Here is a 144,179-nt window from a genome sequence, read left to right as displayed (position 1 = left end):
TGTAGCACTTTTAGTTTAATCGGCTCTGTCACATCGCGGTGAGGGTCGTCCTGTCTTGGGTTTTGCCTTGTGAATTTCATGTTTTATTTTGAAAAGTAACTCTCCTCTCATTTCAGGTCACTTGCCCTTCCTCTTGTGTCCCTGGTCTGAAGTCATCCCTAATCCTTGATTGTTTTCACCTGTGTTCCCCTCCCCCATGTGTATAAAGTCTTTGTCTTCCCCTGTCTGCGTCGCCAAAGTATTTCGTCCTCTGTCGTGTACTGAAGCCCTGTTTCACAGTCTTGCCATAGTCACAGCTAAGTATTGTTCAAGTTTTATTTTCTGAATTGTTCCTCTTTGGATGAGTGGCTTTGAGTTGTAGTTTTCTGGTTAGAGTTTGATTTTCAAGATTTACTGTTTGATAGCCTTTTGTTTTCCTCCGTGTGGAGCGCTTTTTGTTGTACCTTTATAGTTTTCAGAGTAGCAAATTTTATAGCCTGTATTTTGACCTCGGAGTGATTTTGTTTTCTATTTAAAGTTTCATAGCTGAAGTTTTCTGTACAGTGTAGGATTCCTCCTACGGGACGTTTTTCGTTCTTTGTGTTTTATGTCTTGTGTGTCCTGTTTGTCCTATTAGAATTTCATAACCTGTTTATTTATCATTCACGCTGAAGAGTTGCAATCAGTCAATAAAACCTGACATTACTTCTGCCATTCTGCATCTGAGTACTCTCTCCATTGTCCAAGCCTGACAGGCTCCAGTTTAAGAACCCTGGTCTTCACTCTGCTTGCTGCCAGATTATTTTGTTATGTAGATATAGTATGGTCTACCAGTTATTGACATTCTCACTAGAATTTCTCGCATTTGTTTTTTTTTTGTTTTGTTTTGTTTAGTTTTGGTTTTTTTGCCAGTGACCTCCTCTGAACACAGCTACGTGCCACCCCGCGACCCAGCCTCCTCAAACAACATGTTTAACTCGTTCAAGCCGTCCACCTCTGCCACTGTGAGTCTCTCCCTCTAGACCAGTGGAGCCAACATGAGCCTCAGCCCTCCTCCCCCGCTAACCTTCAGTAGTATTTCAATAAACTGCCTTATATCTTCACCCTATCTTGGTGTCTAACATGAAATTCTTGACCTTTTTAACTTTAAAACTTTTTACATGCAAAAGAACCTATAGAAAATAATGAAGGAAAGGCAAGAGGTGTCTCCTTTTTAATAATATTTCTTATTTGTAGTGACAGTTAATTGCACCTGTGTGAAGAATTGTTGCATTGGTTTTAACAAACAATAAATGACTGTAACCTTAGTTGACATCCCCACCTGTTCTATTATAAATCCAGAGAGTTACAGTGAAATGAAGAAGCATTAAATTAAACTTCTTTGTCTCACTACTGTCTTGCAGGTTCCCATGGATGGTGTTTCCAATTGATGATGATTATTAGGGCCAGAGCAGGTCACAGACCTGTGAGGTCCATATTGTAGTTGAAAGAGAGAGAATTATTCTGAAGATACCCCAAAACTCATCAAATTTGGAATATACATCACATCCGGTGTTAAAAATATTGATAATTTAATGCCATTGGGCGTGGCCATGAACTGCAGGCTCTATAGTGCTCCCTATTGTTCATGCCTGCCTTCCACATGCTCATAGATGAACGAAATTAATTACACAGATTCATCATGAGCGGACGCTCATGAAAGTCTGGGGGACCAATACATCATTCCAACAGGAAGTCGGCCATTTTGATGTGTGGCGACATTTTTCCCAAATTCAAGCCTGCTTTGAAAACTATCTTGTCCTAGAGCTTATACACCACAGTCTTCACACTCACTCAGTATCATCTTCATGCCTTGAAGATGAAAAGTTATGGAAATCTTTCGGCTACGTCATACCTAGTGAGTGTGATGGTGGAAACCATTTTTTTTCCGTCGCTGTGAAGCATCAGGTCTTTATAACTTCAACATACAATTTCCCATCTACACCACCATGCACATACATGTAGATGGTGTCGCCCCAAATACGTCTCAGCATCAATACTAAGTCGGCCATTTTGATTGTGGCCGCCATATTGAAATATTTCCAATCCTCGCACCATAATGACATCCTCCAACAGATTTAACACAACAGACTTCACAGTCACTCAGTATCATCCTGGGACCTTGAAGATGAAAACTTGTCAAAAGGTTTTGCCTACAGCATACCTGCTGGCCATGGTGGTGCGGTCAATTTAAATCCTTCGCCATGAAGCATCAAGTCCTCATAACTTCAACATATAATTCTCCTTCTACACCAAATCTCTCAAGAATGTAGAGGGAGTCGCCCTGAATATATCTGTGCATCAAAACTTCATCAAATCATCAAAGCGCCACCCAGTGGACACAGGAAGTCAGACAAAACATGCCCCACCTCCTACTTGCAGATACAGCAACGAAATTCGGTGTGCATATTTGTCAAGAGCAGACGCACAAAAACTCTCTTGGACCCATACTGTCAGTCCAACAGGAAGTCGTCCACTTTGATGTGAAACGTCATTTTATGCCTCCTTTGAAAACTATCTTGTCCTACAGATTAAACACCAAAGTCTTCACACTAACTTAGTATCATCTTCATGCCTTGAAGATCAAAACTTATGGAAATCTTTCAGCTAGGTCATACCAGGTGACCGTGATGGTGGAAACAATTTAAATCCTTCGTCATGAAGCATCAAGTCCTCGCACCTTCATCATATCATGTGCAAGCTGCGCGAAATCTCTCAGGAATGTAGAGGGAGTCGCCCTAAATATATCTGTCCATCAAAACTGTGTCATATCCATAGCGCCACCCACTGGACACAGGAAGTCAGACTTTCATCATCCGATCTACATGACGTTTACTGCTTGTTTTCTCCCCAGCATCACATGAAAGTAACAGATGAGAGCGCGATCCGACGGCGCTGCAGCCTGACACTGTATCACTGTAGCAGACCACCCTCTGTGCCCCTTGTTGTCAGAAAGAATCCAATCTCACTCCACTGTCATACACCCAGTTCATCCTCCCAGATGCTGACATTTATAGCATGCTTATCTGGACTGCAAAGCAAGATAAATCAATCACAGCATACTGACAGGTTTTTAAAAAATCAAGATTCTTAATGGACAAACTGATTATACTGGAGATGTTTTGAAGCATAAAAACAGGTAAATTAAAGAAACCACCCCATCTTTATCTGAGCAACATCAAGTCTAGTTTCAATTTGATATAAATTAGGTGTTTCTCTTTTCCTCCATCCTTGTTTTCCCTCTTAAAGTCTCTTATTTCTGCACTTGTGGATGAGCCTGCGATGAGCACTTTCACTTTAATAGCGATAGTGGATATGAGTGATAATTTAATCTTGACAAAGAAGCTGAAGAGACACTCCATCTGACCACCACCTTCACTGTTGTAATCTCAGTCTTATGTATTGTTGTTTTGCACAACATGTGCAAGCACACATCTGGCACAGGCCTTTGTGATTTAAGCCTTGTACAAGAAGCACTTCCAACACTGTCTGATAATCAGTTGAATATTGTATAAAGGTCATTTCATCCTCTTTTAAGAAGGATGAGAACTCTGATTAATATTACAAACCTGTATTGATCTTCAGTGACCTTTAAATGGGTCAATTATATTATACAGAAAATAGCAAATGAAAGTGTTCCCTCTGCTGTGAAAATGTTTTATCTGCTACATTCATTATAGTTATCAGAGCAGGCATGAGGAAAACGCAGTGAAGTACTAGGTTTTCCAACCTTGTGCGTTGATTTGTCTACTTGCACCTCTTGATTGGATAAATAGATGAATGCACTGAGGTGGAACACACCAACTTTGATGCGCACTGTGATGTCATGGTGGTATTGTAGAAAGCCTTTTTCAAAAGCACATGTTTAGTAATATAAGGACAATTCTGTTTTTCAAATATTGGGCAGCTCTTCCTCTGTGTGGAGAGGCAGCACATAGCACCCACTGGGAAGCGATGTAAAACATCAAAAATGTTAAAATGTAGTATACGCTTAAATTGAATATTTATATATTTTTAGGTGCGCCTCATTTGAGGTTGCTAAACTATGTTCTGCTGCTGTAACTGTTTACAGTAGCTCAGTTTCCCCGTCGGTGCCATGTGCTCCTTCTCCACACTGTGGAAGCACTGACGGTCATCTACTGCAGGTAATACACTGACAAGGAATAAGCACCTCATACAACTACACATCAAAAGAACACAACAATCACTTCAAGCCTTAGACAGTGATTTAATGTGAAACATCTGTGGAGGAGACGTTTAGTTTAACCCACAGTAACTTTACTGGAATTTTTGGAGAATAACTATACTTGTGCACTGCAAAGATATCACAACACCAAGATAAATTCTTGCTGCTTTAATAAGAGTCACTGATTGTCTGTGTGTGTGGATGGGTGATAAAGTGAATATGCCATGGTTGTGTTTATACATGCTCCATTAAAAAGTGTCCATGCTGGTGCAGCATTAAGTTTCACTTCATTGAATGAACCCGTAGCTGGCTAGCTTAATCAAATATCATTTGACCCTGTGTTTACTTATTCACAAAGACAGACGTGAGAATGAAGAGAGGGAAAACTGCAGCAGGACAGGGAAAGGAGAGTGACAGAAACAGAAAAAGAAATGGTGGAGATGAGAAAAGGACTGTCTGCCCACTGTTCACAGGATTAGCATTATGTTCCTGTTGAAACTGAGAATTGCTTCTCACTGATTATACCTGGTTAAATAAAGGTGTATTATCCACAGAGTTGTATTTTATAGCTACAGTCGAACTTATGGTCCTGATTTAACAACAACATGTACTGTATGCAAACTCTGTTAAACTAAGAGTAAAAGTACACATCTTAGGAAATGTAGTGGAGGACAGAGTGAAACTTTACAAAAGCCAAATACCCCAGTACAGCACAGATACTCTCAGAAGAGTACTTAAGTACTGTAATTAAGTATTACTATTTCACACCAATAGTCAATATCACACACATACAAAAAGATAATTTATGCTACTGCCTAATGACATGCTTTTAATGCTGTTATTCAATTTCTGCCCTCAAAACATCTAAAATTGCACATATTTAGATCAGGGAAATCAAAAAATCTTCTGCTGGTTTTTGTTTTAATTTGCTAATTGTTTTGTTTCCCTTTCTTGCATGAAATATGCATTGTCTGTGATAGAGATTCACTCATCAACGCTGGAAAAGTGTGGGGTTTGGATTAAGTGAAGCAGACTGCAGCGATCTCCACCAACCTTATTCTCCCAGTTTTGGAGAGTATTGTATAGTGATGTCGACAAAACAAAGGAGCTGCCCCAGGTACTTTGTCGTTGTCCGAGTTGAGGCCAGCCCCTGGTCCTCAGTCATACACCGCTGTAGACCTATGGTCAGACCCATGACCCCTGCATGGACTGCTGAGAGCTTTCGCCTTATTTCTCTGCCCCTCGTCCTGGCCTCCTGGTCACCCCATACCCAGATCTGCTTTGGTATTTAGTCCTGTCTCCTTGTCCCCCCTCAGACCTGCATCGCCCCCTCAGACTTGCCTCCTGGTCACCCTTTGGACCTGCATATGTGTCTCCCTGAGTTTGTAATACATTTTAAGACTGATTAATCAGTGTTGTATGGAGCTTGTGGGTGTGGGATTGAAATGCTATTTTAGCGTTATTTGGTGTTGTTAGGTGGCTCGGGCTGAAAGTCAGTCTCGGAGGCTTGAGAAGCTGTGGCCAAGAACAGCGATGACTGCTAGCTAACAAACGATTATGTATTTATTATTGTGTGTGTGTGTAATGTTATTTAGTGATTTATAGCATGTGTCACACTGCTCCAGCATTAAGACTGCAATTGCATCAACTTCCAGTTAAAAATCTGTTCATTCATGGCTTTGAAATAGTGAGACTGAAGACATTAAACGTCAGATTCCATCTCAGTAACACTAAGGTATTCATGTAATATTGCACGTGAACATGAAGCTATCATGGCTGTATTTGTTTGCAAACTTTTTATCTTGACATCAGTTTTACTGAAAGCATGAAGTGTCACTTACAGCTTAATTGTATTTGTCTACAAGGCGCGAGGCGATAACTGCATCCAAATCTTTCATCTCATCTGTCTCCACCCTCTTTTCATCATTACAACCTCCATCTATTTGTCCATCTCACACAATGTCCATGCAAAGGACCACAAATTGGATCTAGAATATAATTATTAGGATAATAAGGATATTGTTATTGATAAGTGTTGTACTTTTGAACTGTGGTTGGAATTTGCCAGGGAGGTAAATCCAACTCTCCATGCTGCTGTCACTGTAAGAATTCAGCAGCAGACACTGAGTTGCCACTGCAGTGATGACGGCACCACAAGATGGTGAGACACACAAATTGCTGGTCTTCCCCTTTGTCTGTTCTTCTTTTTAACTATTTTTATGGTTTTCTTCTCTCTGTCTTCTCTATTCATTCCCTTTTAATGTCTCTTTCTTTCCTATTCTTAAAGGTGTAGTTCACTGTGCAAAATAAATCAACATTATTTTTCAAAGTCCCAATCATATCCAAAACCTATAAATGTGTGTACTGTACTGTTATTACTTTATCCAAATAGAAATACTAAGATTTGACAGAGATTGTTGAACAATAGTGGTACGTGGTTGACATCAAGAATATTAAGTAGCACTTCATTAAAGCCTGCAAGTTATGGTAAAAATCACAAAATTGCACTATGTCATTTTTTGCAACTTACGGAGTAATTCCATTTTATTCATAAATATACAATACATGTTGGTCGCTACTGGTACTTATATTTAGGTAAAGGGGAGCAAAGGAGTAACACTTTGGAATTTAAGAGGAAACAAAATGAATTATACTGTAAGTACTGGGTTTCTCAATATATTTTAGAAGAAAGGAGAGATGGAATATGCTGCAAGTGTTTTGTAAGTACTGGGTACTTACCCGGTTTACATATGATCTCACTCAAAACTATTCCAGTCATCTCCACATCTGCCTCATGATACACATATTACTTCTTATACACTTCAACCATTGTTGTGTGTCATACGTCAACCTAAGGTCAAAACACTTATACACAGAAGAGGCTTCACCGAGCCCCTTCACAAGGGACTCCTTACCTAACATTCTTTGTTCATTTTCATGGCATATTATACCATTTACCATACATGAGTACATCCATTCATACTCTGCAACCACATAACTATCACAAGACAGAAGTCATGTCAGAAGCCCACAGACATAAGGTTTCACTTTACACATTTTAATGTTGTATCTATATTGCTATATCTATATATTGAATCTCCCTCACACTTCTTTACCAAGTAATGTATATATGCTTTGTCAGACAGTACATTTACACAGTAAGTTGTAAAAAAAAATGACATGATAATTACTGTGAAATTACAATATGAGCTGTGTAATAATGTGCTATAATTGCAGTTGTTGTTACCTTAAGCTAAAACACTTTTCAGGTGGTGTTGCAGCCTTACAACCAAGGAAAATAGATCATCATATAGGTTCATGTTTAATATGCAAAATATATCATAAGTTGAAACTTAGCAAATTGTTCTTTTTTGACAGAAAAAACATGATTTTTTCATGATTTCATATTAGTTTTTATTGTAGAAGTAAATGAATATGTGTATCACCCATATACTAATATTTGTTAGAACCTTACTTTGCACTTAAATGTTAAGTAGAGACACTTGTTAACAGTTAGGCAATTCTTATTATTGTATTAATTGTTACCTAATATTTCTTACTATATTAAGCAAAATAAATATCACTATTGTAAAATACAAAATAATGTCTACTTTATCTCATTAAACATGAACAGCTTTAGTAAATGATTGCTAAACACATGAATTACCTGAAAATTAAACTAGTAGTTGATGTTTATGAACACTTGAATCTGACTGATTATTTTGCTTTGGTTTCCTAATTTTAATTAGATTTTCCCTTTCAAGTAGAAGTTTTTGTAAAAAAAAAAACATGTTTAATCTTAGGTGGCAAAAAATGTAATAAAAAGCAAAGAGAAACCCTGACAAAAAAACAAATTCTGGCTTGTTGTTCCATTTTTGTCTGCCAGATTTCATTTGATAATTGAATGAATGGATAATGTAAGTTATAGTCATGAAAACCAAATCTGGATAATTCTGTATTCACCCAATATAAATTTGGGGTTTTTTGCAGGGCAGATCATGGCACAGGCAGTAACCATTCGAATGGCATCTAACACACTCAATCACTCACTGATATTGACTGTCTTTTTCCTCAACTCTTCACCAGACACAAACCCAAAAAGGGAGGAATAAAAAGAAGTCAGTGCCCAAGGCCAGCATGACCCCTCCCCCCAGTTGTCAGAATCAATATTGGTATGTATGACAAAGACAGAGGGTCCCTAGGGAAAACTGCTAGACTGAATACGGCACTGGAAATGACAAGTGACAAGCGAGCCGCTGTCTGAGGCTGAAAGACAAGCTAACGACCAGAGACCTCCATGACAGATGCTCACCAACACGTCAAGGAAAGAGAGGACACTGGGGAGTGAGATGACAGCACGCACAACCAAATTAATTCCCCCCAAAAACAGAAGAGTAGCCTCTGAGGAAAGGAAGTCTCTACTCGCCCCTTCTGGTTCAGCATTTAGAAAACAAGGAGCTCTACTATTTTCATATAGACTGAACCACTTCTATACACTCAATCATGTGACCTCTTCTCTATTTTGATTTTCATTCTCATTTCATTTCCCTTTTTTTAGCATTTTGTATGACCATGTTGGGACAATGATAGCGCAGGTTCGATCATTAGAGATTCATATTTACAAACAGAATTTATTACAAATAATTATGAATTTGCATGAATACTGTTATTGATGGATGTTCACTTAAAGCTGGGGTTGGCAATTCTTTTCAAAAGCATTTTTTTTATTTTCGTATACTATCTCTTTACATCCAGACAACAATCAAAATACAACATGATTTGGTAAAAAAAAGAAAAGAAAAATGGTCTATGGCAGCGACAGGGCTGTAATAACTTCAATCTGTTTTAGCGGCCTGAAGATATTGTATGGACAGCTTACCTGCCTATCAACATCTTCTTAGTTGCCCACCCTGCGCTGACCCCGCCCATCACTCATTGTCTAGGCAGCACACTGCTGGAGCTATGGTGGAGTGAGCTCAGTGTTCACGGACAAGAATGGCAGTGGAAGTACAGAGACGCTTTTCATTAGCAGCTGTACCTACAGCAGCTTGTACTGTCAGACAGAGAAAGAGAAGAAAGACTCAACTGGAGAAGACTACAAACAAAAAGAAGTTGGATGGCCCAAGAGGTGAAACGACAGTCAACATTGGAGTGACTATTGAACGATGAAGTCAACTGATGGAATGGAAAGCCTGAAGACAAGGCTGCATTTGAAGGCCTCCAAATGCAGCCCACAAATGCGGCTTTCTTTTCCCCCTTTTTGGAGGATGCACCGCGACTATCCTTTGCAGCCTCCCATATCTCAAGATCATTTGCACGGAAGAAAGGCAACATTGCGTGGCATAGATCATCATCTTCACTGGCCTGGGCGGCAGAAATCGTGACGTAAGGGTAGCGGGGGGGCATATCTGGCGACACAACCAGGAAATGCTCTGAAGGCTACACCGTCCTATTTAGCAATGGTTGATGCGGCTTTCGAAGGCTGCAAAGGTCAGGTCCTTCGAAGGATGCAGCCCCTGATTTGGGATAGAGCCTGTGTGTCTGTTGGACAAAAGTATTATTACTCTGCATTATGTAGCCAATGTAGCTAACGTTAGCTCCTTATATTTCTGATGTATGTATTAGTGTATTAGGTCTTCCTGACAAGTCTAGGCCTTCCTGTTTTCCGTCACTTCCAGTAGCACTTCCGTATTACGTGTTTACTCAAGTGTGCTGAGTGTGTAAGTTTTCAATTTGGATTCATCTGTTTTTCAAGTTTTACTGACAAACAGTAACACAGCACAAAAGTTTGTTTAAGTAAGGACAGAATACTCCTGACTCCCGACATCAATTCGCTAAACGTTAGCAAAATAGCTAACCAGCTAGCCACAGGTAGCTCTGGGAGCTACTTACCGGACGCCGAATCTCCTCGCCAGCTGCAGGTATGCTGGCGGTGTGTGAATCCTGCCTCCCCATCCTCTCAAAACTGAGGGACAGCGTCTCTGGTCTGAAGGCTGACCTCAAACAGAAGGACAAAATCCTTATGGATTTCTCCACTGTCGCCACAAACCAGGCGAAGCTGATCTCCCACCTGAGGACATCCGGCGCTGGTGACCGGAGCATGACGACCATGGACAACACCAACTTGCCATGGACCGGCTCAATCACCACTGAAACTCCGGCACCAGCACTAGCCGAGTCCCGGTGGCACCACCAGGGAGCCAAGCCCAAGTCATCGGCACCCTCCACCTCCTGCCTACGCACCGCGGACCCGCTGTGCCTCAGTCGGGAGGATGGAGTGGAGGCTCCAGTGAGCTCAACTCATATATATATATATATACAGTATATATATATATATATATATATATATATATATATATATGACAAAATGTCACTATGCAAACTGCTCCAAAAACTAAAAACTAAAAGTTAAAAACTGAAAGTTAAAAATTGTGTTCGCAGCAGCGAGTGACCCAGCTGACTGTGTATCCCCGTATACATGTGCCAACCCAACAAAACACATGGTGAAGGAATAATAGTTTGGGGGCCACAAATAGGTGGCCAGGGGCCGCCTATTGAGGACTGTTGGTCTATAGGATGAGCAAGGTTTGGGGCATTCCCCTTTTAATTGTTTAGTAGAGATATATTAGCCTCTTTAAGGGTCATTGATTATCCTTCTGCACAGAATGAATGATTAAACATTTCAAGAAAGGGTACTAAAATCAGGTCCTGAACATAACATTTGCAAGTAAACCCATCAGTTCCTGGATTTTTGATATTATTAATTATGTAGGTTGTTATCAATTATTCATCTCTTGTAATGGGACCACTGAGGAGACTTTTCTTTTCGTTTAATATTGTTGGGAGGTTGATATGAGCAAAAATGTCCTCCATTAATTGATGTGCATCACTTGTCTGTTCAGAAGAAATTTACTGTAAAATTCCTAAATCATTCAGCAACCTATTCTCATACCCTTATTCTCATACCCTTACCCTCAACATTAAGCACAGCTGCCACAGACTGGGACTCTACTCTTTATAACAAGGTATGCAAGACAATTCCCTTGGTCATCTCCATATTCATAAAACCTCTGTTTAATATACTTAATTATTTTCTCTGCCTCTTTAGTAAGCAGACAGTCTATAGCTAACCTGAGAGCAGGTATTTCTTTCCATAAAGCAGGGGACGGAGAGTTGATGTAACTTCTTTCCCTATTTAACAGTCCACCTCTTAAGACTTCTGGCTTTCTAGTCTCTGGTGCCTCTTAGTGGCAGAATATGACATGATCAGCCCTCTTGCCAAGGCTTTTCAAGTTTCCCATATAAGAGAGTATTATCAGTTGCATGTAAATTGACTGAAGAAAATGTCTTAATTTCAGTAAGATGTAAAAGTATTGTCTTTAAGAATAATGGTCAAGTCACCACTGTCAAGATTGATTAATTAGACATTTAAGCATCATATCCATGATCACAGTGGCAGGATCTGATATAATTGAAATCCCTATATTTCCAGACAAAACTGATTGTAGTTCAGTTCTTGCAACGAAAAACTGACTATGCTAGTCTGACACCCATGAGATGCAGAGAAAGATCCATACTCTTTATTGAGGCATTGAGGCTAGTCCAGAGGTCATCAATTCTGAGATTTTCACAAATGGTGAGAGTAGAAGTTACTTTGGGTGAAATTACCAAGAATATAAGAATATGAGCGTAAGAAAATTAGATGGTGGACCCATAGATAACAAAAGTTAATTACTGAGTATCTTGCTCATTATGAACTGCCTGTAATTATAACATAGTGACCATTTTTGCCTTTAACACAATTAGCCACCTTAAAAGTCAGAGTATGTCTAATAAGTTTAGGTTCTGGTTGTAAATGATGCAAGACATTTGAGTCTGACCTGTGGTTTCTTGCTGTGTGTCATCATCCTGCCTCATGTAATCTCCCAAGCTGCTCCACCAGAGAAGTGAGGCAGTTCTCCTCCCGCTGGCTTGTTTTACAATTTCATCAGAGGTTTTTCGGGGAGAATTTTTAACACAATTAAGTAACTTCACATTAAGTTTGCAGATATGTAGTAGCCTTCCTAAATCAATCTGGAGAAACTATTTTTCTTCAGCTGGTGTCTTAGTCATTATAACCTTGAGATAGCTAAGCATTTCTGTGTTTATAGGTGTAGTATTTATTCAGATTGGGAAACACCATGATCTCTGGAGCAGACGAGGCAGATTCAACAGAAACTGGATATCATCATCACTTCACCAACTATACAACTACCACTATAATCACATAAAAGGGAAATGTGTATTCTCTGTGTCGCATCGCGGTGAGGTTGTCTTGTCTTGGGATCTGTCTTGTGAACTTCCTGTTTTATTTTGAAATTAACTCTCCTTTCGTTTCAGGTCACTTGCCCTTCCTTCTGTGTCCCTGGTCTGACGTCATCCCTGATTCCTGATTGTTTCCACCTGTGTTCCCCTCCCTCATGTGTATATAGTCTCTGTCTTCCCCTGTCTTCGTTGCCTAAGTATTTCGTCTTCCATGTCGCATACTAAAGCCTTGAACCACAGCCTTGAACCTCGTCGTGTTAAGTATTTTCTTGTTTTATTCATCTGTATTTTGCCTCTCTAGGAGAGTGATTTTTCTTTGTAAATTTTCTGGTTAGAAGTTTTGAGTTTGAAGTTTGAATTTTCATAGCCTTTTGTTTGTCCTCTTTGTGAGTGATTTTTTGTTGATTAATTTTGATAACTTAGAGCAGTGCATTTCATAGCCTGTCTTTTCCTCTTCGGAGAGTTTTATTTTGTAATCGTTAATTTCTTAGAAATTCTAGAATAGAGTAGATTCCTCCTTCGGGAGCGCCTTTTGTTATTTCATGTTCCTTGTTGTTTGTCTTGTTTGTCTCATGAAGATTTTCATAGTCATTTTGTTTTCATTCATCCTGGAGAATAACAAAATCAGATTAATAAAATTTGATTGTACTTCCGCCCAATCTGCATCTGAGTCCTATTTTCTGTCCAAGTCTGTCAGTATACTTAGGCCAGCTATGGACTCAGCAGAAGCGGGGCGACTCTCAGAACTGTTGCGGATCCAGGAAGCTCGTCTAACTCGCCAGGAAGAGTTCCAGACCGCCATGGCTGTTAACATGGGGCAACTCTCGTCTCAGATCCAGGAAATGCTGGGACAGCTCTCTCGCCAAAACCCCGTCACTCCGACTCCGCCTCCTCCAGCCATCCCGGAAGTACAAGCGGCAACTGGAGGAGCTCCATGCAAACTAGCTGCTCCTACTAAGTACGCCGGTGAGCCTGGACGTTGTCAATCTTTTCTAATAGACTGCTCAATACATTATGAATTTACGCCACAAGCCTTTTTGACCGACCGAGCTAAGGTGGCGTTCATGATGTCACATCTTGACGGGAGAGCTAAAGCTTGGGCTTCGGCCGAATGGAGTCGAAATTCAACTGTATGCGAGACCATTGAGAGCTTCCAGACGGCGCTGAAAAAGACTTTTGACCCCGTGAGTTCTAGCAGAGAGAAGGCGCAAGAATTAAGTACCCTGAAGCAAGGTAAAGACTCGGCTTGTGATTACGCCATTCATTTTCGCACTTTGGCTGCGGAAAGTGGGTGGAACGAGGCTGCTCTGTATGATACCTTTCTAAAGGGGTTATCGACTGAAATTCAAGATCTGCTTGTTCCCTTGGATTTACCCACCGACCTGGACGGACTCATCGCTCTCGCCATTCGCACGGACAACCGACGCACTCAACTAAGAAGGCACCGTGAAGGTAGACGAGGCGACAGGGAACCCCGAACGGCGTCTAAGGATTCAAAATGGCCGACGCCGCACCGCGCGTCTCCAGAGAAGTCTTCTCCCCACACCGAAGAGGAACCCATGCAATTGGGAAGAGCTCGCATATCCTCGGAGGAAAGGCAGAGAAGAAGACAAGAGGGTAGATGTTTTTATTGCGGAGAAATGGGTCACCTCGTCAACTCTTGTCCAGTCAAACGGATCCAGGGGGTGAGTTCCAATCAAGTTGCTAAGTCTGCTGTTCGTGCTCTCACTCCAGCTACCATTAATTCGCACATAGACATGAATGTTATGATTGACTCAGGAGCGGATGAAAGTTTAATGGACTATAACCTAGCCAAGAAGCTAAACATTGACTACCAGCCTCTAGCCAGACCTATTCGTGCACGATCCCTGAACGGAACTGATATTTTTGTCATCACGCACATAAGCAATCCGGTTAAATTGTCCATAGGTCATCATCATGAGAATATCCAATTCCATTTATTCACTTCCACCTCTCACTCTCTAATTCTGGGGCAGCCTTGGCTTTTCCTTCATAATCCTCACATAGACTGGAAGAGTGGCCAGATCAGAGAGTGGGGGAAGGATTGCACCGAACACTGCACTTCAGACCCAGTTGCAGAAATTAATTTATTCTCCACCAATCCCGTTCCAGAAGCAGAATATCCGGACCTGACCGCCGTTCCAAGCTGTTATCACCATCTAAAAGAAGTTTTTAACAAAGCTAAAGCGTTGTCTCTGCCTCCTCATCGCCCATATGACTGCACCATCGAACTGATTCCAGGATCCACCATACCGAAGGGGCGACTTTACTCCATATCCGGACCCGAGAGGAAGGCAATGAACGAATACATCACCGCATCTCTGAAAGCCGGACTCATTCGACCCTCATCTTCACCAGCAGGAGCCGGCTTCTTTTTCGTGGGAAAGAAGGATGGCTCGCTCCGCCCCTGTATTGACTATAGTTCATTGAACGATATCACTGTCAAGAATCGATACCCGCTCCCTCTGATGACTTCTGTCTTCGACCAGTTGCAACAAGCCAAAATATTCACCAAATTAGATCTTCGTAACGCCTATCACCTGATCAGAATCCGGGAGGGAGACGAGTGGAAGACAGGTTTCAACACACCGAGTGGGCATTACGAATATTGTGTTATGCCTTTCGGGCTGACTAATGCACCCGCTGTTTTTCAAGCCATGATAAATGACGTACTCAGAGACTTTCTTGACCAGTTTGTCTATGTCTATCTGGATGACATTCTGATATACTCACCCGATCTTGCTTCCCATCAGATCCATGTAACACAAGTCCTCGAAAGATTGCTTCAACACGATTTGTACGTTAAAGCAGAAAAGAGTGTTTTTCATGCCGAGACTGTCTCGTTCCTGGGCTTCATTGTAGCTCCTGGAAGAGTTCAGATGGATCCGGCTAAAGTTAGCGCTGTAGCCGAATGGCCTACCCCAGACAGCCGCAAAAAGGTGCAGCAATTCCTTGGTTTTGCTAACTTTTACAGGCGGTTTGTCAGAGGTTTTAGCGCAACAGCTGCTCCTCTCCATGCTCTTACCTCCACCCAGGTCCCATTTGCTTGGAATCCGGCGGCTGAAAAGGCATTCCAGGAGCTAAAACATCGCTTCACCACAGCCCCTATCCTCACCCTGCCGGACCCCCAGAGACAATTCGTGGTGGAGGTGGACGCCTCTAACGACGGAGTTGGAGCAGTCCTGTCCCAAAGATCTGAGAGGGACGGTAAGATGCACCCCTGCGCGTTCCTGTCCCGACGACTATCTGCAGCAGAGCGGAACTACGACGTGGGTAATCAGGAACTGCTGGCTGTGAAACTAGCGTTGGAGGAATGGCGACATTGGCTAGAGGGGGCTGAGATACCTTTCATTGTCTGGACTGATCATAAAAATCTGGAATTTATTAAGAAGGCCAAAAGATTGAATTCTCGCCAGGCCAGGTGGGCGCTGTTCTTTAACCGCTTCTCTTTTACCCTGTCTTACAGGCCGGGATCCAAAAACGTGAAACCCGATGTGCTTTCCAGACTCTTTGATCCCGAGCCAAGGGCCAAGCAGACCGAACCCATCCTGCCACTGAACTGTGTGGTAGGAGCGGTGAGCTGGCCTATAGAAAACGAGGTAAAGCAGGCTAATGGTGGAGCCCCATCGCCTCGTGGCTGTCCAGACAATCGCCTATTTGTTCCCGCAGAGCTACGGTCACAGGTGATTCATTGGGCTCACACCTCGCTGCTTTCATGCCATCCGGGGGTTAAACGAACCATGTACGTCATCTCCCGGAGATTCTGGTGGCCAGCAATGGAGTCGGAGGTCCGGGAGTACATAGAGGCGTGTTCGGTCTGTGCTCGCAACAAATCGTCGTCCAAGGCCCGATCAGGACTCTTACAGCCTCTACCCATCCCATCCAGACCCTGGTCGGATATCTCCCTGGACTTCGTCACTGGGCTCCCGGTCTCTCAAGGAAACACCACTGTTCTCACAGTGGTGGATCGATTCTCTAAGATGGTACGTTTCATTGCACTCCCGAAACTACCATCAGCCAAAGAAACAGCAGAAGTCATGATGACACAAGTTTTTCGAGTCCACGGATTCCCTAAAGACATTGTATCAGACCGGGGGCCCCAATTCATATCCAAATTCTGGAAGGAGTTCTGCAAGCTGATTGGGGCCACAGCAAGCCTGACATCAGGTTACCATCCAGAGGCTAACGGCCAGACCGAACGACTGAATCAACAGTTGGAAACCGGCCTCCGATGCGTGGTCCACCAGAACCCCTCGACATGGAGCAAACACCTGGTCTGGGTTGAGTATGCCCATAATTCACTACCAACTTCTGCTACTGGTCTCTCTCCATTTCATTGTGCTTTCGGTTATGCACCACCTCTCTTTCCAGACAATGAAAAGGAAGTCTCGGTTCCCTCAGCATATGCCATGATCCAACGATGTCGCCGCATCTGGGCAGCTGCCAGACAGGTTCTCATTCGGCAGGGAGATCGTGTAAAGAAGTATGCAGATCGGAGAAGACGCCCAGCTCCTGAATACCAGCCCGGGCAAAGGGTTTGGTTATCGGCCAAGGACCTCAACCTCAATGTGCCCTCTAAGAAACTGGCACCTCGTTTCGTAGGGCCATTCCCAGTCACCAGGAAGGTTGGACCTGCAGCAGTTCGTCTACGTTTGCCTCGGTCCCTGCGTGTACATCCCACATTCCACGTCAGCCAGGTCAAGCCGGTAAAGGAAAGCAGGTTGGTGCCTACCACCACGCCCCCACCACCACCCGAGGTCATCGAAGGAGGTCCAGTTTATAAGGTCAAGCGTCTACTAGCAGTCCGGAACCGGGGCCGAGGCAGACAGTACCTGGTTGACTGGGAAGGATATGGCCCGGAGGAACGGCAATGGGTGCCATCTCGACATATCGTAGACCCACAGTTGATAACGGACTTCCATAAGGACAATCTCGATCAGCCTGGGCCGTCAGGAGTCGGCCCTAGAGGGGGGGGTACTGTCACATCGCGGTGAGGTTGTCTTGTCTTGGGATCTGTCTTGTGAACTTCCTGTTTTATTTTGAAATTAACTCTCCTTTCGTTTCAGGTCACTTGCCCTTCCTTCTGTGTCCCTGGTCTGACGTCATCCCTGATTCCTGATTGTTTCCACCTGTGTTCCCCTCCCTCATGTGTATATAGTCTCTGTCTTCCCCTGTCTTCGTTGCCTAAGTATTTCGTCTTCCATGTCGCATACTAAAGCCTTGAACCACAGCCTTGAACCTCGTCGTGTTAAGTATTTTCTTGTTTTATTCATCTGTATTTTGCCTCTCTAGGAGAGTGATTTTTCTTTGTAAATTTTCTGGTTAGAAGTTTTGAGTTTGAAGTTTGAATTTTCATAGCCTTTTGTTTGTCCTCTTTGTGAGTGATTTTTTGTTGATTAATTTTGATAACTTAGAGCAGTGCATTTCATAGCCTGTCTTTTCCTCTTCGGAGAGTTTTATTTTGTAATCGTTAATTTCTTAGAAATTCTAGAATAGAGTAGATTCCTCCTTCGGGAGCGCCTTTTGTTATTTCATGTTCCTTGTTGTTTGTCTTGTTTGTCTCATGAAGATTTTCATAGTCATTTTGTTTTCATTCATCCTGGAGAATAACAAAATCAGATTAATAAAATTTGATTGTACTTCCGCCCAATCTGCATCTGAGTCCTATTTTCTGTCCAAGTCTGTCACTCTGCCTCTATAATCTTCGGTCGCTGGTCAAAAAATTGGTCATTTGAAGCCAGAGAGGAAATATCCAATTTCAAATTAACATTAGGTTTAGACTGTTGTGATGTCATTACTCAGGCAGCCCCTCTCCACTGTCCAATTATTTTTGCAACTTAAAAAATAGTTTCCTGCAATTATACATATTATTCATAATGCAGTAGCATTAGTAGAAATTAAATACATATAAAATCTGATAAAGCAAATTCAGACAAGATACCACTGCCCAGAATGAAAGCGGATCTTTCTGTTTCTTTCCTGACATCTTTCAAACAGATCTTTAAAAAATACTGTGTACTGTGTTGTACTATTAGACCCACACAGCCTCAAATACTAGCTACTGTCCTGTAAATACCCTTAGCTCATAGTATCAGTGAGCTCACCAGCAAATTAGTGATTTCTGTTTTTAAATCCAATCTGACACTAAGATGGAAAATAACTGTCCCTTTAATTTAGCTATTTTGATTTTTGTATCATGTATCAGTTCGGAAAGACGAGCTGCAGATGTATGTTAGTGGTTTTGAAATCATATCAGTAACCCTTTTCACTATTGTCTTGTCTGATTCATGGACATATTGTTTTTACATTTATTAACAATCAATATATAATACTGAGAATAACTTTTTTTTGTAATACTATTTTTATATTCCATATTCCTTATAGGAGAACTTCGGTCGATTTAAACATGCAGCTTCATTGCTCAAGCTACCCTTGACTTGTCAGTACCGAAGACGCGAACACATTTGGTCCAACCATTACAGGACTCCGTGGAGAGTTAGCCTTGACAGCTAACAGCATGGGGTCAGAACTTTACACTGTGTTTTAAGTTTCTTAACATGCTCCACATCTCAACCCAAAAGTTATGCAACATCAGCAGACACCTCACAACACAGCACTGTAGCCTGTATGACTCAAAATGAATAAAAAAGTAGTTAAAACAGTGTGTTTGTGCAAGTAGCCATATACCGTTTGTTGACATCCGTGTCCTTCGGTAGCAAGACTGAACTAGTCAATCCATAGAAATCCTCCAGTATTTGAAGGCACGTGTCGATGATTTGTATAAAGTCAGCCAGGGACTGCAAGGTTGTGGCCAGATAGTTGTCTGATGTCATTCACAGCTTCAATTAGAAATTAGAAGCTCAAACATAGTGCATGCACAGTTATGAAGTCTGAGGAGATAAACCCGTCAGTTGAGTTTGTGGCAACACCTTTTACAGTGCTGACATATGGTTTGTGTCCTTTACTGCATTTGATAATTCACACTCAGTCAGAAAGTACAATGGAAGTGACATTCATTACAAGATGATTACTATTTAAAACATTTCAGAATAGACCTGCATTGTTTTGTATCTTGTTTAAAAAATAGTGTTAAAATATCATCTCGCTTTCGTGAACCCACTATTGTGTACCGTCTCGTCTCGTGAGCTGAGTGAGTTGTTGCACCATGATAGATTAGAGTGACTGATGACCAGACTGTGAGTGGTTAATGGGAAAGCTTGAAAGTTGTGTAGCATACAAACGATAGGTTCAGTGGGTAGTGATGGGAATAACAGCATTAAAATGAACGGCATTACTAATGGCGTTATTTTTTTCAGTAAAGGGTAATCTAACTAATTACTATTTCCATCGTTACAACTATGTTAGCGTTACAGACAATTAAATGTGGCACTCTATATAGTGAAGCTATTCATTGAAGCTGTTGTCATCCAACTCGGCTCTCAGCCACCGAAGGGAGGAGGGAGGGGCGAGACAACCACAAAAGTGATGATGATTGGCTAAGGTAGAGTAAGAGTTCGTAAGCCAGTCAGAGGCAGTGTTCAGATTCTACACAAACAACACACACACAGCAGCCTCACACACACACACTAGCAGAGGTTAGCTGCAGCAATGGTGAGTCCAGAGAGAAAGCTGGCGTTTTCAAAGGGGAAGCACAGACACTACTTTAATCTCCTTGAGGTAAAATGCCAGAACATACATGTGAAGTGTACATTATGTCCCAGAGCGAAGTGTTTGTCCACGTCCATTGTCAGCGACTCTAATCTATGAAGCATCTCTTAACGGCACACGCTTCTACAAAACTAGTGGCCAAAAACACAGTTGTTGACACTGTTGATGATGATAGCAGGCTAGGTGTGGCTAACGTGAGCTCCGCTCACAAAGAAGGACACAGGACCTTCAGAGCCCTCATTGGCAAAATACCAGGGAGAGCAGATGCCGGTCTGCCATACAGAAAGACATTTTCTAAATACATAAATGCAGAGTGCGCTAAAATAAATGCCAAGCTCAAAAGGGGATTTGAAGGATCAGAATATGTCTCCACTACTGCAGACATTCGGACTGCACATAATAGAAGCTATCTTGGCGTAACTGCCCATTGGATACATCCACATAGCATGAGACGAAAGAAAGCAGCCCTGGCATGCAGACAACTTAAAGGCTGTCATACTCATGACAATATTGCAACTGAGCTTGACAACATTCACTCATTCTATGGCATATACCACAAAATAACATCAACTGTCACAGATAATGACTCTAATTTCATCAAGGCCTTCAAAAAGTACCAACCGGTCAGGGTGGATGAGTCTGGGGATGATGAGGATGAGGTGACTTTTATGAACATTAATGATGTGTTGCAAAACAATGATGATGATGATGATGTTGCGGTTATTTTGCCGCTGCATCAGAGATGTGGATTGCACACCTTAAACCTTGTTTCATGTGCTTATGCTGACAAATGGATACTGTCAAGACCAGAAACAAAAGCAATATACAGAAGTACTACAATGAAATGCACAGCCTTATGGAACAAGGCTAGTCGCTGATGTCATCGCAAGGAAGCTGCTAGTTCCTTGCACTACGAGATGGAAGTCATTTTCTGATGCCCTTGCTCGCATCTGTGAGATCCCTATAGTTAAACTGAACACCATCTCCTCCAAGTTTGGGTTGAAAGCCATCACAGAACGGGAGCATCAGTTTCTCAGGAAGTACTGTACTCAAAAAGTACACAATAAAAGTACTTCATATTATTCATGCACATAATCAAAATTGGGTGAAATATCCTTAATCTTGTCCTCTGTCAAGGATTTTGACACAGGATTACTCAAACAGTACACAGTAAAAAAAACTTCATATAATGCATGCAGGTAGTCTAGGAAGCACTAAGTCCAATAGTATATGAATCTTCAACTACTTATGGAAACTTTTTTTTCCCTCACTTCGTCCTTTACTTTAAAACCCGGACGCACACTGTTGTGATTCCTTCAGTTTATTACCAGTAATAATTACTGTAATAGTATCATAATTTTCATGGGTCTGACTGTGAGACTGCACTCTGCCCCACAGTCACTACCAGCAGCTCTTCAGAGCAGTTTCATTACTATTACTGTAACTGTTAGTAGATTCACGCACTACAAAACAACGTGCGGCTCTCTTTAGAGAGGTTGTGGTTTGTTGTTGTGTCAGACTTGGGACAAAAGAGAGGACTCAGATGCAGTTTGACAGAAGTAGAATCAATATTTTATTTTTCTGATTCACGACTCTTCAGAGGAGGTGATAAATGAAAAGCTATAAAAACTCTCTGAGGACAGACAAGACGAACAAACACAGAACACTTAGAAACATAAGACGCTCCCGAAGGAGGAAAACCTACTCTATTCTAAATATCTGAAATATGAAATTTACAAAAGAAAAGTCACTCCGCAGAGGATGGCACAAGGCTATGAAAAATATACTATTCTATCCAAAAACAAAACAACAACAGAAAGCGCTCCCGAAGGAGGAAAAGAAACAAATACAGAATATTCTAAACTGAAACACAAAATCTAACCAGAAAATTTACAAAATCAAAATCACTCTCTAAAGAGGTCAGAACACAGAAAAATAAAACAAGATAATACTTAACAAGACGTGGGGTTTTCAAGGGCTGTGAGTCAAGGCTTGGGTACACGACGAGATGGCGAAATACTTAGGCGACGCAGACAGGGGAAGACACAGACTTTATACACATGAGGGAGGGAGACACAGGTGCAAACAATCAGGGATTAGGGATGACGTCAGACCAGGAACACAGGAGGAAGGGCACGTGATCTGAAACGAGAGGAGAGTTACTTTCAAAATAAAACAAGAATTCACAAGACAGATCCCGAAGACAAGACAACCTCACCGCGATGTGACATGTTGAAGGAAACAGAATCTGTGACTCGTGGGGAAGAGTTGCACACTTGTACTTATCAATTTGCGTTTGTGTTTTAAAAGAACACATTTTCAGGAGAATTTATTTTATATACATTGAACATTTATTGCACACGTTCACATTCAGATTTGCACATATTAAGATTTTGTCCACAACCTCACATTGTCTGATACAGGTGCACAAATATGTTTTGCACCAAATATACTACAACAATTGGAGCAAAAATGTGAGTGTGTCAATTTTTTAATCTGTGACTTGTAACATAGGATTTGTGCATCTGTAATTAAGAATTTGTGAATGTGTAAGTGTTGTGTTGTATTTGTGGAGAGAAAAAAAAGTACACAACTCATAGAGTATGTGACCACACATTTACTGACACACATACACAGTCACTGTACACAACTACAAATTCCACTGTTACAGGTGCTCAAACCTTTTGCACCAATAATACCTTCATATTTTTGCCTCTTCCCCCTCAATGCAAAGACAGAGGTCAGAGAAATGGTATGCCTTAAATTCACTTAATACGCTGATTTGTCTGCATCCTTCCAGGCAGGGCCTTTAACAGCTTTCATCTCTCCATAAAGGAATTCAATTGCCGGGGGAAAGAGAGGCACTTGGGGCCGGCTATAATCAAAATGCTTCAGAGGCCCTTAAGCTTATGTTATGATAAAGGCAAACTGTCAAGTGCTAAATAGAAAAACATTATGTGCTCTCTTTTCAGGAAAGGCACCTGTCATTCCATATCGGTTGCATGCATATCCCCGAAAGCTGGAAACATTATCTGTCACTTCTAGTCTTCCAGCACATATCTCTTGGTGAAAGTGGAGAAATAAAGCAGTGAGCTGAATGCTTCACGGGTCGCTGCTCCTCACAAGCATGGAGCATGTTCTCTTTACCCCCAACCACCCATCTCCATCTCCCCCCAGCCACTGTGAAAATGGGCTTTCAGTACAATCCATCGAATCCATTACACGTATTAGATTGGCTGCTTTAACCTTAAAGGCTACTCTCATGCATTTTCAGTCATACTGGATTGCCGTTTCAATGGCAAACTGTAGGGACAGAAAGACAAAGGGAAGAAAGAAGGTGGATAAAGAGGGGCAACAATAACATGTTTGGCATAACATAGGAAGATTTTCTCTGTGAAGTCATCTGTGAATAATATTTTGAACTGCAGGATCCATGGTGAAGAGCAGAGAGCTCAGAATCCCAAAACATACAGCAACAATCAGTGGTGCATTTCAGCCCATAAATAGCTAAAGCACACTCCTCTTATTAGACACATTCACCCAGCACTAGTTTGAGAGGATCAGTAAGGCTTGCTGAGAAGCCATTTAGTTTGTAATTCATACTTTCTCAAACACACTCATTATTATGATAATTGTGTCACTATGACATTATAATGTCATGCCGACACAACTATGTCCTCTGTCACATACTACGATATCCTCTTACATGTAGAATCATACTCTCACACACATAGTTTTGTCTGGACTATAATCATAATGACTTGCATACTCAGCCATACTCTATGCCAAACTATGGCATAATTTTCACAAACAAACACCATCATACTCTTACTCATAAACCATGATACTTTCAACATTAGTGTAAGCAAGAGAAAATAGTTGTGTGTTTGAGAGAGGGTACTGTTTGTGTGATATAAATTATAATGTGTCTGCAAGTGTACTTGTATACTTAACCCTTGTATCGTGTTTGTTTCTCCGCCATTATGTTGGTGCTCCCGGTCAAATTTGACGGGTCTAGTTTAACTGCTCTTACATTACCACAAAAAACATAATTCAAACATAATCATCACCAATTTTATTTAACACATTTTAAAGTTGTAAACAATGTTTTCCACTATTGGTGAACATGCAGAACTGCAGTGACTATACAAAGAATGTATGCTAAAAATTATAATAATAATTAAAACAGAGACCAAATTCATAGAGCATCAGAAAAAATCAACATGAATGAACACGTGTGTGTGTGTGTGTGTGTGTGTGTGTGTGTGTGTGTGTGTGTGTGTGTGTGTGTGCGCGCGCGCTCATGAGTTTGACCCTACATACATCTGTGAACATCCTGAAGTCCTCTAAACAGTATCAGCAAAATCAGCGCATGCCATTCAAGATGGCCAACTTTCTGTTGGGGCAAGAAATTCCTTAAAATTATTTGCTGGCTATATCGATGAGACCTATGAGTCCTGCAAATTCAGCGTTAGGAGGTGCTGTGGCATTCCCTTGCCACACCCACACACAATCCTGTTGAAGCATAACATTTTCCAACAGATGTGACATGTGTGCAGAGTTCACTGAGTTTTGGCCTGCCAGATATGCACTTTCCAGAGACAAACATTTTGAACTTACAGAAACAACAGTGTCCTTGCACTAATAGTGCTCAGGCCCTAATAATAATCTGTTTATTATAGTAAATAAATGAAAGTATGACTGCACGTGACAGATGGTAATGTACTGTGTGTGAAAGAGTAGAGTCGTGTACGTTATTATTATGTTGTTTGAGAGACCTAGTATGATTTATCACTTATGGGGCTTCTCACAAGGCGTGAATGTTGATCAAAAAAATCAGCTGAATGCCCTCCAAAGTGTGTGTCCCAATGATGAGAAAGCATTTCACTGCTTTTTACTCATTAGGTCTGTGTTTAGATTTGTTCCACATTTTGTACAAAAAAAGAAAAAAAAAATAGTGCTTACAGCAAAATTCAAGATGAAAGTCTTGGGTAAACTGAAACACTTTCTTGGGTATAGAACATTGCCTCAAGGGTGAGTACTTGGCATCAGCTGCACCTTCCCATACGACTACTAGAAAGTGTTGATGGATGTCAGTACACACCACCTAAGATTTATGAGGATGACCAGGGTACAATAGCAACAACTCCTATAAGCAGACAGAGGTGTAAGCAAAATTTGATAAGGTCAACTGTGAATGATGAAGCTTTAAATATTGTCCCATAGGTCAGATGGCAGCAGATATGACGACAAAACCTGCAATAAAGTTTAAGTTTGGAAACTCTGTCTGGAGATCAGCCATGTATGTACGCATTTATACGATGCAAGGTAGAGAGCCCTGCCATGTCCCTGTCTTTATTTCAAGTTCCTAAGATTGTGGATTTTTGTGTCTTTTTGCCAACTCATCAAATACGGACAGTGCGTCAGTATTACCATCGTACCAACAGGAGCTCTAAGCAGATAACTGCATGAGAGCCTTTTGTCATAAAACCACAAAGTTCAAAACTGTTCAAACTGCGCCTGTGCTTTTCTCTCTGTAGCCTGTTACCTATTTAACTCACAGCTGCACATGTTGAACAAGCTGCAGTCTTTTTGCATGCTGTGTACTGTGTCCTGCTCAAAGGCACATTGTGTTTATATTATATATATATATATATATATATATATATATATATATATATATATATATATATATATATATATATAATATAATATAATATATGTATATATATGTATATATATGTATGTATATATATATATATATATATATTATTTGCCTCTGTATTCAGTAGTATTCTGATTGTGAAATCATCATTTAATTGAAGCTTAATTGGCGAAGTTCCAGGAGCAGGACCACACCTCAACAGCGCTGACTTCCGCATTTCTATAAATAACCACCTGACCCTCTCCTCTGCTTCACTCTCGTATTCTCTCTCCCTGTTCCTTTTTTCTCTCCTCTCCTTCGTAGGTCAGTGAGGGGGTCCGTCGCTGCTTGGGAGAGGCAGCAGATTCTCTACAAGAATCCCCACAACGCACTCGAAGAACTCAAAGGAACCAAGATCTTTGACACTTCTTTTTCCTTTGTCACTAATAAATCCTTAAACGCATCTTGTTGACGGTGTGGTCCTTGCTAGTGAATAACCCAGACAGTGATTGTGATTAAGCCAAATGTTTCAGGGAAAACTGAAATGATGCAACACATGAAACACTATGCTCAGCAGTGCTCAGCTCCACATGTGTAGAATGTCATGAAAAGAAAAATGTTTCCAATAAGTGTTGTTTGTGGTCTTTTGTTCACCTACAATTCAGCTGATGCTTTTTTTTAACTCAATGGTAAATCAGAAAACAAAATACAGAACTCAAGAGTGAGTTTCTGTCATCTGTCTCCACTTCAGTATGAAATCCCATTAATGTTGTGATGTATCAGATCAGTCTGATCCTCTGCAGTGTCTGATCAGTTGGGAAGTTACACCAACATTTACAGTATTTCTAAAGGACACCACAGAAAGAAGCAATTCACTGAACTTTCCCCCTGAAATTAAGGAAACCTGATCTGTGGTCATATCCCAGTCAGAAAGAAACTTCACTGCAACCAGTGGTCAATTACTGTGTAAAATGTGAATAATAAATTAACTCCAAAAACTATTTCAAGGATTTGTTCAAAACTACCTGAACTGATACACTGACTGTTAAGATTCAGCAGATGAAGGGGAACCAGCACACCCTTGCACTGAAGAAGTTCTGACTCATATACAAACCTCAAAGCTAGTCTAACAGTTACAGTGTTGAGCCAGAAGAGTGCGTAACAACACCACTCAGCAAGCACCATTCCTCTGGAAAGCATCAATCTGCATAGACACAGAGTATTGGTACAGCCTGGTTTGAGGGCTGGAGACTGAAAGCCAATAACCTAATGCCATCTGTCAGAGTTTCAAACAGTATTTAAATGTAAATAGTTCATATTAAAAATAGTCATTCTACCAAGAAGCACATAGAGATCCAATATATGTGAAGAGTAGACTTTGCACAAACAAATTGTGTTGTGAATATGAACATTTAGTCGTTAAGATGATAACAATGTTTCTTTTTGCAAAATTTTTTTCTGCTTTCTCTCTCTGTTGCCATTTATTGTTATCAGTGTTGTAAGTTGTTTCTCCTGTTCTCTGCCACACACATAATGCTGCACAATTAAATTAATAATCACAGATGTGGTTTGTCAGTGACACTTGAATTTAATTTCTGTTACTCTCAGCAAAGAAACACTTAATGGTTTATACACGTCCTCTGTTATGATGCTGCACCTGCTTCATCTCTTTTTTGGAATGCACACAGTGTGTGGAATTCCCCACATGTAGCAACAGCCCAGGTGTAAGGAAGTGATGAAGGGTGGAGAAAAAGACAGTGTGACTGAGAAATGATGAAATGATTAGTCTGTTAGTCCCCAGGCCAGGAGAGTCGGTGCCTTTTCAGAGAGCAGAAACCTGCAGGGCTGCATTCCATGCTAAGCTTTCCTCCAACAAGCTGGGTGTGAGCTATGTTGTGAAAATGGGGGAAAAAACATTTGCAGGTTCGTCACTCGTTATTGGCTGAAACACAGTTAGAAGCCCGAACTGTGAATTGTATTATTGGAAAAATACAATACAATAATACAGCCAACTTACTCACCCTGCTCTTGATGACAGCAGTGAAAGGGCAATACAATCTTTACTCAGGTCAGGGTAACACTACTGCATTAGCTGCTGTTTTGTGATAAATATGTCATTGCTATATCATATGTATATACCATACCATACATACCATAAAATACAAACACAACTGATTATAGCTGGAGATCCTTTCCATATTCTGCTTCTGAAAGTTAAAGAAACCCATTTTTTTTTTTTTAAAAAAAAAAAGGACATTTTTACAATTATGAAGACATTATTATATGTATTGAGTTAATAATACATTTAATATTGCTAAAACACTGTCAGGTGTCTCACTGGAGATCTTAATAGTTACAGTAACTGTACCTTAATGCCTTTTCCCGTCACATCTGAACACAACAACATTTTTCATTTTTTCATTTTTTTATTTTTTTGGATTGGAGGTTCACTTAAGTCATGTCTGTTCTATACATAGACAAAACATGATTTCCAAGTCATAGTAAAGTTTTATAAATAACTACTTATGGTGGTTTTTGTTTGTGAAAAATACTTAAGATAAAAACAGATTGTAAATATGTTTGATTAATGAGGCCTCTAAGGTGACAATCAAGTCACAAATGTTATGAGTTTCCCATGAATGGATAAATAAAGGAATTAGCAAATGGATAATCAAATTGGTTAACTCATACTACAATGATTTTAAAACTAGTAAAACAGACAAACAGAAACTGTAGTGGGTTGTTCATTTATTTATTTTTTATATTCTGCACACAGAATAATCAGTGGAAACTTACAGATGTCAAAATCATAAATGAAAAAAGAACCTAAAATGGCACAGTGAGTTTTAAAGTAAAGTGTGTCCGGTTGGATGTAACAGTAACGTATTCACTGGGCTTAAGAAACCACTGTACCACTGTTGATGGTGCTTTTTGACATAATCCTCAAGTATGGTGACAATGATTTCTTGTGCAATTTTAATATGTGTCAGGAGCTTTTTTTCATCACCAGCAGATGGTGTTTACCCAGTGGCTGTAGAACAACCAGTGAGGAGTACTATTTGTGGCAAAAGTTTGTTAGTCTCTCTTCTGTCTCAACATGATGCTGCTCTGGGAAAGAATAATTTGTTATGGGAGTAATTGACTGGCCTGCACAGAAGCCTGATCTATACTCCATCCAACACCTTTGGGATGAGGTGGAGTGTAGTAAGTCCTTGTTGGCCACTATCAGTGAATGGACTCAATAATGCGCTGATCACAAATCCCTGCACCCAGGTTCCAAAATATTATGGAAAGCTGTCAGAAATGATGTAGCTGTGATATTCAGGTGTCCACATACCTTTGGTCACGTAGGTACCAGCAGCGAGCCGCATCAAGGGTGCTCTATAACACAGAAACCTGCTCTGCGTGCGCGGGGGGTTGAGCAGAGACAAAGAGCAGGCTGGTTATGTATCAGGAAGTAACCAAGTGAAATAAAGAGCAGCTTGATAAAGTTTTATCAGTCATGGCCAGGCTGGGCTCTAGACTGATTAAACTGTCTGTCCCCACAGCCGGCTGTTTGCCGTCCTCACACACGCTATGTGCAGCTATTTTTAGACAGTGTGTCCATCTGCAAACTTCTTTTATCTCCTCACCCCTCCACAATCCTTGATAGACTGAAAGGTGGAAATACAACAAAGTCAAGTCAGTTCAAAACACTTGCATTACACAGTGTAATTCTTGGTCAGCTTTGATTGCTGGTAGAAAATCAATATTTTTTGAGGCACTGAAAAAAGAAAGAGGAAAGACATTTCCAAAAATGTGTACATTTACATTACATGTACAATTTTGTGGAGAGAGGTGCAAATATCGGGTCATGGATTCGTGTCCATGAAAAGATGATAACTGGTACTGATAAATTCACGTTACTGTTATCGACATTGCTGTTAAAGAATGTTAAAAACATGATGAGACAAAGCAAACCCTTAAATGCTAATGAAACTCTTACTGCTGGGGTGAAAGAGATTAGAGAGAATAGCAGGGCAGGTTGGTTTTGTTGATCAAGTTCTCAGGAAAGTGGAGGAGGAGGAGGGGGTGTGGCCAGCTTCAAGTGGAATTCCCCTGAACTCACCTGAGTCCTTCCCCCACTGCTTGCAGACTATAAAGCTCCACAGGTTAAACGCAGCGGCAGGTGCATGTTTTCCTCAGCGACAGTGGTTACACAGAGAACAGGCAGAGGAGAGCAGTGACAACGCACGCTTACACTGTGGATTGTCTCGGAGTATAAATCTTTTGCATCATATTGTGGCTCGTACATTAATCAGGTAATAGAAAATTGGTGATTTTTTTAATTAAATGTTAGATGTCATCTTTTAAAAGTGATACAGTTTGATTATGTTACAAAGCTCCACAAGAACAAATATGTTAGACATTCCCGAACAGCTCTTCAGTTTTTTTGTTTATTTTTAAACTAGTGTGTTAATTAAATCTTCTGTCTTTCCCAGTGTCTCCATGTCCTCACTGTGCCTCAGCAGTGTTCTGACTCGTGCCAACCTCACCATGTATCAGACTGGAGTCCCTGATGTCCTGCCACAGCAGCCCAGTGTACTGCCCAGCATCAACACCCTACAGATCACCAATCCAGAGTTCAGCTCCAACATAAGTGGTAAGAGCCACCGACTGCTGTTGTGATGCTCATTTCTGTCTCATGTTTGCTGAAAGATTCAACTATATACATGATCCGTGCCACAACAAAGAAATGCTTTTGTCCGGGGGGCTGTTAACCATTATAGTCCAGTCTGGACAGTTTCGGCTGAAGACTAATCTCAGAGTAAACATGATCAGTCATTTTCAAACTTCTGCCAATAGGACCATTAGCTCTCTGAACTTTGCTTTGACCTCATTTAGTCGCTGTTGGCTCAATCATTTACCAGGCAGCCAATGTGTAACTCGTCATAACCGTCAAACAGAGGAATGCTGCCACCTTAGTTCAAACAGACCTGCCTTTGTTTGTGTGACCTTCTACATATGGACTGGGTAATGATACAGACTGTTATCAGGCTGTTTTACTGATAGCTTAGCAGACAGACATGTATCAGTAAATTAAAGAATTGATTGAATTTAATGATGCTTAGTGATTCCTGAGGGGAATGTAAGACAATATGTTACAGGTTAGAAGTCAGTTCTAGGTAGATAGAACTGGGAAGTGTTAAACAATTGTTTGTGCAGTTCAGTGCACTTCAAAAGAGTTGACATTAAACCAACCAGACTTAATTAGATTCCTAACGCAAGATCTGACCTGAGAAAAGTATACAGTTTCTAAATCTGCTTGCTCAGTGTTCAGTGCTGATTGGTGCAGTGCAAAGTGGCATCATTCACACAATCCATACCCATTCCTGCATATTTCCCTGCAGGTCAGACATACCGTCAGACCAGCCCTCAGTACTGGACAGCAGACAACGTTCTGGATTGGATCAGTGACCATGTGGAAAGCACCAACTTTGATGCAAGCACCTTAAGTCTGGCTTACTGTACCATGGATGGTCCCACCCTCTGCCAGATGAATCGGGAACAGATGATCGGAGTTTTTGGCCTGCAGCTCGGCCCACACCTCCACCAGAATCTGCAGGAACACAAGACCAAATATGGTAAAACTGCATCTGTCAGTTGGGAACTATCCTTACACCATTTGATTGCTGGTTCATAACTGACTGATTGACATAGCACAGACAAAATTGTCCCACATTATGATCAAATCAAGATACATTTTCATCTATAAATGAAAATTGCCAGTTAAATTTGAACAAACCTAGAACTTAGCCAAAACCCTGAGTTTTGATCTCTACTCCCAGAGGCCAGAAATAAACTGCAGTTGCACACACATTTGCCTTTTTCTTATCCTGGATGACTAAAGTTCACAGCTAAAATATCACGTTTCTCATCTCATAATTTTTTTGCTTCACAGATTTTCAGAGCCTGTCAGGACCTGAGCTGAACGAGACCTGCCTACTACTAGACAACTTCCTGGACAACCTAAACTTCCCTTTGCTCAGCACCATTGTTATTGGCCAGGGTATGTATTATGTGACTATTTTACATCCTAGCACTACATGGATAGATACTATGTGGGCTAATGTTGCTACTTACTACCAACAGCTGAAGGAGCTTTCACTAAGACAGAGTTTGACTACAGGGATGATTATGACCAGACCAGTTTGACCATGGAGCCCATGACACCTCTTGGAGACACTGAGTACCTGTCTGACAATCAGTCCGACAGCGAGTACAGCTCCTCAAACAGTAAGACTTTCATCCTCTAATTGCTATCATCATGCTCATCTATTGTGCATCTCAATTTCTCAAGACTTACAGTTATTTCAAACACATCTCTTGTGTGCTCAGGTGGCATATTTGGCTTCTCAAGCCTTGGCTCACCAGAGTCTGGCAGTGGTGAATCAGACCCAGAGTTCTCCTACCCTCTGATTTCAAGTGAGTAAGCAGTCAGCTTTGATGCATTCCACAGTCTCAGCAGTGACAGTGAGCTTCCAAACTAAATGAACTTTTGACTGTAAACTGTTGTTTTGACAGAGGAGCACATCAAAACAGAGAAAGGAGAATCTCGACTAAAGCGACCACGGGGGCGACCTCCTAAACTCAGCAGAGAGCACAGCAGCAGCATTTATGCCAGTTCAAAGAAAAACAAACATGGTGAGGCCATGTGTGGACAAACAGCATACTGTATCATTCATCATGTAAAACACTGTTTAAAAAGCATGTGTACACAGACACTGTGCAGCTGTTTCACACATTCTATTTTGCATTTCCATCAGATTGCAGATACATATCTGTTTGACCAGCAGCTTATGCGTCTACATTCATGCACATACATTTAGTTGACTGTGCCTCCCTGTTTGCAGCGCCTCGTGGCACTCACCTATGGGAGTTCATCAGGGACATTCTCATCCACCCAGAAAAAAACCAGGGCCTGATGAAGTGGGAAGACCGTCGAGAGGGTGTGTTTAAATTCCTCAAATCTGAGGCTGTGGCTCAGATGTGGGGTCAGAAGAAGAAGAACAGCAGCATGACATATGAGAAACTCAGTCGTGCTATGAGGTGAGTTCATGTAGTTTGTGAAAAACTTCACTCGTATCTTTTTGAATCTTAAATCATTTAGCATACAGATGTGGTTCAGAGGTTCAAGTCACTGACCGACACACTAGCCTAGGCCTAAAACTTAAAGCAGTCTGATGTTTTTTTTGTTTGTTTTTTTTTTTTTTTCTGTAAGGACAATGTTCATGTTGGAGCATCTGTGTTGAACATATTGTAACTAATTTAAAGGGTTGGAGAAGTCATTTACACTTTACTCTTCCAGATACCCTGACTTGTTTTTCCTAGAATGTGTCACACTCCAAAAACATTGGTTCAGATAATTTCCATAGTGTAACCTGACAGTGACTTTCATTGACCTCAGTGACCTCCTGCCTTGTGAGCACATTTATTTTTCAAATGCCAGATTTCCAGTATGAAACCCAGGGTTTTTTTCTCTAAATTTGTAGGAATAAGATAATAAAATAACCCAGATGATGTCCATTGTCAAAGCCACACAAGATATTAAATAACTGTTTTAACAGGCCTTAGAAATATTCCCAAAGACTAGTAGGCATATATTAAAATGTGGAAATGGTTGAAATACTCCTTTAACTCTGGTCTGCTCACGGTGGAAGACTATCATAAAAGTGACTGGAAACTGCTGTTGACATTTTCATTTACTGACTGTAAACTAACATTAGTCAAGTACAACAGATGATGGACATACTCTGTATCTTAAAGCTGAGCTAACTGACCCTCCTCCTCCAGGTATTACTATAAGAGGGAGATCCTGGAGCGAGTTGATGGCCGGAGGCTCGTTTACAAGTTTGGAAAGAACTCCAGCGGCTGGAAGATTGAGGAGATCGGTATGGGCATGTGAGGCATTGGTTACCTTGACGTGGGTAGAAAGCAAAAAAGCTGTATTTAAGAACTAGAAATACCAACAAAACCTTGCCTCCCCAATGTTTAAGACACAAACTTCCTCTTGGAAGGTGTTGCAGAAAATGTAAGCCATTGTTTTTGGCTCTAGTAGGTTTTATGAACCAATATTAATATTGTCTATCGTGTGTTTTTGATTGTCATTTCGTCAGAAACTGTACAATGTTCATAGTAACTAAAATGGACATTGTTTTGTCAGTGAGGTCTGTGAGTACCTAGAGAATAAGAGAAAAACTTTTTACAGTTGTAGAGAATGTAGTCTGCCGTTTTAATTTGAGTACCATCATGGATACTGGACAAAACATAGTTCTATCACTATCACTATCACTATGGATTTTGTTTTGGTATATGGGCATTAATTACTATTGTGACACTGGAAATATATATTTTTCATACTTTCATATCACTGTCTTGTTATTTTTCCACATGTGTTCCAATGTTAAATCAGTTGTGTATCTGAATGTCGGACCATGTGAAGGTCTACTGGTAAAATTAAATGTAGGTGTTGCGACTTACTACAGTAACTATGTGCACTACATGTCTATTGGTATCACTTATTATAAAGTGTGTTTAAGAGTAACTGTATCATATCATGTATATGATCATCACAAGTAAAATGAAATGTATCAGTCATACAGTTGCACGTTGTTTGAGTCATTTTGTAAATGTCATTAATCCACTTTGTGCTCATCCACTCTGGATTAAATGTATATGTCTGTAGAATAAATCTCATAGAATTCATGTTGTCTGTTAACTGATGGCATATTGCTTTTATAAAAAAAAAAAAAAAACAATGGCAGGTACAATTGTGAAAGATGTAAGGTATGAATATGTGAGTGTTAATCTCACATGGTATGATTATTCCCCATTTCTTATCTACAGTGCTCCTCTAAAACTCAATTCCGGTGAGCATTTAGCCTATGTCAAATTACAGCAGGTGATTTTTACGTGAAAAGGATACATACAAAATTTGTGGTCATCAGCCATCAAGCTCAAGTTATTAAATGACCACCAAGTATGTAGCTGGGACTGTGTTTATTAGGATGGTAGGGTCAAGACTTAAATTAGAATAAAAAGGTATCCGTGTTAATGCCTTAGTAGCAACTTGTTTTGGTATTTAGTACAATCTTTCCCCGTGCGGATAATAAGAAACACGAAAATATGAGGAAACAAGTGAGGAATTAATCAAGAATTATTTGACAAATGATAAATTGTTAATGAGTAGTTTTCTGAATGTACTAAAAAAGTGAATAATTGGTTAATGATTAGTTCATAGATATCTGTGAATAAACATAGTGAATTCTTTCTTCAAGAGCTGTTGCTAATTTCCCTTACCCCAGCCACTGAGTGGTAAGTGAGTAAACCCTCATTACTAGTGTTTGGGGTAACTTGATCTGCAATTCAAGTAATCCATTATTCAGTTCTTGGAAGTCTCATCCTTACTCCCAAGAGGAACTGACATACTGTCAAAAACGTATTATCTTGTTATAATCATGACTTTGGAATGAAACAAACTAGAGAGATCAGAACATTGGCTGGGTTTGCATGTAGGAATGTGCCATTCTAGTTTGTCAAATGATAATATATGCATACAGTGCCCTAAAATTATTCTAAAATCTCCTGATGGTCTTTATTACTTACAAGTGAAATATATTTGAGGGCTGCTTATGGATTCTACAATCATTAAATTTTTAGTATTCAATCTGAGGAATGGAAAATGGCTGAAATGCAGCCACATTCACAAGAATCTGCTTTCAGCAGATGGGTCACAGTCCCATGAGCATGAGAACAAAAACAAATCAAAGTGCAAGCCATAAAGACAGCGATGAAATATTACTGGCACTTTATATAGGTCATGTCATATCAAAGATTGAGTGTTAAAGGATAATGTTGGTAGATTTCAACATGCAGCTTTATGGCTAAAGCTACCCTTAACTTGCCAATACCGAAGATGCGAAAATGTTTGGTCCAACCCTTACAAGGCTCCTTGAATGGAGAGTTAGCATTGACAGCTAACAGCATGGGGTCAGAACTTTACACTGTGTTTTAAGCATCTTAACATGCTCCAAATCTCACCCCAAAAGTTATGCAACATCAGCAGACACCTTACAACACAGCACTGTAGCCTGTATGACTCAAAATGAATAAAAAAGGGGTTAAAACAGTGTGTTTGTGCAAGCAGCCACATACAGGTTTGTTTACAGCCCTGTCTTCTGGTAGTCCAAACAAGTCAACAGTGTTCCGCAGCCAGGACAAAAACCGCATTGTTCCTCCTGAATCTGAGGTTCAACTATCAGCCGAATTCTCCTCTCCAGTACCCTGGAGTAGACTTTCCCAGGGAGGCTGAGGAGTGTGAACCCCTGATAGTTGGAACACACCCTCCGGTCCCCCTTTTTGAAGAGGAGGACCACCACCCCGGTCTGCCAGTCCAGAGGCACTGTCCCCAACTGCCATGTTGCAGAGACATGTCAGCCAAGACAGCCCCACAACATCCAGAGACTTGACGTACTTAGGGCGGATCTCATCCACCCCCGGTGCCTTGCCACTGAGGAGCGTCTGGGCTACCTCAGTGACTTCGGCTTGCATCCAGCATCTGCTTCCTCTATGGAAGGCGTGTCAGTGGGATTGAGGAGATCCTCGAAGTATTCCTTCCACCGCCCGACAATGTCCCCAGTCGAGGTCAACAGCTCCCCACCTCCACTGTAAACAGTGTTGGTAGAGGACTGCTTCCCCCTCCTTAGGCGCCGGATGGTTTGCCAGAATTTCTTCGAGGCCGACCGGTAGTCCTCCTCCATGGCCTCCCCAAACTTTTCCCAGACCCGAATTTTTGCTTCCGCGACCGCCCATGCTGCTGCACGCTTGGCCTGCCGGTACCCGTCAGCTGCCTCGGGAGTCCTCCAAGCCAACCATGCTTGATAGGAATCTTTTTTCAGCTTGACAACATCATGTAGTCCACTGGGTTTGGGAATGTTGTGTTTCCATGTTTCCTAATGTTGCGGGAACATCAGAACAACTCAGGGGGATCTTTAATAAACATCATATCCTGGTTCACTGCAAACCTATCAGCACACTGAGGGAGAAACTTGTCCATCCTCAAGACAAAACATCCAGGCACAAACTGAGTAATGTAATTTATTCTGTTCAATGCAGCCAGGACTGCACATATTTGTACACTAGGGAGATAAAACAACCGCTCCATAAACCAATGGCACACCACAAGACGGCCAATTCCTCAGGTCGAGACTCTGCTGTGCACTTACATCTGAAGGGGAACAATCATTCCTTTCAGGACAACAATGTGAACAGATGGTTTGAAAGAGGAGTAAAGATCCATCTATGTCAAACTGGACTGAACAGCTTTGAACAATGGATGTGGCCTAAGACATTACTTATCACCCACCAACAATGCTGTACGGAGTTCTCTCCCCAGACAGCTTAACAACCCGGGCTCACCTAGACTTAGCAACCCACATGAAGGCCGGTTGAGTCAAAGACCTACAAATGGTCCCAACAACTCTGAAACTCATGTATCATTAATGACTCTGTAAGGACACTCCCACACAGAGTTTAAAAAAAACTATAGCTCCCCTCCAGTTGGTTAGAAATGAAGAAGCCTCTTGGATGAGAGGTCAAATGTCTTCAAGACAATGAAACAAATCCAGTTGCCTAAGATAGGGCACTTAGATTTACCATGGCCTGTCCATCCGTGATCATCTTTCAACCAAAGCAGAAAGTCAAATGGTATTTAATTTTATATGAATTATGTTATTTTTCTAGATTGATAAAATGGTCACTCAGAGTGGGAGTTAGTTAATGTTATACAGGCTGGTGATTAGCAGATGGCCATTTTGTTTTTATTTCTTGAAATGCCATACACTGTTGCCTCTAATTTTGACAAGAAAAAATCATGTCTAAAACTGGTGATTTTTTCTTACTTTTTTTAAAAAAAAATTTTTACTAACCTGGTGCCAGGTTAGAGAATATAGTTAGCTGCATGCAAAGACCCTGAGTCTGTGTGAAGCATCATTCAACTAACGTCAAATTGGCCGTGTAGCAAAGCAAACTACCAATTGCCTGACTACACAGAGATCACAATAACACCCAAACAGTGGACTAACACATAGATCCAGCACATTTGCATTACATCAACCAAAGTTAAACAGTCCTGTGCTTAGCTGTGCTATAATGTGTGCTATCTAGTTCCAGTTCTTGGAAAAAGTGCAGGTTGTTCCTTAGCGGATGAGGAGAATGTAATCCCAATGTTTAACAGTGCTGTTGCAATATCCGATTAAAGAAGGTGGAGGAAACTGGTTGCTCTTTTCCTTTACAGGGGTAGCAGCTTGGTGCTTTACTTGCTTTTGTTCCTCTTGCTGGTGAAGTTAGCTTTCCGAATAAGCCAAGTATGTGTACACAAACAAGGAACTGATTCTGGTTAATTTTGCTCTTAGTATACAGGGAATAGTATAATAAACATAAACAAATCATAAATAAATAATTAATTAAAAATTTGACTAATATGTATAAGAAAGAGTGCAGAATTTTCAGTATTTACATTAAAAAAGTGGTCCTGGTCAGTGGGGGTTCTGTCACTCTGACCAGTAGTAGCTCAGAGCTGGGTCTCTTGGCAGTCTTTGCTCCTGTGGCCACTCCTGTGCTGGTCTCTCCTTCTTGGAGCCTGGTGGGCAGGTTAAGGTCCTCATTTAAATTCAGCTCCTCTGGTCTGGCTGCCAGAGAATGTAAGCTGGAGGCCGACAGCACTTCACTCTTTCCTTTCCTTACAGTGGACATCCACTCATCTTTTAGTTGTCTTATTAGTTATCATTTGCTTAGGAAATCACTAGTTTTACGGAAAAGGTCTTGTGTGAGCTCCCTCCTTGGTTGTAACAGCACCTATGGGTGAAGACTGGAAAATTCTGGGGAACTCAGAACACTTCAGAGACCATTTTGATGTCCACAATGAACAACTTCGTTGTTGGTCCCAACACCTGTAAACATGGACACTGAAATAAAAAGCAAGGCATTCCACCACAAACACACAGAACACCAAACAGAACAGTTGTACATAACATAGGATTTGTTGGAGATGCCCACACTGATTTAAACAGCATACAGCAGTCTGAGGTAACAGCAGGGCCTCAACAGGATCATATTTAACTGGCCGTACAGAATTATAATAGATGAACTGCAGTAGTCTGATATCAGATATCTGCATCCCTTGAGAGAGAAGATTATCATAATGACCTCCTTTATTATTACCTAGCACAGACTATTTTTGACAGACTTTATGGCCTTCACTGCAAATGAGAACACACAAAAAAGCAGACGCACCGATACCATTCAAGGTATCAGGCATGCACCAATAATCTTCATTAAAATGTTACACAGTCACACAGTATCACCCAAGTCCCTTTTTAAATGGCACATTTGGTAAATACACATCTGAAAGCATGAGGCAACCCAACACTTTCATGCAGACAATCTCTGTCAATAGATATTGTACATGTAGTGTGTGTGTGTGTGTGTGTGTGTGTGTGTGTGTGTGTGTGTGTGTGCGTGTGCGTGTGTGTGTGTGTGTGTGTGTGAGAGAGAGAGAGAGAGTTAACTAACACTAAGAAAGCACGTTGACAGCTGTGTGATGTGTCTTCCTGTAGACACACTATCAATCCAGCATTGTTAGACTTAGCAGCAAAATTGATCGTGGTGGTTTACACACCTCTGTTTGGCACAGACGATGGTTTCTGGCTCCAGCATTGTGTAGAACAGGTCTAACCTGTTGGAGATGACAAGGCATGATAAAATCTGGATGGCTTGTCTGTTTCATAATACTTCCATTGGTGGCAATGACTACACCATTCATTTCTGTCCTAAGTAAATTACATTTATATCTGATGGTTCTGGAGAAATACAGGAACTAGTATGAGGTTCATATATTGCAGCAAAAAGTAAGAACAAGGGTAGAATTGGTGGTGACAGTAACTTTCTTTTGGACTCAAACCGAACATTAAGTCAACACAGTTAATGCAAGGGAACGTAAGTCATGGATGGCATTCACTCACATCATTTTATTTTGGTGTCTTTTGTGCAACAGAATTGACTCTGTCAGTGTTATATCATACTGTTACTGTATTATCATCACCAATGTATGCATTTATGTGTTAGTAGCATTTTAATGTTCTATCTGTCCTGTCAATGATTTAACCCTTTAGAAAATGATGGCAGTAGCAGTCAATAATCGATATCTGCATTTAATTCAACACAAAAATCTGTCCTCATGTAGTTTTGCAACTTTAGACAGTCAAATTTATTTATACATAAGCGTCACTTATAGGTGAAAGACACTGCATTTGAAAGCAGTGTTGGCAATTGTTGTCTGATGGTACAACTTGAAATTGGTGGTAATTGAATTATGTGGTAATGGCTGCATTTTTTAAATGCTGCATTATGTCGTGCACATGCTAATGGGTAACTTTTGGCTCAAGTTTCATCTTTCACCGCTCAAGGATGCACACGCAAAAAGTTTGCTGCCATATCATTTGTGAGTGGCTCTCTCACTGCTTGGCCATCTGCATCAATAGTATGTGATGACCTTATGCAGAGTCCTCCAGAATTGTTGCCTTATCTTGAGTTGCCTCAGTCCCTTTGTTTATCATAGAGGTTGTGTAGAGCACAGCATGAAGAGGTAAGATAAGGGGGAAATGTGCAGTAAAGATTGCTCCTCCATGCCACCTAGCTTTTAGGCTATGCACACATGGCAGTCAAATCCAATTTATCTCTCAAATCAGATCTGAAAGACAGTCTCTGCATTTTTATTTGCAAGTGATAAGGTTGGATTTGGTGGTAACAAGACAGGCATCAGTGACTCCATTGATGACATGGCTTTCCAACGCAGGGGCAATGTTCTCCAAATGATCACTAGGATTCTGTGTTGCACTGCCAAGGATATAAAAGACATGTTTCAAATCCGGTGTGAGTGGATAGAGCATGCTGATGCATTTGTAGAACACCTCCAAATTTGGTTTGCAGAAAATTATTTTAATGTGTTTTTTGCTGTCTAGACTTCCTCAAATCAAGCTGGACAGAGCCTGACCATGCCTAACGGATTTGGGCTTGTAGTCTGTAAAAGTTCTTAGTCTCCCAAATGCAATTTCCAAACAAGTATGGACAGCACCAAGATACACATGAAAAGACACCCGCTCAGGGGTCAGTCTTGGAGACCATGTTTATACTTAGATGAGCAACTACAGCACTGGACGACATTTTTACCCTGTCCAAGTGGCTGACTTGCTCATCCTGTCCTGAAATGTCATTGGAAGAGAACAGTAACAAATAAACATACATCAAGTCATCTGTCACACTGTGAAGAACAAAAGAAATGGATCTGATGGAGCTGATTGTAGTTTTTAGAAAAACACACAGACACAGAGCCCAAAGGAGCCCAGAGTCCAAAGGATAACACCCACCCGAGCTACAGTCGGTTCACCCTGCTGCAATCCAGCAAACGATACAGGAGCATTTGCTGCCGTACCATCAGACTACACAGCAGCTTGTTCCCTAAGGCTGTAGGCCTCCTGAACTCATACTGAACACTCCACAGTCATTTTATGTATTTAATAATCGAGCAGAACTAAAATGCAAAAATAGATGTGTAAAAGAGACCCAAGAGACACTGCTCCAACCAGCACTAAGAATGACTACAGGAGTGGACAGCAAAGGATTAAATCAGATTTGCTGGCAGCATTGAAAGTAAATGACTGCAAGATTTTGTGTCTTTTTATGGGAAGTTAATGAAGAGAAACTAATTTATTTAAAGTTATTCAAAGACCAAATAAATGTAACAAACCAGATTTAATCCTAATTTAGTGTCATTGTTAGACCTCTTAATTACCAAACTGAGCAGAGCATTTCCAAAATACATGCACATACACACACACACACACACACACACACACACACCTTGCTGCACTGCTCTCCTCCTACTAGGTCAACATACCTGTCTAACAGGTAGATTTGGTCACAGTCCAGAATGTGTGTGTAGCACGTAGCTTACTGGAAACCTCATCATCTGTGCCAGAAAAAACAGAAGAGAGGGGGAGGGATGGTGGATTATTACTGTGATCTATGATCTCAGTGTATTGTCAAAGGATAAACACAGTCATTATGCCCTCCCCCACAGTTACTTATTAACTAACCCCTTACACTTTCGTTTTTGGCCCCCACAGTCATTTATCGAACTATGCTGAATGAGATCATAAACACACACTCAGACCATTCTATTCTTTGACCATTTTGCCTAAAAAATACATCCTGTGATATTACTTATTGACTATATTAGATAACTGTAACTTGCTAATACAAGCATGATTATTTGCATTCTAGGGTGGTGTGGCTCATGCCCACCAGCTGCAGATAAGTATTATTCATAACTGTTCCACTGGCCAGAATGCGTCACCTAACTTTCCTGTTGTCCCCCAGGAAGAGGTGGCAGTCATATGTGATGAGGCAGCAGGCCGCAAACTGGCAGCAATATGAGAGGAGGCAGCAACCAGAGAAGAAGAGGGAGGTACCAAATAGGAACAAGGAAAGGAGGAAAAACTTGGGTCATCAAGGAGACTTGACACAACATAGTCATGTGTTTGGTCCTCCTGTGGTGCATCTGACAACCAGCCTCCTCATAAAATGTCAGAGTCTCTGCAAACCTGGTCGGCGGCTTGCTCATTCAGTCCACATATAGCAGCACAGGAGGTGAAACAGCTGCCTGGTGGTACCACTGCATGACACCAGGCACCATGGCATCTGGTCCAGGGCCTGTCCATGCTCCTGACAGTGTATGTGCATGTATATCATAGCTGCACCTTTACTTAGGTAGTTCTGATTTTTATAAAACTCTATTGAATTACATTTGAGTATGTTTTTAAAATTTAAATTAATTTGTTTTATTGTTGCACTTTCAAACTATAAAAATCTGCTTTACTCACATTCTGGTCAGGATCAGCGAGAGCAGCTTCTGGTGTGGCAAGTCTAGCTGGTCCAGGACAGTTTGACTGGTTGACAGTTCATAGAACACAGTGCATGTGAGTGTCTCTGTCACCATCAGGTAATACCTGTCCATGTCCAGGACCTTTCCGAGCCCTCTTGACATTGTAGCCTGTCAGCTTCTTTCCACAAGCTGGGCAGGACACCTTCACCTTCTTCTGTAGATAGGGCTTCCATACTCAGCTGATGGCTGAAGAACTGGTGTCGAGTGGTAGATGAGGACAGGGACAGGGGGCTCTAGCACAGCTTCAAACCTGGCAGTGGTTTGTTGATTTGAAAGAGTGTGTTGGCAATCCATCTCTGTTCCTGCACTGGGATGGTCTTTCATCAGGTAACCAGAATGGAGCTACAGACTCATCCTATTTACATCAGATAACAACTCCATTGTTGCGTAAATAAAACAAAATTACTTTAACAGCGGTCTCATGTTGTGTCAAGCCTTCTTAGTGTTTTTGCCCCAGCACTCCACTGAAAATGAGCTTGCCTGAAAACGAAACTATGATAAATCTTAAAAGTGCCTCTTTTGACGTAATTATGCTTTTACACAAAGGTTTGACTCATATATATTCACAAATAAAGCCTTGGTTTCTTTTTGGCGAGAGTTTCACTAACAGTAATTAATCTTTGAGAGGATGGAAGTATTTTACAGTTTAATAATAAACATTTAATGTCTAAAATGATAAACACACTGAAACAATAAACTTCAGTGGAAGTTAATTTCTTTTTTATTAACTTTAAAAGTTTTCACATTGGCTGATACCCATATATCTGTGCCAAAATTGGCCGATATTCTCGACCAACCAATATATCCATCAGGCTCTAGTTGAAATGAGCTCCAGCTTTACCAGGAGAGACATCAATGTGGAAAAAATTGAGTATATTTTGGCTGCAAGGCATTTGTTTTTGTTGATATTATTGACATTTTTACTTATACTACTACTTATACTACTACTACAACACTGTAAATTACTTGTATTAAAGTAAAATATATAAGCAACTCTTCCACTGTTTATAGGTTGTAATTACTGTACACATATATCCATGCCACAACTGTGTATTGTGAGGTGAGAGAACTCAGAGCTGCTGGCCGAGGCAGCCTTGGCATTTTGGATGCGCATCATCATCTGCAGGTTCCTTCATTTTCCCAAAGGCCTCAAAATGCCTGTATGAGGAAAATCTGTGAAGGTAACTATGTCCATTTTAGACTACGTTCTGTTTTTCAAAATTTGCTTCCCCATAAGATAAATGTTTCCACATTAACAACACACTGATAACAGATTTGTAAACCAACCGGGTGTGAAAACAAATGTCCTCATCTGACCATGCAAAGTACTGTATTCTGAAACAGGTTTGCAACCACAGCACTTCAAGTTGGTGTTGGAACTCCCTGACTTCCCAAAATAAGGGTTAGGGTTAGGGTTAACGTGGTTGCTGGCATCACGCAGTAATCATCAACATGGTCCTTTGAGTCTGCAGAGTCAGGGGTAGGGCTCTCTTCTACAGGCTGGTGCTCCCACACACTCGGACTTGGCATTTGTACTGCATACTCATTCCGGGAGTAGTGAACCGGGTGCTCCCTTTTGCAATCTCATCAGTCCCCCAGCAGTCACAGTTAAATCTACTAGTGGAAAATGCTTGGTGCACTTTATTTTGTGGGGCTGAAGTCATTGCAGCCACTGAGCCTATACCACAGCATCGATAAGAAAATTCACTAACAAGGACCACATCATCACCACACCACACCTAGTTTTTTTTCAATGATTTAAAGGTCCATGTATTGAGGTTGGCCAGGCCACATGCAATAATACTGTAATATTCAAAACAACAAGAAAAATATGAACTAAAATAAAATGTCATTTCCATTTTAACATAAATTAAAATACATAGTGGAATATTTCCTCTTTTTGTTTGCCTTCAAACATTGTGTCCATCACTTCAGTCGTGCATTATTTTATTATTTCTGCAACCGAGAATGGCTTCTTGTGCTTCCCAAAATCCACACCACTCTAAGTGAGCACTCAGTTGCTTTTTGTTGTGTCATAGATGTGACAGGAATCCTGCTTGCAGCTTGATGACGATTTCAGTGCATTTATTTGTGTTGTGCTTACCTCTGAATTTTGATGATAATTCTCTTCAAAATTCCTATGCTTCATCTCATAATGCCATTTAAAATTGGAAATATTCATCACAGTTTCTCCTGGCATATTGCAATGCCCCTTGTGGACTGTGGTGCAATGACTCTTGGGTATTCTGTTGGTGGTGGTGTAATTATGGTTTGTGAATGTGTTTGTGAATAAGATGATATGTAAGATGGTCATGGGTTAATTGACGTTGTTTGTTCTGTGGTTAAATGGTGTTGAGTTTTAACAAGGATGATAACATTTTTGGCATCATGAGTGAAAGAGTGTTTACCAGGAGACACTCTCCATCTGTCAAGCTAACAATACTTGCAAAAGTATATGATGGGTCTTTAGCTAGACCTTGCTAAACCACTTTTGCCCAACCCCATATTTTAGCTGCAGAATTAGAATTAGGTAAGTGGGTCTTGTCCTGATTGGAGGGAGAATGAATGCAGACTCTATGTCCCTAGTTCCTGAGGTACCGATTCTCACTGTCCACTCTTTTTAGCAGTTTAGTTGGACCACGCCATTTTCAGTCTCTTACAAATGCCCGTAAACGAAAGTGAAAGTTAAAAATTGCACTCGCAGTAGTGAGTGACCCAGCTGTCTGTGTACTGTTGGCATGGAAAGAAGTCCCGGTATACACGTGCTGATCCAACCAAAACACATGGTTGAAGGAATAACAGTTCAGGGGCCACAAACAGGAGGCCGGTGGGCCGGATGCGGCCCGGGGGCCACCTATTGAGGACCGATGGGCTAGTGTAAAGATCATTTCATTTGAATTGATAGAAGACTTGATGAGGGTAGGGTAGGGTAGGGGATCGAGGTAGGTAGATGAAGAAAAGAGGGGTCAAGGTAGGTAGATGGAGGAAAAAGGGGTCCAGGTAGGTGGATGAACGTAAAGGGGAGTCAGTACATTGGGCAGACAGAAAGGGGGGTTAAATGCATTGGAGGACTGAAAGTGGGTCCAAGTGCGTTTGATGATGGAAACAGGGGTCATGTGCTCTGGACTGCAGAAAGGGGAGCAGAGTGCGGTGGAAGGCAGAAAGGGGGGTTGAGTGCTTTGGATGACAGAAAGGGGGTTGCGGTAGTTAAATGAAAGAAAAAGAGCTTCAAGGGAGGTGGATGATGGAAAAGGGGGGGTTGAAATCAGTTGGAGAAAAAGGGGGGGGGGGGGTCGAGATGGAAGAGAGAGGATTGTATAAGGTTGTAGAGTTTCTGGTCCGTCTAGGATCCAAGAAGGTTTAGTGTCAGGGTGGGGGTACATCTCAATTAGTCTTATTATTCCCACAAAAGTTTACTGGTTATGGGCTCGTCAGATATCGAGTCGAGGACATAGGTTGTTCAAGATTGTTTGCCGAGATATGATAAGGAGGCGGAAGAACTTAGGGTTCAGACAGGGACGGTGGCTGAAAACAGAGGTGTAGGTTTGGTGTAGGGTGAGAATCATAGTCTGGTGCTAAGGATTTGAATTTGGGGGATAAGAAGGGAGGAGTTTGTGCCCCCAGAGTATTGTGCCTATAGCAACTGGATATGTTTGTAGAGGGCGAAGGAGGGAGAGAGTGAGGACAGTCGAGGGGCCAATTGGTGGCACACCATCTAATGCCGTTGTAGTTTCTGACAACTAAGAGTGCGGCGTCAGTGTATTGCTGGATGTCCTTGGGCTGGTTGATTTGGCCACTGTAAAATAAAAGGAAAAAGAGATGCCATTGTGGGCCAGGCGTAAAGGTTAATATTAAAAAAAATAAATAATTAAAATAGGGCCAACAACGCCACCTAGGTTTGGTTTAGAGGCCTAGGATCGCTTAAAATAAACAAGATTAAAATTGAGATAAAGATATTAAAAGGTTCTTTTTGTCAGGGGGAGAGCAGTTAATACCAGTGGTGCCTTTCAAAATAGTGAACACACTCAGAATGGAGGAACAACAATATTTACTTAAAAGCACCCAACACGAGTAAAGTTCCTCCGTAAAAAAAAACTAAAAGAGCACAATCAACTTAAACAGATAAAACAATAAAAGGTATAAATAATGCGGTAACACCCAGGCAGGAGGATAAGAGTTTGTGCGTCTACTGTTGGGTAGTCCTGGCTCCTTCCCTCAGTAGAACCTGTGGAAGAAAAGAACTCAGGGCCAGTCAAATGTCCTCTCTTTCTAATGCCACCACAGTTCTGTACATCATTAGCCACCAGAAGAACACCGGTCTTTTGAAAGAACGGAGAAGTATAACCTTCTCCCACTTGCAGCCGCTAGCGACCGGTGTTTGTTTCCCCCCTGTGGGTGGTCCTCGATTTACTCCCAGCTGATGTTGACACCATTCTTGGCCCTCTGTGCTCCGCTGTGCCCCACTGTTGTGCTCCGTTATGCCCGTTGTCTCCTGCTCCTCTGTTCAACTGCTCCCTTTTATCCAACTTTGTCTACCAACTCGTTTTTGCTCTACAGGTGTCAGTCCTTTGTTCTTACTTACAAGATGGTGGAAGTAAAAACAATGTTAAAAAACACACACCATATTTCAAAATAAAAGCATGCAATAAAATAAAGTTAAAACACAGCAAAAAGTAAAAACAGGGTCAAAATTAAAGCATGCTGTAATAAAATCAAAATCAAGTTCCGCCTCATGACACCAGTCAATAAAGCGAGAAAGTGGCACCTTGTTTGTGCTCCTGTTTACGGTAGTCGCCGAAGGTGATGGCGACATAGAAGGAGGGAATGGTGGGTGGTAGGGATAGTAAGTGCTGTTGGGACTGTCACATGGTTCTGATATTAGAGCGGCCTAAATTTCACTCGACCCCAATGCATCAACCCCAGTATCTAGTAGGTGCCGCTTGCTTGACACAGTCCCTACAGATTTGACAACTTCCATCTCCCATTGTCTGAGAGTGCACCTGAATGCATCGTCAGTTCCGCAAAGACCTGATGAACGAAGAAAATGAAAGCAACTATGTGCATATGTCAATGCCAGTCAAAGAGCTAAGTGTTGCCGTTAGTCCATGCCGTTACTCGGTTACTCAAAGGGAGTCCAGAGCAACGTCTGGATTTTAACCACCAAGGGCCACAGTGTTTCATCGATCAAACTGGTATGGTTGAACTACAGAATCTCGGAGAGCCATAGCGATACATCCACCGTAAACATTAGCGCATGCGTCCGCTAGCATAAGTGGCATCCTCTCCCTGAGAGGGGCATGTAGTAGGCAAGGCAGGCACTGACAGACGGAGCTCATTAGCATTTAAAGGTGCAGGCACAGAAACAGCCTGCTCTCAGTAGAGATCACTTGAGTGACTTTTAGACAGCTGAAATTCAGAACTATGGATGGGTTTGGGGCATACATTTCGAATATAGTGTTGAACCTCTGACAGCTGTGTGAAATTGATGAAAAACAGTATAATATGGGACCTTTAATCCTCAATCCACTCATCCTTGCATGTTAGCTAGCTCTCTGTGTCAATGGCCAACAGATGTTGTTTTTACCGGCATGGAAATGCTTGAACTGGTAATAATCATCTACATACCAATATAGCTACTGGAATTGAATGTAAACGACCAACACAACCATTGCTATTATCGATAGCTGTTAGTTAGCTTCGCTGTCATTCATAAAATGTTTTGAATGCTTATTTTGATGTAACTCATTGCTGGCTCACTAGCAGCTGCTGGCTACGGTAAGGTTAGATATGATAAAACTAAAACATCAAGATTAGTGCTGGGCCTACAACTTTTTTTTTTTTCTTGTTACCCTCAGTGATGCACAAAAGGACTTGAATATTGTATTGGACTTATGATAATAAGATGTTATGCATGTTAGAGCTTCCATGATGAGAGCATCGTGATCATGATCTGACATGATGATGATCATCAGTGCATGTGTTAACACTGCTATATGGATTAGATCCACATTGTGTACATATATTGGTCTGCGTGTAAACGGTAAAATTACTTATAAATATATTTCACACGGCAGTAGTCATAGCTAGCTAGCTAGGATGCTAACATTAGCTAACATAGCTAATGTAGCTACATTGACTACATAATGCAGAGTAATGATACTTTTCCCCTAACAAAAACAAACCAGCTCACTACCTTTCCAACAGAGAGACAACTACCATGACGTCCATTTTCAGGCCTTTGACTCCATCAGTTGTCTTCATCGTTCAACAGTCACGTCAGTGTTGACTGTTGTTTCATCTCTTGAGCTAATCAACTTCTTTTTGTTTGTAGTCTTCTCCAGTTCAGTATTTTTTCTCTTGTTCTATCTGACAGTACAAGCTGCTTTAGGTACAGCTGCTAATGAAAAGTGTCTCTGTACTTCCTCTGTCATTCTTATCCGTGAACACTGAGCTCACTCAACAACAGCTACAGCAGCGCGCTGCGTAGACTCCCATCACATACAATGAGTGATGGGCGGGGTCAGCGCAGGGTGGGCAACTAAGGAAAGGTTGATAGACAGGTAGGCTGTCCATGCAATATCTTCAGCCTCTAATATTGATTTTATCATATTACAGCCTTGTTGCTGCCACTGACCATCTTTTTTTTCCCAAATCATTTTGTATTTTGATTGCTGTCTGGATGTTAAGAGATTGAATACAAATATAATTTAAAAAATGCTTCTGGACAGAATTGCCAACCCCAGCTGTAAGGTAAGAAAGAGAAACTCCACTCATATGTAGTGATGTGGTGCTGTTGCAGACCACCTGTGAAAACAGCTGTATGATGTGTTCTGTGGCAGCTTTGTCAAGTGTGACGAAAATAACACTAATGATGATCATTAAGGTTATCTCAGAAAATCAATAAAAAGAAACCTGCTTTATGGAGCAGAGGTGCAGAGTTCGAAAATAAGGGCTTTTACCAGAAATTGAGAATCTTTAGAGAAGATGTATTTAGTTGAATTATGAGAAATGTAGTATCTAGTATTTTTGCAAAAGTTCTTTTTGGGTGTGGTTGGTAAGACCTGACAGGAACGACGGACAGCACAATGTAAACTGAGGATTTAAAGCCACATTTATAAATATTTTCCTCTAGGCAGCTGTTTAAATGCATGTATAATGTCTACCATGTTACCTGAATGTCATCAATCAATGGAGAATTGTATTGTTAGAAAAATATCAAAGCAAAATACTAGCCAGCCAGTTACTGATATTCTTACCTGTGACCAGAAGTTTCTGTGTCTATTTATTTCTATATTTATTCTTACAGATGCTAACTGCATAAGGGTTGCCATATTAGGTAGTATTTTTTTATATAAGAATCAGTTAAGCTATTAGTTTGATTTGACACACCCACAAATGATTTTCAATAAGCTTACAAATTCATCATTCAAAGTGTGTTTACAACATAACATTGCCAGGCAAAAGTTGGTCTACATGGTGTATATGAGATTCAGGGCCTACTGTATGGCATTTAGCCTTTTAGTTGGCATTGTGCTTCAGTGGTATATTCCCTGAGAAAGTTTTACTTAATCAGATTGCCCCAAACAAATTGATGTTTAGTAAACCAGAGGTTCAGCATTTTGGGGCTGCCTTTACCCAGTTTTATTATCCAGCCCTGTCAAAGTCAGCCCTTACCACTGTCCGAGTGTAATTCTAACAGCTTCCGAATTATAAATCAGATACTCATAAAGTCAGAAACAATGTTTACCGTTGTCAGTAAAAGTAATTAAACCTCGCAGTAAAGAATTCCTGGCAGGAGCTTGAGATAATTGGGGTCATAGCCAGGGTGTGGTTTCTGTCATAACACGTGATCCTCCAGAGTGCAATGACTCTGACTGGAAACGACGCAAACAAGCTTGAGGGAGGGAGAAAGAGTCACACAAAAGAGCGTAACGAAACTAATGTAAGCTAGGAACAGGCAAAAAATAAAAGATTATATGATTTTGCATATTAACAAAACAACACAAAATGGGCTTTACAGCCTATATGCAATATATTTAAATATGCACATGAGTTTATGCCCTTTTTCAAAACAGCTCAAAACATACCTTTTGACTCTCACAGATAAAGAACTTTTCACCTGATGGTTTTACTTCACTTATCTATTTATTTTTCAGTCAACTCCATTGTTTGCTAGCCTCTCATCAGCTCCACTACCTGTTACACACCAGCTAGCTAGCTAGCCTCCCATCAGCTCCAGTGTTAGGGACATGAATGTGACAAAGTGTCAGGAGGACAGACAGGACAACAGACAGGATGATAGAGGCTTTTTCACATATTACTGCAATATCTTTTCCCCATATAAGTTGTCAAAGACACTACCTGTCACCACATTACTGTTGTTTGGTCCTGTAACATTGTGCTGCGGTTCATTTCTCTTTTTTATGATTAGTGAAGGATCTGTTTTTAGTTCATCAGGTAAAGTGTTATAACTGTAATGGGTCGGTTGTTTATGGTGGTTTTGTTTATGGTGGAAGTGTATCAAGTTCAGCACTTGATGTGATTGCTCCAAACATACTCCTTGAATTTTGGCGTGTAGAGCAACAGATGAGCAACATGATTAGATGTTTTTATGGATCAGAGCTCGACTTACCTCAATATACTGTGATCATGCCGCTTTCAGTGGAGAGACCTGTTGCCCTCCTATGTGACAGGAGGTCCTCTACAACTGCTTCTACAATCCTTTCATCATGGAAGCTCTAACATGCAAAACGTCATATTTAATTGAGTCCAATACAATATTCACGTATGTCTGAATCACTGAGGGTAACAGAAGAAAGCATGTAGTAGGCCCAGCACTAATCTTGATGGCTTAGCTTTATGTTACAACAGGCGACTACTGCTAGCTAACCAGCAATGAGTAACAACATCAAAATAAATGAGAGATGAGACAGTGATTTGTAGTTAGATGTTGTGATCACGATGCACTGATACACTCTCCTCCCCATTGCTCATGAGGACTGGGACTCCATTGGCGGTATTCAAAAGTTGACGGACTGCGAGTATGTGTTTATAGTTTGGGGGGGGGTTGCTTTGGAGAGAGGCCTGAGTGCGAGGGGTCGTGTTTACTGGCTGCATGCCTTTAAAATCTAGCCTGGACTTGATTGTTTTTCCAACTTACCAAAATAAAAGATTGTTAAAAATTCTAAAAATTGTCCATATCCTGCAAGGATTCAAGGGCAGTGTGGGTATGTGTGCAAGACTAGACTGCCAGTGTCAGTGTCAGTGGGGGTCCTGGGACCTGTTAAGGATCCCAACTGCAGTAGGGAAGAAACACTTCATGTGGCGGGAGGTTTTGGTCCTGATGGACCGCAGCCTCCTGCCAGAGGCGAGAGTCTCAAACAATCTGTGACTGGGATGGGAGGGGTCGGCCACAATCCTACCTGCACACCCCAGAGCCCTGCAGCTGTGCAGGTCGTGAAGGGATGGAAGGTTGCAGCAGAGTGTATGATATGCTGCAGTCTGCTCTTGTCCCTAGCAGTGGCTGCAGCGTACTAGATGGACTCGATGATGGCAGAGTAGAAGTTCACCATCATCGTCTATGGCAGGCTGAACTTCTTCAGCTGCCGCAGGAAGAACATCCTCTGTTGTGCAGTCTTGGTGAAGGATCTGATGTTCAGCTCCCATTGTAGGTCCTGGGTGATGATGGTGGCCAGGAAGCAGCAGGACTCCACAGAGTTGACTTGGGAGCCACGCAGGATGACAGGAATGGGTGGGGCTGGGTGCAACTGTTAGTGTACAGGGAGAAAAGCAGGGGAGAAAGAATGCAGCACTGGGGGGATCCAATGTTGATGGTCTGGGATTCAGAGATATGTTTCCCCAGCTTCACACGCTGCTTCCTGTCAGACAGGAAGTTACTGATCCACCTGCAGGTGGAGTCAGGCTCTAGGAGCTGGGAGAAATATACCTTTTGATTTTTTTAGAATTAATAATTCTTTGGGATCACTTGGGATACTGTGATTTTGATACAATACTGTGATTGTTAACAAACATTATTGTCAATTTCGTATTTTTTTCTGTAGTTACTATAGTAACTCACTGATGAAAATAACTAAAAGAGGTCATTTGAATGTGTATAAGTAGGCCCTACATGTTTTTGTTTTGTTTTTTTTTTTAAAAAAAGGTGAGGTCATCAGTATCAATGTTATCCATCAATATTCATTTTCCCAAGCTGCTGACACAGTTATACATCTTTGACACTCACTTCCATACGGACTTGTCTGTTTCAAGAGAGAGGAGAGGGAAGCTCCCCTGAGCCCCTCTGTGTTCGCTGTGGTCTGGACTGCTCGTGTTTGCTACCTGGTGGTTGTTGGTGTGCACTGCAGCGAATGTAAATCAGCTGGATAAAATAAAAGCGCCCCTCCTTTTTCCGCCATGTCGCAGCACCTAAAATGGCATCAACAATGGCATCTTCTGAAAGGAGAAACACCTGTAGTATATGTTGCATTTCCCCCTTTGACTGAATATGACACCACAAATTTAGTCCAGCAGTGAAGTTGCTGCAGTTGGTACCACTTCTCTAATATCAGTGCATACTGGCAGGTTAGGAGCACTGGTTGTTAATGTAAGCCTATAATGTCCTGCTGACGTTTGCTGCCAGTAAGGAAGCAGTGTTCTTTTTCATTTGAGTACTTAGTTGATTGTGTTAAGCGTTGTGAATTCTGTGAATGAACTGCAAGTGTCCCTGTCTTTCTATCTCCATTCGATAAATGGCACTGTGATCATACTGAGATTGCCACAGTAACACAATATAACTGGAATTGGAGTTTGAAGATTGAGAAGGTATGGGATGTGACCTGGAGCTCTCTAAAAGTGTATGTTTAGACTAATTTATTTCCTCACACACGCCATTGTAACTTACACTGGTGGCAGTGGTGGGATGTTTTTCCTGTTGATTATCGTCAATTGGGATTTCCCTCAACTCAAGTCTCCAGTGTTATAAGCTACCACTAGCTGCTAGCTCCATGTTTGCGACAAAGAGTTTGGAAACTGTGTTCTGGTAAGATAACTCTCTCAGACAGATAAAGAAAATAATAAAAGAGACCTTCACTGGGACTTTTGAAATGCCCTCCTAAACTGGGTGGGCTCACCAAGCTGCTACATTAGTAATACCATCATCCTCAGATAATGTCACAAGAAATGTAGGGACAACCCAGTCAGCAAATTCTGTATGTGAAAATGACCCTTTCATCACAGACCACAAACCTCTGTCTCCCATAGAAAGACGCCTCTAGATTGTGATCCGACAAGTCACAGGGCCAGATACACTCTAGAAATTGATCCCTATTATTGGACAGTTCAATACACATAAGACAGAAAACACGCAAATGCTGACTGTAAGTCTGATGGTCCTCTGCCAGTGGATGACGCCACCACTGTTTCCACAGTCAGTCAGGTTTGATGTGTTTCCATTGTGCTTCCACTCAAACAGACCCAGCAGAGTCATTCACACTCCAGCCACTGAACAAGCAGCCTGCTCAGAGTCTGCATTCACTGCTTCACCTGCTGTGGACTTCATATCACATGCTTCACCAGATACTGCAGCAGTAACTGCAGACAATTCACTTCGGATTATGGACAGACATAATCTCATCCAAGCTCAAATGGCTGATCCTAATTTACAAATAATCATGAAATGCCTATAGAGTTGAATTTGTCTTGTTTGATTGAATTTTTCACATTGTAGGAGAAAGTGCATCTCTGCCTCAACCTCACCTGTCAAACAGTGACCACGTGTTTACTTTTTGTGTCTTCCTGTTTGGATTGTCAGTTTGTGGTCACTGAGCCTGTACATGGTCAGGTTCTGTCTCTGCTTTCTATCTCTGACAGTAGAGAGATATTCTGCTAATTCATCATGTCTTTTTAGGGCTAGATAACATTCTAATCTACTTCGGCTTTTAGTTTCTTCTTTCCAATTTTCCAGATAGGTTTCCTTACATAATATTTTCTCTTGATTGTATGTAAGGCTCTTTGAGCTTTTTCTTTTAGTGCATTCACTGCCATGTTGAAACTCCCTGATGCTGTGATGGTTATACCAAGGTAGGTATAACTCATGCTATGTTCAATGACATGATTATTTATGGTAAAATGTTTTTTGCTCTCCTGACATCTGGGGGGATCTTTTTGAAAGTTCATGACAATAGTTTTCTTCAAATTTACTGCCAGGGCCCAGTTCTGACAATACTTTTTGACTATATCCAGTACAGTACATGCCTTTCTCTCTCTCAAACTGAGCATGTATTAAAACACAAGGCCAACTGTAACAAGAAGATGATAACACTCAGGCAGACACTATGATAAAAAAAAAAAAAAAGAGCGGAGGACAATGCTGACAACTGGCCACAGTCGCAGACAGTGGGGGAAACAATTATAATGGGACAGAGAACTCACCAGGCTCCCTTGCCCTACACACACACACACACACAAAGCAAACCATAGATGGGAATAAAGTAAATCACGAAGGACGTGCAAGAAAAATAATCAGACACACAATCAGGGGGTGTGAAGCACAGGTGAGAGGGACTCGCTACCAGCTCCATCATGTTTACTGGGGCCCATCCACACAAGCGTGCCTTTTGAATCCAACTAGGGCTCAGACTGATGTTGTTCCTCTGCCTCATGGGGAACCACTACTACCTCACCACCAGATGGAGACAAAGCTGCAGCAGGATCTGCCAGTGACATGTCTCCTCCTGCCCAGCCTTTGGCAGAAGTGAGGACCAGTCTGGCTACCGTGTGACAGCCCAGTGACTTATATGCCTGATTAATGAACTGATGCAGTTATGAGCTGTATTACATGGCTGAGTGAGATATCCTAACAAAATGGGATATATTAACAAAATGGTGTAAACGCAGGTTAAACATACTGTAATGCCACAGACATAAGTGTAAAATGTTCATGTGAAAATGAGCTGTGTCTTGTTTTCACATATTGAGTGTTTACAGTATTGTTAATTTGATATTTAGTTATCATTTTCAGATAGTTAGTTCAGTTTATGCAGCTGCTAGCTCATAGGTTAGAAAAGATGAACAGAAAAAATGAGCGAGGAGTTAGGGCCAGTGAGTCGAGACGCTGACACTAAGAATGTCACCTACCAGGCAAGACTCTCACACACAGAAAAGCAAACACACTCACAAATTATTTTCTACTTGGTTTCCTCATAGTTGAATGTATTGTATAACACATTCCCAGGACTGTGGCTCCATTCTAGTTTCCAAAGGGTACCAGACAATTGCCGTCGTAACACCATTGTTAGTGTGCTTTCAGTGGTAAGAGGTTGAGATTGTGGCTCATGTTTCAGGAACAGGTCTCGTTTTTCCTGTTATCACATGAAGAACCTCAGTGATGTTGTTTGGCTTAAATATACTTTCTGAGATTATTTTAAGTTAGTATATAAGTATATGTGTTGTGATACTGATTGAGTGACATTGCTCATTCTCACAGTATATTTTCCTTTTGACCATTTAACCCTGTCAGTTTGCAGTGTACAAACTGTATATATAGATATTTTCCATCAAGTCCAGTGGCTCAATGCATGGAGCCTCAAAGCATTTGATACTAAATGAATTAAGACATTATGAAATAAATAATCATATGAATGAACCAGCCAGGGTGGCATTGGGCCCAATATCCTACATCCTTTAATAGAGTCACATGAGCATCCACATGGATGCAAGGCAGCGGGCTACAAAGACGTGTGAACAACACTGAATACAGAGTATGTGGATGTGAGTTTCCCCTCCATCCACAAATTTGCAAAGGACTGTGTGTCAGTAAAGCCTGCAGGTTCATCAGAGACCCCAACAAGTCCAGCCACAGACTGATCATGCTGCTGCAATCTCAACCCCAGACAACCAGGTTTATGAACACTGAACACTAATGGCCTGTTGCCTACATGACTGTGACACATACACATAAACACACAACAGCTATGCAAACTACAACAGTACATACACTTATGCTTACTTGCACATCTGGCGGATGCCAGAGCATGACGCAGCAATTTATCCTAATTTAACACAGAGCAGACAGGAAGTCAAGTACCGAAACAACAACATAACATCTGATTACTTTTAAAAATGAAACACACTATAGTGACGCCAGCACGAAAACCTAAAAAAGCGGCAAATACAAGCTCTACTACTAATCCTTCAGTTAGGATCACTTTGTGTTGTTGTGTTTATAACACATACCTATAACTGCGGTCGCAAGTGATTATGTGATTATCTCTTCTGTCTCGCTACACAAGTTCTTTGACAGTACTAGCTGTATCTGGTGGAATCTCGGGGTAAGGGAGTTTACAGCTAACCAAGCTAACAGCTTACAGTTGAGCTTAACACACAGCAGGAAAGTTTCCATTATGTTTTAACCCTAGAGGTTGTTTTGTAAGTGCTTTGGGTTCTTCAACAAACACACGGTTGCATATGCCCATTCTAACTCATGGTTGTAGGCTAAACCAACTACAGTATAAACAAATTGCTACTTGTTATATCATTACAGAGGTCATAAACATTTCTAACGGTTGCTTTGGCGCCATACTAGGTGGCAGCCTGTTGCAGCAGCTCCTGTGGGTTTTCCAAGTTTTTGTAGTTTGTTTTGTAGCTCTGTTTTGATTTTGGTTGTGAATTTTTGGTAATTTTTGGCAACTCTTCTCCAGAGTCCGAGAGAAGACAGACACTTTCCTTTTTTCCTTTTTTTAAACTTTTGTGGCATGTTGTGTATGAAGTTTCTGCTAGCCCTAGCAACGGAGGGTCAGGAGCGCATCATTGAGCACACGCACACGCGACCAGCTGATTGCGCTGTGTAAACCTGCACTGCTGTGTGAACCTGCACTGCTGTCCGGAGCCAGGCCTGAGGTCCCGAAGGAGCTGCAGAGGAGATGCTGGGGCTGCAGAGCTGGAGTGAAACGGAGGGCGAAGAAGAGGAGACATAGACCGGCTGTACCATTGATCATCATGGGGAACGTGAGGCCTCTGGGGAAGAAGACGGATGAGTTCACCATGCTGAAAAAGACTCAGAGGGAATATCATGAGTGCAGTGTGTTGTGTTTCACAGAGACATGGCTTCACTCACACATCCTGGACCACAGTGTGGCGGTTCCCGGCTTCAGCACTGTTCGGGCGGACAGGGACGTGATAAGCAGCAGAAAGAAGAAAGGAGGAGGGATTGCACTGTATGTGAGTGAGAGGTGGTGTAATCCCGGACATGAAGGAACATCTCTGTACCCCAGACATTGAACTGCTGACTGTGGGGATGCGACCCTATTATTTACCCCGGGGATTCACGTCCGCCAACATTATCACTGTGTACGTTGCTCCTTCAGCTGATGCAGTGGTGGCCTGTGACGTCATCCACTCCGCTGTTGCCCAGATACAGACGCAGCATCCCAATGCCTTTATTGTCATCACTGGGGATTTTAATCACATCTCACTGGACAAAACCCTCCCAACATTTCATCAGTATGTTGAGTATTCCACCAGAGATGATAACACACTGGATCTTTTATATGCAAATGCTAAGGATGCATATAGTCCCACAGCCCCCGGCCCCCCTTGGCAGATCTGACCACAACCTGGTCCTGCTGACCCCAAAGTTCAGTGGCAGCCTGTTCACACTATGAGCATGAGGAGGTGGACTCAGGAGGCTGCTGATGCACTACAGGACTGCTTTGAGTTGACAGACTGGGATTGAGTTGTTTAGCCACATGGAGAGGATCTCGACAGCATGACTGACTGCATCACAGAATACATCAGGTTCTGTGAACACACCACCATGTCAGCCCGGACTGTACACTGCTTCCCTAATAATAAGCCATGGATCACCAATGACCTGAAAGCTCTTCTTAACAGGAAAAAGAGGGCGTTCAGGTCTGGAGAAAGGGAAGAACGGAGGAGAGTGCAGCATGAATATGCTGAGGGCCTGTAAAGAGGAAGCTGAAGGCCAAACTCCAGTAGAACAATGTGCGGGATGTGTGGACTGGTATGAAACAGATCACTGGGTGTAAGGTGAGTGGCAGACAGGCAGCTTGGAGAGGGCAAACAAGCTGAATAGATTCTTCAGTAGGTTCAGCTCACACTTTCTGTCATCTCCCTGACACCTCCAGACCCCCACACACACCCTCACTACCCCCCTCCTGTGCAGCACCTCTCCTCGACCTCCACCTCCTCCTCCTTGTCCTCCACTTAAGACACCAGCACCTCCCCCTGCATGACTGTGGCCTCGTCCACACGTAGAAAAACGATCTTTTTCTCCTCTGTCTTCCTCAGCATCATTTCAAGAATATTTGCGTCTACATGGATCCACTGAAAACAACTCAAAATGCTGTAGTTCATATTCCAGGCCTATAGGTGGCGCTAGAAATTCACGGCGGAGAAGAAGAGACGGAGCATGCACATTAAGCTTGCGCCCTGTAGACAGACAGTAGACGGAGAAACCAAACACAAGAAGAAGGAGACGAAAATGGCTAGTACAAGGAAACCAGAATTGTTTGTGTGGACCGATAATGAGGTTGAACTGCTGCAGCGACTCACACTCGACTACAAGGCGAGTAAGTTGTAAGAAAGGCTCAATATCTTCTGCTGCACAAACACAAGCATGTAGTCCGCCATTGTTGTTGTTGTTGTTATGAGACGTCGCAGGGTTCAGATGTCAGAGGCCAGAGGTCGAGGGGTGGGGCGATGGCGTCATCGTTTTGGAAAGTATGTGGATTTGCTGTCCACATGAAAATGGGAGGGCTGCGTTTTCAGATTTTTCCACCCTGAGACCTGGTTTCAAAAAAGCGCGTTTTCAGGTGCTGCGTTTTCAGAATCCGTGTAGGTGGTCGGCCAAAACGATGCAATACATGTGCCTTTTCGCAAAAGAGCATTTTCATGTGGACATGTGTTCCACCAGCAGAAGGCCGCAGGCCCTGACAGTATCAGCCCCAGGATCCTGAAGACATGTGCCAGCCAGCTGTCTCCTGTCCTACAACACCTGTGCAACCTGAGCCTGAGTCAAGAGAGAATACCGGTGCTTTGGAAGACGTCCTGCCTGGTTCCTGTTCCAAAGAAGTCAACATCATGGGGCCTCAACAACTACCGACCAGTTGCCCTCACATCTTACGTGATGAAGGTGCTGGAGAGACTGGTCTTGGCCAACCTGAGGCCGCAGGTGAGATCCCTGCTAGACCCTCTGCGGTTTGCTTACCAGCCTCACTTGGGAGTTGATGATGCTGTCATTTACTGCTGCAACGAGCCCATTCGCATCTGGATGATGAAGGAGGCACTGTGAGAATCACATTCTTTGATTTCTCCAGTGCTTTTAACACCATTCAGCCACTGCTACTGGGGGAGAAGCTGTGGGTGATAGGTGTAGATGACACAGTGATCTCCTGGATTACTGACCACCTGGCAGGCAGGCCACAGTTTGTCCGTATGGGCAGTGTTCTGTCTGATGCGGTGGTTAGTGAGCTCCACAGGGGACTGTGCTGTCTCCTTTCCTGTTCACCTTATACACCACTGACTTTCAGTACAACACCGGGTTGTGTCACCTGCAGAAGTTTTCTGACCATTCAGCTGTTGTTGGGTGTATAAGTGAGGGACAGGAGGAGGAGTACAGGGCACTGATAGACAACTTTGTGGAGTGGACTGGACAGAATCACCCGCGGCTGAACATCAGCAAGACCAGAGAGATGGTGATAGATTTTAGGAGGAAGAGGAGGTCGGCTTTCCAACCACTGCGCATTCTTGGAATGGATGTGGAGGCGGTGGAGGATTATAAGTATCTGGGCGTTACCATCAACCACAGACTGGACTGGAGATCTAACACTGAAGCTGTTTACAAGAAGGGGATGAGCAGACTTTACCTTCTGACGAAGCTGAGATCCTTCAACGTGTGCGGCAAGATGTTGGAGATCTTTTATCAGTCTGTGGTGGCCAATGCAATTTTCTTTGCCATGGTTTGTTTGGGAAGCAGCATCGGAGCCAGCGACACCAACAGACTCAATAAACTCATCAGGAAGGCTGGCTCTGTGATTGGCTGCAAACAGGACATTCTGGAGGGTGTGGTGGAGAGGAGGACACTGAAAAAACTGTTATCCAGAGGATAATCATGGATAATCCTCTCCACACTCTCCACCTCACACTGGTCAGACAGCAAAGCACCTTCTCCAGAAGGCTGCTTCAGCTTCGCTGTCACAGCAATAGATACAGGAAATCTTTCCTGCCACAAGCCATTTCATTGCACAACAACACTTTCACTTTTGCCTGAAAGAGTAATCTGATCTATCTATTGTTTTTACTCATGTTAACGTCTCATTTTCAGTTAAATGTGATGACACAAGTCTGCAGTAAATAATTCCACTGAAGTGGATCCTGGTGTGGGTTTGTAGATGCCTTAAACTTGATTACTTGATGGCATGGAATATTTTATGAAAAGGATTAAGGGCTCTTTGAGCACTGAATGCACATGTCCTGTTAACTAATCAATTGACTGAATTTTTTTGTTTGTTTTTTAATGGCTGTTTGCTCTTTTATGTGAAAGGAATCCTAACTCTAACCCACACTAGCACATGAAGAACATGCAAACTCTGTACAGGAAGACCATGCCCTAACAGCATTCCAGTCAAGGACCTTCCTGCTGTGAGGCAACAATGGTTACCATTGTGCCACTATGCTGCCCTAAGTAAACTGAGACACACAATTTTTCCAAAATTCTGTGTTACTAAATTCTGCATCCCATTTCCTCTTCTTAACTATATTTTTTTGTAGGTTACACATAACTTTTCATCCTTTTTAGGGGGCCAAGCCCGAGGGGCCGAGGAATGCAAGCATACGCGTTTCCTAGGACCAGCGTTGCTAAGAACCCTATTGTAATTGTAAAGATTTTTTTTTTCTCCTGCTAAAAGTGGTGCTTCAGGCTAAACCGTGCAAGGGAGGGTGGGTCCAGACTCCTGCACGTACCTTAGACACAAAAAAATACATATATCCGCCTGCAGGGGGCGCTATAATCTAGGCCAATGCACTTTTGCCTGTAACTCCCACACCGAATGTCGTACATTCAAAAAACTTGTATCCCCAGATTCCCTGAATGGAGCTGAATCTCTTTGCAATTGGCCATGTCCGCTTCCGCCCAGAAAGATTTTTGGCAAAACTGCAAAACTGGAAAACCTACTTTTTCGAGCTCCTCCATAAGATTTTGTCCGATCTGCGTGAAACTTGGCATGTACACTCTTCAGCTGGACCTGATCTTAAGTTATCAAAAGAATTTTGCTCGGTCAAAAAATTTGGTTGCCATGAGACTGGGAAGGGATGAGCCAAATTTGACGAATTTTGGCCAGTAGGGGGCGTTAAAAATATGGGAAGTTTATATATATATATAAGTTTGTATATTTATACACCGATTTTTACGAAACTTGGTCAGTATGATGTAGGGCCACTCCTGAGGCCATATCTTGAAGGTGGTCATGACTGGTCAATGTGGGCATGACTTATTATAAGATAAACAACAAACATTAATTTCAGCCAAACTATTATGTTGAGATGTGTAATGTGATTGCATCTTCTGTAGTTATAGTAGTATAATAATATACTGCAGCTATATGATATCAACTAGGTTACTGTTTGGTTGGCTATAGGCTGACAGGCTCAACTTTCAGCATCTTTACTCCTGCTAGCTGATGTTCAGTCATTAAAGTAATTCACCAATTAACACATGCAAAATATTGGAAGCTAAGCAAGAGTTTGTTACCTTTTTTCCAGGATGAGATGGCTGAGTGTGTGTTTTGTGGGAGCCAAACATCCGATGAAGCACTGACAGTCAAATTAACTCAGAGGGGATGTGAAGGTACCCGAACAAATCCCAAACAATAGCACAGAAACAGCAGCAAGCAGGGATAGTTGGTTATAAGCGGAGATCCTCTGTCCCTTCATTTTCATACAAAGATCACTGTTTGTTTAATGGGGTTCCAGCAGACTACTCCATAGAAGATGGCTGATGCCACCACAGAGTCATAGAAAGTAGTCAGGAGTGCCCCCTGCACTCCAAAGGACCTGAGCTTCCTCAGCAGATACAGTCTGCTCTGACCTTTCTTATATGTTGCTGCAGTGTGATCAGTCCAGTCCAGCTTATTGTTCAGGTGAACTCCCAGGTATTTGTAGGATGTCACCATCTCAATGTCTGTTCCCTGGATGTTCACCTGTGTGCAAGGTTGTCTGTGCCTGCGGAAATCCACCAGCAGCTCTTTGGTCTTGCCGCCATTGAGCTGGAGGTGGTTCTGCTGGCACCAGTCTACAAAGTCCTGAATAAGTTCTCTGTAAGCTCTTTTATCCCCGTCCCTGATGAGGCCAACAGTGGCAGTGTCATTAGAGAACTTTTGTAGATCGCTGTGGGGTGATTACTGGGAGAAGTCTGCAGTGTTCAGGGTGAACGGGAAAGGGGCCAGGTCTGTTCCCTGTGGGGGCCCTGTAGTACAAATTATTGTGTCCCACACACAGTCCCGAATCCTCACATACTGTGGCCGGTTGGTGAGTAGATAGTCAAGGATCCAGGACATGAGGTGTTGGTTCACCCCTGCATGCTCCATCCTGTCCCCCAAAAGTGCAGGGTGTATGGTGTTAAAGAACTAGAGAAATCAAAGAACATGATCCTTACAGAGCTTCCAGGCTTCTCCAGGAGAGACAGTGATCTGTCCAGGAGGAAGATGATGGTGTCGTCCACTCCGATGCCAGGTTGATAAGCATAAGCAGTCCATAAAAGGACCCAACAGAGGGCTGAGATGGATGAGGACCAGCCACTCCAGGGTCTTCATCAGGTGTGAAGTGAGAGCAACTGGTCTATAGCTGTTTACACTTACACTACACATATGTTATATCATTTGTATCAGATTGTATCAGTCTGTCAGTGCAACTTGATTTTGTTGTTCTGTTCTATACTGGCAACATCTATTGCATGTCTGTCCATCCTGGCAAAGGGAACCTTCCTCTGTGGCTCTTCCTGAGGTGTCTTCATTTTTTTTCTCCTGTTAAAATGGTATTTTTGGGCTATATAAAATAATATTACATAATAAATCTGATGAATTTGATTTGAATGTGTCCTCAATATGTCTTGTGTGCTTTACATCAGTACTTAGAGCAGTCCATCTGTGATCAAATCACCCACCTGAGCCCAAACTAGGACATTGTGAAGGAAATGGGATGAAACATACATCATCAGACTACAGGGAGACCTGGATTTTGTAATTGGGCTCAACTTAGCTGTAAGTCTGTTTGACACAACCCTCATTCCTGTGTGTGCTCAAACAGTGTGTCTAGATGCCATATGGATCATTCAAATATAGCTACCGCCATCTACTGGCTTTTACCACAAACTACAGTAGTAAGTACTAAGTTTTATTCTGTCATAGATAGATAGATAGGGAGTTGCAGTAGATGGGAGATGACCAGCGCTTGGACCAGGAGTTGCATCACATCTTTCGTGAGGAAAGATCGGATCCTGCGCATGTTGTAGAGGACAGATCTGCAGGATCGGGCCACAGCAGTGATGGTGGAAGGGTATATCTGAGAACAAAATGTCACCTGGTCACATGCTCTCAACCCTTTCATTCTTTAATGACAACTGCTTCCAACACCAAACATTTGGACAGCTACTCACCACTTTCTGTCATTGACAGATTTCAGAATCAAGTTCAGTTTTTACCAGTACGGTGACTAATAGGAGATTTACATCTAATTGTTAATGTTTAGGAGCAGACTGACCCTTAGAGTATGTAATTGTATCATATAATTATTATCTGTGAACCTTCATTTCTAGCAATTGCTTATCCTGAAATGAAAACTGGAAAAAATGTGTCCCTTTAAATCTGGTTTTAAATTTGAAAAAAAGGAAATCAAAGCATTTTCTGACACAAAATAGATTTTGTAAAATTTTCTTTTTTTTTAACTCACAAGGTTAATCTTTCTTGTAAGTCTGCATCCAGCCCATAAATAAGAACTGCACAAAATATGCAAGACAACAGTAATCATTCTGCTATATGCAGGGTAATCTCCAGACCATTTTAACAAACTTGATGACCCTTCCAGCCTCATGTAATATCTAAGCTTTCTAACTTCAATATGTGTTAGCTGATAAGAATCACAGATCCTATGTTGGTTACATGCACACTTATCTGTCAACAGTTGTCTCTCCTGTGGACAAAATTATAAATACAGTTGGGCTATTCATTCCTATTATAAAAGCTGAAGGCGCCAAGTTGTTGCTCGCTTATGTCACAAGAGGGCGTATACCCTTAAAGCTAGGGTCTACAATCCGGGAGAGCTCCCAGCTAGCAGGAAATGTTTCCACAACATTGGCTAACATTCCCTACAAATTCTTTTTATGTTTAAAAAAATGTTTTTATCTAATGGTCAAAGAACATTTTAAGGATGTTCATTTCAAGTAATGTTCCTATAACAGTAAATGTTAAGAAAGGAAGAATGTTTTAGTGCAACTTTGTGAAGATGTTTTGGTGATGTTGTGGAAGTAACAGATTATAGAATGTTCTTCTATAAAACATTCCCATAATGTTACAAAATAGCAAAGGAAGAACATTCTTAAGGTACCATTTAGAACATGTTTTTGGCATGTTTTTAAGGCCTCTGATAACAGAATGTTTTTTATAAAACTTTCCCACAATGTTATACAATAATAAAATACAAACATTGTCAAAGCAACATACAGAAAATGTTTTCAGAATATTATCAAGGCCTACAATCCCAAAACATTTTTCTAAAATGTTATTGTAATGTGATATGTTAACAAAGAAAGGAAGTTTTAGCTGTAACATTCTCGGGATGTTTTGGGTATGTGGGTGAGGTAACGTGTCTTAACATGCTCCACATCTCACCCCAAAAGTTATGCAACATCAGCAGACACCTTAGCACACAGCACTGTAGGGTGTAAAGCAAAATGTAAAAGCAAAAGCTTATGTAATACTAAGGCAGGATTTGTTTATGATGAAAATAATTATTAGTTGCAGCTTGGACAAATCAAGCCTGACGCACAGCCGTATTTAGACAGAGAGAGTCCATATTTCTTTACAGCTACTACAACTGTTATTTGTTCTAATAAAAGACAGGGTTTTAAAATCACTTTTATAAGACATTAATTTACTTTGAGGCACTCTCCATCTGTCTATCACACTCCGCTGTTCAAACAAACAGAAGCACATGGGTAATTATTATGCAGAATGGCATGGTCAGTGCTAATCTGACAGATCTCCAGAAAAAAAAAAATCACAAGGGAGCAGCATCAAGCGCCATAGACTTAACATGAATCCTGTCCCACAGCCACCCAAGAGCATTAGCGTTATACAAAGTGTGGTCTTTATTATGACTCTTGCTTCTCCTCAGAATCTTTATGTTAGCCTGTCCAGCAGCATGCTTTGTGCTGACTGGTTCCGTGTGGCACCCGATCTCCCTGGTCTCTTTTGGCTGAAATATAACAAAATTGTGCTTCTCAAATCTAGTTTTGGCTAACGTTACAACATTTTTTGCCATATTCACTCAAACCAAATTTTTCGGTTACGGCCAGGCCCGGCTATACAGCACTCAAACTCAAACTCAGACTTAGCAGTTACAAGACACGTTAGCTATGTCAAGTCACTAGCATTACAGTGGCTATATTTATTTCGTACTCACCTCAATATGTCGGACAGTTGCTGGCAGCAGCATCTGCTGCTGTGATGTCGGTCCAGCTGTCGGCACCAGAACAGCAGCGTTCGGCACCTTTTCAGCATGAGCACGGTACTGGGAACCCATGTTCACCGCCGTCAGATTGGAGAAGAACTGCGGGGAAAAATGACCATTGCAAACTCTGGCTCTAGGCCACTGCTGCCTAATTTCTGGGTCAGCGGGAAACCGATGCAGCCCTGAGACGTTCTTGCAACCGGGAAATCTACACTGCCGACCCATGGTGGCCACTGGCTCACAAATACTACGACAAGCTAAAGCTAACCTACACCCTAACGAACGAACTAACTAATGAGTAGTTAGTTAGTAGTTAGTACTAGAATACAAAATTTCTAATTTATTGATGGATTTAATTTCATTCTTCCAATTGTCAATGTAAGTCATGTTGTTGTTTTTGTCTATGCACCCTTTTCCTTGTTTGAAGAACTCTGTTCTTTTGTTTCCAATTTTGACACAGCACTGGTAGTCAGAATATTTGGATTTGATTAGATCATATATTTTACCCCCAATTCCATTTTGTATAAGTTGTAAAAATAACCCATTGTGCCAAATTGTGTCAAAAACCTTTTTTAGATCTACAAAACATGCAAACATCTTTCCTTTGTGTTTTTTTGTGAACATGCTGTTGGATGAGTGTATGGAGAGTGTAGATGTGGTCAGATGTTTGATGATTGGGTAAAAAATCAATTTGGCTTCTAGACAGAATACGGTGATCAGTGATTAATCTGGAGTTAAGGATGCTACAGAAGAGTTTACTCAGGTTGCCCCTGTAATTGCTAGGGTTGTACTTATCTCCACTTTTAAATATGGGAGAAATGAGACCTTTATTCCAAACACTGGGGTCATTTCCAGCGGCCAGCACCAGGTTGAAGTGTTTTTGCACAGCAGGTTGGAGTTTTAAATGACTGCGTTTCAGCATCTTCGAGTTAATGCTGTCTATACCGTAAGCTTTTCCATTTTTAAGGTTTTGAGTTTGTGCTGTATTTCTTTACTGGTCATGGGGTAGTCAAGGGCACACTGGATGTCATTTCTAGTTCTTTCAGTTTGTCTGTTGTTAACATTTTTTTAAACTCTGGATTTTTATAGAGGTCATCAAAGTAATTTTTCCAGATTCTGTTATTTTGAATTGGGTTGGTCTCTGTACATGGGTTTCTGCTGATGTATTTCCATAATTTCTAAAAGGTGTTTTCATTTATAGCTTTTTCAATTATGTTGAGTTCTCCCTCCATATAATGCATTTTTTTCACATGAACGAGTCTTTTGCCAAGTATTTTAAATGAGATTCTTTTGCCAACTGAATAAATAATGTGTTTAAGTGATGTGTGGCCAGATGTATGTATTCCCTTGCAGGCTTGTGAATTTGAGCAGAGTCTAGTGCAGCGGTATAAGCAGCAGTGCTCTCTTCTGTCCATTTGGATCTCCTGTAGAGGAAACAGCCTTGGCTCAGGGTTTGGATTCACAGTGGTTGACAATGACTTCTTCAGAAATAGGGTTATTTGGCTACGGTCTGAAAGGGGCTGTTGCGGTGATACAGTGAATGCATTTATATATTGTGGTTCAATGTCAGTAATGGCATAATCTACAACACTACTACCTAACACAGAGCATTGTGTGAGTCTGCCCAGAGAGTCTCCTCTGATTCTGCCATTAACAATGTACAGACCCAAGCCTTTAACGTACACTCACGGTGTTCCGGACACTTCGCACAGTAAAAGGCCCATAAAATATCAATGCCTGTTTGGCTTATAGGTCTCTATTCCTGAAAGGTAAGAAGTAGTCATTTCTAACATCATAAAAACACTGATTTTAGTTGAATAACAATCAGATATTGTATATTTCTTATTTCTAAGCATTTCTACATTACTTTTTTGTTGATAAATGCTTATATAAAGTGGCGTAGCGTCGTAGTCATGGCCATGTGTTCAAAATGGCGGTGCACCACTCCAAAAAGCTGCTAATTAACTTTATTAACGTCGATAAATTAATTGATGTCTGATTTTAAATTCATATTGTAACATTATATAGCTAGAAATACAGCTAATTTAAAAACGTGGAGAATTAATAAGCACAACTCTCATGAATTTGAATAATTACAAATTCATTTGAAAACATTTTAACTCTAACTCTCCTCCCCCTTTCCCCACTTAGCAAATAAACAAGAATAAGAACAAACATCATGTAACAGGTAACCATAATTATTTTTTCTTTTAATAATACTATATACATTACTATACATTACTATAAATATTTTTACTATAAAATATATAATAATTATTTAATCTGTGTGTGTTAGAATACTGTATACGTGTGTGTGTGTGTGTGTGTGTGTGTGTGAGAGAGAGAGAGACACATTAACAACAGTTACATTCACACAACATTTGTGACACAGCCACTCTCCATCCAGTGAAGTGTTGCTTTTTCTTCTACAACTTTCTTCCCTGGCCTTCTTTTCTCCTCTCTTTCTCTCCAGTTCTGCCTTCCTTTTCTTCTTCTGTCCCTTCTTTTCCCTCTCCTGGGCCTCCAGCCTATCAAGATGTGCAGCATACTGGTCGCTGGTTATTACCCTGGCCTGTAGGGGCACCGTACTCCACCAGGTTTCTGGCCAAATGTGGGCGTGGTATAAGTATCTTGGCCAGGGATTGTGGAATGAGGCCAACTTCAACGAGGTGCTTGCTGAAGACGGCCCTCAGGGGGTTGAAAATGCTGATGTCCAGTGGCTGGAGCATGTGAGTGGTGTGTGGGGGGAGCAGCACAATTTCATTTGAATTTTCCCTGCACATGTCTATGACATGGCGGCCACAGTACGTTTCATGCTGATCCATGATTAATACTAAGGGGCGTTCTTGGGGGCATGTTTAATGAAATGATTTAGCCACTTTGTGAAGAGCTCGGTTGTCATATGGCCCTTCTCACTATAACCATACAAACTAATTTTCAGTCCATCCAGGGCATGGGAGACGCTCGGAAGGCAGCGTGGGTAAATGATAGAGGGAGGGACGTGTGCACCAGCTGCACTCACAGCCATGTGCACTGTGATGTGCTCCCTGGTGGTGGTCTGCTGGTGGTAGACGTGCCGTTTCCCCTTCTGGCACACCAGCTTTTCCCTCGACTTTGGCTTATCACTAAAGCCAGTCTCGTCACAGTTCCAGATGAGGTGAGGTTTGTCATGGAGACTTTATTTAGCCAGGATGTTCCCGAAAAGGCAAAAAAACTTTTCTATTGCCTCAGGTGTAGCGGCAAGGACCCTGGCCCGATCAAGGGAGTCCGGTGTCCGGGTGGTCGGCTTTAAAGTGGGACCACCAGTTGTCGCTCAGGCCCTTCTCGATGTTGGTGAGAGTCTTCCGGCCGCTGTCTTTTATTATCTCCAGGGCGAGGCTTTTAATAATTGCCCTGGTCAGAGGAAACCCATGATCGGCCATCCAAATAATGTAGTTAACCAGGGATTCTTCCTGCTCTAAGTTGACAGCCCTGTTTGGATGGGGACCACACTGAAACCTCCCCAGTTTGTGTTCAGCAAGTGTTGAGCGGGGAATGTTGTATTTTTCGGCCACTTTCCTCACACTTAACTTCTGACACTGCTGCCATATTCTTGTTATGTTCATTTTATTTTAACATGTTCATGATTATATGAATGTTCATTTTAATTTGTTAATAAAATTATTTCCTTTAACTTTAGACTCCCTTTATTCATATAAATGTAACATTTTAACAAGTTTTATAACAAGCTTGAGCCATGGACAATAATGTTGACTTTCATGGCAAATATTGACAAAATATGTATTATTAACATATGAAGGTAACGTTATGACTTTGTTAATACAAATGTGTGATGTCCCTAACCAGAAACACAGATGTGTTGACCTTTAAAACAGCTATTTTGAGAGTGAGGTGTTGTTTCAGTGTTGGTGCACTAATCGGACAAAGTGTGGGTGTATCACTTCACAAAGTAAAAATATTTGCAAGAAGTAACTCCTAAGTACTTTAGAAATGTTTCTGTCATTTTGCTGGCGGGTTATCATGTTTTCGAACCGGCCGTCTGCTCCTCCCCACCATGAAGCGTCCGGCCGTAAAAACCCTCCCACCGCCATTTTGTGAACGTTCATAGGAGCACGTTGGAAACTCACGTGGATTTCTCCGAAATGACTGGCTCTTGAAGAAAGGGGGTGATCGGAGTTGAAAGAGGAAGGGTCAAGGGTGACAGGATACATATAGTGCCCATGACCCGGAAGTATTTCTCTATAGAATTTGCGACAAAAGGTCAAGTGTCCGGATTACCGTGATGTCTGGAATACCGTGAGTGTACGTTACAAATTTGTAGTACCTGTTTGCCAGTTGTTGTTTTTTTCTTTCTCCAGTTTTTACCAGAAGTCTTTATCCAGATGTTCCAGCTGCTCTTCACTCTAGTGATGATGTCACACACTCTAGCTCACGCAATACACACACATTCTTCAGATACACATGCTGGAGGAGTAGCAGAGACAAAATGTCCCCATAAGAATGAATGGGAAAACTCCTCCCAAACCCCTGCCATTTTAGAAAAAACTGTAATCAGGGTATATACAGGAATCCTGAAGCTAATTTTAATACCTTTTTAAGACTTTTTTAAGACCATCCCAATATTTCTGGTGATGATTATGTTTGAATTATGTTTTTTGTGGTAATGTAAGAGCAGTTAAATCAGACCGGTCAATTTTGACAGTTTTCAAACTTATATGTGCAATAACTGTGTTGAATGAAAAAAATTATTATTGCTGTTACATGACTTTTCTTAAAAGTGTATGTATTTTAATTTAGAATAGTTTTTTTTAGATAAATTACACACAAAAAAACCAAAGAAAATATATGTTTTACTTATTTCGACCATAAACAGTCATATTGACCACACATCATTTCACAGGATTTTGCTGCTTTCATGGTCTCGCTTGTCTCTAACTTTGCGAATTTACATGTGAGTTAATTATTATATAGTTGGATTATATAGCCTGGTTGGCACCATGGGCAAACACAAACGGGAGTTCCCACTGGCCAGTGTCTTCTGAAACATCCTCGACCTGGCTGGGATCAATGCCCGCATCTTATTCAAGGAGCAGCAGCAGCAGGAGAGCCTGGAGGAAAGTCCTGCAGCAGCTGGCAGAGCTGAGGACAGAATACATGGAGGGGAAAGGAGCTGCAGCAGGCGGCACAAGACTAATCTTCTGTCAGGACTCCTGTTTGTGTTTGTCTTTGTATCTGGTTTTTGGTTTCTTGTATTTGATTTACGTCATTGTATCATGTCTTGTGTTGTGTTTTGTTTTTCCTTGTCTTGTGTCTCATGTTCTGATTTTTCCATGCCCTCTTGTGTCCTTTAAGTTCTCCTGTGTTCTCCCCTCTGGCTCCCTCTGTCTGTTGTCTTGTTCCCTCCTGGTCTGTTCCTCTGTGCTCCTCCCCCTCATTATCACACCTGGCTTCCTTCCTCCTCTCTCCTCACCTGTGCCTCGTCATGTCATTAGTGTCTGTGTATTTAGTCTCTGTGTTCCCCTCATTCCTGGTCCGGTCGTTGTTTGCTGTTTTCTGTCGTTGCCTGTCCCTGCTCCTGTCCCGTCCTGTTTGGTATGTCTTGGTTTTGAGTTTTCCATGTTTGAGTTGAACTTTGAACTTTGATTTGTACTTTGGCTAGCTGTTTTCTTTAGCTACTTTGTCTCGTTCTTGGTTGTTACTTTGCCTTTTGCCCTGTTTTGTCTGCTTTTGTTTTTGTAATCAGCTTTTTAATGAAGCTCGCCTTTTGTTCTCCTGATCTTGCCTCCGGTAACTGCATTTGGGTCCACCTTCCCCTTCCATAGTTTTCCCTTTTTAACCCAACCCTGACATCTTCAGAAAAAGACTCTGATAACCAAAACTGACTTGAGGACCAGGTTAACCTTTTCTCTTAGTGTTTTTCAGACAGTCTTTTTGGACCCGCCATCATCTCCGTATTTCTTGGCTGCTTGACAGTTGTTTGACACCTCTGCAGCATTGACCACTATTACCGTTAAAATTGGCATCATAGCTCAGCCTCAGATGTCTGTTGACTTCTCTGCTGTGATTGACAGATAACCCCAGCCACAGTGTCAGTGACGTCTCTACTAGGGTGGTCATGATACCAGAATTTCAGTAGTCGATACCAATACCTGTGAATTTCCACTATTCGAGATACTAATTCAATACCACGATTTTAAAAAAAAAAAAAATACACAACCCATGTGCTTTCAAATTCACAAATATATTGAAAACTGCTTCAAATTGTCAAGTATTTAACACCACTGTGCTTCAGCATCTTTTTGCACAGAATTTAAATTGCAGTACCAACTGCACAAAGGCAACTGTACATTCAAAAAAGAACAGTAGTGGCCTATAGCCATCCAGTATAAAAACAAACAATACTGTGCTTACAATTATTTTCTGTGCCTTCCACAAGCTTCAGTGATTTTTGGCTGTATTGCTGTGTGACTTTCCTCCTGCTTCTCCTGGTTTTTGCGAAACCATACATCGTCTTTTACCCAGACATGTCCTCCTTTTGGGGGGCTGTCCGGGCGGAGTTTATCAAATCCTTCTTTCAAATGTCTGGGGTTTTGAGTTTGTGTAGCGTGTATTTTATCTTCGCATCACAGACCATTGTATTTACCATTCATGTTCATTTGTAAAGACTCGCCGAACCCTGGAACGTGTTCATTCATTATAAAACAGTGCAGCGCATCAGTGCTCTCTGCTGCTCTGCCCCTCCGCTCAGTTCTAAGCAAAGTCACTGACATGACGCACGCATGCACTGTCTGTCGGTGAGTGAAAGGAAGAAATGCCGAAACGCAAATGCACTTTTACAGACGAAATGCGGGAAAAAGTACCCGTGTTGTCGCCAGGGTCATGAAAAATGGGAAGCAGAGTGTACTGTCCAAAGCTGGGACGTATGTGTCCGTGGCAAACAAAGGCTCTAACGACCTATATTGTATTTTGATAAAAATCTGAATATTTATACACAACTATTACAGATCATATTTGTATGTGACTGATAATTGTGTTGAGAAGTGCTTTAGATAAATGAACATATTGTTTATAAATGCAACTTTACCTACGTATTTTTCAGTACCTCCAAGAGGCCTGGTTAAGTGTCTTTTTGGGAACCCAGAATATGCTTTTAGGTGAGTTAAAAGCACGTAAAAAAAACACCCGACCTGAAAAACCCTCATCGCCAAAAACCCCAAAAACTTAACACAAAAGACTGTCAGACAGTATCTCATGTCACCTTACGTATAATGATGCAGACCGTATCGTTAAATTACTTTAAACATCTACATGAGGGAGCGACTGAGTGGGACAGTAGAAGCCTGCGCAGCTGTGCCCCAGCTGACTCTCATACCCAAATGACGGAACGTAGGCACATTCAGGTTAAAGTATAACGTGGCACAACAGTGACAGTAAATGGAAACTCACTCCCCTTGAGGTCGGGGTGCCTGTCTTTGAGGTGTTTGGCCAGGTTTGACGTGCTTCCTCCTCCTTTTGTTTGAACACTTCTGAGGCACTGTTTGCATGTTGGCTTGTTTGAGTCAACCCATATTTCCACTTGCTGAGGCCTTTTTTTTTTTTTTTTTTTTCCCTAAGACAGGTTTTCTTCTTCAGCGCCGCAGCGACCGCTCCATGCTGCCCACACGCATATACTGCCCCTGTCAGTTCCACCAAGAATCGACACGGTTCGCTGAGTTAAAAGTTGTATATTCGAAAAAGCAAGTATCAAATCATTTTTTTTCGTGTCGGCATGAAATTGGTATTGTTGCAGCAGTACAGTTTTGTTTTTTTGTTTTTTTTTTTTTGTATGGTGGACGAACAGGCAAAAAAAAAAAAAAAAGCGCAATTTGTAGCAATGTCCGGTTTCCCAAATGTAATCAGTGCCATTGACTGCACTCATGCTGCCATAAGAGCACCGAGTGAGAATGAAGTTGCTTTCATTAATCATGAGCATTTTCATTCCCTTAATGTCAATCTCGTATGTGATGCAGACATGTTGCTTACAAATGCAGTGGCTCGGTGGCCTGGATCAACCCATGATTTATTCACACTGAGACACAGCAGTGTTGGGTGCAGACTGGAGGCCAGCGCTGTACATGATGGGTGGCTCCTAGATACGGATAATTAATGTGGAAATCCTAAGAGTTGCCGATTTTTTTTTTTTACTAGTGTTCAACCCGTTCACCGACCTTGCAGGCGACGGAGACTCCCTCAAGTGGTGGCTGCTCATCTCTTTTCCCAACCCACAGAGCGCAGAGGAGAAGATCTATAATCTGCACCACAGCCATCGGGCTCCTGAAGGGTAAGTGGTGGTGTCTCGACAGCACAGGAGGAACGCTATCCTTCAAGCCCGAGAAGGTCTACGCTATAGTGAGAGCGTGTGCTGTGCCACGTAACGTCGCCCGTAAACTCGGATCCCTATCCCCAGACATTTGAGCCAAACGCTGCTGCCGTGCACCAGTGTTTGAAAGTGATGCGTCGCTTGTGAAAATACAGGTATGAAAACAAATTCAAAACAACGAAACCATCATTTATTAAAATCCTTCACTGTGGTGTTTACATCTGAAGGGACATTTTTGATCTCCCGCAGTTCTCGGCATCTGCAGGACTGCATCTGTGAGGACACGGCTGCTGGAGGGCTGGATGCACGGGGTGCAGTGGAGAAGCTGGGTGCACATGGCTCAGCTGCAGCACTGACCTCACTTGGACCCGAAGCAACTACAAGAAACGTTTTAAATAAAGTCACTTGTTTTGTGAACAGAGTCTCAGTTGTTTCTGTACGTAAATGTGTGAACACAACTTGAATGTATTTGGTTTACCCTCTCTGAGCCACGCGTGGCCTTCGTTTACGCAGCGCACTCGGTGCCGCTCCTTTTGTGGATGAATGCAGGCTTGAAGGAGTAATCACACCCGCCGAGGAGTCTGTGATAAGGGGAAATAGGAGAGTCGTGTGTAGGGTAAACTGTGTGTGCGGCGACCAGGTGGAGGTGGAAGGGCAGTCCAAGTCGGGGCGCATCCTTGTAGTGCGCTCTGGCCGTGGAGAGAACATGTAGACATATGGAACAGACTCCACTAACGCCTCTCTGATCAAGATACAAATTGTTTATATAAACTTCTTTCTGTCGACGCTGTGAATTGTTGATATTTGGATATCACATTGAGTGAGGACGAGCTGCCCATCCCCAGTCTAATTCAAATATGACATACACTATATTACCAAAAGTATTCGCTCACCTGCCTTTACTCATTCTATGAACTGAAGTGCCATCCCATTCCTAACTCATAGAATTCAATATGATGTCGGTCCACCTTTTGCAGCTATTACAGCTTCAACTCTTCTGGGAAGACTGTCCACAAGGTTGAGGAGAGTGTTTATAGGAATTTTTGACCATTCTTCCAAAAGCGCATTGGTGAGGTCACACACTGATGTTGGTCGAGAAGGCCTGGCTCTCAGTCTCCGCTCTAATTCATCCCAAAGGTGTTCTATCGGGTTCAGGTCAGGACTCTGTGCAGGCCAGTCAAGTTCATCCACACCAGACTCTGTCATCCACGTCTTTATGGACCTTGCTTTGTGCACTGGTGCACAGTCATGTTGGAAGAGGAAGGGGCCCGCTCCAAACTGTTCCCACAAGGTTGGGAGTATGGAATTGTCCAAAATGTTTTGGTATCCTGAAGCATTCAATGTTCCTTTCACTGGAACTAAGGGGCCAAGCCCAGCTCCTGAAAAACAACCCCATACCATAATTCCTCCTCCACCAAATTTCACAGTTGGCACAATGCAATCTGAAATGTACCGTTCTCCTGGCAACCTCCAAACCCAGACTCGTCCATCAGATTGCCAGATGGAAAAGCGTGATTCATCACTCCAGAGAACGCGTCTCCACTGCTCTAGAGGCCAGTGACGGCGTGCTTTACACCATTGCATCCGACGCCTTGCATTGCACTTGGTGATGTGTGGCTTGGCTGCAGCTGCTCGGCCATGGAAACCCATTCCATGAAGCTCTCTGCGTACTGTACTTGGGCTAATCTGAAGGTCACATGAAGTTTGTAGCTCTCTAGCAATTGACTGTGCAGAAAGTCGGCGACCTCTTTGCACTATGCGCTTCAGCATCCGCTGACCCCTCTCCGTCACTTTACGTGGCCTACCACTTCGTGGCTGAGTTGCTGTTGTTCCCAAACGCTTCCATTTTGTTATAATAGAGCTGACAGTTGACTGTGGAATATTTAGGAGCGAGGAAATTTCACGACTGGATTTGTTGCACAAGTGGCATCCTATGACAGTTCCACGCTGGAATTCACTGAGCTCCTGAGACAACCCATTCTTTCACAAATGTCTTGTTTCACAGTCTGCATGCCTGAGTGCTTGAATTTATACACCTGGGGCCAGGCCAAGTGATTAGAACACCTGATTCTGATCATTTGAATGGGTGAGCGAATACTTTTGGTAATATAGTGTATTTGTATATAACAATACAAATCCCAGAGATACACTTGCAAATAGATATATATGTAGTACTATGTCTATGGGTCTGCCTAACAGCAAGTTTCAGTTCAGAGCATTGTCCTATATATATATATATATATATATATATATATATATATATATATATATATATATAATATACAGTGGAACCTCGACTTATTAAGTGAATTCGTTCCAGAGGATACGGTGTACGTTTCAGGACATCCTCAGGATCAGGCTTCAGCGTCAGACCTCAGATGAAAAGGTATAAGGTCTCAGGAAAAGCTCTGTCACACTGGTACCAAACAGCCACATGAAAGATAGTCATCGGACCAAAAGGCCTGAGAAAAAAAACTTGTCAAACTGAAATGCCTCAGGATAAAAATTGTCACAGTGAACACATCAGTAACTAAGTTGTTACACTGAATGGTGTCAGGAAAAAAATTGAACGGCATCAGGGATAAATTGTCAGACTGATCATGGAAAAAAAATGTCACACTGAACAGCATCAGCACAAAAGTTCTCACACTGACCGGAATCAGGACAAACGTTGTCACACTGAACGGACTCGCACTGAACAGCATCAGCACAAAAGTCGTCACACTGAAACGGCATCAGCACAAAAGTGGTCACACTGAACGGTATCGGGAAAAATCAGTTTCATACAGAGGTCACGTAGTACGGTGGCCGGCAAGGGCAAACGCGTAGCAACGGCCAAACGGTGTAAATAGGCCTACATAAACGATGCAGAGCCAACGACACGCAAAACAAACAAAGGAACGATTTTTTTATTTTTTTTTTATTTTGCATGAGCAAAATGCTTCTTTTTAACACTAGAAGGACCTGAACTCCAACACTACCAGAACGGCCATAAGCGATCATTGTGACCGCTGGATATTCAACTTCATAATCTCATGTAAATACCCAGCTGAGTGACGAATGCATTCATTGTGTCATCATATTTTTTTAAATAAACCAATATGTGCATTTTAACATGCTTAATTATACATTTAGCAATATTCATATCATGCAAATAGTAAACCGTAATCATTGCATATATTTACACAGGATTTTAATAGAGAAAACTCAGAACAAGAAATTTAACAATTAAAAATAACTCATATAACTAATAACTAATTTGATTATGAAACATTTTATTTCAACACTTAAAATAATAATAATAGTAATAATAATGCCGATGATATTGATAATCATGCCGCCTGCTGCAGCTCCTTTCCCCTCCATGTATTCTGTCCTCAGCTCTGCCAGCTGCTGCAGGACTTTCCTCCAGGCTCTCCTGCTGCTGCTGCTCCTTGAATAAGATGCGGACATTGATCCCAGCCAGGTCGAGGCTGTTTCAGAAGACGCCACTGACCATCGCACTCGCATCTGGTCCGGGACGTCCTTGCAGTATTGGTGTTTTTATAGTACATTGTACGCCAATGTAATAACGCCTGCAAACGTAATAAAACCACAAACGTAATAAAAATCTGCAGCATTTAATGTAATAAACCTACACATGTAATACATTTTCCACAAACGTAACAGCCGCTGCCTACTACAAACGTAATACACCATTTCCCACAAATGTAATAATACAATGAATAATGGTTGGGTTTTGTTTGTTTGTTTGTTTGTTTGTGTGACTGTCTATACACCTACTAATACTACTAATACTTCTGACCGTGGGTGCAAAATCCAGTTGTCAACTTTCTGCTCCGCTGTCACAAAGGATTATGTTTGACCCATTTCGACCATAAGCGGTCATATTGACCACACATCATTTCGCAGGGGTTCATTGTTAAATATTTTGTGGTTCCCGGCGAAATTACTTGTGAGTTAATTATTATCTAGTTGTATTAGCCTATATCGCCTGGTTGGCACCGTGGACAAACAAAATCGAGAGTTCCCCCACCATGAAACAGCGAGTGGAGCTGTTGAACACTGAAGTGCTGAAGTGATGCGACTCTGACTGTGTAGCAGGGAAAGCCGAGGAAGAATGTCTGCATGTGTGGGCACCGTCAGTGTAGCGAGGGCTACAACAACAACACCAAGTACAGCGTGGACCTGGACCAGATGGCGAGGGCGTATTCCGTCAAAGGTGGTGTGGAAGATGGCCAGTGTCTTCTATAACATCCTCGACCTGGCTGGGATCAATGCCCGCATCTTATTCAAGGAGCAGCAGCAGCAGGAGAGCCTGGAGGAAAGTCCTGCAGCAGCTGGCAGAGCTGAGGACAGAATACATGGAGGGGAAAGGAGCTGCAGCAGGCGGCACAAGGTGGGCAGCAGCGGAAACAACTGCAAACGGAACCAAACGTTGGACACTTCAAATGCCACAAGCCGTGTGTGGTAACTGTGCGAGGAGAGCAGAGGTAATCTGTAAACTGTGACCGGTAGACCAGTGATCACAACAGCTCTTTTTTGTTTTAGGTCAGCTCCTTTCAAGCTATTACTATATGTGATTATATGAATATTGATAAATGTATAATTTATTTTGTGAAAATGTACATTTTGGTGTTATTTGTTTTGTTTTTTTTAAATCATGACACAATGTGTGCATTCATCACTCAATTTGGTATTTACATGAGAGAATATAGAGTTTATTATCTAGCGGTCCAAATGACCGCTTACGGCCGTTCTAGTAGTGTTTGAATTCCGGCCCTTCTGAAGTCCAGCTGACACTTTGGTCCAATCAGAAACATATAATTTGACTGGATCTAACTCTAGGGTCGTGGAAAGCGTGCTGTTAAGCCTTAACTATAGATCATTAAGATTAATTGGATCAGATCTGACTGGAACAAACCTGCCACAGTGGCTGGTGCTGATTTCCATCCTTCACACAGCACACAAGTAGCAATACTGTGCTAGGTACTGTTTTCGTGGTTCTTGGTGCTTTAGAAATATTATTGTTGTGGCATTCATGCCAATAAAGCGAACCCTTTAGATTCTTGCCTATAGACTGATAGGTGTTGGGTTTACAAGGGAGCAATGCATCCAGATTTCTTCAGATTTGTATTGCCAATGGAAATTTAAATTTAAATGTCCGGCGATGTTTTCCTCACTGAAATAATTTTTTTTCAAGCTAGTTAACTCCCTCTGTCAACCACAATCTGTCTCCTCTGTCAACAAACTCTATTCAGTCTGTCAATTAACAGGTTTTTGGGGGAAAACGCCTCCAACCTAACTTTACTAAACTACAGCTTATCATTTGAATGTTGACTAGGACCTAAAGCTGAGATTGAATTAATTCTGAAACACATAAAACCCCAAAACGGCCCAAAATTATTTTTCTTCATGTCAGACCACGTCTACGAACGGGCCGCTGCTGCTTCCGACTCATTTTGATTAGACAATATTCACTCAGGTGGTGATGCGCAGCACTGGAGGTGAGGGAGAGATGATCCTCATTAACAAGAAGCATTTTGCTTATGCAAAGAACTAAATCTGTTTAAACTAGTTATTTATATGGCACAAAACCACCACAACGACCATTATTCACTGTCTTATTAGCTTACATCTGTGGGAAGTTATTGCAATAAAGATTTTCACGTCCCCGCAAACGTAATAAATCCCTGCAAACATAATAGTTATTACATATGTGGGAAATCGCGTGTTACGTTTCTAGTAGGCAGCGGCTATTCCGTTTGTGGAAAATGTATTGCATTTGTGGGTTTATTACATTAAATGCTGCAGATCTTTATTACCTTTTTTTTTATTACGTTTGCATTATTACATTGGCGGGCGTAACAGTCTGTACATTGTACCTGACAAGAGTGGAGTAAAACTTTTAGAGAGGCGACATAAAAAGCTACATGGTTTAAATATTTGCTTATAATCTTTTAAAATAATACAACAATAACAGGTCAAAAAGATTAATACTTCCGTTGTGTTGACACTTCCGTTTTGTTAACTCGATGCAGCATTTTGTTGTTGCATGTGTTTTGCGTGTCGTTGGTTCTGCATGGTTTATGTAGGCCTATTTGCAACATTTGGCCATTGCTGTGCGATACCGTTCAGTGTGACGACTTTTGTGCCGATTCCGTTCAGTGTGATGAGTTTTGTACTGATGCTGTTCAGTGTGATGAGTTTTGTACTGATGCTGTTCAGTGCGAGTCTGTTCAGTGTGACAACGTTTGTCCTGATTCCGGTCGGTGTGAGAACTTTTGTGCTGATGCTGTTCAGTGTGACATTTTTTTTCCATGATCAGTCTGACAATTTATCCCTGATGCCGTTCAATGTGACAGTTTTTTTCCTGACACCATTCAGTGTAACAACTTAGTTACTGATGTGTTCACTGTGACAATTTTTATCCTGAGGCATTTCAGTGTGACAAGTTTTTTTTTCTCAGGCCTTTTGGTCCGATGACTATTTTTCATGTGGCAGTTTGGTGCCAGTGTGACAGAGCTTTTCCTGAGACCTTATACCTTTTCATCTGAGGTCTGACGCTGAAGCCTGATCCTGAGGATGTCCTGAAATGTACACCGTAAGAGGGTCTTTTGTAAGTCAAAATTTTCGTAAGTCGAAGCACCTTTTTCCCTATAAATAGCCTGATTCATTCCAGGCCCCCTACCAGTCGTGTATTTCTTCTACAAATATGACTTAATATTTGAAAAAAACACTAAGAATATTCCAAAATACAATCTGAAAATAATTTATAAATGATAAATGTATTAATAAATATCAATAAAATAAATTATGTATGTACCTTTTGAGTGAGGCAATGCTGGCTGAAGACGAAGTTCTTGGTGGAGGAGTAGGTGGTAGAGGCTGAAGAAAGCATACGTATGCATGCATACATACGTACGTTTACATGTACATAACATTATGGAATTTAATTCTAAACATTAAAACTAAACTACATTTACGTTAATTAATGTACGTACGTACACTGTGCAATGATATCTTTTTAAACATTTTTTTAAACTTACATATTTTTTTAAAATTTTGTTTTATAATTTTTTTTTTTATTTTGGTCGCGGGAAATTTGAAATTAACGTGACTGTTCCTGTATTTGTGGGACTTCGTTAAGCGGGCATTTTGCCGTACCACGCAGAAATATTGCCGTTAAGTGCCTTCGTAACTTGAATTTTTCGTTAAATGGGGTCTTCGTAAGCTGGGGTTCCACTGTAATATATATATTTTTCTTTTTTCTTTTTTTTTTACAGATAAATTTCATTTAGTTTTAAATCTGTTTCAATGTGGCTGGCAAATTAGTTGTCAGTTTTGCAAGTTAAAAAGCAAAGGCTACAGGTTTTTGTCTCAAGCAACCTTAATTTGTGTGACAACAAAATAGGATAATATACTGTTTTACAGTATTACTATTATCATTATTACATGGCATTACAGGAATTACATCCATACATTGAAAATTCAATAAAAAGCAAATAATGACCACACAATGTGATCTCAATTGAAATGAGATGAGACCTTCTAGTTTTCTGAGAACAATCTAAACACGTGTCTCCACACTCCTTCAGGCGGCACTACTACTACATGAGATGTTTTCAGCAGCGTCGTGCAATGCATTATATTTTCATTAATTTCAGATATTTTTCATCTTTTTATCTATCTTTTACTCTTCCTCCTCTGACTTCTACTCCTCCTCTTCTTCCTTCTAGTCCTTGTTAAGCTCATTCAACTTTACACTTGTTCTCTCTTCAAATGTCAAAACTTTCAGCTCCTCTGTCAGCCACTTACACATTTTCCTATTTTTTTGTCTTTTCAAAAATTTGCCTTTTACCCCACTTTTTCTTTTTCCGTCATTACAATAAAGACAATTAAAATTAGAGTACGTAAACCGTGGCTCCTCCATCACCCCAAGGATCAGGGACTCTTTTTCCACAGTCTCTGGCTTCTGTTGAGAGAGGAATTAAACATGTCATTAGATCAGAATTCTCATTTTCCTAAACAGAATCATCATCAGAATCAGAATCAGAATCAGAATACTTTGTTGATCCCCGGGGGAAAATTGTTTCTGGCACTCTGTGCAAAAGAGGGAATAGAAATACAGCATGAATGGAAACAAGAGAAAAAGATAAAGATATAAATAAAATATTAAGTAGACAATAATAAATTAAAATAACATCATGAAGTAAACAATAAAATAAAATATTAAATATTAAATGGGACAGCCTTCGCGCGGCGTTATGACATAATTGCACTTAAAATGCACGCTCCGAAGTGTGCAGACCATGAATTGTGACACAGCGACTATCTACTACCCGTAGACAGAACAAAACATGGCTGAGCTTGCAGCGTTTGCCTTTTTGCGAAGAAAACACTAGAAAACAACAGATTTTAATAACAAACAAACATAATATTATTTTTTTTCTGTCATTCATCACTGTATATTAATTTCAAAGATCTGGTTCTTTAACAGGCTCAGGTGCATCATCAACATCATCACAGAGAGAGACATTATGCCTTGATGTCGTGCAGGTCATTTCACCAAGTATTATGTTGCATGCTCCCTGTGGAGTGTAAGGTGCAGGAAAAATCACGGTTCTTTCGTTTCAAAAATACTTTCATTTATTGACTATTAACAAATGTTCCGAGAAATGGGAAGGGGAACAAAAGGTTTCTTGAGTCTCTGGAGCGCACCTGGCATGCATCCCCAGCTCAGCTTTAATTGCTGGGGAAAACCCTCCACTCCAGAAGTGACATCACGCTCCAAGTGAAGGTGATCCCCTCATCAAACTGCCAATAGACTCAACATAGCCAAAGCAGTGGTGCCCTTGAATGGTCTTTTTATTTTGCACTCCTTCTCACGGTCAGTGTTTCGTTCCTCTGGTGGATATCCTCTTTTTTGTGTGAGGTTTTCTGTTCTCTCTCTGCTTTCCACATCTAGTTTCAGGAATTCCATCAAATCCGTTGCTTTGAGCATATTATTAGCTTCTTGTCGGGTGAAATCAAGGGCAGTGTCCTCAGGAATCATTTTTAAACAATATGGGGCATAAAAGACTTTCATAAGTGTCAGATACAACACCCATGGCATCAAGACTGTGTACTTCACACTACACCACTGGCCCCTTTTACTGGAGTCATGTTTATGTCATGGAGTCAACTTATTCATATGTGCATTTATCACCAGGTCCTTGCAGCCAAATCATCTTTTCAGCATGTCAGTTGCATTATTATCATCAGATAATACAAGGCCTGCTACTGCACAGTTGTCAAGTTTTACTCAAACCTTCGTTACCGTGTATGGCTGTTACATGCTGACCCCAAAACCCTTGCCACTCAATTACCCAGAAAATTTCGACTTGACTAGTTTGGGGAGTTTGATTGCATTAATTCTTTGAACATTGTTTCTTTGACTTGAAGTACTTGCGCTACTTGACTCTCCATCCATGCGCACTGCACGTTTTCAGAAACTCTCAATTTATTGTAACACCAAGCACGTCCAGTTTTGCCACTTTAAGAATACATTTAATACATACATTAAAATACATTTAAATTGATCATGAACATTTTGGAAAAAATGTGAGGAAAAATGGGAACATATTAAAAAAAGGAACAAAGATTATATTGGACAAAATCAAACAGAACATTTTTTAAACTGATTGGAACTGATTCCCACCTCCTTTCTATCTCACCTGCTCCTTCCTAGTGTGTGTCTGTGGGAGAGACGCACCTGCATGTCATCATCTCATCAACTCCTGCTGGTTCAACATGATCTCTTCACTACTTATGTGACAGATTGTTCCATCCCGTATGGTGACTATAAATGTATTTTTGTTTTCATGTGCTTTTCCTCCAGTGTTTTTTGTGTCATGCTTGTGTTTTTTCCTCTCTCGTGTGCCCTCAGTGTCTTTCCACTCAGCTCCACCTGATCCCCTGTGTGTTCCACCTCCTCACTTCCAGATCACTCACCCTCACTGCCTGCCCTCCCCTCTCTCAATGTCCCAGCTATTGTTGTAAAGAAATACCTCTGAAATACCTCTTCTACTGCCCCCAGCTTCTGCATTCTGAGTCCAGCATTTTCACTTAAATTAGGTTTAATCTTTAGGCTTATACGTATGACCTTTTGCAATATCTATTCTTTGTAAAATGAGACTGTAAATGTATTTTATGTTTATAAAATGAATTGTTTAAATTTCCTCCATTCATCTTTGCTTGCCTATCTGGGGTGAGGTTGCTCTGGCAGTAGACACAGCAGGGTTTTTAGACGTCCCTACTTAACACTCATTAACTCACTTTTATCAACATCAACTAATATTTTAACGCATCATTCATAGAGAAATTGTTTTAAAACCTAATAAAATTGGACTTTTTCTTGTATGGTTCAAAGTCAATAAAATAAGAACAATGGGGTAAAAATGTGTAAACTGAGTAAAAAAAACAAACAAGACAGTACCGCACAAGTGGTGTGAGAAGTTGACTGCAGACCCAACTGTTCTGCTGGCATTAGGTGTGTGACCACCACCCTGTCACCAATAGCCATGTTATGGACGGCTGCCTCCCTCCAGAGGCCCACCTCAACAACGTCAGTGCCCTGTTAAAAACAGACTGGGGAATACATGTATTTATTTATTTTTAAACAATACCACTTAAATACTTTTATATTTTCTATATTTCTGTATCTTATCTTGTTCTCCTCCCCTTCTTTTCTTCTTCCTCTTGGCTAGTCTTCCTCCTTTCTTCCTCCTCTTTCTCTCTCATTTATCACCCTTTGCCCCTTTCTGTCCCCCTCCATCTCCTCCCTATGTCTACCTGTGCATGAACCCCTAAATATGACTGAACTGATCCAGCATCAGTTCCTCTCAGTTGTCCATTGAAACAGCATGCAGAACATCCTACCTACAGTTCAGATATGGCTCAAACATGCACACACACATATGCTCTCTCTCCTTCTGTCTTCTCCCTTCCTTTTCCTCATCTCTTTCATTCTGGCTCTCTATTTCCCCTTCCCATCTCTGTTCATATTCTTTTGTCATTCTGTCCCTTTATCTTCCCTATTTGCTCTTCTTCTTCCCCGTCTCTACCTGTCCATGAATCATACAAATGTCTTTACAACTTACCTGCTGCAGCTTGACCCTTTTCATGGGAACAAGATCCTTTCCTGCTTTGACTCTTTTCACTGTTGATACCTGAATGACAAGATGGATACATTCAATCACCCATTTATAATGTAAAGTTGACATTTGACATTTGACATTCCTAACTCAAGTTCATATCATTACAATACTTTAAATTGTAAAACGAAGTCTTGGTCTTATCAGCTAACAGACAATTAACCTCTGAACACAAACACAAAGTTTATTAGTATCAAAAACCCATGTGTTACAGGAAAAAAAATGGAAAATGCCCACCGCATTACTATGGCTTCCACTGCCACTTTACCATCTTAATACTGGAAGCAATGAAAAAAACTTGCCTCCACCACCTGGCCTTCACTACTTAGGAGCCCCTGCCTGCTCTGCCACTCACTGATGGAGGTGGGTGGTGATGCAGGGTTCTCCAGAAACTCCACCTCTTTGGGGAGGTCATCCGAGATAGTTATGTCAGTGGTGCAGAAGAACTTTGTTTGTCCATCGACATTGATCTAATATAGTAGATCACTTCCCCTAAGGCTGTAGCCCCTCATTATATAACTCTGTCCCAATTTAATTTTAGTGCCAAATTGTTCGAATAGTGTTAATTTGGTCAGTGTCTTGCCATCTGTGATTATTGCCAATTTGTTAGATTTAGTCACTGCTGGCTGAACCATACTTTTTGTGAAGTCCATGGTAACACTTTTGCTTTTTCTGTTAGGTTCAGCACGGCAGCTGTTAAAGGGGGAGGGCGAATATAAGGGTTCTCAGTTCGACACCCCTGGTTTTAAGACTTCCTGCTATCTGCGTGCAGCATGGAGATAATCATTATGCGTGGCAGTAGCAGCTACCTTTAAAATGGACTTTCGTCCAATAGAAGGACTCTCACAGGTAAGTTCTTCAAGATGCATTGTATAGAAGCGTGATTCGATGGCGTGTTACAGTTTTTATTTACTTGAAATAAATTCAGCATTTGTTTTTTGCATAGATTTGGTCTAGCCTCTGTAATGCGAGTTGCGCAAGCGTTAAGCTAGGCGTTACCCTGGATCAAGAACACTAATTTAGTCGATAGTTTAATTTATTAACTATTGTGATGGACTGATGCGTAAATTCAAAAATAATTATGCGGTTTGCACCCATGTTGGTCTTAAGGTGTTTTTGGACATGTTTTCTGTTTGCACCTCTCTTCAGGCACCATATAGATAATACAGAGCGCCTGAAGAGAGGCGCAAACAAATAACAGAGCACTTCAGGCATTATGAATAGAAAAGTCTGTAATGCCAGAGATTGCGTAGTATGATATATATCCCGCCCCCACCCCCAAGGGCCAATTGTGTGGTTTGTTGAACCGGAAACCATCAGCCAATCGCGTTGTTGCATTGATGGGTCCGTTGTTATCAGGTTGTTGCTGTGGCTGTCTACTGTTAAGACTTGAGTTAAAGGTCTTTGATAATATTGCAATATGCCTTTTTGGCTGTAATAACCCATGTTACTAATGGTATAACTTTGAAAGGTCCTACTCCACAGGAATCATGTTACATTAGTAACAGAAGTTAACTGTGAAACTGAGAAAACCTTGTAGTTCAGCCTGCTAACATAGGCTGCTTAGCATCTGTTTAGCATTAACCTCATATTACCTGACTGCCGGTAAAGGTAAATTTAGACCAACGTTTAGCTGTGACCTAGTTCACGTAAAGTAAATGTATATTACTTTTGCTGAGAATGACGGAGTGTTGGCTGAAGTGGCTCAGTTCACCAAAGAAAGCCCAGTGTTCATAAATGAATGACTGGATCAAGTTAGCTATAGTTGGCTAAATTGCTTACCAGTCGATTTGAATAATTAGGTGTGGGAATCAGGAAGATGAAGGCAGATGAAGCAAGAATTGTCAGCAAATATGTAGCAATAAAACAGAAGTATTTACATAAGAAAATTAGTAATTTACATGCACTTGTTTTTTTTTCTGTATAAAATGACGAGAGCAGTTGAGGATGTAAAAAGGTTGTATATCCGTCCGCACGCCCTGGTAATTTTACCGCCGCTGCAATGTGCACGTGATGGACCATTTGTTTCTGTGTGTGTGTGTGTGTGTGTGTGTGTGTGTATGTGGTAAATATAGCTTACTCAGAGCAATGTTTGATTTGTAGGATGTGGTTATTGATAACACTATGAACAAAATGTCTAAAACAACAATATATCTACATTTATATATATATATATATATTTTAAACATTGGTCATGTGATAATATATAGTAGTTTGAGATTTGACTTTGACTTTATTGACTTTATTACGTCTATCAAACACTTGAACTTGCCCTATGTATCCTTTTTCCTACCTGAGCAGCCAAAGAGACGGACGTGTGTTTTGGACAGTGAAGGCATCAGCTATGTACTAGTAAAAGCCAAATAACGGTGCCATTGCTCTCATCCAAAAGACCTGTGGTGGCAACAATCCTGCTGGCATTAGCCAAAGGGAAATTCTTGGTGAGTTGAGTGAGATTCTGATGTGTGAATTTGGTTTGTGTTTGTAAAGAAAAAGCAATAAATTTGCGTCATGGCTCTCCCGCTAGCTAAGCAACATCGGCATTAGCTTGGCGACTATTGCATTTGTCTATCTATATTTATCGGGCATTTGTGTGTGGATAATGAAGACATTTGTGTGTGGATTAGCAAGCAAAAGTAGTGCCAAGTCACATGTCAGTGGTAAGATTGTGCCAAAAGTCACATAACAGTTTTTTCATACTTGTAGAATTGTTTTTGTACTTGAAAGAGATTTTATTATACTTGAAGAAATGTGTTTCTTTGTATGTGTAAAACATGCTGTATTTGTTTCTGAAGCATGATTTACTTGTTTGATAGGTACATTTCTTATTTGCAAAACAAAATGGATTATTTTGTGAATGATGTTGTATATTTGCAAACCACACTGAGTTTGTTTGTGAATCGTTGGGTGTGAATAAAACAGGTTTTGTGTGTGTGTGTGCGAGGTTTTGGCTTGACTCTGACTCCGTACCAGCTGGGCGGGTTTGTGTGCTCCGGGACGTGTACAGGCCTCTCCTCCTGGCAGCGTGCTCGGACACGTGCCGTCGTTGGCTGAGGACGCGCACACGTGAACTACCATGCTGAACAGGAGCTGGAAGGAAGAAACCATCGCCGGCTAACTGGCGGGGGATCAATTGTGAACAAAGTCCTGTGAAATAGTAGAATAGAAACGACTTACACATGTTCACTGTCACTGAACTGAGTATTTACCACAGTATATTAGAGAATATGTAAAAGCCCATTTATTTCACGTCTAAATTAACAGGCAGCTGTGTGTGACGTCAATGCTATGATTTGCATTTGACGACGTTGAAATAAAGGCATTTCTGTAAGTCTAAAAATGTATGTACCTGACATGTATTTAGTTATGATAGTGGTTACAAATCATTCTATGTTCACTGACACCGAAATGGGCAGGTTCCTTTCCCAATGTATTTCGGTACCCCGTGTTCTTTCACAATGGTACATCTGAACTCGATAACTGCGGGTCTCTGGAGTGCCGTTAAGCAGCCGGATGGAGACCGAAGAAGGCCGGAAGCTCGGATATTTTGCCACGAGAAATTAAATTACTTCATTTAAATAATAAGGATAAAGATATATGTGTTGATACTGAAAAGACCTAAACATCGCACCGAAGCTGAGCTTTGTAGAATTATGAATTGCGACAGTGGTATTATTTAACGCTACAATTTACATAAACACTTGCACAGACATAGTATGTTGTGACTCATCCTTCTTTGCTTGTATTTACCTGTCCCTAAAAAAAAAAAAGAAAAAAAGAAAAAAAAACCAACTGATTCTGTTGCATGACATTATCGAAAGAATGGGTAATTTTCGGTTCGGTTTGCTGTCTGTAAAGTTTACCAGCACCAAAAACTCGTTCACCAATAACAGGTTTTATTTTGAGAGTCTTGACCGGAAACTGTCTTAGATTTGTGTGGCTATGAACTCGTGCTTCGCTCCGTTTACCCTCCTCCCATTTTCAACCTACATTACCAGGCCAGTTTCTTCCCTGTATTCACCAGTCATTTAAGGACCGCGGGGAAGTCGAGTGGACGAAATGTTGACAACATGTGGACATATATCCATTTAAAGTGCGAACTGTGACGGATCACAGACACGTATGGATACCGCTAGTGGTGACAACTGGCGGAGACGCACGAGGAGCGCACGAGCCTGCCGCAGACAGCAAACCACAGCACGAGTTGACGAGTCCAATGTGCTGCGTTCTCTCAGCGTGGGAAACACGGAAGAAGACCATGACATGAAGGGGGTCACCGGGCTCTCCAAGCAGGACAACCTGGAGCAGAGAGTCATGGCGCCCCGCTACAGCCTCCTGCGGGAGGTGGGAAGGGGCACATACGGAGTGGTGTACGAAGCTGTGGCCCGGAGGTCCGGTGCCAAAGTCGCGGTGAAGAAACTGCGGTGCGACGCGCCGGAAAACGTGGAGCTCGCCCTGCAGGAGTTCTGGGCGCTGACAAGTTTGGAGAAGAAGCATCAAAATGTCGTGCAGCTGGAAGAGTGTGTGCTGCAGAGGAACGGCATGGCCCAGAAAATGAGTCATGGGAACAAACGGTCCAAACAGTACCTGCGTCTGGTGGAGACTTCACTGAAAGGTGAGGCTCTTTAACTTGTACTGTTTAAGTTGAGCCACTTCTTATACTGAGAAGGACATCAGTGCTACCATTTAGTTTGGATTGGTGGGTTAGCAAGATTTTCCAATGCAGCTTTGACCTCCTATCAAAACAAGAATAGCACTCAGATTTAGGCAGTGGTTTACTGTGAATGGTTATACTGTGATCTGTATCAAATAATTGCTAATGTGAGTCGGGCAACAGTTTCGGGGTGTGTGTGCTGTTACATCATACCGGTCATTTGATTAGCTAAGCCAGAGGAGGACGTTTGTACGCGGGTTTGCTTTTGGCACAGTCTTGATCTGTGTTGACCTGTAGCTGACATGAATGCCAGCCGTGTTTGGTTTGCAGGGTTAGCTTTGTCGGACGAAATTTCCTTTCAGTTATTGTTGTTGTCGCCATGACACAGGCGTGCTGGGGGATGGGTAGAGTTGGTGAGGGAGCTCCCGAGGCTCGGACTCACTAAAATGGAGTCTGCTGTGTTGCTGTGGTCACAGAGGTATTTTTACACATTGATTCGTTTGTACTTTTGCCAAATTCACCACACCGATCCTTTGCCTTTCGATAACCCCTGTACTCATGTACTTACCTTGTTTGTAGTGCAGGTGTTGTTGTCTCTGACATTAATTAAAAAAGACAGACTGATTCATCTCAACTTTGACTCCAAACCACCAGGGAGAGTCCAGTTCTTTGCTCATCCTTAGCCGTAGTACCGGTACTTGATCTGTTCATAGTTTATCTCAAATGATAACCTCCTGAATGCAGTGCTAGTAACATTAGTTGTCTTACAGTGGGTCATTATGAATGAATTGTTAACCCGAACATTACGTTTGAAATGTTATCTCAGCTGAAAATCTAAAATACATACCAGAGTACAGTAAAGATGCCCTGAACTGCCCCACAGTGGCTCTGTCTTTTGAAATACAGATACCACCTGAACATAACCTTTTCAGGGAACTTGCTGATAAAGAAATGCAGGACACATTTAATGAGGTCAGAGTCTATGAGATAGTTATCTACTGCAAATTCTCCTGTGGACTTGTAACATATTTTTCTTATAGGCTACAATTGCATGAAAAAGCTACACAATAAATGCAATAAATCTTACTTGTAGTTAGTGGCATGGTGTACTTTATCAATGACATTTCATGTTGTTTTTTTCTTATTGATATATGTATGTTTTCTTTGTGGTTGTAACTACTTTGAGTATTCTGTACTACAGTTTTTCATAACTGTGAGTGACTAGTGTGTGCCCGTTGCAGGTGAGAGGGTGCTCGGTCCTCCAGAGGAGCCTTGTTACCTGTGGTTTGTCATGGAGTTCTGTGAAGGTGGTGACCTCAACCAGTTCATCCTGTCCCGGCGGCCTGATTCGCAAACCAACAACAGTTTCATGCTCCAGCTGACCAGTGCTGTCGCTTTTCTGCATGAAAACCACATTGTGCACAGAGACCTCAAACCTGACAATATCCTCATCTCTGAGAAGTCAGGGACTCCAGTCCTCAAGGTGGCTGACTTCGGCCTGAGTAAAGTCTGTGCAGGTTTAGGAGACACCAGTGAGGGCAAAGAAGGCGAAGACAAGAACAAAAACGTCAATGTCAACAAGTTTTGGTTGTCATCGGCATGCGGCTCAGACTTCTATATGGCTCCTGAGGTGTGGGAGGGCCACTACACAGCCAAGGCTGACATATTTGCCCTCGGCATCATCATTTGGGCCATGCTGGAGAGAATAACTTTCATTGATGCCGAGTCTAAGCGGGAGCTGCTGGGTACATATGTGAGACAAGGAGCAGACATTGTACCAGTTGGTGAGGCACTGCTGGAGAATCCAAAGATGGTACTGAGCATCCCACAGAAACGCAGATCATGCATGTCTGATGGAGTAAGGAAGCTTCTGCAGGACATGCTCGCCGTCAACCCTCAGGACCGGCCCAGTGCATTTGAGCTGCAGACCAGAATGGACCAAGTTATGTGTGCTGCATGACCCTCAGCAAGATAGATAACAAGATTACAGGTATGTATGCCTTTTTATCTTCATATTGTTATCATTTTAATTTAGCTGCTTTGTTGAATTACTGTTTCTCCAAAAGGCTGCAGGACATGGTAAAAAAATATGTCATTGCGATCAATTTGACAGATGTTACAGGCCCTGACAAACAGTTGGCCATTGGTTGGTTATAAATCCTGTAGTGTGTGGGGTGTTGCGAGCAGAGCCGAGCATGCACAGTGTGTGATGTCACGTATACCGGACAAACAGCCAATCAAGACGCCAGGCTGTGTTTCTCCGTCACCCGTACTGCAGTACCGGGGGCCAGAGCACACCTTGCTGCTCTTGAAGCTATGTGTAATACCTGTGACAATTTTTACTCACCTCCAACGCCCACACTCTTGCCGTCTCCATGACTTTGTCCATAGTGTTTTGTCTTGGTTTTGTTTTTTTCAGACAGTAATAGGCCTAAAACAACCACCACTGCATCTTTCAGTTCGTCCGCCATGTTTGTTTACACTGAAGTCACGTTTGACCACACAAAATACTGAAACTGTATACAGTTTTGCCCAGCACTAAGTAAATGGCATTAACACTATGATGTGTTGTGACATGTTAACTTCTGAGTTCAAATGAATGGTTAAGAGGGTGTGTTGCTGTCTTTCCCAGAGCACATATTTGATAACTGCAATGACGGCCCTCAGTGTATGTGCTCCTGTACTGCCAGTCTTTGTGTCTGTATTGTCCATGTTTGTTGTGCTGGAGCTAACAAGGACAGTTCTTACGCAACCATAGCCCCATCTACCCACTGACCCCGGGGCCACAGATCCATCAGCACACCGGACAAGCTTACTGGCTCCTTCTGTTGTTTTTATAGATCATTAGTTAGCTGCTTTTTCCTTAACTGAGCTGCCAGAGTCCCTGTCTTTACTTCTACCCACTCTGATTTCTTATTGTCTTCTCTATTTATACTTTATTCAAACATCTCCGGTTTTATATTTGTATTCTAGAAGGAACTACTGTACTGTACTACTTGTGGATCAATAGATTATTTCTGATTCTGATTGTATGTGTAAAAGACACAAGCCCTAGCCAAACTGCCTCTTCAAGGTGGGAATCATGCATCGTCTTAGTGAAAGTTACAGATGCAAAGAGGGGGACATTTCTGTTGCTTGCCAAAAGAGGTTGTATCAGAGCTGCAGCAGAGGTGGGACAGTGTCTGTCTGAATTGTCAAGTTGGCAGCGCGAAACATGGGTGTTTCGGTCTGATGGCGTTGACAGTCTGACAACTAACCAAATCATTTACTCAACAAATAAAAGAGTGTCCCACACTTCAACCCACAAAGCAACGTTACAGGACCAGACAACAGTAATGTGGTAGCAGGTCCTGTCTTGAGCATTTTATGAGGGGAAGAAAAAAATGCAGTAATATGTGGAAAAGCTCCTGTAATCCTGTCTGTCCAACCAACTCTTCGTCCCATTTCTGCCCGAAAAACAGCGTCTGTCCCCAGTAACAGAATAGTTGAATGTCAGTTAGTTTGACGTGATTCGAAGCAAAAAACTTCAACTCACTACGTCTTTCTCACCTTCTGTCTATTGTGTTGTTGCGATAACTGTCTCTGGCAACTTGAATTGTAAAACATTCAGCCCTCCTGAGTGTCGTCAGTGAACTTCCCTTCAGAGAACAGCATCCTCCTCGCAAGTGAGAGCCAGACAGGGCCTGCTATTTATGGTGATCGTGGGATGTCATTTGGAGCAAAAAAATTGAATTTGTCATTTTGCCAGTGCACATTTAAAAAAAAAAAAAAAAAGAAAAGAAAACGCATACGTCTTCATCATGATATGCACATCACGCCTCTTTTTGCATGCTGTATGACATTACACACTGGAGCAGCTTTAAGCAGTAGCCCATTTCACTCAGGGACTCTGCATTATGTCTCCAATGAAGGCTCGCCGCACCAGTGTGTCAATTCATACAACATACTGGCACTGCGGAGCCAAAAGAGGCATGACCATACACATCATGACATTAACCAGCTTGTTAACCAGCTGTTAATCTAAACGTGTATCCACTGACTGTTTGTATTCATATGGATGCAGATAAGTGTTGTGATTGAGATCCTGACCCACCATGCACTGTGAAAAGTGACAAAGTTACATTTTTCGTTCTAAAGTACAGAATTACATGATCTCAGTTAACAGTGGGCACTGTCTGACTTGTGTGGAGGGATGCTGTTTTCTAAGGGAAAATTTGCTTAGTCTCAGTCAGGAGGGCTGACAATTGCGTTTTTTCCCCATATAATCAGAATGAAATTTGTTTGTCGTAGCAGCGTCAGAATGTTACAAGGACAGAGCAATAACACAATAAACAATATAATTAAAAAAGAAGGAAAATGGATCGACGTGTATATACATATTTACATAGTATCCTCCTGGGTCCGTGTATCATCTGATCAATTGGGGGAAAAAAAATCTCTGGTCGCATAATATACTGCGGTCCAGCCAGCTGTGGTTCGCGTTTGCTTGGTCAACTCAGCCACACCGTTTTTTTCAGTGCGCAAATGCACTAACATTTACAGTAATCATTCCTTCACATATCATCAAATTTAAGATGATAAATGTTTATAGTTTTGAACCAAGGCCATCACTAACCATCAGTCTTTAGACAGACGCCATGGTGGAATATTGGCGCAATTGTTTGGCCTTGAAAGGTAGTGTGAATGGGGCCACTATTGGTTACTACCTGAATCTGTGAAATTCCCATTCTACATAAAACTGACAAATCAGCAGGGCCCCACAAAACATGTATCAGAGGGCTGCAGGATAAAGCACCAAATCCTTGCCTGAACCTTTGATATGGCAGTTATGTAACAGAGCACATTGGCACAGCCTGTATCTGACGGGCCAATCGGCTGCACATCTCAGAAAAAGAGAAAAAATAATCCCCTCACATGCTGCAGGTCATATTTAACAAAGGATTGTTTGTACTGCAGGATTCACCAGAGGCTCTGGCTCTTCACTGCCGTACCGTGCCGCATGATGGTCAACACAGTGTTTTATAGACTGACATGCTGTCAGACAGGCAGTATTAGCTGGGCTTATGGGAGGCCGAGCACAGGACCCCACAGGACATCTTTTGAAGCATTTTTTTGGCCCTGGAGTCAGCTGGCCTGTCAGGTTGATATACAGCAGGTCTGTGACTCCAGTTATAACCTCCTGGTGGTCTGTTCCACCACATCTAACGCTTTACTTTACTTTACTTTTATTATGTCAGCTCCACTCACAGTTGCCAGTTTGCAGTTATCCATATTGATTAATTTACCAACCAGACATTTTCATTTTGGCATATCCTATGAGATGTTTGTATGTCTGCTGCTGTTTTGAGGTTATGTATTCACACGTACAGCGTGTGTGGGTAAGTGTATGTGCACTCTGCAGTGGGCATTGCTGTAAAAGAGTCAGACAATTTGCTGCAGCAGTGTGGCAGTGCTGCACCGACTCAGCACATCTCTGTGTTTGTAGGCTGCTGCAAATTTCCCATCCTCACAGCTGAACAGGCAGATCACTGTTGTTAGTTAAGTTTTTCCCACCTGCCTCTATGCAACACACATTTTTCAGACTGTGTTAAGCAGCTGGCTGTTGGGAGAAATCCTCAACATCCTCTTTAACAAGGGGTCCGCAATGTGACCCCTAGGGGATCCACAGAGGTACTGCAGGAGGTAAAACACATTTTTTTTTTATGTGTGTGTGAAATCTCTGTCAGTGGTGGCTGGTGACTAAAAAAATGAGGACAGGAGGAAAACCAGTCCACTGTGTCATGGTATTTTATACAAGTCAACTACGTATCCCTACTTTCTTATATTCAATGAAAATTAAGCAATAAAACAATGACTTACAAGACTTCTTTAAAAAACATTTTATTAATTGGCAAAAGGCTGTTGACATCAGGACCATGAGAGAGGAGCAGAGAGGCTGTTGACATCAGGACCATGAGATGTACACTGGACTAATATACAAGGAAAAAAAAATACCAACGTGTACCCCTTCTGGGATCTGATCACCCGTCACCTGTGTGGCAGGCAACTGCTCTACCCACTGTGATACTGCTGCAGTCATTATGCATAGTACCCAACAGCACAGCACATCACACTCATCACTCATCACAATCGCCCAAAACAACTGTGTTGCTGCTCTGTATTGTGTCCCCGGCGTGCCGCTAACTTTATGTCCTCCAGCAGGACAAACAAAAAGAAAACTATGAATTATCTTTCTGACTGCTTCTCTCTGATTTCTCCAAATGTTTTGTTTTTCTTTCAGAAATTTGCTTATTTCCTTTGAAACCGATTCTAATATCGCTGAAAACTCCATATTTCTTGCCCGAGCATGGCTGGCAGTGAAAGCTGTAAAATACATAGAAGTATTTTTTGTTTACGGTTGTATAAATGTGAGAATGAAATTTGGGAACTGTTATTGAACCAACCTGCTGTCAGTCTTGTATTCTGGTTGCTGATTGGTATGGGAGGACGGCCTCCCTTAGCGCGTCATTTTACGTGCCTTAGCCAATCATAGATCAGCATAAAAAAATCCTAAATGCATTGAGTGAATGGAAGGAGATCCTCCCACGGAGGACAGAAGCCCTCCGTCCTCCTCTAGTCCCCACCTTCCTGCTCCCTGCTCCTCTCACAGACTGCTCTGTCTCCTCCGTCCGATTTGGTAGTGATTTATTTCAACCACTTACTCTGTCTTAAAAAAAAAAAAAGATTTTCCTCTTGCCTCCTCTGTCTCTATGAGAGAGACAGAGAAAGACAGAATCTCCATGGATCCCCTAGAGGATAAGTAAGTAGGGGGTCCCCGCTCCATTTCTCCATCAGTTTGGGGGTTCGTGGCCTGGAAAACATTGAAGACCCAAATGAATCAACACGCCGTAGTTCATATTCTAGGCCTAGGTGGTGCTTGAAATTGACCAAAAGCAGAGAAGAGACCAAGCATTTGAATAAAGCTTGTGCACTGTATACAAACAGACAGCAGAGTAAGAAACCAAACACAACAAGAAGTAGACGAAAATGGCTAGTCGGTTGTCCATAATCCTTTTTTCGCTCAGCGTTGTGGCAGAGGAGCATAATATTTTGCCCTAGTAACCCTAATGGGCTCAATATCTTCTGCGGCTAGAACACAAGCATGTAGTCCACCATTTTTGTTGTTGTTATGAGACGGCATGGGGTTAAGAGGTCAAAGGCTAGAGGATGAGGGGTGGGGCGATGGCATCATCGCAAAGTATGTGGATTTGCTGTCAACACGAGTACGCAAAGGCAGCATTTTTGGATTTTTCCACCCTGAGACCAGGTTTCAAAAAAGTGTGCTTACAGGCACTGTGTTTTCCTTACATGCGTGTTTACACACAAAAGCGTTTCCATGTGGACCATCAGTGTCTCCTCAAGCAAAATGGTTTGCTTATACCGCCATTGTTGACAGATGTTCCGCTTGCAAATAAAGATCTGTAAGGGGAGCAACACTACACTGTAGTGCCTGAGCTTTAGATATCAAACTAATGAAAAACAAATGTGTAAAGCACCAATTACAGCTAATAAAGGCTCCAGTCTCCATAGCTTCATTCTCTCACACAGAGATCCCGTGGTACTGCTGCTACCAAGGTCCACCATTTTTGATGGCATGCTGACATTATTGCAAGTGTGATGGTGGTGACATGTACCACAGCAGAGTCCGTGTCTAGAGTGACAGGGCTGGGCAATAAAACGATCTCGATCATTTTCACGATAACATTTTCCACGATAACAGTGATACATTTATGATATTTATTTGATTTATGATTTTTATTTTTTTTAAAGTGCATTTTCCTCTACCTAGAAAACATTACACCAATAGCCAGTCGCACAGCAAAGAAATACATGTGGTTGATGCATGTTTCTGACCCCTCCCACTCAAAACCACTCACGGAGACAACCTGCATGTTGAGCTGACACAAAAAAATGAGTGGTCCAACTAGTGTAACAGAGTGTGAGGAAACTGACAAAGACGAAGAAATTGTACCAAAGAATGGTCATACCACTTTGGTTAACTCTGAAAGCATTAGTTTGCACTATCATACTAGCGTCAGCCTCCCCGCAAGTAGCCAACAGACTAGCCCTACTGCTTCTACTAGTCAAACTGACTGTATAAAAGTGTGTTTAAGGGATAGTTTGTGTTTTTTGTAATCACCGATCAGCGCAGCCTCAGTTTGGAGAAGAAGAGGGCCTTGTTTTAGGTGGTTAAATTTCACTGCAGTACAAAGCTGAGCGTCTGAGCTGGAGCGGCTCTCTGCTTCTCCAAACTGAGGCTGTGCTGATCGGTGATTATGGTAGGGAACAGATCGACTTCAGATATGTACTTGACCCCACTTCGAAAAACAAACTATCCCTTTAAGCCTGACCAACAGAGAAGCTAACAATGCTAACTTTGTCAGGTGTATGGTGACAGGAAAAGGCCATAGTATCCCTAAACACAGGGGGGTTATTTTTTGTATCCTTGACCAATGACAATCATGACAGTTTGTTCATTATATTATAAAGCATCTCTTGTGCAAGACTGGAATTTTTTGTTTCTCAGTAGCCCTTTTTAGAAAGAAAAGGCAGCACATTTGTTCCAAGGTAAGGGCGACAATGTGCCACCCAATTTGAAAGTACATTGCCGCTACAACAACAAGCTAACACAACCAAACAGCTAGAGAGACTGAGGAGACACTAGAATCTCCTGGATCTCAGCGGCTGTCCAGTTGCTCATCTTGATGTCCGCAGATTAACTGATGGACTGACTGCTGTGATCAGCTGTTTACTGGTTTTAAAACTCCCTGGCTATGGGTCGCACAACAGTGCACGTCATCGACACCTCCACCCATCTCAGGCAATAGCCGGCACATTAGATGGGATTTAGAGAGCAATGGAAGCAGAAATAAGTGTACCCTCTGAGGAGACAAATTGGCGGACCAAGACAGACCCCCAATTTACTGCCCTCTAATTCGGCGGACCTAGACGGCCAACTTGGTAGTGAAGTGTTGATATACTTGATATACAGTCCATACTTTCCTGGAATATACACTGATCAGGCATAACATTATGACCACTAACAGGTGAAGTGAATAACACTGATCTCTTCATCATGGCACCTGTTAGTGGGTAGGATACATTAGGCAGCAAGTGAACATGTTGTCCTCAAAGCTGATGTGTTGAAAGCAGGAAAATGGGCAAACAAGGGCCTAATTGTGATGGCTAGACAAATGGGTCAGAGCATCTCCAAAACTGCAGCTCTTGTGGGGCACTCCTGCTGTGCAGTGGTCTGTATCTATCAAAAGTGATACAAGGAAGGAACAATGGTTAACTGGTGACAAGGTCATGGAAGCACGTGGGGAGTGAAGGCTGGCCTGCATGGTCCTATCCAACAGACGAGCTACTGTTGCTCAAATTGCTGAAGAAGTGAATGCTGGTTCTGAAAGGTGTCAGAATACACGATGCATCACAGTTTAGTGTGTATGGGGCTGCATACCTGCGGACCAGTCAGGGTGCCCATGCTGACCCATGTCCACCACCAAAAGCAGGCACCAGGATGAACTATGGGAAGAAGGCTAGCCGGCGGAGGCAATGTGAATCTTTGGCCAATGTTCTGCTGGGAAACCTTGGGTTCTGCCATCCATGTCGATGTTACTTTGGAGCCACGCCCACATGCAGGAGAGGAGCCTCCTCCATGTACTTTCCATGCTTCTTTCATACAGTTACTTTTCTGATAGTTACTTTATTACCACAAGCTCCCCAATTACTCCATCTGCCCAATTTTTATCAGTTGTGAGGGATAATACCAGCTGTGGAGTAGCTTTAGTTATGAAATAACTGAATCATGTATGCTGCATGTGCACAGAAAATGATAACTCATATATTGACTCCATCTGAGCTAGCTGCTCCCGTCTCTGTCTGTATAAAAGCAACTAGCTTCCGTGGAAAAAAAAAAATGTGCTCATTTTAGGCATCCCTCAGTCCATGTTTAACATGACACACAAACATAAAACCCCAGTCTACATATAATTCCTTGTCATAGCTATATTGGTGCACATAAAATATTACTTGTAGATTATCACTGTGCTGTCACATGGACTCCGCTTAGGGAATGAGGCCAAATCATGTCATGATTAAATGCAATAACTTTTGCTAACATTACATGGGCATGACAGGATGCACAGTGTAAAATCACTTTAAGGATTTGCACCTTCAGCAAAATGCATTTAATTTCCCAAATGTACAATATTTATGACATGAGCACTTACACTCTCTGGCGGACACGTAATGCCGATGGCAGAGATGAGAGCACCTGTTGTCGGCGGGACGGAGAGGGTCGTTGGCGGGCACATAATGCCGGTTGTGGTGATGGTGGCATCAGCTGTCTGAGGGACGGGAGGTTGAGAGGGTCGGTTCGGCCCCACTGACCAGCATCAACGGACTCTTCAGATATCCAGACTTTACCTGGTGACAGTCGTTGTAACTGTCGGGGGTAAAGTGGAGATTGCAGAGACGAGTGTTTGTGGTGATTTTGAACGCTCCACAGTAGCTCCTCTTCACAAAATAGATCCACCGTTTCCTTATGTTGTAGTCCCTACGAAACTTAAATAAGCTAACAGCGCCATTACTGGACACACTGGCATCCAGGAAATATGCACGAGCGGACATGACTGCTTAGTTGACTGGTTGACTGGTTAGCTAGATGCAAGCTATCGCAAGAGATGCTAGCCGAGATTGGAGAGCAAGCAGAACAACCACAAAGCTAATGCGTTGAATGTATTTATACCACTTCCGCAGCAGGGCCGGGTTTATGCTAATGATGGCCTCATTACGTAACGCAGCCATGATTTCTGACCCGCCCATTAAATCCTGAACACAGAAACAATTTTGAAACAATTTGTGAGCCTAGCTCCAAAATTAAATTCTAAATGGTTGAATGTTTTTTGTTTTTTTGTTTTTTTTTTACATGTTTTAAGGAAATACATTTATGACCTATTAAATGTGTTTAGAGGAAAATGGCTGAATTTGCTTTACATGGACTTTAAAGGATGTGCTGCTAACATGTTGGTGCCAGATACCACAGCACACCTTCAGGGAGTCCATGCTTCAGGGCTGTTTTGGCAGCAAAAAGGGGATCAACACAGTATTAGGCAGGTGGTCATAATGTTATGCCTGATAGGTGTATTCTACTACTATCTTTGAGTCAGAAAGTCACCCAGAGGTCACTATCTGGAGTTACTGTCATGATCGCTGTTTTGCTTGTTGTAGTATTTATTGATTTGTAGAATAAAGGAGTGTTTTGGCTTTCTTGATTCATCAAACTCCACAAGAAACAATGCAATGTCTGGGACGTTTTAAATCTCCAATGATGTACATCGAAATTTCCTCAAGTCCAAAGTGATTTGATCAAATTGCTTGTTTTGTCCATACTCCAAATCAAAAGAGATTCAGACAGGAAGGAACACAACAAAACAAATTACACAGGACAACACATTGACATCCACTGCAGTAACCCAGAAAGGTTAAGAGGACACTATGTAGTTTCGGAGAAGAAATACAAACTCAGATTTTTTTATTCTAATGAGGTAATAATGCTTACTCATGTTAATAAGCTTGTATTTACTTTATATGTGATTTTCATTTTATGTTTTCGGTTTTTAAAAGTTCAGTGTATGGTGCGTGATGAGGCGAGATGGAAAGTTTAATTGATCTGGAGCGTTCACGCCCATCGAAGGCGAGTGTCAAAAGTTGTATTTTTTTATGTAAGAGTTGGCAAAAAATAGTGTTGTCCTTTAATGTCAATTTGTTTATTCAGTCATGAAAACAAGACGTTTATTTGGTTTGTTTCAGCAGATAAAAATCAGTTAACGAAGAACTTTAACGTTAACATTTTCAACTTCTCCAGAACTACAGAGTGCTTCTTTGATCAGCAGCACTCCAGCCCCAAGCTTGTTTCTCTCGATGGAATGTCCCTCATATTGAGACAAACTGAATTTCATTTAATCTTTTCTCATCTTGTGTTTCTCTGCAGACTTGTGTTTCTACCTGGAGATGCCACATCAGAGAAGGTCTCCATCTTTTAAACTGAAGACTGTGAAGAGGGAGAAGAAATGCCGTTACTCCTTAAGTTTGAAGCTGAAATGATTATTTTGTTCTCTTTTAACTTGTTTACAGTGGAGTTGGCTGCCAATTCTGATAGAGAATGATAATCTTGCCTAGAATATTATTATAAAGCAAGAAACCTGACATTAGTTTGCAGAGTGGGAAACTCGATTTAGCCATACCTACATCAAAGAATAGAGGTCTGGAGAAGTTCCCATCAGAAAACAGGACACAGTGACTGCGGCCATGAAAATGTCAGTCATTTGACTAAGTCTAAGCTAAGCTGCAGCGTTAGACACCATTTGTGTGTCAGTTGGGGTGATTGCCTCCATGAGTCTGCCACTTTGATAATGTTGAATTAAAACACTGTGACATCAGATGACAATGCTACTAAACCTCTCGCTTCATGTAGTAGACTTTGTTACTTTGTTGGAAACTTGCTCGCCTGTCTTGCAGTGGTGTATTTCCTTAATTTTCCTTTTGTTCAACATTGATCTAGTAAACTTGTGTTGCCCCTGTGAGATTTGACAGAAAACGGTGTCATCACCCCTTTCTTCTGTTGGGTTTAAATTTCTCCAGATGTCTGTTGGTTTACACTGAGGTATGCTACAAGGGAGTCTTGGTTAGTTATTCGGAGTTTGTCATCTGTGTAAAATCCCTTGTCACGGTATGTCATTTTATATTGCAATATCAGTATATATCATGATAGAGTCATTTTCGTGGAATACAGTTGAGACAGTTGTAGCTAATTAGTGATTGAAATAGTTGTAAAAATGCAAGAAACTTGTAAACTCGTTATGGTAGTCATGCTCATTGATTTACAGAAATGCCTGCAATCTCCTGAAGCATCCAAAGCTTAAAGTGATAGTTACCTAGGATAAGACTATAGAACCGAATTTGCAATGGATGTCATATTCTGTAGTCTCACAGTAATAACCCCATTAGCCCCTGGATAACTATAGAGAAGTTTATCCTGCTAATTTGACTGTCATATAGCAGTCTTACTGTCTTCCACGGCCATGTTGTGATACTTTTTGGTATTGTCAACGTACATAAAGATGCTCTGTTGATCTTCTGTTGTGTTGTGCTGGAAGCTGGTTGTTGGTTTATGTTAGCTGGCTCTATATCACAACTAACCTTAGCTACTGTTGTGATCCATTAGTGGAGAGGAGCGAGGCACTAAGATGAGACACTAGAGAATATGAATAAAGTCACATCCTTGGGACTGTTTCCGAAGTCCTTCACAAAGAGATCCATATGGTTGTATAGACAACAGACGGGTAAGTTCTTAATTTTTCCAAGTCATGTTACAATCTGCTCAGATACAGCCAATAAAAAAGTGATGAATACATGTAAATTACTACAAACAGCCCCTTTACCCCCTTCACTCTGCCATGTTTCAAAGGTTCAGTGTCAGTGTTGCAAATTGTCCATCAATTTGGTGCACGGATACTCTGTACATCTTTAGCAAAGTGTTGTTGAGCAGATCAGGTTTCACTCAGGATTCACTGACTGAGCCTTTACAGTTATTTGAGTTTCAAAGGGACATGTTGATATAATTGCTGTTGCTGGTAGGAAAAGTAAATCCCAGGTCAAGTGTAACAAAAATGGAAGTTGAGGAGCTGATTTATGTTTTTAATTGTAATTTGTTCAGCCCGCTTTTTGGTCATAATCAGAAATGTGATGTCATGTCTGTTATTGATATGTTGTTGAAAAGAATGTCCCAATATGCACACATGACAGAGTGTATGTTGTTTTCAATATGATGGTATTCTGGAGACATGCAAGTTTTTCACATTATTTAAGCCCTCTTCTTTGCCTTCACTAGAAATGCAGTGTTGATGGCACGTTATTTGTCAGCCTGTAAGTTAAGTTTGATTTGATTGACACTTTGAGTTCCAGTGTAATCAATTCCTTCATACCTATGGTGCCTTGAAATTGTTTGTCAGGTAAAATTTGGCTCCAGATAAGCTGCTGTATTTTTCTTTGATTTGGCACATTTAAATTTGGCCAATTCATTATCCAGGGTATGTGGTTTTGAAGATTTAGTTTCCTCAAAAGCACGTTTGATAATTTGTAATAAGACAAGAATCACTATTTTTTTTTCCCTCTTTTTACTGTGGACCATGTATTTGCTGAGTAAAATTATGTCTTTTAAGATAACCTAAGGAACAAATATCATCTATGTTAAAGGTGGCAAGGCTGTACAGATATCTCATAATGTTTTGAAATGTGTTTCTTGTCAAATTAATCACTCTTTTTTTTTTTTTCCTTCCTAATTTTTGAGGTATAATTGCGTCTGTGATCTAAAGTGGAATGTAAAAGAATAAGGAGTTTAGAGGCATTTCCAAAATATTAGTGCCATGAACCACATCAGAATAATGTATCTGCGTTGTTAATTTTGCCTTTGAACCAAAGTCTCTTTTATGTTGATGTGAACTAGAACCCTGGATGATTAAAAGAATCCTCATTCTTTTTAATTGTACTACCTCGTGTGTCTGCACATTTTCACCTTTTCTTTACTGAGCCATTGTTAATTTTTTCCAACCAACACATTCTTTAGTTAGACACAAAACATCTTTTTATTTAATGTCTTGAGTGTGCTGGGTATGTGCAGTTTTCCATGGATTGTAAATTCATCACATGGGTTTGGAATAAATGAGACAGATTTTGATTTCTGTCAGCTACTGGTTGTCTGTTTGTACCACTGCATCGTGGGAAATGAGTTTACTTTGACACAGATGTTTACACACCTTTAGCTCAAAACATACCTCAGTTGCTTACCTTTGTGTCACTAATGTATGCATATTTCATTGTGAGGGTAGAAACGATAATGAACTGGAGATGATCGAAGCTTGAGATGATCAATGTAGTGTTTTATTTTTTAATTTTACTCTTGATTTCTGAGGATTAAAATTGCATGTACTAAATTAAGAGATTTTAGCAAAACTTCAACTATTCTCCTCAATGCCATGTAGCTGCCTCTGGATGATTTCCTTTGGTGTTGGACTGATTTACCTGTAAATGTGGGTAGGGCCTCCTGTTTGAATAATCACTTCTTTTTTTTTTACATGCAGCACTCTACTCTATGCAACTTTGCCTCCCTGGATATACTGTAGAACAGTTCAGTTCAGGCTGGTTTTGTTTTTGTCCTATACTTATCATCCTGACAGGAACTGTACTATACAGCTGGACCTTGTTGTGTTCAGATGATTTAACCCTTTATTTCAAAAGAATTTACAGTCCTTGGTTGTACATGTTACTAAAACCACATGCTTCAGTGAAAATGTGTTTTTCTTTTTGTTTGCTGAATTTGTACATATCAGGGTTCTGTTTTCAATAAAGGTTGGAAACCTCAAATCTCTGTCAGTGTTTAACATTTCTATGATCATGATTGAAGTGTTCAGCAGACATGGGAGGCAACTTAATAGTTGTACTGCAAATGACAAGCATGTTGTGACAGTTGGCTGGGTGCTTCACCCGTTGCCCACATGATTTGGGCAAATGGAGACAGACTGACAGGAGGACATGCATATTTGCTGACTGTTGTTTATTTCAACTTGACTTCCAGCTCCCTTGCAGGCAAGTAAAGCTGGAATGTTAAATCAAGGTGCCTGCAGGATCTCACCATGTAGGTGTTATTCTCCAAGAGCATCTGACTGCAGATCAGACCCCTCTCATTATTCCTGGAGCACTGCTGTGACTGACCAACCCTGTCAGCCCAGCAAAGTGATTAAATATTTGACAGGAGCCATATGTTGGATATGGCCAGAATTTTGGTTGGAAACATTAAAAAAATTAAGTATTGACAGAATGTGAAGAAACAACAGTGTTGACCCTGTGTTGCAGAGATGTTTACTGTAGTTAGCATGTTATACAGCTGGTCCTGGCCTACCTTGTCTCATAATAGCACTGTACCTCAAGACGTGGTAGTCTGATGGTATCAGCTGGGAGATATATACCAGCTGTTGGTGGAATAAAGAAATGAAATATGCTGATGTAATAAGGGTGTCACGATTTTGATTTTAAATCCAAATCGACTGAAATTAAATCACATTCTCGACCTTCGAATCAGAAAATGGAATCGTCGATGCTGCCACACCCCCATGTCACATCCGGTCGGCTTACCAAGTGGAACAACACACAGGTGTTGAAGTGCTGCGAGTCAACCTCCTCTAACTTAGCTACTAGCTAAGCCAGTAGCTATTAGCCACAGCCAACCAAATGATAGCATGTGTAATTTGCAGAGTTCTGTGTTATTAACCAGTGACAATAGAGAACTCATTCCCCCTCAGACTTTCTCAGGCCTCAAAGGATGCAGGAGTGCAGGATCCCTCTGTTTGTGAATATGCAGTGCACATGTCATGTTGTTGATGTGTAACACTGTGTAGCATGTCCCATAGGGCTGTAACACCAGAAATCAACAACTGTCCACTTCCCTCCAGTTGTCCTGGTTAATTGTCCCTCCGCTGCCTCTGTAGCCTGAGGCTTTCTGCAGCTGATCGACAGAGGTCAGCACAAACGTCACTGGACTGTTGAACCTGAGACTGATATGGACAGAGACTGGTTGTGCTGGTATTATGCTCAAATCCAAAGCGCTGTGACTGTTTTAATTTACTGAATTTAGATTTACTTTGTACAGCAAATTGTATACATACTGTGTCTAAATTTACCCCCCCACCCAGTCTTTAACTAGTCTCGAGTTAATCATCAAGTATGTCAACTAGAGTGGATTATCATATTTTCACCCAAAACTATTCAACTGAGATCACACAGAGGTCTAAATCCATCTTTCAGCCACTGATCTCAAAGTAGCCATTCAATCAGCGCTGATAAGACCAGTTGTTACATGTCTTAGTGTTTGAATGTAACTGTAAAGATGTCAGCATTGCTTAGTAAATTCCATACATAGCCAAAATATAAAGTAACCAGTAATGGAGTGTAACTTCAATTTACAGTGCTGTACTTGAGTGCAATTTTGATAATTAGTTGGTTTATTTCCATACTTCCTCTCCTTAACATTTACAGTTGCTTTATTTCAATTTATTCAGTTCTGATTGGCTATAACTTGTGACCTGTAACCAATCAGATAGTGGTGTGGGCAGAACATTGAGTAAGAACACAGAGAGGTAGAGAAAGAATGCTGCATCAGCGGAAAACTAGTGCTTTTATAAAAATCTATTTACTGGATCAGTAATAAGAAAAGACACATAAAAAGAAAGCTGTTACTGATGATCTGAAAATGCTGAATATCAGCTATCAGTCAGGCTGATAATAAGTCTATCTTCTAGTGTAAATATGACCTCTTTTTGGACAGAATCTGAAGATACTTTAAAATTATCCATTAATAAATAATAAATATCAGTTTGAACACCTTAACCTTTGACAGTAGTGAACATCAACAGACAGTCGGATGACGCGTCCAACATAGTCCTTCTGCTCAGTCTGGGTTAGGGTCACTATGACTTATGATACCATCAGGAAAACAACATGAAATTACTGTTTTACTGCAATTTAATTTATGTCTTTCAGTTTTACAATTTAACTGAAAGACATAAATTAAATCATTTCCTCAACTACTTCCTGAATGTTTCAGTACAGAGGACAGCTGCTGCTGTTGCTGACATGTTAAAGTTCAGAAAACTGTTCATGTCATCTCATGCCAAAACATATTCAAAGTGCCACTGGGTGATGGATTATCTAAACTACAAGACTTTCATTCACTGTGGTACTGTGGGTCACACACACTGTCGGTTCTCAGCAAGTAAATACACTGAAAACTTTAAACTTTAGACGCTGTGAAGTAAATCAGTTCAAAGCAACTGGATTTGCTGTTTCTGGACAAGTTTCACACAGTTTCACAACATTCAACACTGGGTGGGCTTCATCATTTTATTGTAACACAATAAAGAGGTTTTATATTCATCCACTGAAATTCAATCTTCTAGATAAACCAAAGTCCACCTGTACATCACTGAAATAAGGTGAGAATATAAACCACCAGATGTCAGCAAAGACAAGATTTTGTTCTCATTGTGCAGCGTGTGATGCTTTAAGTAGTAGCTTATCCCACCCTGCCTGCACCTGTATCTCATATATATCCAGTATTTGATTGTTTCAGCTCTTCATTTAGGGGAATATTCAAACCTGTGTTTGAGAAAACATGTTTTTATGGTTGTACTTGTAACATTACATTAAAAGTAATTTCTTTTGATTTTGGACACATTTACCACAAAGTCAACCTGGCATATTTGGTATCTTTAGAAACTCTGGGACCTCAACTTGAATTTTACAGTAGAGGTTGTTCAGGTGTGACAATTAGAGGCTAAACTAATTTACATTTAATCATATGATGTAACAAACCAACAATTTAAACAGGGGCTTCTTATGGCAGTTACATTCTGTGTATAGTTGGAAATACATCCTCATGCAAGACAAAACAAGACATGACATGAATATGGGATCCTGTCTACTGGAAATGACTATGAGACACCATTAAGGCCAAAGTTACATACTAGGGGTGAGAGTATATGTTTGTTAGAATTAAGCATCTACATTGGCAGAGGGTATGTTCATTTTTCCCTGGGGTTATCTAGAACACTCTTAAACACAGTTTCTCTGACTTTCAGCCATAGACACATTGTCTCAGGCCATGCTGGGGAAACTCCACCCACCTATTCCACAACTGAGTAGAGTCTCAATGTACCCAGTGAAAGTTGTTTTGGACAGAAACATCTGATAAATGATAATGCTGCAATAAATCTGATTGATTTTAAAATTGTATGCATGATGTCATGTCATGTCATTGTCCGTAACCACTTATCCCTTTCCATGGGGTCACGGGGTGTTGCTGCTGGAGCCAATCCCAGCCTTGTCTCAGGGCGAGGGCAGGGTACTCCCTGGACAAGTCGCCAGCTCATCGCAGGGCCCTCACTGATGAGCAATGTGGGGTTCAGTATCTCGCTCAAGGACACTTCGACATGCAGCTCAGCCTTGCCCAGAGCTGGGATTTGAACCAGCAACTTTCCGATCACTAGTCGACCTGCTCTACCCGCTGAGCTACAGCCTGATATATGCATGATGTTATATATGTAAAGTTTAGTTTACCAAGTTTATGTTGTAAACAGCTAAGATGCAAGTTATTATGTAGATGAATAGTACATTTGAGACTATTTATAGTGAATTTCAATGTTCTGATTCTTGATGTTAAGTCGTTGGCAGACTGTGACTATTAGAGCCTGGACTCCAGCTCAGCCAAAACTCAGCACACAGGTGTGTGTGGTGTGTGTGGTGTGTAGTTGGCAGTAAGGCCCAGCAGAGGAAAGCAAGCGCCACACATACTGTGGAGTAAAAGAAGAGATCATCAGGAGATTTATTAGGTTGAGGTTGCAGATTGAAGCAAAACAAAACAAAACAAAACAAAATGACAGGAAAAAACAACATTTAAAAGATGGCCATCTTGGAAGCAAGAGCCAAACCAAGAAGGTGAAAAAGAACAGTGGCCTATGTTCAACATCAAGCAACCCCAGAACAGCTGAAAGTGTTTCAGGGCAAAGCCAGCATCCCTGCCCCTCCACCTACCTGTATCAGGCAAACATCACTGTTCCACCAGCTACCAGAACCCAGCTACAATCATTAACAAGAGACATGTTACACCCTCTGGGCGGCTGTAGCTCAGCGAGTAGAGCAGGTCGACTAGTAATCGGAAGGTCGTTGGTTTAAATCCCAGGTCCGGGCAGGGCTGAGCTGCGTGTTGAAATGTCCTTGAGCAAGATACTGAACCCCACAGTTCTCCTGATGTGCAGCATGCAGCATCAATGCTGTATGATTACTTAAATCATTAACTAGCTATACATTCATTACAGTTACTAATATACATATCATACTAATATACAGACTCATCACCCATGTCAGAAGGCGCACTTGTGCAATCTAAGACAATCTAGTTCAACTGCTCTGCCATAGCTTCTTCATATATCAAAGTTATATATTTCTAGTTTTAGCTGATATTGTAAAAAAGTGTCTGCTGTGCTGCGGTGCATCATATTCATCAGTGTTGCTGATATTTTGCCCTCTCCATTAAATACTTGAAGGCTAAATATAAGCAACAATTGTTGAAATAATGCAGTCCAGCACAGCACCACCACCCGCTATGACTTCAACAAATAACATAAAGTAGACTGAACACCTTTCTGATAATGTCAACAAAAACTGAACATGTGTAAGATTTAAAAAAGTAGAATTTATGGCACAACTGTTGTACTGCACTGCATGATGTTGCACAGGTGTATCAAATAATGTGAGTAATAGCAATAGTTATGTTTGGTATGATTCCTTTAATAATATTGCAAGGTAATTAGTTTGATTTATTATGCCTGACCCACTTTACCGTGTTTTCAGTCTCACTGTGGTCCACTCAGTACTCCGGCTTGCAGCATCAGTGACGCTCCACAACACAGTGCTCCTACTGTAGGTTCCCAAACATACGCAAGATGATATCACCTGTTAGGGACATTTGTTTAGTATGACTGCTTGAAAAACATCGTCTACTCAGCACTCCTGACCTGCAGCATGCAAAATAAAGCTGTGAAGTGGCATCACTGCACCTATATTCAAATATCAAATAAGAAATGACCACCCTAATATAGTAGGCTATTGTATAATTGTATGGGCCGCAATATTTCACAAAATAGCTGTCTTTCTAGGAACATATACTGACGATAGTGTTGAGTAAGTGCAATATGGTGGTGAGAGACATTGTGATTTCAGTTCATAATTAATGTCCTCATATCATAAGCTTCACCCATCACTCTGCAGCCCCAATGATATTAAACTGATGTTTAACTACAATCACACTCCCTACACATTAACCTTGCTACTAGTATAAATTGACAGTGTTGGATTAAGTTATATTTAGACAGAATTTACATTTATCAGCCTGTTGCATGTGTTGCTATCATTATCCAGTGTTTTATCTGTTAATATTCTCTAAATCTTCTTGTCTAGAAGGGGACAATCCGCCAACATACTCAATTACGCATGTCAGTTTATTTCTCATGCACTACTGATGTGAAAATGTCATTCTTTAAACATTTTACCGTGAACAAGTCTTGCTCCGACTGTGTGTTCCATAGGAATAACATTGAGCGACAGTTAGCTAATTTCCGGGAACTTTTGAGGGGCTCCATGATCCGCCATTGCTGTGAAAAAACTGAACCATTGTAGTGAACAGAGGTGGCGCCACTCTCTCTTTATAAGACTCTAGGTGGCGCTACATGAAAACAGGAAATGATGAAAGTGCAGTATTCTGCCCCTCCTAGACACCTTGCTGAATCGCTAACTGAACACACCGAACATATTTGTTCCCGACGTCGTCCAAGTCTCCCCAAAAGCTTCAGACGTCCAAGGGTTGGGCCAGTGTGTTCCTGCTTTTAAACATTTCCTCGATGTGGTGAATGACATCATAGGCTTCTTGGGAGGGATAGCAATTTTCAACTTAACCTCCTCCGACTCCACCTGTAAAGATATTAATGACACCTTTTTGAACTTTATAGGGCGTAAATAACAACATAGATTAAAGAAATCTGTTCCTTTAAATAATAGGTCTGAACGGGTCTCGAAGTTATCAACTTTGTTGATATCAATAACACCTTCAAAAGTAATTGGTTGAGAAGATGCTTGCTCAATGGTGAAAATTACTTATGGTATTTGATTCCCTGCAATATCTTTAAAAAATACAGTGGTTTACAGTTTCTCTTAAAGTGTAATTATTCTCCCTTTAGACTTCCTCTCAAAATGTCTAACTTTCACAGACAGGCTCTCATAGCATGGAATCTTCTTTATGTTGATACATTTTCCCCTCATAAAGCCCTGCTATGGAATAACAAAGACATCACAATAAAAAAACAAATCTATCTTTCTTCCCTCCTGGCATTCAATTATTATTTTCAATTATTTCATTATTGATTTATTTGATAAACATGGTAACCTCCTCTCATATAATGATTTTCTTAGCACTTTTGAATTTCCCATTAGATTTTTAAAAATTTGGTCTTGTATGCCAGGCAATTCCCTCTGGTAGTTGATGACATCTCACACAGCACAAATGCAAGAATTGACTCCAAACTAATCATTGATGGTCGCCCTCTCCTGGATAGAAAATGTAATAATAGATTCATAAGGAATGCTATTCATGCTAAAAAGAAACATTCTTAACGAGGAAAATTCTTCTGGAATGAGTTAATTAATGATATTGACTGGAAAAAAGCATGGTTACTACCTTATACATTTTACATCGCTAATAAGATTAAAGATGTACGCTTCAAAATTTTACACAAAATCTAACCTTGCAATGCAATGTTGTCTAAGTTTATGGATATGGATAGTTAATGTGTCTGCTGTGATATGGAGAAATCTATTGCTCATGCATTTTATGAATGTAATGTTGTCCATGATTTTTGGATGGACTTGAGAAACCATTTATCTAACTTTCTTAGTGTCTCATACCTATTTACCAAAAAGATGTTTTTTGTTATTTTACTCACTGTAATTATCTGTTGAATTTTTAAACACTTTCTTCATTCTCTCTTGTAAGTTCTTTATATAGTGCAGCAGATTAGTAAAAAAAATCGTTCACTTTGGTATACAAGCATGAAATTTGACACAGATACTCTCTAAGGGCCACTATTTTGGAAGAAGGCGTTGGCCATTCAAAAATTCAACATGGCGGCCATTTTTAAAGATGGCCACTGTTCCTGTCGAATATTAATTATTCCAATTGTTTGAGTGGTGATGCAAGCATAAAATTAGGCAGAAATACTATTCAAGCTATTCAGTGTTTATTATATCAATTATTCAAACAGTGATCCAAGCAATAATTTGACACAAATACTCTCTAAAGGACAAGTTAATGGATAAAGATGCTTGTCCCTCAAAAATTCAAGATGGCCACCATTTTTAAAGATGGCCACCGTTCCTGTCGAATATTAATTATTTCAATTGTTCGAATGGTGATGCAAGCATAAAATTAGGCAGCAATACTCTTCAAGGAACACTGTTTTGGGAAAAGGTATATGCCACTCAAAAATTCAGGATGGCCACCATTTTCAAGATGGTCTTCATTTCTGTCAAATAGTCATAATGTCTGCTTTGTCTGCCTCCTTTCCTTTGACCTGTCCGGCTTAGTTAAACCTGCCAGGGATATAAAATCCCCGCCGGCATAGCTCTTAGGTTCACTGGAGTACACAAGCCTCTCCACCACGGCAAGGTGCAGCCCACAGAGAGGAAGGGCCACTGTTAGAAAAAGGAAGTGGCCAGTAAAAATTCAGGATGGAAACCATTTTTCAAGATAGCTGCCATTCCTGTCCTATGTTCATTGCCAGTGTTTCCAAATAGTGATACAGAAAATATGCCACAAATACTCTGTTAAGGCCACTTTTGGGAAAAATTGGATGGCCAATGAAACATTCAAGATGGCTATCTTTTCAGTAGTATGTACACTGATGCACACATGCATGTTAGCAAAAATACTCTAACGGCCACAATTTCAATCGCAAAAATTCAAGATTCATTATTCAAGGTGGGTGTTGCTTTAATAGTGGACTCTGTTGGGACTGAGTTAAAAGGAAGGATTGAGAGAGAAAAAAAAAAACAGAAGTTCTATTCACAATTTGTACCAGCTCAAAGGCCTTGTGGTTAGAGTGTCCACCTGAAATTGACAGGTTGTGCCCTGCCAAGTCATAATAAAGACTGCTGAAAATGGTAGCCATTGCCTTCCTGCTTGGCAGTCAGCAAGTGTGGTACTGGGGGCAACATATCCAGGAAGGTGTACATATACATCACGTCCAGAATCAGGAAATTGGTTCTTGACCCACCACGAGGCTATGTAATCTTTTACTCACATTTGCAATTGCACAGTTCTGTGCAAGTGAAACCCAATCTAAAACATTTGCCTCTTCCATGGCACTCTGATTTGCAGCCACACTTGGCTAGTTGTTCACAACTTTGTGCAACTGGTGCATTTGCTGTCCAGAAGACCTCCCATTGTTCACCAAGCTTTTTCCATCCCCAGTCAGCAGGACTCTCTGCTTCCGGCTGACACTGGGTTGCTTGACCCAATATGCAGCCTGCCTGATATACAGCACGTTTAGTTTGTTGAAGCAGAGCTCAAGGATCTCCAGGTCACTATCAGTCAGAACAGGAGGGTATTGACTTAGTTTGCTGAAGATGAGAGAGGCCTCAGGGAAAATGTCCCAGGTTTGCCAGGCAGTCTTTTTGCCTTTGTTGCGAAAGGCTGATACAGTATCACAACCTGTAAAGGCGTGAAAGAATAGAATGCCTTTGGTCTTAATCAGCCCAATAACATGGTATAGGTCATGAACACCAATCCACCGTAGGCTCACATCATGCCCAAATGCAACCCACAGCTGCTGGACACCGAGATCCTGGGGGGATGGGAAGATGCTCAGTGCTATAACAAGAATATCAGTGTCACTGGCTTTGATCATTATGGATTTGCTGCCCTCTTCTGTGGCATGTTTGGCATGTACAAAGATGCGGCTCTCCGCTTCCTCATAAAGTGGAGGAGGTCTGTTTTGTTGTCATTAGGTCTCAGGAAATTGCGCCAATTTGATGGAACTTTCTTCTTGTTTGTCAGTTGATCTAGACGCTGCTGGTACAGGTTGCACATATCTGCGAGACGGAAAGCGGAAGGACCATCAGAACTGAGACTGGTTTCAACAATATAGGTGACCAGTTCAGAAAGAGCCATAGGAAAAATGGCTGGTTGAACTGTTTCACTCTGTGATCATTATGGATTTGCTGCCCTCTTCTGTGGCATGTTTGGCGGCTCTCCGCTTCCTCATGGAAACATTTGTCAAGACGATCTTGAAAAAATGGCCACCATGTTGAAGTTTTGGGTGACCAATGCCTTTTTCCCAGAAAGTAACCCTTAGAGAGTATATGTGCCAAATTTCATGCTTGTATACCAATTTGACCGATTCTCTTGATATGCCATTAATCTGCTGCACTACTAGGTTCTGACCTCTAAGTTCTGACTTCTATCTTAGAACTTAAGAAAATTAAGATTAGGGTCTTGTTAGTATTAAAAATAACTCCCGTAACATTTAATATATAAAAACCCGTCCCTTTAACTTCACTATCTGCCGACGGTCACATAACTTTATTACTTTGCTTATTACAGTCTTAACCTTTTCTGTTATCTGTTGTTGTTCGTCTAAAATTGATAATAAAGGTAATTAATCACCAGTGATTAATTACCTTTATTATCAAGCAGTAGTATCTCCTAGGACCAGTTGTTCAAAGGTAATCTGATCGGATTTTGGGTATCGGATTGGATCAAATCTTGAAAATGGGTTGTTCAAAAGGAAAGAAGGATTCTGAAATCAGATTAGATCACAGAATCCAATCCTAGCTTTGATCCGGATCAAACATTCAGTTTGTGTTGTTCAAAATGTTTCAGTACGATTTGGATAACTTTGATCCAAAAAAACAGGATTATCCTGATCCCAACAGGGGGTAGGATTTCAAGGTGGATTTCAGGAAGAAAATGTAGCAAAAAATTAAAATTGGTCAAATATTACATTATTATCATTTAGTGTATATACTTTTACTTATATTTTGCACTTGGCTTGTTTAACTGTTACAGTGATAAAGTAGATAAAGTAGACATAGGCTACCAATTAAGCCTTTCAGTATAGTAAAGTAAAAATAAATAAAAATAAAAAAGATCTTGTCCCCATGAAACAATCCCCCAAACAGACAAACAAAAACAGAACAAACAAAAATAATATATTACATTTTTCTGTCATTCATCACTGTATTATTAATTTCAAAGAAACAATCATCAGAGATGAACCTGTCAACAATAATTTCTAACAACTGCATCCCTGACTACACGTCCAGTCAGTCCCACATTCTGACGGAGCGCCAGAGGTTGGTCTGGTTCTTCAACAGTCTCAGGTGCATCATAAACATCATCACAGAGAGGGACACTGCACGTGGTAGTGATATTGTGCATGACGAAAGTATTACGTTGCATGCTCCTGTGCAGGTGTGGTTGCTACAAGAAGTGAGTCATCAGCCATGGTAGGAGTGGATAGGCACTGTCTCCTAATATCATGCCATGTGATCGGTTGGTCTAGAGCAGTAATCCGGATTTGGTAATCTGGAACAGGGCGATCCAATCCAATGTTGCTTTGAAAAAACGGCATAAAGGTAAAATGGATTACCTGATCCTGAATAGCAAAAAATGGGATTTCCAAATCTGCATAATTTTGATCCAGATTAAATGTTTTGAATAACTGGCCCCTACAGTAAGAAGCACGTCAATGTATGGTGTGTTTGATACAAGTAGTCCATTAGGTGGCAATGTTGTCTTTCAAGTTACATGCATCCTATTTAGGGAGGCAATTCTCAAAATTGTTATTTGCTGCACACAGGAAGTACAGTAAGTCATATCATTACACTTTATATAGCATATATCATGCAAAGGAAATGTAGCAGAAACAGCTTTACACACCAAAAGCAAGCAAACAAAGCAGAAATTACACCAAAAACCTGACATTGACACACAGCCATAAATACATTTTTGAAAGAAGGCAACTGAAGCATTGTCTTACGCTCATCAATGTGCAGTGATGAAAAACACAATCAGATTTACAAGATACTTGCGGGTAGTTTTCTCCAAATTGCACAGTACAACATAACATTATTGATGGTTGATGTTTAGTGCCATATAATGGACAGAGTCAGTGGTAATTAGCCCCGTTACACAATCTTGTGTGCTGTGTCTGCTTCATAGATGTGGCATGCAATGATGTGTGTGTACGGCACATTTTGCAGTATTTTTGGCTTTTATGTAAATTCCAAACCAATCAGCAGGGAATCGAACCCCATCCCAGTATAAACCAGGAGCAGCCAGTATCAGTGTCTTGCCAAACCAACATTAGCAACAGCATATGCCAGCATTACATCATTTTCTAATAGTCATCTATGATTTATGTGTTGAATGGATGAATGAAATGCAAATAATGTTGTTTCAAGCAAGTGTTTAATATGGCAAAAGCTGCTTATTACTTGTATTTATAAAAACAGCTGTAAAGTTGGAAAATAAATTTCATTTTGCCACTGCATAACCACACTAACAAATGCCAAGTAAGTACAGAGAAAATATGTCTTTGAATCATCCCACAGTACTCCCATCCACAATACCCCTTGCCTCTCCACTTCCCTCTTCCCCTGTGACGCGCTGCATCACTGCCATCAGAGTAACAACAGAGAGGGGGTGTGGGCCACGCTGGTAGTCGAATGGTTCGAGTGCATGCCACAGACGCAGTGGACCCGGGTTGGAATCCAGGCTGGAGGATGTTCAGGTCATGTGCAGGTCACCCGCCCCCCCCCCCTGCAACAATGTCATTTGGGAGATGTATCTAAGTGTATCAGGGGTGGGTGGTGCTGCCTGTGACATCCTCCCCTCCCTGTTAAAAATCAACTAATAATCTAATGACTGTATCAATCTTTTACACTTCCAGACATGTCACTTTATATCAAGCCACATTTCTCTTTTAATTTATACCTAATGACAACACCTGCCATCAATTAGTTTGCCTAAAATGCTTATAAAAAAAACTGAGACTTGTTAGTTTTACTTTAATGTTACACATACCTTCATCTGTCATCACAGCTTCTCCCAGATTGTCCTTCATGCAGCCATAAATTCTTAATTTTGAATAAATTGACAAATAACCTCAAAACCCCCAGTGACTCAAACACTTTCAAAAACTGTCATTCAATATGTACTCTTTCACAGCTATTTTAGATGTTTTGTCCAGAATACAATGGCAAAATATAATGCGTCACATACTATAAAAACATTTACTGTCTTTGTCAAAAAGAAATACAGATATTGTGACTTTTTATTTGCAATGCCATGTAAACATAATTATACAACGACAAATATACCACTGTCTCCAACCACATCAGTTCCATACAAAGGAAAAGAGAAGGCCGTAACACTTCACACAACGTAACAGTGCAGAATCAATTGTCACAACATAACTGATTACAAAATGTAGGAATCGTTCACTTGTAGTCCTTTCTGGATTTCTGTGGATTGCAGGAAGTTGTTCTGACTTCACCTTAAAGTGCTTAATACTGGCAGGGGCAACACACCGCATTACAAACAACTTCCTTGTTCCCACCGATACAGAACTTCACATATTTGAAGTATCAACACCTGGACACATTGACAAATATACAGTCATAATCACACACCACACGTTGGGAGAAGACAGTGATATTCACCCCCTGCCTGTACTGTCCCAAATACAGACAGCTGACACCTCCATAAACAATAATCAAGCAATGGGGCTGCGAAATCTTTCCGCTACGTCACACCTGGTGGGCGTGACGGTGGAAACCAGTGGTGTAAGTATCGGCAGTGCAACCAGTACAGCTGCACCGGGGCCCAGACGCCGTCAGGGGCCCGGTGCAGGGGCCCGGCCCCCAGGGGCCCGGTTTATTTGTTTCAATCACTCAACAGACCAGGCGGCAATTTGGGACAGGCGTTAAATTCCTTCCCCTCAAAAAATCTGGGATGAAAATGTCACAAACTTCTCCAGCTTCTCGGTGAATTCTCTGGCATCCTTCTGGGAAATATTTGTCTTCTGCAAGTGAAGTTGTTGCAGCGGAGGAAACGATTCAGCCGACCAGCACTCGCTGCCAGCTCCTCATCTCTGCTGTCTCTCACTGTGGCGCGCATTTGTTTCTCCATCGCCCTGATCATTTTACGGGACACTCTCTCGCGGTGTGCCCGCTTGCTGATAACCCAAACCTGCATGTTAATCTCAAGCTCCTCGCTGGCCTTCTTCCTCCCTCCACCAGGCAGCCTGGCCCTGCTGCTGTCCTCCTCGGACAGACGCTGAAGCTCAGTTTGATTTTTTCACCAATCTCTCACGTTCTTGACTGCATCGACAGAGAAACAGCTAGGTGCAGCAAATAAATAAATAAATAAATACATACACACATACATACATACATACAGACAGACAGACAGACAGACAGACATACAGACATAAATGGCCGTCCATCGGCGCATTATTGATCGGTCCACCGCTGCAATAGCAGTTCTCTCCAGTGGCTGTGCGTGTGTCTAAGCGTGTGTGCAGGGCCGAAAATCCCATTTCATAGCTGGGGGCAACAATAAACAGTAAAAGTTAGAGAATAAGAGAATAATTCCAGAGGGGGGCAAGGAATAAAAGTTGTAGCCTGTATTTTATACAGCATCTTTTACCGCAATTTGAGGCTTCAGTCTCTCTATCTCTCCAACAGGCAGGCAGAAGACCTTTCTTAGCACTGGCTGAGTCCACCTGCACATGTCTACATTTAACACAAAATGATTGAAATCAAATTAACATGTACACATGCAATGAATAAACTAATTATCAGGCAAACATCTAAGTTTATCAGGTTTCTCATAATCAGATAACTGCCTTTTTCCAGATGAAAGATATCAGATTATGCTATTTTCTCTCATTCTCTGTCTCTTTTCTGTCAAATGCATACAACTCCAGAATGAATATCATGTGTAATAACAATTCATTAAGTTGTGATAATTTAATTGGAGACTGCAACATTTGACTCAGTAATGGAAAAAAACCTGTTTTAAAAATAAAGTAGTTACAGTATCTGCTAGTTAACTGAACATATTTCAAGACAGTTAACTCTGGATAACTGGATAAAACCTTCCTGGAAATAAATCTAAAATGTCAGTAATATCTGATTCTGACATTTATATCCACACAGTCTTTTAGAATGACAAAAATAATTATTACTGCTCTCCTCTCCTCTCCACTATCTGTAGCTTTTAACTTATCTTAACAGCACTCCCACTTGAGTAGGCTTTTGAACAATGCAGGATAAATGTTGCACACAGCCTGGACCTGGGCTTTTTGTAAATGGGATGTGTGTAGTTGTAACTTCTGTAAATATGTCTGTGTGGTATACACACCTCTTAACCCGCAGCATTGTGAGTAGCAGGCTCCGCCCACACGCTGCTGCAACTGCTAGCTCCACCCGTTAGAAAGATTGCACGATTATAATGAGCACTGCTTACATCGTGCTTTCAATAAATGCTACTGTTTAGGGGCACAAAAAAATATTTGCAGCTGGTGACACAAATTCCGAATCGTGGTGCTAAATGAACCTGATGTTTATCATTATCACAGGAAGCATTGCTGCAGCCCTCTCTAACCAGGACAGTGTGGGATGTTTTCCGCTGCCCCCAGCAGCAGGTGATGATGATCGAGTTCTGCTCCTGCAGCATCTCCTCCTGCCGCCAGTCCCCAGCCACTGCTACCTGGGATGTCCTGTCCTGGCCATGAGGTGGATGTTCATCCAGCAGCATGACAGATGGGCAGGTCCTCTCTGTAGGGAAAAAAGAGGATCAAAGAGATCTAACGTACATACATGAGAACTTAACAGTGCAGAAAGTTGAGTCTGTGTTGCAAAATAATGGGAAGTTTACAATCAGGATGTGAAACTTGACATTTGACAGTATGTGATGAGAATTGTTAATCCAGATGTGTACTCACATTTGAATGTATTTACCAAGACTTAAGCAGTAATTTTGGTAAATACATTTAAGCAGTAATCTCGAATGAGGTTAGCGCCCCCTGCAGCTAGCCTCACACAAATTTCAGCCAAATGATATTATCTCTGTGCTCCAGCACATATAACCATGTTTTGAATCCTGTAAAATCTTTGGAAAACAAAGATTAGAAGAAATATTTTTTAGATATTTAGTTGCAACATGCCAGTGTGCATGTGCCAGTCATAGTATGAGAAGAACAAGGTGGCAGTGACTATGAAACCCAGCCAACAGTTCACAACACCCGACTCTGCAGTTCCCCTCGGCTCTATTGTCTTGGTTGGGTTTTCCCCATTGCTCTCCTTGTTCTCTGCTATGACCCCCATACAGTACCTGTCCAGCACCACACACAGTTAGTAATCAGGCACACCACCCTGTTTTGCCTGACACACCTTTCCAAAACGTTTTGGAAGTGGCCGCATCTGAAGCGCTGTGTCTCGGTGTGATTGGTGCCTCACAGTGCCTCATTCAAGAGCTCAGTGCTAATTTGCCATTTTGTTATTAAAGGTCAAATCAGTGATGCAGCGATTTGAACAAACTGATGGTAATGGAGTTGAAACTGGAATCATACACAAGATATGCATTTTTTAAAATAAATGATACAAATTCACATATGTTGGTGGATTATTCTAATCAGGAAGTGTTAATGTTAGGATGACGTTTCAATTTACAAAAAAAACTTGATTTGAGTGCTGCATTCATTAACAGTGGACTAACTTGGTTGTATATTTCCGTTCTCAAAAGTAATCAGTACCGCTGGTCGGTGCAGGCAGGAATGATGTCAAACATTTAACAGGAATAAATCCAAGCATGTGTGAACAGCTCGTGTGTGTCTCAACCACCTCAGGACAGGGAAGTGGGCGGACGTTTTAGTTTCATATTCACTTCAGCATTGTTTAGGACGCATATTTTCCGGATAAGATGCTTAGTATGAACCAGCTGCTGTTTTATTTATGTTAAAAAAGTTCATTTTGAACGAAACAGAGATTTAAACCCATGGAAACCCAAGAGATGTCTGGAAATATCACGCACCGAGCCTGCGAGAACATCAACTTGAATTTTACGCACACCTTTCTGCCGCCCGTGTTCGTCACTGTATTCGTCGTCGGGACGCTGTCGAACATCTGGGGTCTGAGAAGTGTGTGCACTAGCTGGAACAACATCGGGAACATCAACATATTCATGCTGAACCTCGGGGTGGCCGACCTACTGTACCTCTCCACCCTGCCGTTCCTCGTGGACTATTACGCGCGGAACAGCCGCTGGCAGTTCGGCCAGCCTTTCTGCAAGGTGACCCGCTTCTGCTTCAACCTCAACCTGTACGGCAGCATCGGCTTCCTCACCTGCATCAGCATCTACAGGTACCTGGGCATCGTGCACCCCATGAGAGTGATGGGGAAGATCAGCGGCCGCCACTCACTGGCTGTGAGCGCCTTGGTTTGGCTGCTCGTCATCATTCAGATCCTACCTGATATGTTCTTCGACAAAAATGATCTAAAATCACAAGACTCGTGTTTCGACACCACCTCAAACGACCTCATCAGAGCCTACCTGCCCTACAGCATCGGCTGGACCGTCACAGGGTTTGTCATACCCATGGTTATCATTTTGGTCTGTTACGGCCACATCGTTGTGGTTCTTGCCAAAAACGCCAACGTCAACCCTCTGCTGAAGCAGCGCTGTTTGAAGCTGGTCGTGATTCTGGTGATCCTGTTCTCCATCTGTTTTATCCCCTACCACGTGTTCCGGAACGTCAACCTGAGCACCAGGATTTTGAAACTAAACGGGGTTTGTCACTCCAGCTTCGACGACATCTACATTGCACATCAGGTGGGCAGATTCCTGGCATGTCTCAACAGCGCGTTAAACCCGCTCATTTATATCGTTGGAAATGATGATTTTCTCATGAAGCTCCATCACTTCACTAAGCGAGCCCGGCTGTCTCTGGCCGGCCTGACAGGAGCAGTCAGTTACCGCAATCCGGTGCAAGGAGACGGAGAGTCGCCGTCAGACACACGAGTCAACCTGATGAACGGCTGACACGCACAGCCGGTTCAACAGAGGTCACCTCCGAACAAACCGCAGTACTGGCCGATGACGCGTCGGATATACGAAGCTTGTTGTCAGAAGGTGAACAAGGTGTCAGCGCAGGTTTCTCTCAGCCTGCCGGACATCGTTAGGCAGTAAAACCCGTATAATCTGCAGCTGAAGCTCATCCGCTGTTTCTGCACTGACTGGTTGGATCAAGTCTTCAGTATTGTGTCATGCTGCTGTTCGTATTATTGCACTCTCTTCAAACTGATGTCCCGGGATCACCCCAGCGTCCAAACAACGTGCTTAACCTTGTCAAGGACAATGTGATGTGTACTGCAACAAGTGAAGCACTGCTTTGTATTTTCTGTAGTTTATGTAACTGAGACGTGATCTAAAGGCTTTTGAATAGATGCACTATTGTCATTTAGCTCTTACAGAGGCCTCTCCACTGCATGTATGTTGCAGGTTTATTAAGAGAATGGTTTTGAGTTAATCCAATGTTTGACATTTTTAATCTTCTCAGTTAACAGTTGATGGCATGTCATTTGACTTAATCTAATCTTGTGGAGGTGTTGAATATGGCAGCTCAGTACTTGTGGCAGCAGCTATGTGCTCATACCATCAGTTACCACAAGTGAAAATGTGCAGAAAGCAACAAAAAGCATTTATTCAAAGTCATTTTCCATACGTTTTTAGATTTACTCAAGTCTGAGGACTCTACAAAACATGGGATAAAATCTTCAGTTTGAATCGTTTACAAATGCATCACATCCACATGCACATTAACACAGGCAGAAAACTCTGTAGAGCCACTGCAACCTTTACAGAGATATATGTGTGTGTGTGTGTGTGTGTGTGTGTGTGTGTGTGTGTGTGTGTGTGTGTGTGTGTGTGTGTAGTTGTGTGTGTATGTAGCTGAGTGAATTCCAATGAAAATGCATTCAATTGCACAATCACAATTAACTTAATCTTTAATATCCACTAGCACACAATGCCAAACATAGTTTTTGTTAAACTCTAAAGCCACAAAAAAACATAGTTACATCCCTTTCGCTGACCTTCATCAACTTGTACTTTATTTTTTGATATAATTTTCAAGAAACCACTGATACTTAATATTAATGTTTGTAATGAGTGTTTATTGTTGTCTCTTTATAGCTTTAAACACGTATACTGTATGTATGTCATAGTGATGATGATGATGATGATGCTCAGGTATTTCCTTTTGCATCATCCCTTAAAGGTGTGTTTGAAAAAGTCATATGAAGCCTTTCGTGTCATCAGAGGAAGCTGAATCTGATCAATCTGATCAATTGCTGCTCAGCGGCTAAAATGCATTGTGGGTAATGTAGGTGCCAGGTTTTTAAAACGGTCCACCAGTCTATCATTGAAGTTTTATAACACTGTTGAACAAGTGATCAGAATTAATACAACTGAACAGATATCACCTTTCAATTCCTACATTACCCAAAATGCAATGTAGCCACAGAGTGACATCACTAATATGTACAATATATGTAGTTACCATTTAAATCATCAGACAGGTTTAAGGATTATTGAAAGTTGTGGCTGTAAACAGAGATCTAGTTTTCAAGTTTTAACACCAACATAAGTGATAGACAGGCTCCACCACATTATCTATATAAAGCACGCTGCCTTATTTTAAACATTTTACTGGAAGACAAGCAGTAAACTAGTTTTAGCTGTAAAATCCTTAAATATATTAGAGGTAGTTAAATGCATGTAAACGCTTTCCTCCACTTCACCCATTTGCTGACAAATACACTGATTTTGACTGAAAAGCTTCTGGTGCTGCAGATATTTGACTGGGATGTAAGTTTATGACTTATATTTTATCTTTCTCCTGTTCAATCATGTTGTACCCTCCAGTAGGGACTGAGTGCTGTTTGTTCTGTACATTATGTGAGAGTCCTTCTTCAAGTCCACTGTATTTCTGTAAAGGGATATTCTGGTGTAAGTTTAATCCATGTTTTAACACACCTTCCCCACAACGAGCCTGCAGCTGGAGAGGAGAGATTTGTTTATCATTTCCGACAAAGTCGGCAACGATATCAAATGTTTGATGCCTTGAAATATGTGCTGGGACCCTGTTTCTAATGTTGCTGAAGTTTGATGCAGTTCTGAGCATTATTTGTTATTGCTTTTTGATGGTGATTTATACTTGGATCCATTTGCTGCAGCATATTGTTGTTGTGTGGTCGTTTCTGAGGATGCTAAAACTACGTAAGCTAGCGGTCCGCAAACTTTATCTCTCGAGAAGGGTCGTACTCAGTGTCAAGGTGTGTTAGACTATGGATTAAATTTACACCGGAATATCCAACAGATTTGATGTGTTTAAGTTACTTACCAGCACAGGTGAACAGATGACTTCTGTAACTTAGCAAACATAGAGACAAAAACATTACAAATAAATGCTAGCAGCTGAAAAAGGTCAACTTTGTGATTGTGAGATTGCTTCAGTTGTGTTTGTTCATGTGTGGAAAACAAATGTAAGCCCTTGTCTAATATAGTACACAGTGGTCACAAACAAATGATAAGATGCTGTTGAAGATGGAGAAAAAGAGGGTAATGGTGAACTCCGTTGCTCAGCTATGCAGGAGATATTTATCTGTCCTGTGCTAAATTCACAGACGGCTGAGAGAATGCCAGGAGGCTGAAGACACTGTCTGTCTGTCTGTCTGTCTGTCTGTATGAACTACCTTTGAACCTCTCTGGAGTGTTGTGGTTAGTCCATGTTTAAAAATGGTGTCCCACTAAAAATCCAACTGTTTTTCTTCCTCTGTACTGTACATTGAATTTCCAGTAGGAACACTACAGATTCTAAGCGTTACGCTTTAAATCATCATCTGCATTACAAAGTTCTCCCCAAAGATTTGGACAAGTTTTGAGTTCAGCCACAAGTCATATGCCAAGTTTCAGAAAATGGGTGGGCCACAAACATTCAGACATAGTTCAGTAGTTCAACCACCTCGTGTCTCTGTAACTGTCTTTAGTTACAGCCATAAAAAACAGTCAAAACCTCAAAAAAGTGATCATGAGAACTCCAGATAGAGTGAAAATTTTGCTGATACCTGGAGACCGTTTTGATTTACTGGAAAAATCTGATGTCCAGCATTGTTCTGAATTATTAATGAAGTAAAGCATCCTGTCCTCCAGGCTGAGGACGTGGAGTCGGGCCGGACGATAACGACTTATTAGGTCCTTGACCTGCTGTGCATGAGGCTTGTTAGGAATAATGACTCCGGCTCTGGCTTGAATCTGGCCGGCAAATCTAGGCAAGGACTGTGATATAAACAGGAACATACAACACAATAAGGATACCCATGTACACAAAAGCCACAAGTGGTTTCTGGTTAGCAAGATAATAATTCAGCTACTCCTTGATTCTGTACAAGATATGAACAAGCCTTTTCCCACCAAAGTAAACTATTGTGCATATTTAATGAAAAAAATAGAGGAACAGGAAAAATATCAGTGTCATTCTTCCTACATGGTTGCAAAATAATGTTCCTGTGGTTTTACACTGAAGAGTGACTCACACATTCATTTCAACAGTTCTCACTGTGATTTTAAATCAGAAACACTGAATATTCCAGTCTTGTTCAATAGTCTGACATCAGAGAGCTCATTCCATCCGTGTCCTCTGTGCCTTTGTGGTGTCGGTGCAGGAGAGTAACACAACGTGTGTTCTCTCATGGATAAATATTTACATCTCAATTGAGTCCCTCTCCCACTCATTTTCTGATCTTATAAACACAGTCTGGAAAAAACACACAGCGGCTTGACGAATGTGCACAAGCACTTCTGTCCCATCAAAGGCACTTTCAGTTAACTGGAAGCTGCGGCAGTGCAATCCAATATCCAGAAAAAAATGATGGCAATGTATGCTTGTGCAAACCACAGATATGTTGGGGCGGCTAGCTTGACCAGACTGTCGCCCCAGATATAGACTTCTCCTTCTCAATTCCTCCTTTACAGCCGCAATTATTGCTACAGATGCTCGAGGAGCCGCCAAACAAGAAACGTGAATTTGGGTCATAATAAGAGGTTTTTGCTGTCGACCTCTAATCCACATGGTCATTGTCTTAGTCTGTCCATACACCCTATTTATTTACAAATTACCGGAACATGTGAAGTCATGTGAAACTGTCTTTCATCAGATATAAAAGACAATAAATACAACTGTGAAAAAAGACAGTTGGTTTTGCAAAGATAAACTGAGTTTGATTTAAAAGAAAAAAAGAAAAAAAAACATCCTACCTAGATGTCAATAATGAAATTTAAGTCAGCAAAAACATAATCGATAAATTGATTAGTTTCCTGAGCCAGTCTGCTTGAAGAGGACTGTGTTGGGCATGACTTTATAGAATCGAATTAACAGTGCTGTCATCCAGACAACTTCAGCAGACAACTCAGTCATCAGATTTTTAACTGGATTTTTTTTTTAACAGATTTTTAACCAACTCCACCCCCACTTCAAACCAATCACAAAAATACTTTAAAACTTTAAGTCTCTTATGTTTGTATTCAAACTTTTGTTATAATTATAAGAAATGATTAGAACAACACTGCCCTATACCATGGTCTGGAGGAATACTCGATTCTGATTGGCTGCAGGGTGTCCATTAACTCCTGATATATCAAATCTATGGTCCGTCCTATTTACTGGAGGAGTGAACAACGTTTCCGTTGCATAAGAACCTAACGGGAGGGTAATGACCTAGGTCTAGGTATGACCTTTTGATTATCACATGATGTTCATAGGTATATGTAGTTTGTTCACTGTCATGGAGCTCTAGATGTTGCACTCTTCCTGAGCATGTTAAAGAATCAACAGTGGATAAAACAGTCACGTTTCAGCATTAAGCAATATCACCAGAGGGTTAGCTTAAACGTCATTTGAGCACGACAGTGATGCGGTCAGGACCAAGGTGCTTGCGCCGAGATCAGCAAGCAGCACTGAACTCACTGAGCACTCTCAGGTAAATATTACGATTATACAACTAGCAACACAAATAAAATATATGATCAAAATATATCCATGTTGATGAACAATTTGCCCTCGAATTGTGAGTGTGCATCGCGTTTCCATGGAAACACATGGGGTCTGACTAATAACTGAAACAAAATCAGTCACGTCAGTAGACTCTTGTGTATGGAATGTAGTTTACCACTACAGCAAATAATCCAGCCCTTGGTAACGACCGAGTAACAGAAAGGATTTTCTTGTCCCAGCTGAGTGAACTCTGAGCTGATGTTAATGTTTTATCACGGTCTCGGAATTTCCCAAAATAAATCAATACGGCACAGATAAACAGAAAATTGCCCAAGTTAAAACAAGGAAGTTAATTTTTTGTCTTTTATATTTTTAAAAAAACGTTTTCACCGCGGTCAGAATAGTGTTTCTCACATCAAAGGGAATACTGTAAATTACCAAATAATAGCCAGGACGTTTATTTGTTTCAATCACTTAACAGACCAGGGCCCGTATTCACAAAGACTTTCATCTTACTGTTAGCAGTACTCCTAAATCAGACTATAAGTTTTTATGTATGTATGTATGTATGTATATTCACAAAGCCACCGAGACCTACTGTTAGTTATGAAAACACTGAACTCCTAAACTAGAAGTAACTCTCTGTTGCTATGGATGATGTCATTTTATAAGGACGCACTTAGAAGCGGAGACAGCGGTGACAAAGCCTATGAAAAGATATTGAATAAAGAAATGTATTTATGAGAAGAATTAAGTGCACCATCTTTTTCCATCTTTCAACAGGTTCGCCAGTTATTATATTAAAATTTTAAAATATTAAAATATCCATATCTAACCACTGTGCTGCTCCAGCAAGGGCTCCGGTGCGATCGACCCGGGGGATCATGTCAGTAAATTCAAGTTAAAACACAGACTTCGCTTATCCCGAGCGAATGTGCTGCATGAAACACAGATGTGGTGAGGTAATTTCTAAATCACTTGAGGTCCCCAGGTAATACTGGTCCCGTCCAGTAGTTATGCCAATAACGTGTCATCACTTCACGAGCTGTTCAATCGGGTCTTACATTTAGATCAAAGTTGATCTGAGCCGAGGTGACAAAAACCTGCCTATTGCAGAGTCGACTGACTGCGGTGTAAATGCAGAGTTTACACATTTCCATTGCACACAAAAGCCTGAGTGGAAGAAGGGTACTAGTGTTGAAGGAGTGTGACCGCATATAAAGACAAAGAAGCAGACAGTAGGTAAGACTGGAAAAATGCATAAAACACATACAAAACTAAATTGTCCAGACACATCCACTCCAAATATAGACAAAACATCCAGATCTCTTTTAGACGTTCCACACCACATAACAAAAGCCCGACAAGGAAAGACAGCAAGACGCACCGACCGCACCGGAAAGATCTGTTATACTGAAAGCGTTTTTTCACAGGAGACTTTCCTTATCCCTTCATGCTTACTCTTCTTCTCCCCAACCTAATGAATCATCTAATTCTGGACAGTTTATCTAATGATTAATCTAATGTTATAAGGAATGCAGATAAAGGCGGAGCAGCGGTTGTTCAGAGTTAGGAAGCTTACAGATCTGAAATCTTGTGCCACTGTGGCTGGTTGCCATGTAAGGTGCCTACCAGCACATCAGGATCAGTTTTGGGGTTTAGTATCTTGCCCAAGGATGCTTTAACATGCAGACTAGGAAAATCGAATCAGCGACCTTCCAATAACTGGCTCCAACGCTGGCTCTTCTCCTGAGCTGCAGTAATGACTTTAACATACCCCTAAGCTGTCATATTCAATTTGTTCAAATTACTATTTAGGGCCCGAGCAGAGAAACCTGCGAGGTCCCTATTGTTTTTCGAATGACGACTTCTTTGTCCCAATTGATCGTATTTTTCACTGCCTGAACATCCCCCAAAACTCACCAAACCTGGAATATACGTCACACCTACCGAAAAAAGTTAGAATCTTTTGTCATTGCAATTTTCCACTCAGTATCTTATGATAACAGTATACTAAATGAGAATATGACTTTAAAGGGGCTTTTATGACTTATGACTTATAGTGATGAATCTACAGAAGATGACCAGCTCTCCTCAGCCTGATGGAGCTTTGTGGTGAGATTCAGCTCCTTGTTTCACTGTCCAGCCCACAACTTCACTGTTTGGTTAACTTTCACCGCCACATCAGGCAACTGTTTTCAGAAACCCAGCACCAAGCAGAGAGACACAGCAACAGACTTCCAGGTGGACAAGGCAGCTGTTGAGCAGATATTTTGTTTGTTATGTTTGTTATAATCTATGGTCATTGTGAATGAATGAATTTTGTAACACATGAATTTTGATATTTCAAAGAGTACTCAACTTATTAAATGACAGCTTCCTGTAGATTATGCTCAAAACAGGAAGTGTTTCAGATCTCCACATTGGTGTGTCTAAATGACATCAAATGGGACAAAAAAATTATCATTCGAAAAACTTGCAGGTTTCCCTGCTCGGGCCCTAACAACATTTCTGTGGATTAAACAAGCCACATTCCAAACGAGACCTGACCCCACCACCCCTCCCATCTACCACAGTCCATCTCCTTCAAGTTATGGTGAACTTGTTAACAAACAAACAAAATATCAACAACTGCCATGTTACCAGAAGAAGAGGGCTTTCAGAGGTTGCAACAGGGAGGATCTGAGGGACATTCAGAGGAAGCTGAATGCAAAGAGGCTAAGGATGGCTACAGAAGGAAGCCGGAGAGGAAACTCTGCATCTCTGTGCATCTTTCACAGATATCAGCAAGTCCAAGACCGATGTAGCAGTGCAGCCCAATTTGAACATATTCTCAACCACTTTGATTGAGGACAGGAGATGGAGCTTTAGGCCAGGCTGGTATGAGGGGTCAGGGGTCCATGCCCACCTTTTGCAGCATTGTCCTACTGTATTTAATTTCTGATTTTTGATGGCCCTACCTCTGTGTTTGAATCGATGCACTCTTTATGTACACAATACATTTTTGTATGATTTTAACTTAAAGCAAAATCAAAGTATTTAATGTGTAAATATCATTTGTTTCCATTTTTTAATGTGCCCCTCTGATTAAACACTGGGTCCACCTTGGCTCCCCCAGTAAAATTTGTCTAGAAGTGCCACTGTTCCATCCCTCACACCAAACTACAAACCCACAGAAAACTCTGGAAAACTCTCAGCTGAAATCTGCAAACTGACTTCTCTGGACACCTTCAAAAACCCATCTTTTTAATAAGGCCAATCATCTCTAGATCAGTGTTGGATGTCTCAAGTAATTTGAACCTGTGAAATATCTCCAGCATCCTGATGGACAGTAAAACACTACACTGTGGTTTGAATATGTTGCCAGTGTTGGGGATGAGATGGTTCTGCAGGTCCAGTGGGCCGAGTCTCTGAATCATTTTCCTGTCAGTTGTCATTGGGTTTGCTGGATTTAGGGGTGGGAAGTTTTTATCAATATCAGTGCCATTGTTGATTCTGCCCATCAATACCAATTCCTTATCAATTCTCATATCAATTGAGTGTGAACATGAACACCCCATTCAGGAAACCCATTCCACAGTTTGCAGCCAGCTAGCAGACTAGCATTGAGCAGCACTGTGGCTAGCCAACATGTCCACTGTTTGGAAATATTTTACACTGAAAACACTGCAAAGCAAGACAGCAAAATGTAATGTTTGCAAAGCCGTTATTCAGAGAGGCAGAGGCTCCCTCACGATGTACAACACCACTAACGCAATTAAACATTTTAAAAAGCACCTTGTGAAGCACCTATTTCACAAGGAGCCATTAGGAATCACTTCTGGAGTCATTCCAAAAGCAAACTCCCAGCAGACAACATGAAAGCTAAAGGGATTACCAAGAAGTTGCTCAACTTCATCGTACTCGATAACCAACTGTCATCAGTGGTGGAAAACGCAGGATTTCACAGCCTGATTAAACACTTGCAGCTGCGGTATGGCTTACCATCCAGGAGATACTTATCAGAGACTGCACTACCTGAACTATACAACCGAATGTCAACCAAGTTAGCTTTTTCTGACTTCCTTTTCTGACCTTATACTTACGTCAAGTTGCCTTTTGGGATATACATGCATACATATGTACATATCACACTTGTAAATGTGAGTACAGTAAAAGAATGTTTTCAATGTCCCAGTGTAATACATCATTGTACAAGTAGTACTTGTAATATTTCAGTACTTCTTGGGACTAAACTGGCCAACTTTATGAAAGTTTCCTTAAATATAACAATTTAAAGTCTGATTAGTATATAGATTATGTACAGTGTAAGAATAAGTGTGTGTGTGTGTGTGTGTGTGTGTGTGTGTGTGTGTGTGTGTGTGTGTGTGTGTGTGTGTGTGTGTGTGTGTGTGTGTGTGTGTGTTGTAAAGTTAGTTGTTAGCCAAAAAGAGTCATGAATAATGCACTGAATCATTTGAAACAGCTTTGCTGGTCAACTTGACTCAATTAGCTAGCTTACTTACTTGAACCTAACAAGCCACAAACATTTCATACATCCCAGTCACTCATCAGGGCAGAGGAAAAAGATCTGGGCCTGTACTCACAAAGAATGTTAAGGCTAAAAGTAGCTCCTAACAGGCGAACTCCTAAAAATAATGGCATGTCAGTCATAACTTTAGGACTCCTAATTTTTTATTCACAAAACATTTTAGGCCTAAAAGTAGCACCTAAGTCTGGGAGACCTTAGAAGTAGTCCAGAGGACGCCTGACTCGCTAAGACCTAGTCACAGCCGAATGTTGGGGAATTATTAAAATGATGTCGGATGGACCGCGAAGGGACTGAAGTTGTGGTTGAGTTGGTGAGGGATGCAATAACACCCCCAACCAACCGAAACAATCCAATAACGCCAGAGTTAAAATGTTTGGCAACACTCCGGTATTTGGCTAAGGGGGAAATGCAGCACTTCACACAGGACTAGTTTTACCTGGGGACCTCAAGTGATTTAGAAATGATCCCACCATGTCTGTGTTTCGTGCAGCACATTTGCACAAGATAAGCGAAGTCTGACTGGAAGTTACTGACATGATCCTCCGGGTCGATCGCACTGGAGCCCTTGCTGGAGCAGCACAACAGTTAGATATGGATATTTTTAATATAATAACTATTGAGCCTGTTGAAAGATGGAAAAATGTTCCTTACTGCATGCTGCCATGCATGTAATCCATCTAATTATCTTTTGCTCTTCTGTTCTGATGAGCCTCCTGAATTTCCACCCAAAATGCTGTCAGAACTTTCATTTATAATTCCCAACGCAGCCTCCATAATTCTTGACCGGGAAAAAGGCAGAAAAAGGCGTGGAAAACAGAAAAAAAACTTAAGAAAAACAGAAACAACCCCAAATCACAGAGATGCTGATTTGCACAGGACTAATATCATCACATGACCTCGGTGTTTGGTGAAATATGGTAATTTGTGGTGGAATTTTTACTTTACAAATGACAGACATGGCAGATTAACACGGGATTATGATTCCAGACTTCCTCTGCAATTATTACAAATTACTGGAGGTCCCCAGGTTATACTAGTCCAGTGTGAATAGGGCTTTTGTCAATCGGAAAAAAGTTGCATTCCATCAATACACAAACTGTCTTTGACACATGTTACAATATACTGGACATTGTTGTGAAATGGCCTGGAACAACACACAATTCCCGAATTTTAATTGAGAGTGGTTTTACGCAGATTTTCGAGCAAATGCCGCTTTTATAGGCAATTCACTCCTACATAAAAACTTTGAGTCCGATTTAGAAGTACTAGATAAGATCAGATAAAAGTCTTTGTGAATACGGGCCCAGATTGTCAGTAGAAAAGGATTAATAAAATAGTATTTTGTGGTATTTAGCTTGTAAAACTACAATTCAGTCTACCTGTTTTCCTTTGTTTTACTCAGGCCTCATGCTGTAAGGTGACTGGCAACATCTGCTGAGGGTTAAATTGTTCATTTCTATGGTCATAGATTTGCAGCAGCAGCCTGTATCACCTCCAGGTTCTCTCGTAAAGATTTACAGATAGTGGATTAGTAATTGTAGTGGCAAAAAAAACCCCATATATATTTCTACATAAGTTTGTCCTGTAATTCCTGTCCTTTTCTATCCTTTCTCCACTGGGGTGAGCAGTGTGTTTGACGTGCAGTCACAAAAGATCCAGTGCTCAGTTTTGTGTCAAGATAAACAGAACTCTATTGTCCAAATATGAAGACAAAAAGGTAAAGCAAAATACGATGTTTCATTGATAATGCTGTGGTCAATGACAGTATCACTGCCTCCATGGCTGCCAATCCCCCGTCTCCTGTCAGCTTTCTTAACTTAAAGGTTTGGCCCCGCCCTCACCACCTGAGGAGCGAGGATCGCTTACCTATACTATACAAATAAAATTCAGTGTTTTTAGTTAATATTTCATCACAAATAATCAATATATCCTGTAAACAGGAATAGGCCAAGTAACCTTAACTGGAGGGCGGCTGTAGCTCAGTGGGTAGAGCAGGTCGACTAGTGATCGGAAGGTCACTGGTTCAAATCCCAGGGCTGAGCTGCATGTCGAAGTGTCCTTGAGCGAGACACTGAACCCCACATTGCTCATCAGTGAGGGCCCTGCGATGAGCTGGCGACTTATCCAGGGAGTACCCTGCCCTCGCCCTGAGACAAGGCTGGGATTGGCTCCAGCAGCAACACCCCGCAACCCCATGGAAAGGGATAAGCGGTTCGGACCATGACATGACCTTAACTGGAGCTCTTACAGTAATCCACACATCGAAACTATATGGCTTCAACCCTGCTATACTGGCACTATAAAATTGATTACTCAAATACACATTCAAATCTAATTTAAATTCAAATACACATGAAAGTTAGCAGTATTCCCTGATTCTTCTACAGGTTTGTTAACATCAGTTTTGAAGTTTTAAACAGAAGTAAACACTTAGATGCAGGCCTACTTGAAAGTCATATTTAAAAAAAGAATTTGAAAAAAAACATATATAATTGTGGTGTTAAAGTTTCAGGGTTAGGGCAATACTTTTGGAGAAGAAATTCAAACCCAGAATTGTAACATTTACAATATTAATGAGGTTATAACACAAACTCAGAAATGTAATTTTTTTCCATAAGTGGATGAACAAACTGTCAAATAATGGAAAATTATGTCCAGGTACGCTGTTTGAAGCTAGAAAGGTGGCAGGGTCTGCCACATATAAACAAAGTAGAGCCGTATAAATGATGTTGTCCTTTTTAAGGTCAGTTTGTTTATTTAGTCATGACAACAAAGAGAGTTTGTTTATTTAGTTTGTTTCAGCAGAAAAAATCCATCAATAAAGATCTTTCCCTTCTGGTTAACATTTCTTCTCTTCCTTGGTTTTAAGATATATTGATGTTGGATGAGCTGCAGCTCATTAACTCATTAGTAAATGAGAAACCAATAGTAACAAAACAAAATGTTGTGTAACAGTCATGCAAGAGACCAGAAAAGGAAGCAGACCACATTGTTTAATGGACATCTAACAGATGCCTCCTAATGGAGGAAATTACAGGCCAATCAGCCAGCATCCAATTAGAGTTAGAGGAGCCTAACAGTGATTTGGTCTGTGGGTCTGGACCTATTTATAGGATTCAGTACATCCGACTGGGTATAAGCTGAAATAGTGAGCCGTGTATTTTTCAACTGAGGTCATGTTGTGGCTGTTGACTGCAAAGAGCTGATTGTTTTGCTTTGCATATGATGATTTCATATGACATATGTGTGTTGTGCTTGTGAAAATGCAACAGAAGATGTGAGGAGAGAAAGACTTAGAACAATCTGAATTTTGTTTTTCTCATTAGTCTTTCAGGGCTTCCATATAATTCTCACTCAACATGTAGGCCTTGTTGTTGACTTACAAACTCAGCAACAGAATAGCTATTGAGCATTGTGTGATTGATTGAACAAAGTTAGTGTCCTTCCCATGTCTGCTGCTGCTGTCTCAGCCACAACTACTCTGTAGCAGTTGTATTGAATAATAAAACCATATATGTCACACATTATTCATAATCGTGACTGTCTCTTTTTTCTTTGAGTTTTCAAATTTTGCTCCACATGATGCAGTGTGAACACTTGTTTGCCTTTTTTGCTGTGCTGATGGTGACAATAATTATTGATTCTGATATGGACAAAGTCATAAAGACAATAAAACAGCATTAACAAACCTTTTCATAGTTTCTATATCAAATCCATGTATGATCTGGAAGAACACGTTTTCCGATATGCAGACTAACATCTATATTATATAAATCTATATTTACTAGTGCATTGTCCGTAGGAAGCATGTATTCCTATAGAAAAGTGGGAGCTTAACTAGCATTTTCATGGATGGCCAAATGAGGTTGTGTTTGAAGGTGGGACATCAGGGATATAATTGGCCATTTTTGACTATTTTTGATTTTACCATTATATTTCACCTTATAAACTATGTACCTTGCCTTGTTTGGTGTCATTATTTTCAGCACAACCTCACATGTGTGACTGTAGAGTTTTTGTTTTGTTTTTCATTTTGACATACTATATTAACACAATGGACCTAAAATCATAAAAAGCATAAAATCCGAGTAGGGAAAAGTTAGATTTTTTTTTTTTTACTGTGAAAACCACAAATATTTTTAATGAACCATTTTTCTTACCTATAATGCAAATACAAATTGTTTGCTAAATTTGTGCATGAGTTTTTGAAATTTACAAAGTTATATGTAACTGTTTACATTAAAATGCAGGCAATACCGGCTCAGGGCTCCTCAGCTCATTCCTGCCTGTTCCACATTCAGCAGTCTCCTCCTTGTTTTGACTCACAACACAAAAAAAAACGACTACACTACACACTAAACACACTACACTAAACACTATATAACATACTAACTATACACTCCAAACACACTATATATCAAAAATCTCTCAACTCTCAAAACTCACTATCTCTTTCTCTGTCTCTGTCACCGTCACTGTTGCTGTCAGTCTTCTGCTTCCATCCCTCCCACAAGTTCCCCCTGTTCCTCAGCAACCAAATCACGTGGTTTGCCATATAATTATGTGATTGGTTGGTGTACCTTTTTCCCACCAATAGAAACGTGTTTTCTTGTTTGCAAACACTTCCTGTGTCCAGTGGGTGGCGCTATGGATATGACACAGTATTGATGCACAGATATATTCAGGGCGACTCCCTCTACATTCCTGAGAGATTTGGTGTGGCTGTGAAATTGTATGTCGAAGTTAGAGGGACTTGATGCTTTACGGCAAAGGATTTAAATGGGCAGCACCACCACAGGCAGCAGGTATGATGTAGTATCAAGATTTTCATAACTTTTCATCATCAAGGTCAGACGATGATCCTCACTGACTGTGAAGTTTGTGGTGTTGAATCAGTTAGAGGAGGGCGTTACAATAAGAGGTATGCAAATATTTCGAAATGGTGGCCAAAAATCAAAATGGCTGACTTAGTATTCGGGGCAACACCGTCTGCATGCATGTGCATTTTGGTGTAGATGGGAAAGTGTATGTTGAACTTATAAAGCCTTGATGATTCACGGCGAAGGAAAAAATGGTTTCCACCATCACGCCCACCAGGTATGATGCAGCAAAAAGATTTCCATTACTTTTCATTTTCAAGGCGTGAAGATGATACTGAGTTAATGTGAAGACTGTGGTGTTTAAGCTCTAGGACAAGATAGTTTTAAGTATGCATGAATTTGGGAAAAATGCCGCCACACATCAAAATGGCCAACTTCCTGTTGGAGTGACAGTATGGGTCCAAACGGCTTTTTTGTGCATCTGCTCATGATGAATGTTCACACCGCATTTCATCCACGCATGTGCATGTAGCAGGCAGGGCGTTACAATAGGTGGCGCTACAGAGCCCGCAGGTCACGACCACGACCAATGGCAATGCAGGATCGCAATTTTTGCCAGTTGTGACAGATATTCCAAATTTGGTGAGTTTTGGAAATGTTCAGGCTTCCAAAACTGCAGTCAAACTTGGAGAAGAAGAATAATAGGAACATTTTTTTCAATTACACTAGGGACCTATGACCTGCTGGCAGTGGTGTAGTGGGGATTTTATCACTGGGGGAACACTCCAAAAAAAGAAATAAATTTATACAAAAAAAAACATGTAATTTTAATTAGGTCACCTGGATAGACCCAAGTTGGGAGTGCTTGAGCCATATATCATTGCAATTTGACGGCTCTCCTCTCTCTCTCTCTCTCTTTCTCTCTCTCTCTCTCACACACACACACACACACACACGCACACACACACACACACACACATACAAAAACACACCCAAACACACAGAGCTTCTCAACACACAGATTCAAGATGATGCACATTTTGGCCCCACGACAAAAAGTGACAAATTATAGTCTTAATAATTGCATGAATGCTTGAAGTATAGTCGTATGGCATTGCAAATAGCAGACGCATGGATTAAAGCAAAAAAAAAAATCTTTTGACTGAAATGTTTTTTCAACCTGTAGCCACATCATATTCCCAATTTGTGTTTTGTGAAACATGTTACAGGGCACGTTACTTGATACATGCTAAAAAAATAAGATAAGATTTACAGCCTCACATGCTGTTAACAATACCACTGGCTGTAGAGTGTGACAATCTGTTAATAAAATCAGCCAACACTTGTTCTCCTCCTGATCTACAGTGATCTCATAAGTCGCTTCTGTGAAGTTTGAATGACGGCAATCTGTCGACAATGCTGCAACAGGTGACTCACCAAACCGGGGTGAAGTTAGTTTCAGGTTGGATATTGGGTTCACTCAGGTCCAGCCGTGGCTTTACTGAGGTTCACCCAGTGTTAGCAGCAGGAGGACAGTTAGCTCACCTCACAGAGCCTCGCGCTGAGTCACTGGAGACTGATTTAGGGACCATCAATAATTCAATTAGCATAAATATATTAATACAAATTAACTGCAGTTTTTTCAATAGCTTCCATGTCATATGACCCAGTGACTCCAAACCAGGAGCAGGTTGTGTTAGTGAACTGGACAAATGAGACACAGCCTTTTTATTTATAAATTGTATTTTAGTGCTTCCTCTATTTTATATGAATGTATAATATGCAGGAATTATGATTTTTTTCTTAATAGTTTCCGTGTCATGTGGCCCACTGACTTCTGAAACAGATTCTGTTTCCATACAAAAAAATAATAAAGAAAATAATGGTAAAAAAAAAGTTCTCTAATGCTCAAGAGGTTAACATATTGTCAAGCAGCAATGTCAACTTCTACACTATTTTGTCTCATGACTTAGATTCTGAACTTCTGAAAATGATTTTTTTTTTTTTTTTTTTTTTTTTCAAAAGTCTCACCAGTAGTCATCATTCAAAGGGTTATTTTTCTTATGTTCCTCCAGGGGGGCATGCCCCCAGACCCCCCTTGTGTTGCTAGGTTACAGACTCTACAGAAAAATCTTGGGGAAACACTGTGTTCTAAGAATTTTGGATGTGAGGGGTGAACTATTTCTTTCTTAGCTGCAGCCAACAACGGGACAAAATAAATGCAAAGAGAGATATAGGGGAGCCGTATATTTACCTGCTTTTTTGTCCTTTGCCAATCACACCTATGAGTTGTAGAGGAGGAGGAAGGAGTAGTACTTTACATAGTTCCCTACTAAAAAACAATCAGTGGGCAATTAACAATTATCTCTATGCTGTTCAGTGTTTCCTACAGGAAATCTGTTAGTTAAGGTCGTGATTGTGAACACTTCAGTGGTCGCTCAAACCCTACCTGCCAGTCAAAAATCTGATTTTATACCCTATATGTATTCCCTATAAAATACCTGTATAGCAGCAATTTGTCTTCATGTGCAATTTTGACAGGCACTTATCCTTTAGAAAAACTAATTTTAAGCTCCGTGATGTGAAGCAACATTATATAGAAATCTTCATTTGTGTGAGTTCCCCCCCAAACAAATTTCCTTTCTCATCTCTTGTATGCATTATATGCCTGGGTTAAACACTCACTTCACTTCATCCTGGTCTTCAAAAGGAGATGACAATACTGAGCAAATTCTTTTTTCTCATAAAAAGACTGTTGTTTGATACTGACACTTTTGCTTTCAGTTAATTTATTTAACAGTCCTGTGACTCCAATTCTGGCCATGCTGCTGTGTCATTTACCTGAAAATGTCTTGCTAATGCTCTTACAGTGGGATAATTCCTGGATATCCTGCTGGGATATCTGTCCGCACATGTTACATATGACTCAGCTCTTACTTGGCACAGCAGTGATGTAGTTAGCCAATCACCTACATCACACACTTTCTCGGTTTGCTTCATGCAGGTCAGAACGAGCTGGGCTGTGAGAGAAAGGGCAGGAGGCTGGAGGAGGGACACGTATTTCAGGCTTCCTGCTCCCAGCTCTGCCACTGCCTGGGGGGAGGGGTGATCTGTGTACTCCTGTGCAGTGATGATATGCAGAGGCACACTGATAAGTGCCCCAACCCTCAGCTGGTGCAACTACCGGGGCCTTGCTGCAAAGATTGGGTGTGTCATGGCATGGACAACAGCATTTCCTCAAACCCATCCTCAGGTAATGGACATCTCAAAACATGATCCTGTGAATGTCAGAATAATAACTGCAACAAAAGATCAGGCTGTCAGGACCACTGACAAATAGTGGACATGAGCCACCATGACCTCAGGCATAGCTTTCTGAAGAGCCACAATGGAGGTCAAAGTGGTTGGTACCAGCAGTTGATATTTTGGCAGTTCTGACACCGCCTAACTCCTGGCTAATCAAGTGAAGCTTGGGTGGAGCTGAAGCAAGCCTAATTAGTTAAATATGCCAACTTCAGCTGGAAGCTAACAAGCTAGCTATGACTTATAAGCTATCTGTGTTCACAGAAATGTTGACAAATTTGACGTCACAGTCTTGCGCTAGCTTGACCCCAGGTTTATTTGCTCCAAACAGATAAAACAACTGTTCACTGCCAGCTGGTCTGCTCCTTTTATCCTTTTACCCAAAAAACAGATTGTGTATATATATTTATATTGTATAGTTATAATTTCTACTTTTTAAAATAGTTTATATTGTTAATTTGTTATATTTTCACTTAATAGTTATTTGATGCATGCACCAACATCACCACAACAAATTCCTCATATGTGTAAAATCGTACTTGGCAATAAAGCTTTTTCTGATTCTGATTCTGATTCTGAACTTACTGTTTACAAGCCTTATGATAGCAAGCAACAATTCACACCAAAACTTGATATTATTATAATAATTAGTCAATGAATACAACCGTATAACCTTTTGGCGGCACCTTGCCTTCAGGAATTGGTCTTGAGAACTCTCTGTTTACCTGAAGTTATTGATGTTCCACAGTACATAGTCCATAGTACATAGTTCACCTTATGACAAGACACTGTCCCATCAAAATTATGCTGATATCTTAAGTTTTAGTACCTCTCCTCAAGGTTGATGAAGGTGCCCAGCCTTTAGAAAACCTTCTGGATCACCACAGTACAAAAGAAACGATGTCCCAGTACCCTCAGCGATTGTAGACCCTAAAGAACATACAAGTTGGCATCCTGTTTCCTGTCATATCTGTACCTGTACTATCAATAAAAGCCAAAAAAAAGTGGATGGTTCTTCAGCACCTGAGGACACTGCTCAATGCTTTCCAGGATCTGCTGCAGTTTGCATACCAGCAGCATGTCGGTGTGGAAGATGCCATCATAATCCTGACCTAGGCCTTGTTAACCCTGGAGAGTCAGTAGCCCCATTCACACTGCTGTTTGAGTGCAGGGATCCTGTGCCAATTCTCTGCCTCCTCCTCTGTGTGAAAGTCTCAGGCCACAAGTGGTGAAATTTTGCTCTGGCGCTGATACGCCTCTGGAGGTAGTATCAGAGGCGCAGTATTGGCGAACCAAACCAGTGTGAATGGAAGCCGTAACTGTCTTTGGCAACTTATGAGTAAAAAAATACTACAGTTATATGTGGAGAAGTGTCTGTCCTCCCGCCTGTCCTACCGACTCTTCATCACAGATCTGCCCAAAAAACAGAGTCTGTCACTGGCAAAAAACTTTTACTCACCAAGTGTTTGCGGTGAAAATAAATCAATGTGGTCATACCTCCAGACTGAGACTTAAATTTAGGAGTAACATCCACTAGGGACAGGGGGGACATGTCCCCCCACTTTCCAAAATCCTGTTCCGTGCACCTGGAACGCTTGGAGTTGGAGGTTTTCTGGAACACAGCATTAGAGTGGTAATGTCGTTGTAAAGTTTTGTGATGAAAAAGTGAAGCGTCATCAACAACAGCAAAATTTGATGTTTTTCTTTAAAAGGAAGAAAGGAGACGTGAGTTGGTTGATGAAAATGCTACAGTCACTGAGCCAGAATAATGTCCTGTCTAGTTAACTGTTACCTTGATGTGAGCTAGCTATTAGCCTGCCTAACTTGTCACTCTCACTTTGAAAACATTGGTAGAATTTTGGAATCTACCTACCACTGTGGCCAGTGGTTCAAAAAGTTAATTTCCCACCCTTGTCTCATATCAGCATTGATTAAGTAAAGTTTCATGTTGCTGCTTTCATATCAGCAACCAGATGAGATGCCTGACAGAGACAGGGAGGATGAGGCAGGGAGAAGCACTGAGTTGCAGATGGATTATAGGCTCTGCATAAAGGATTAGCTTTGACAAACGTTTTCTAATCAGTAACACTGAACAAACCCTCTAATCTCTGTTTTCATATAGGATGCAGGTGAGGAGAGACCTGAGGGAGCAGGCACAGGCAGAGAGGTGCAGGCAGACACAGGAAGAGCTAATAGAATTAATTATTAGGGCCCGAGCAGGTCTCGACCTGCGAAGTCCTTATTGTTTCTCTCATGATTATCAGGGCCCATGCAAGGAACCTGCAAGGACCCTATTGTTTTTCAAATGATTACTTTTGGGGCCCGAGCAGGTCAGAGACCTGTGAGGTCTCTTCTGTAATTGAAAAAAATTCTTTCTTATTAGGGCCCGAGCAGGCAGGGGTGTAGTGGTCGGGGGACGCAGGGGAATGGTGTTCCCCCAGTCTTTTTGGCGAGATTTTTTATTATTTTTGGTGAGTTTTTTAAATTTGTCTAATAAATATATTTTTAAAAAACATCGCCTCTGTTATTATTTCACCATTGTATAGCTTCTAATAAAGTAATAATACATATTGCAATTCACAAATAATGTTTGCGGCCACGTCAGTGCGTGGGCACGCTGATAGCAATTAGCGTTTAGAAATGTTTCTATGACAGCGATAGGACAACAATGGTGAGTGACAGTTTTTTTTTTTTTTATATATTTCAGGATTTGAAGCCTGCGTAGGGGCAGTGCCTATATGAGAAAGGAGAGAAGCAGCACCATCTGCATGGATTAAAGTTCACAGCACTGAAAATCCTGCAGCAGAAAATTTGAAACATAATCAGTAGATCTGCTGTAGCTGTAAACTGTGTCTGTTACTGTTTGCCATTTA

The 144,179-nt window shown here is 41.2% G+C and overlaps 4 protein-coding genes and 3 long non-coding RNA genes across 11 annotated transcripts; 6 read left to right on the top strand and 1 right to left on the bottom strand.

Annotated features, from left to right (window-relative positions):
- Positions 1 to 29,986: 29,986 nt before the first annotated feature.
- On the top strand, positions 29,987 to 34,572 carry elf3 (E74-like factor 3 (ets domain transcription factor, epithelial-specific)). The gene is made up of 9 exons (XM_037102590.1): positions 29,987 to 30,142; positions 30,323 to 30,483; positions 31,232 to 31,465; positions 31,783 to 31,890; positions 31,974 to 32,117; positions 32,220 to 32,306; positions 32,406 to 32,525; positions 32,735 to 32,930; positions 33,675 to 34,572. The coding sequence occupies exons 2-9, from the start codon at positions 30,330 to 30,332 to the stop codon at positions 33,784 to 33,786; spliced, it is 1,155 nt and encodes a 384-aa protein (XP_036958485.1). The 5' UTR covers positions 29,987 to 30,142; positions 30,323 to 30,329; the 3' UTR covers positions 33,787 to 34,572.
- Positions 34,573 to 72,153: 37,581 nt separating this feature from the next.
- On the top strand, positions 72,154 to 75,402 carry LOC119021258. Of its 2 annotated transcripts, XR_005075508.1 has the most exons (4): positions 72,156 to 72,213; positions 73,721 to 73,775; positions 74,809 to 75,135; positions 75,230 to 75,402. It is a non-coding gene; the product is annotated as an uncharacterized LOC119021258 (long non-coding RNA). The 2 variants fall into 2 exon arrangements; XR_005075509.1 differs by lacking the exon at positions 73,721 to 73,775 and having other exon boundaries at positions 72,154 to 72,213.
- Positions 75,403 to 83,732: 8,330 nt separating this feature from the next.
- On the top strand, positions 83,733 to 89,515 carry LOC119021115. 4 transcript variants are annotated; one of them, XR_005075483.1, is made up of 5 exons: positions 83,733 to 83,870; positions 84,711 to 84,812; positions 86,855 to 87,024; positions 88,477 to 88,616; positions 89,120 to 89,515. It is a non-coding gene; the product is annotated as an uncharacterized LOC119021115 (long non-coding RNA). The 4 variants fall into 4 exon arrangements; XR_005075482.1 differs by having other exon boundaries at positions 83,734 to 83,870; positions 84,711 to 84,829; XR_005075481.1 differs by having other exon boundaries at positions 83,762 to 83,870; positions 84,711 to 84,817.
- Positions 89,516 to 90,149: 634 nt separating this feature from the next.
- Positions 90,150 to 106,294, top strand: LOC119021113 (serine/threonine-protein kinase 35-like). Its single transcript, XM_037101134.1, has 3 exons — positions 90,150 to 90,790; positions 92,071 to 92,819; positions 102,864 to 106,294. The coding sequence occupies exons 1-2, from the start codon at positions 90,298 to 90,300 to the stop codon at positions 92,787 to 92,789; spliced, it is 1,212 nt and encodes a 403-aa protein (XP_036957029.1). The 5' UTR covers positions 90,150 to 90,297; the 3' UTR covers positions 92,790 to 92,819; positions 102,864 to 106,294.
- Positions 106,295 to 118,587: 12,293 nt separating this feature from the next.
- Positions 118,588 to 121,205, bottom strand: LOC119021465. The gene is made up of 2 exons (XR_005075591.1): positions 120,246 to 121,205; positions 118,588 to 120,142 (listed from the first exon to the last, which is right to left on the bottom strand). It is a non-coding gene; the product is annotated as an uncharacterized LOC119021465 (long non-coding RNA).
- A 1,289-nt stretch (positions 121,206 to 122,494) lies between these two features.
- Positions 122,495 to 125,819, top strand: LOC119020443 (P2Y purinoceptor 1-like). Its single transcript, XM_037099735.1, has one exon. It carries the CDS (start codon positions 122,598 to 122,600, stop codon positions 123,639 to 123,641), a length of 1,044 nt encoding a protein of 347 aa, XP_036955630.1. The 5' UTR covers positions 122,495 to 122,597; the 3' UTR covers positions 123,642 to 125,819.
- A 12,088-nt stretch (positions 125,820 to 137,907) lies between these two features.
- LOC119021845 (CCN family member 5-like) lies at positions 137,908 to 143,681 on the top strand. Its single transcript, XM_037102377.1, has 3 exons — positions 137,908 to 137,988; positions 141,008 to 141,256; positions 143,429 to 143,681. The coding sequence occupies exons 1-3, from the start codon at positions 137,940 to 137,942 to the stop codon at positions 143,437 to 143,439; spliced, it is 309 nt and encodes a 102-aa protein (XP_036958272.1). The 5' UTR covers positions 137,908 to 137,939; the 3' UTR covers positions 143,440 to 143,681.
- Positions 143,682 to 144,179: the final 498 nt, after the last annotated feature.

Source organism: Acanthopagrus latus, chromosome 6, assembly GCF_904848185.1.
Source record: "Acanthopagrus latus isolate v.2019 chromosome 6, fAcaLat1.1, whole genome shotgun sequence".
Classification (NCBI taxonomy): domain Eukaryota; kingdom Metazoa; phylum Chordata; class Actinopteri; order Spariformes; family Sparidae; genus Acanthopagrus; species Acanthopagrus latus.
The sequence above is the reverse complement of the archived record's forward strand: the minus strand, read 5'-3'. Positions and strand labels throughout refer to the sequence as shown.

What these genes read in the sequence shown, in the direction of transcription:
- LOC119021113 (XM_037101134.1), top strand. Translation starts at nt 90,298, where the DNA reads ATGGATACCGCTAGTGGTGACAACTGGCGGAGACGCACGAGGAGCGCA. An exon ending in GGTGGAGACTTCACTGAAAG is followed by an intron (nt 90,791 to 92,070) that starts GTGAGGCTCTTT and finishes TGCCCGTTGCAG; the next exon opens with GTGAGAGGGTGCTCGGTCCT.
- LOC119021845 (XM_037102377.1), top strand. Translation starts at nt 137,940, where the DNA reads ATGCTTTACGGCAAAGGATTTAAATGGGCAGCACCACCACAGGCAGCA. An exon ending in AGCACCACCACAGGCAGCAG is followed by an intron (nt 137,989 to 141,007) that starts GTATGATGTAGT and finishes TGCTTCATGCAG; the next exon opens with GTCAGAACGAGCTGGGCTGT.
- LOC119020443 (XM_037099735.1), top strand. Translation starts at nt 122,598, where the DNA reads ATGGAAACCCAAGAGATGTCTGGAAATATCACGCACCGAGCCTGCGAG.
- elf3 (XM_037102590.1), top strand. Translation starts at nt 30,330, where the DNA reads ATGTCCTCACTGTGCCTCAGCAGTGTTCTGACTCGTGCCAACCTCACC. An exon ending in GTTCAGCTCCAACATAAGTG is followed by an intron (nt 30,484 to 31,231) that starts GTAAGAGCCACC and finishes ATTTCCCTGCAG; the next exon opens with GTCAGACATACCGTCAGACC. An exon ending in AAACTCAGTCGTGCTATGAG is followed by an intron (nt 32,931 to 33,674) that starts GTGAGTTCATGT and finishes CTCCTCCTCCAG; the next exon opens with GTATTACTATAAGAGGGAGA.